Below are 140,997 nucleotides of genomic sequence, written 5' to 3'. Positions count from 1 at the left end.
TCAATGGCCAAGATAAAAATTTCACCACCAGCAGATTTCACTGAGGGAATGGTAGAAAAAGACTCTCTCTGCTTTATATATCTAGCCAAAAGCGTCCCTGCTTTGTCCCCCGACTCAAAGTATATCTGTCTTGCCCTTAAGAGCCAAAACTCCACCTTTCGTGACAAAATAGTATTATATCTGTATTTCAATCAGGTCAATTCTCTGAGGCCATCAGACGACATTCGGCGCTTCAGCTCTGCCTCTGCACTTTTAATATTCCTTTCCAACTCCACGAGTTCTCGTGCTTTGGACTTTTTGATAAATGAGGCATACTGTATGATCTGACCCCTAAGAACCGCCTTAAGTGCCTCCCAAGCGACGCCCACAGAGGATACTGAGGACCAGTTATTCTACATTTAAACATTAATTTCAGCCTTTAACATTTCTTGGAATTCAAGATTTTGCTCACCAGGGCGTGATCTGAGACTAAAATGTTTCCAATTGAGCAATCCACAACAGATGAAATGAGGGACTTAGATATACACTATATTGCCAAAAGTATTCGCTCACCCATCCAAATAATTGAATTCAGGTGTTCCAATCACTTCCATGGCCACAGGTGTATAAAATGAAGCACCTAGGCATGCAGACTGCTTCTACAAACATTTGTGAAAGAATGGGCTGCTCTCAGGAGCTCAGTGAATTCCAGCGTGGTACTGTGATAGGATGCCACCTGTGCAACAAGTCCAGTCGTGAAATTTCCTCGCTACTAAATATTCCACAGTCAACTGTCAGTGGTATTATAACAAAGTGGAAGCGATTGGGAATGACATCAACTCAGCCACGAAGTGGTAGGCCACATAAAATGACAGAGCAGGGTCAGCGGATGCTGAGGCGCATAGTGTGCAGAGGTCGCCAACTTTCTGCAGAGTCAATCGCTACAGACCTCCAAAGTTCATGTGGCCTTCAGATTAGCTCAAGAACAGTGCGTAGAGAGCTTCATGGAATGGGTTTCCATGGCCGAGCAGCTGCATCCAAGCCATACATCACCAAGTGCAATGCAGAGTGTCGGATGCAGTGGTGTAAAGCACGCCGCCACTAGACTCTAGAGCAGTGGAGACGCATTCTCTGGAATGACAAATCACGCTTCTCCATCTGGCAATCTGATGGACGAGTCTGGGTTTGGCGGTTGCCAGGAGAACGGTACTTGTCTGACTGCATTGTGCCAACTGTGAAGTTTGGTGGAGGGGGGATTATGGTGTGGGGTTGTTTTTCAGGAGCTGGGCTTGGCCCCTTAGTTCCAGTGAAAGGAACTCTGAATGCTTCAGCATACCAAGAGATTTTGGACAATTCCATGCTCCCAACTTTGTGGGAACAGTTTGGGGATGGCCCCTTCCTGTTCCAACATGACTGCACACCAGTGCACAAAGCAAGGTCCATAAAGACATGGATGAGCGAGTTTGGTGTGGAAGAACTTGACTGGCCTGCACAGAGTCCTGACCTCAACCCGATAGAGCACCTTTGGGATGAATTAGAGCGAAGACTGCGAGCCAGGCCTTCTCGTCCAACATCAGTGTCTGACCTCACAAATGTGCTTCTGGAAGAATGGTCAAAAATTCCCATAACCACACCCCTAAACCTTGTGGAAAGCCTTCCCAGAAGAGTTGAAGCTGTTATAGCTGCAAAGGGTGGGCCGACGTCATATTAAACCCTATGGATTAAGAATGGGATGTCACTTAAATTCATATGCGTCTAAAGGCAGATGAGCGAATACTTTTGGCAATATAGTGTATATATATATATATATAAATCTATTCTAGAATAGATCTTATGGACTGATGAAACTAGCAGATGGTTTCAAAAGTCTCCAAATATCTGTAAGACCAAGATTTTTACACATCCTGTGAAGCATCAGTGTTGCTCTAGGGGGCATACACACTTTTGCTACACTATGATCAAGGACTGAGTCCATCAAAAGATTAAAGTCTCCTCCCAATATTATATCATGAGGGGTGCCAGCGGCTTGCAACATCCCTTCAAGATCTATAAAAAAGCCCTGATCAATGTTAGGTGCGTAAATATTAGCCAAAATCAACCTTTGCCCCTGAATGTCTGCTAAAACAATAATGACTCATCCTAATTTATCTTTAATCTGTTTGAGACATTTGAATTGTAGATGTTTACTTATCAATGTAATGACTCCCCTGCTCTTACTTGAGCCAGCACTAAAGAAAACATGTCCACCCCATATCTTTCACAATTGTTCAGCTTCCTGAGGGGAAAGATGCGTTTCTTGAAGAAACACTATATCATATTTTTTACATTTAAGAAAATAAATAACCTTCCTTCTTTTTATAGGGTGCCCCAACCCATTCACATTCCACGTGGAGAGAGATAATCCACTCATATTAACATCTGACATATTAGAAAAATTAGATTGTGTGTCATAAATAAAATTATAAAGACCACGTTCCACATTGGTGCAACAATCAACCCCCGAACTTCCCCCAGAACAAAACAAACAGAAAAAAGAAAAACGTGTGCATCGTGACATCCCTCTAAACTCAAAAAGTCCATGTACGCCTACGAGAGACCCCGCGACAAATTTGCCATCTGATTGCTCAAGTCCGGTGCTTCTCAACAAATTTTGTGAGACAGAATTACATAACAGAAAATAATCTATTAAACAGACTCCAGTCAATAGGCAGAATAAACACAGATAACATGTAGATTCATTCACAAAACTGTATCGAAGGTGTGTTCCTCCACAAAACAATCTCTAGCCTCTAGCAGAACCAGCACAAAAACAAAACAAAAAAACAAAACAAAAAATCCGTTCAGTTTCCTCAGACATTCAAACGAATGTTCAGTGAGCCGGCTGTTCATGAATGAAGCAGATTACCTAATCCTTCCAATGTCCTGCAAAAAATACTCCACAAAACAAACTCCAGCCGCTAGGTGGAACCAGCACAAAACAAACAAAAAAGGCACCAAGCTTCTTCAGACAGTCAAGTGTATGTTCAGTGAGACCAGCTCACTTGGGGGCACCATGAAAATCACCAAATGGCTTACTCACCCCATTGTCTCTATGAAAGACATCACTTGATGTGGGCATGTAAATACTTTGCGGCCATCCTTAGTATCTATTCTCAGTTTGGCCGGAATCATCAGTGCAAAACCTTCCATTGATGTAAGAGTTTCTTGCATTCCTTGAATCGATCACGTTTCTCTCTTGTTGAATTTGCAAAGTCTGGGAACAAAAAAATTCTGTGATTCTTCCAAGAAAGCTTTCCTTTGATCCTCGCCTCGCACAACACGAGATCTTTATCGGATGATCTCAGACATTTGGCCAGAATTGATCGGGGCCTGTCTCCCTCAGCAGATCTGCGAGCCAGGACTCTGTGAGCTCACTCGATTTCCAGCTTATGGCCTGTTATGTCCAGCAGACTCGTGCAGAGCTCGTCTAGGACTTTCACCATATCTCTGCCTTCTTCATGCTCAGGAATTCCAACAATTCGGATGTTGTTTCGCCAATTACGATTCTCCAAATCCTCCAGTTTTTCCAAAATGCGTTCCAAGTCTATCTTGGTTGCTAGCGGATTAGCAGCTAATTCCCTCTTCGATGACTCCAGATAATCGATCTGTCTCTCAACGTCCTCGATTCTTGTAACCAACTCTGGAAGAGAACTGTAACCAAGATGGAAGAGAATTTCGCCTCCATGGCAGTAATTGATCGATGTATTACAGCAAGATCTTCTAAGTCAGCAAAAACTTTCATCAGCATCACAGACAGTTGACGTTGAATTTCTCTCACTGCACAGTCCAAACCGAGTCTTTGATCTGCGCCCCTGTCAGAGGTATCAGCTTGAGCACGTAAGTGTCTTTTAATATCTCCAGAGCCCGAGGAATTTGAATTCTTTGCCATGTTGTCTTCAAAGAATAGATATGTAGCAGGGTGTATTGAATCTCACCAGTTTATAACATAAAAATAATTAAAAAACTAGCAAAGTGCGCAGAGCTCACCGTTAACACGTCCGCTCCTCGCATGGTGTCACGTGACTCGGATTTACATATTTTTAATGTTTAATATGGAAGTATTTTCCGTGCAATTTTCAAAACAAATTGCAAATTATATTTGCATTTTCTATTTGTGGACACATAAATTGTGACATAATCTAAATGCAACTGCAAATCGTATATTACCATTTGAGTTTTCGTTTACAGGAACGCACAATGTCTGCAAAATTTTAAATGGAAAAGCAGTCCATTCGCCATTGCATTTCCCATGTCTTACGAGTTACGGACCATGTCATATCGATGAATAGCAAAAGCAATTACCCCATTTGCTATTTCTCTTCCTCTGTGTCCTGTATGGAGCCTGCCAAAATTAAAATGGAATCACAGTTTAAGATGACAACTGCATGTTAGATCGCCTTGCTATCTTCCATCTCTTACAAGTCAACATATATTTTGTTCTTTTAATATAAAATGTACTTATTTTTTTTTTATTTGTTTTGCACAATGCTCTACTACTATATAATTATATGAAATTTGTTACATTACATGGAATAGTAGAACATATGGCAAGATGTGAAATATCTGATAAGTTGATTAATCAGTGATTAATAGTTTATTAAGATAAAATGTCTAGATCATTGATTATCAAAATAGTTACCCTAGATATTTCACCATTTATTTTCCACATAGTAATGAATTTATTACTATAATTAAGCACAATTTGTTTCCCTAATCTTAAGTGCTATTTAAATGGAAACAGGAATATCCACTTATCTCTGTTAACAAGATTTGGACTAGTATCAAAGTAGATATTCATTTATAAATGAAATCTTAACATTTCAAGTTAGTCTCTCGACACTGTAATAGTAGCTGACGCTATGGGAATTGTATGCCATAACACTGTGCTACTGATTCAAATGCACTAGACAATGCACACTAGCCAGTCAAGGTACTGAAAAAACCCTCATTCAAATAAAAAACTTGGGAAAAGAGGGAAGAAACATCCAGGTTATAAAACCTGGCAAAGGTGTTTGGGGAAGCCTGGCCTGCCACCAGACAGATGTCCTCCAAGGACACCCCCTTAACCCAAGCCCAGGAGGAAGTCATGCGCTGGGTAGAATGAGCTCTAACACCAACTGGGTACTGCTTGCCTTGCGAACACAATGACCTCAACCACCCAGTAAGAGAGTCTGTATTTGGAAACTTGCCAAACTGATTCATACGGTCAATTTATGTATATAAAAAAAAATCTTACCTTACACTTCACAGCAGATGCACTGTAGGACAGATAATATCACAGAAGGTACACTGAAGATTAGATAATATATTATCAAACATATTATGTGGTTTTCAGATGTTTATAATGTGTTTTTTAGATGTTTATAATGATTGATTATGATAGATAAGAGGAGATGTGCTTGCTGGCTATGCGCCAAATTGTTTACATGCAATGCAGCATGGGATTGTGAGTTCATCATATAAGCAAAGAAGGTTCTAAAAACCTTGCCCTTCCACTTTTCCAGCAAGGGAAGTGGTTAGAATAAGTGATGGACAGAATGTAAGAAGGCTTGTGTGGACTATTCTTTGTTTGACGTCAGAAAACATGGCCGTATCGTTGCATCAAAACAGTGCGCTCCAACGGTAACAGCTTTAAACTTTTATTTAGTGATTGTTTGAATGTTTGTAACATATAAAAATAAAGATATTGGGATGTTGAAAAGACAATTTGAGCAGCTGGTTCATTGCGACAACCACTTCAGTCCCTCTTTTACTGGTAAACAGTAGCCCAAATGCAGATCACACCGATTTGATAGTATGCCTCTGAGCCAAGCCAAGTGTAATCACGTATGGATAGCCCTAATATGAAGCAGTGAAGGCAAGAGTTGTCTCAATGTTTGTCTATGGGAAAGCTTACCTGCTTTAAGGGTTAAGGACTAACCTGCAAAGTTTAACAAAATAGGGAACCCTTTTATAACATTCTTGAAGGAATCTGATCTAGATTTATTTTCTGTATAACTTGTTCAACATTCTCCTCATAGTTGATGCATTAAAAGAATAATAGTAATACTAACAAAAAAAGAGAGCAGGCTTTATTTATTTTTTTGCTTACCAGTGCAAAGTGGTAATTTTTTACAAAATCATGCAGGAAAAAGGTGGGGTGTTCTGCTGGGCCCCCTGTCTGTCCAGGGGCCGGTTGCATAAACATAGCAATTAACATAGAATCAGAATCTTAATCAACTTTATTGCCAGGTATGCTTACACATACAAGGAATTTGTCTTGGTGACAGGAGCTTCCAGTGCACAACAATACAATACAGCAACAAGACAGAGATAATAATACAAAATAATAATAAAAAAAAAAAAAATAGATATAAAATTAAATAAAATAAAACATTTAAATAGAAAATAAAGTATATAAAGAATACACAATAAGACTAATATATATATATATATATATATATATATATATATACACACACACACACACACACACACAGGGTTGGGGATTAACGGAATACAAGTAACAGGATTACGTATTTAAAAAACAAAATATAAGTAACTGTATTCCACTACAGTTACAATTTAAATAATTGGTAATTAGAATACAGTTACATTCAAATAGTATTTTGATTACTGAAGAATTTTTTTCATTTAATATTTAGTCCTTTCAGATGGAAAACATTTATACATATAAATGATGCGATCCAAAGTGCATTTGAACAGCGGTGAAACACTTTCTTATGATGTGTTACATTCATATAAGCAGACAGAGAAGTAAGTTTGAAGTAAGTTTGGAGTAAGAGAAAGAGAAATAAACCTTGTGTAAATTGTCAGCTTTACGCTAAGCTAAAATGCTATTTCTAGCCATTGTACATGCACATGTTACCAGGCACGATCATATTTTTTTATCAAGAAAATTCACATTGGATCATAATTAATTTTTTTCTAGTAAGACCTTTGATATTAGGGCAAAAATCATATTCTTGATAATAACTTTTGTATTGTTTTCCTGTAAAACTATCTAAAAATCCTTAAAACCAGATCCATTTGATTGATCTTGTTTTAGAAACAACACTGCATAAGATATTTAGGTTTTTCAGAGAATGTATTTTTAACATGTGTATTTTGTCTTACTGTACTGGCAGAGTTTTTATAGTCAAAACAAGTGAAAAAATCTACCAGTGCTGAAGAAGTAATCCAAAGTATTTAGAATACGTTACTGACCTTGAGTAATCTAACGGAATATGTTACAAATTACATTTTACAGCATGTATTCATGACTGACCAAGATGGATCAAGCGGCTGTCAGAATTATCCTGCTCAAGCAAGGGAACCGTCCAGTTGAGGATCACATCCGTGAGTTTTTAGAACTGGTTAACGTGGTGCACTATGATGACCGTACTCTGGTGAGTTTCTTCAGGGCCGGTCTAAATAGTGCACTACAGGCACGGATGCCTCCGGTGGATCCTCAATGGACATTGTACAACTACGTGGAGCTGGCTCTGTAACTTTGTGACTCCCATTTCACTGTGGGTAAGGCAGATGAGGACATTGGATCACCTTCCACAGTAAATGCCCCTCAACCTTCCACGGCTCCTTCGTCCGAGCCTTCCACGGCTTCTTCGTCCAAGCCCGCCATGGTCCACGAGCCAGTGGCCACGCCCGCCACGGCCCACAAGCCAGCGCCCACGCCCGCCACGGGCAATTAACCAACGTCCGCACCTGCCACGGCCCACAAGCCAGCACCCACGCCCGCCACGGGCAATTAACCAACGTCCGCACCTGCCACGGCCCACGAGCCAGCGCCCACGCCCGCCATGGCCCACGAGCCAGCACCCGCCACGGCCCGCAAGCCAGCACCTGCCACGGCCAACAAGCCAATGTCCGTGCCCGCCACGGTCAATAAGCCTGTTCTTGAAGCCTCGGCCGTCCCAGAGCCAAAGCCTGTAGCCTCGACCGTCCCAGTGCCAGCATCCTTGGCCATGGAGGCCATTCCCGCAACAGCACTCCCAGCTGTCCAGAAGAGGAGGAGGAGGAGGAGGAGGAGGAGAAGGAAAAGGACTCCTGCTCCCCAGTCGATGCTAGCACTCATGACCATGGAGGCCATTCCCCAGTCACTGCCTGTGCTCTCGGCCACGGAGGTCAGTTCCCAATCACTGCCAGCTCTCGTTGAGCCTCCCACGTCTCCGCCTCCCATGGCTCCGCCCCTCGATCCTCCCACGACTCCGCCTCCCATGGCTCCGCCCCTCAAGCCTCCCACGGCTCCACCTTCCACGGCTCTGCCCTTCGAGCCTCTCCTGGCTCCGCCCTCAGAGTCTTCCACGTCTCCGCCCTCAGAGTCTTCTAAGGCTCCGCCCGCTCCCCCAGAGGCTCCTCCTCCAGCGGCTCCACCCGCTCCCCCAGAGACGACTCCTCCAGCGGCTCCGCCCGCTCCTCCAGAGACTCCTCCTCCAGCGGTTCCGCCCGCTCCTCCAGAGAATCCTCCTCCAGCAGTTCAGTCCGCCCTCCCCACCCCTCCTCCAGCAGCTCCGCCGCCTGACCCAGTCCCTGCCCTGTGGCCGCCTCCCAGGCCTCCTGGCCCAGTCCCTGACCTGTGGCTGCCTCTCAGACCATCTGACCCAGTCCCTACCCTGAGATCATCTCCTTGGTCTCCTGGCCATCCACCTGATCTGCCTTGGTCTCCTGGCCTTCCACCTGATCTGCTCTGGTCTCCTTAGTCTCCTGGCCATCCGCCTGATCTGCTCTGTTCTCCTTGGTCTCCTGGCCATCCGCCTGATCTGCTCTGGTCTCCTTGGTCTCCTGGCCATCCGCCTGATCTGCTCTTGTCTCCTTGGTCTCCTGGCTGTCCGCCTGATCTGCTCTGGTCTCCTTGGTCTCCTGGCCATCCACCTGATCTGCTCTGGTCTCCTTGGTCTCATGGCCATCTGCCTGATCTGCTCTGGTCTCCTTGGTCTCCTGGCCGTCCGTCTGCTCTACCTCAGCCATCTGAACCTCTAGCTCCAGCTTGGTCCTCCTAGCCTGCAGCATCGCCCTGGTTCTTCATCCCTCTGGCTTTGCCTTGGTCTCCAGCTTCCCTGACTTCAACTTGGACTCCTTGCTACTTTGCCTACTAAACAGTGGCACCAGTGTGGTGACTGGTTTTGCTGTGTTCTCAGTCCTGGGCTTCATGGCCCATATGCAGGGTTGGGAAGTAACAGAATACATGTAACTGGATTAGATATTTAGGTTTTTCAGAGAATGTATTTTTAGCATGTGTATTTTGTCTTACTGTACTGGCAGAGTTTTTATAGTCAAAACATGTGAAAAAAATCTACCAGTGCTAAAGAAGTAATCTAAAGTATTTAGAATACGTTACTGACCTTGAGTAATCTAATGGAATATGTTACAAATTACATTTTACAGCATGTATTCAGTAATCTGTAGTGGAATACATTTCAAAAGTAACCCTCCCAGTCCTGCCCATAAGCAGGGCATCTCCATTGCAGAGGTAGCAGAATCAGGTACCACTTTTCAATGTTCAGTGAATTAAGACATTCTTAAATTACCAAAGTATTGCAAACAAGCAATGTCATAAAGTGATGATTACAAATACTGCATAATCAACATCAGATATCTCATTTTTAGGCCCAGGCCTAGCGTTCGTCATTTATCCACAGGCAGTAGCTACGATGCCTCTCTCTCAGCTGTGGGCTGCATGTTTCTTCATCATGATCATTTTGCTGGGCCTAGATACACAGGTGAGCTTGAACTCACACATAGCAGTGGTCACTTATACCCTTACGGACCGCACTGCCGGTAGTTATGCAACTGGTGCCCCATAATGTAAAATATACTGCAAGTAAATTATACTCAAGTGTATTAGGTCAAAATGATGTGGCAAAGAAAAAAGTTTGAAAGTAACTTAGAATAGTTCTTTAACTCACAAATACAAGCTTTATATCTGTCTGAGGGATGCATGTTAAGTCTTCCTACAGGCCTTTAATACCTTTACTTAGGCTGAATACTAAATTAATTTTACTGATATTGGAGAATAATTTATTTATCTAAAGAAATGTTTTTCCGTTTTAACGCATACTGTTTTGTGCTGCATTCCTCATAGTTTATCACGATGGAGGTTATCATGACGTCAGTGACAGGCCTGTTCCCCATGGTCCTGCGCAAAGCTGGATGTTGAGAAATTTTCCTCCTGCTCTTCTGTCCCATCTGCTTCTCTGTCCAAATTGTAATGGTCACAGAGGTCAGAGTAGAAAGATTGTAAGTGATTGTGTTGTGTGAGAGTGAAAAAAATAACAAAAGGGGTTCAAAAGTTTACACTGAAAATCTTGGATTCAAAATCAAAATTTAATCTTGGAAATAAAGATCAAGTTTAGGACAGTTATTTTTCATGGAGAAGGAAAAATTTCTGCTAACCATTCCATAAAAAAATAACTTACTTCACCTTTAAATGTTAAAAGGGCTTTTAAGTTTATGTGACATTTTGTCTTCACTATGTAATGTTATACTGTAACCTGCAGGGGGGATGTATGTATTCCAGTTGTTTGACTACTATGCCTGCAATGGTGCCTGTCTTCTTACTCTATGTTTGAGTCTCTGGCCATGGGTTGGATTTTTGGTGAGTACCAAACAAGCTACAGAAAGTGACCTTAACAGAGACTCATCATATACAAATTTCTCCAAATATTATAAAAAAGACCTGGGAAAGCTAAATAAGTTCTGACATACACGCAGGGGCTGAGAGAATGTTTGAAATCATTGAAGACATGACAAGATCAAAACCAAACTACATATTCATGTTTTGCTGGAAATATCTGTCTCATGTCCCTGGTAAGTAAATCTGTTTGAGCTTTACAGATGCTATGTTTTTGTAATATGTCAATCATAGCCTTACCATTTTTGTATTAAATTGAGGGCCAGCTGACAATGGCTGTGGCACCATCTAGTGTCCATGCTGCAGTACAAGCTGTCCTTATTGGGATTTTAATCAGGCAATCAGTTACTTAAAATTAGGACTCAGAAAGGGCTAAGGACCCGTAGTGATAACAGGCTTGTTCCTTAACTTCTCACCTTGAAAATAGATGAGAGTAGGTGGCTGCAGTCAGGGGAGGAGTAAAATAAGAGCTGTCAAGTCAGACAGTTTTCACTTCTCCTAGTGGATCAGATACTTTCGAGATCAAAGGCAGATATTGCAGGATTCACGTTTATGCGCTGTTGCTTCTTCTTCTGTTTTATTGGTGGATCACAACTTAACAGTGCATCACCGCCATTTGCTGTTATGCACTGTTTTTGATAAAGTGGATATCATTTAAATTCTGTTTCTTTAAAATGACAATAAATATGATGAAAAAGACACTGTACATGTTATTTAATTTCTCCCATAAGACGTGTCTTTCCATCCATATTTAGTTGAATAAAGACACGTATTTTAGATATTTCAGAAATATGATAACAATCACATATCCCATCCAGAGTGTTGCGAATATTCATACATAATTTATACACATTAAAACATGATATTAGAAATAAAAAATCTAACATTTTAGAAGAGAACAAAAGCATCACAGTTGTTTAAGCCAATGAGCATTAGTCAGTAAGTAATTTCCCATCATGCCATCAGTCAGCGCTGTCGGGGGAGAGCAACCAGAGATCTTCAATACTTCTGGAGAAAGTGCTCCTGACTATGCCACCTGGCACATCCGCCTCGCCGTCCCAAGAGTTTTTTGGCATATGCTGCATGACATCAGAGCAAGTTGGACTACACTTGGACACATTTCTAACTGGCATGCACCTCGCGGTGATCGGTGCTGCACAGATTTTGCTCATCTCGAATGAGCCTGATGTACTATAGCTGCTCATGTGCCTTGAGTATAGAAGTACCTTTCTGATTCAGTTCATAATCTAAAGCCATCTGAAGATATTCTTCACAACTATTGTTCTTTAAATATCATGTGTGCGTGCAGCAAATAAATCACACACATATGCATCTATACATATGGCAAGTTTGTAAAGAATAAAGGGACTGTTCAATTTCTACAAAGAGTGGTCTGAGAGACTTGATGTCAAAATTTGGACATAATTTGTTCTAATCGGACATTCCCCGGTGGTTGCTACCAGAATTTAATCAGCACCAAAGTGCTTTTACATAGTAGTTTAAAAGATACAGTTTTCTTAATGGTCCTTCGAGCCGGATCCTGCAACTTCTAAAGCACTAAAAATGTCCACACAGAGAGAGGAGTCTTGTGATGCAACTGTTTTTCCCCATCATAGAACACATCCACTGCTATCTCAAAAATTACGAGGTTGATTATGTGTCAGAGCAAAGACCTGCACAAGTATAACATGACCACTCCGACATGGGAGAAGCATTAATTGGAGCAACAGGAGGTACATCACCACCTCATAACACTATTGATGGCATTGACTACTTTCCTGCTTTAAAAGGAACCCATACCCCTCTCCTAAAGTTCTTCAGACATATTTGAAAGAGAATAAGCAGCTTAGAAGTGACATCAGAGAACTCTCTGAAATGCAATCCCCATCACCCCTGTCCCCGACTCATTGGGTTCATTCGCCAAGAAGGCCAACAAGTAACACTGAGGATGAAACCTCAGCCTCATCAGGTCGAAGTCCACTGTCATCAGGTAACAGAGTAATGTCTACAAGAGATCAAAGAGATCCACATTATCTTGCCAGAAATAAGCCTGTGAAACACTGTGTGGACACGTTACATGCAGAAAGCCAGAGTGACAGGAATGATGAGATCATCAAAGAGATTCAAAGGATGAACGTACACTCTAAGCCTGCTAGGTCACCATTCCCATCATCAGACCTATCAACTTCCAGTAATGAGTCATCAATTTGCCATAAGGGTGAGCATGCTAATACTTATCATCTTTCCCCAAGGCAGGACTCTAGACATTATCAAAGCCCTGAATTCAGACATCGCAACCCATTTGTGCCTTATCGCTCTTTGTCTCCACCCAGTCAAGAGATGTTTTACTGTAGTCCAACTCCCGCCATCCCTGATTTTGTGAAAAGAGGATCCACGTGAATTTGCAAGGTTGAAAGTTGCTCTTGACAATCTTCTGCCCATAGATGCCACAGAAAGTTTTACGTTTCAAATACTGATGGACCACTTTCAGCTGGAGGAGTCATTACTCATTGCTCACTCCTACAGTAATAGCAAGTACCCATATAGTTCACAATGCAAGCTCTCACTGCAAGCCCCATCAACTCGCATTTCAGCACACTGCTGGACTGATGGATAGACCAAACATAAGAAGTGGTTACACAAGTGCATTTAGGCTTTTCGCACTGAGAGTACTAGCCTTGGTTGGACTGCTAGACCAGTTAGGAACTCATGGACATACAGAATTGACTTGTGGGTCTCACGTCTCCCTACTCCTAGCCAAATTACCCCACAACCTCAGGGCAAACTTTAAAGAGGTATGTGAATCCTCTCAAAACACCAATACCTACCCTACTTGAACTAGCAGAGTGGCTGGAGTACAAAGTGAGGGTACAAGAGGATGGTACTCAGTTCAGCACTGATCCAAGTAGAGAAAGGCAAGGTCCCCGCAATGAACAAAAAAAGAGGACCTTAAGTCTTTCATAAGTCTACTGCCATCTTTCACAGGAGTGAACAAATGCAAGCCTTCAGACCTGAACTGCCTCCCCACAATGCTGTTTCTGAAGTGAAACCACAGGAAAATCCAAAGAAATTCTGCCCATTCTGTAACACAATCAGTGTTCAAACTTCCAGTTACTGTCTAGATAGCCAATTGAAACCTGGATTAAATCTAATCAGAGATGCTGGAAATGTGGGCGTGTTTACCAGGCAGGCCAGTGTACTCTCAGGGCTAAATGCAAAAAGTGTTAAAAGAGACACTTGGAGGTCCTGCATGAAGTTAATGCAGGAAAGAATGCCTATCTAACCAGTGCATCTAGCGAGATCAGCCATTCTACAAGCACCCCAGTTGAAACCCATACTTTGATCAACCAGCAGGCAGTAGGAAAGTGTTGTTAAAAATTAGCAGAGTCATCTTACATAATGGTGACCTTTCACTGGACACTTAAGCACTGTTAGATGACGGGTCAGAACGCACCATACTTCTCCATGAGGCAGCTCAGCATCTCATCCTTTATGGTAGTGCTGAATACTTGCCTTGTACAAATAGGAAATATTTCACCTTATGTCATACTTAATTTATGCAGTCTGGCAACCATGTATGCGAGTGTTCAGAAAAAAACCTTAAAGTGCTCAATAGTGCAATTTTATGCTCAAAGAAAAGTGTGATGCAGCCACTCCATTCATTATTCATTCATTCATGATGTTGCATGTGCAGTTTAGTGGCAAGTCTGCGAGCAAACCTTTTCAGTGATGAACTTTTGTAAAATCCCAATAGATATTTGCATCATTCGCACATGAAGGGGACACGCAAGCAAATCCAAATGAGAGAGGAAAATGTTTGTTCTTTGTGTTATTTGTAAAATGCTGAAGTCACTCACACCTGTATGTGAATGTTACTCTGGCAGTAATCATTTATCAGTGTCATGCAGCCTGTTTTATTCAGTTGTGTGCTGAATGGGATGCCAAATAAACCATTGACAAGACTCGCATCATGACCCATGAGCGTGTAAACAGGTTGATAATGTTCTGAGAATAAAACAAATGTGTCCACTTTGTGGCCAACATTAAAATAAGCCTTTAGAACCTATAATTTCCTAATATTTTATTTTACTATTAATCCAGACTCCTGATGTAGAGTGTTAAATTGAATACTAAATTACCACTGCAATTAAGTATGTTAAAATAAACAATTAATAATTATACTCAGTCTTAATTCAGTTTTACTTACATGTGATTGAAATGTAGCAGCAAAACTTCAAGCAATTACAGAATGGTCCCAGCAGTCTGTATACACTTCAGAAAATTGTGCATCAATCATTAAGTGCATGAGTGCACTACTACTTCTGGGATTAAAAGATACAACTATGCAGAAATTTGTATCTTCTCTCTTTCATGTTCTACTTAACAGCTGATGTGGCCCCTGTACCAAAACAATTGCACACCTCTGCTCAATTGAATATGGATGACTAATACTGTAAATTGGCAAGCAGATTTCCTTGAATCCCAGCAAACACACAAAAATCCCTGCAGTCTGTGAACACACAATTGCTGCATCAAAACGTATAAATGTGTATGATTGTGCAAATCAGTATGTCCTAATCTGCACACACAGCATTTTGCTCTCATTTTCAGCGACAGATCATGTGAAAAAAACAAAGCAATAAATGTTTTGTACATAAAACAACGTAAATAACAGTTTTTTTAGTAGCATTTAAACGTGATTTAATATATTTAAAAAATTTGTAATTATGATACATCTCCACTTTATACAGAGCACCCCCACTATTTTCAGAAGCACCCTCAGTGATTTTGATCTGGAACCCGGCCTGTCTATTGGGATTCATAATACCCTTCAACACCCGAGCTATGATCTTGGTTCAAAAGCTTTGGGACAAAAAAAGAGAGAGGGATGATCCTGATCTACCTTCTGACCTCCGGCAAGCATGGCTAACATGGGAAGATGAGCTCACACAGCTACCGAGTATCACACTGCCTAGGTGCTACACTACAAATCTAGATCCATTAGTTAGCTCAAGGAGTGTTAATGTCTTTAGTGATGACTCAGAGCGTGCCTATGGCTCTGTCTCCTTTCTTCACACTGAAGATGTTAAAGGCCAGATTGAAGTGTCATTCTTGGCAGCTAGATCGAGAGTAGCTCCTAAAAGGCAACAGACAATGCCAAGACTCAAACTTTATGCAGTTCTAACTGGAGTTCAACTGGCCGTCATTTTCAAAAGAGAGCTTAAACTGGAAATTAGCAACTTCACATATTGGACTGATTCCACAACAGTTCTGAACTGGCTTCAATCAGACTCATGCCACTTTAAAGTATTTGTAGGGACAAAAGTTACAGAGATCCAGGAACTCAGTGAACTCAAAATACAACCCATCTGATGATAACACCCATGGTATGTCATTGTCCCAGCTTGCAGAATGTAACCACTGGAGTAAAGGCCCAGCATTTCTCTGGAAAACTCAATCATCTTGGCCTAAATTACCCAAAGCAGAGCCAGTTGATAATACAGAGGAACAGCATAAGCCAACATCTTGCCACCTCCTAACAACTCCTAATGAACTGCTTCTAGTTGATGCCACTCAGTTCAACACTTTCCAAGAACTTGTGGAAGCAACCACCCAATCTTTCCACAGGGCGGCTGGCACTACTGACATTCCCTCTGCTGACATGTTCAGGAAAGCTGAACTAAAAGTTCTAAAACAATCTCAAATTGAAAGCTTCCCTGATGTGTATGTTCAGATTCAAGCAGGACGTCCAGTCCCCACAAGCAGTCGACTTGTGACATTAGCCCCTGAGTTTGATTCTGACACTCAACTTATTAGGGTAGGAGGATGACTTCAAAAATGCAGTCAACTGAGCCCTGAAATTCTCCATCCGAGTGTCCTAGACCCAGCTCATCCAGTTTGCTAAGCTGCTGATTAAACAGTACAATACACACCTACACAACCGTGGTACAGACTGTAGAAATCAGAAGATGCTACTGGATTCTAAGAGGGTGTCAAGCCATTTGTGCAATTCAAGATCACTGCACTGAGTGTAGTAAATGGCGTGGTAAACCAGATGTCCCAAAAATGGAAGACTTACCTCCTTCCACTTTAAGACTTTTCTAACCTGCCTTCTAATCCACATGCATGGATTGTTTCAGCCCATTTACAATCAAAATAGGCAGGAGGAATGAGAAAAGCTGGGGCATTATTTACAATTGTTTGACCACAAAAGCAGTTTACATCGACCTTCTGTCTTGAGCCGAGTCAGACTCTTTCCTCATGTCTCTCCAATTCATTGCTCAAAGAGAAAAAACACATTAGTTGCTGTCTAACCAAGGAACCAACTTCAAGGGTGGAGACACTGAGCTTCAAGAAGATTTCAAAAACTTCATCCCCACTTGCGAGAAGAACTGGCCAAGCAGCAGATTGAATTCCATTACAGTCCACCCAGTGTTCCTCACTTTGGTGGATCTTGGGAAAGAGAGATCCGTTCTGTTAAGATGGCTCCATATGCCACCACTGGTGCCAAAACAGTCACAGAAGAAATGCTCAGGACAGTCTTAATTGAAATGGAAGGAATTCTAAACTCAAAGCCATTGAGATATGTATCGTCAGACATAGATGATCCAGACCCAATAACCCCTAACTCTCTTCTCATGGGGCGACTGGATTCCACCTTGCCACAAGTAGTTTATCCTGAATCTGAACTACTTAGCCGTAAAAGATGGTGGCACAGCCAAGTACTGGCAAATCAGTTTTGGAATCATTTCCTACGTAACTACTTGCCTGGACTTCAGTCTCGACAAAAATGGCAACAAGACAAGGAAAACCTAGCAGTTGGGACAGTGGTAATGATTGTTGATCCACAGTCTCGAAAAGCACTCTGGCCTGTTGGAACAGTTAAAGCTGTTTAAGGTGGAGTTGACAATAAAGTCAGAACAGCAGAAATTCAAGTTAAGGACAGAACCTACATCAGGCCTGTCGTTTGACTTATCCAGCTCCCAGCACTTCCAGCATAATAACTGCACTGTGCTGGCCCAGAAAATAAAAATCTGCAATGCACATTTGTGGAAAGCTGTATTAAATTGAGGGCCAGCTGAAAATGACTGGGGCCCCATCTAGTGTTCATGTTGCAGCACAAGCTCTCCTTATTGGGATTTTAATCAGGCAATCAGTTACTCACCTACATATAGGACCCAGACAGTGCTGATGATGTAATTCAGTTGCACATATGCCTTGTATATAGAAGTACCTTTCTAATTCAGTTCATAATCTAAAGCCATTTGAAGATATTCTTCACAACTATTGTAATTTAAATATCATGTGTGCATGCAGCAAATAAATCACACATATGCATCTATACATGTGGCAAGTTTGTAAAGAATAAAGGGACTGTTCAGTTTCTACAGAGAATGGTCTGTGATTGGTGTGTGCCTGTATTCCTTCTCATAATTTGTTCTAACTGGACATTCTCTGGTGGTTGCTACCTGACAGTAATCAGCACCAAAGTGCTCTTAAATAGTAGTTTAAAAGTTAACATTTTCAACTATCTGATTTAGTAAAACTAAAGTACTGCATTATTTTCAGTTTACACATTTTTTTAAATAGCAGATACTGATCAAACACTATATCAACTATTGGTCTGTGTAATGCTTTACAATTTATTTTTCAGACCATACCAATCCAAATGCAAAAATAGATAAACATGCTGCGCCCGAAACAACGTAATGTCACAGTATGAACTGTATTTGATTAAGGATGCACTTATCTGCTGGCAAAACAGTACATTCTTTTAGGTGTGCACTCGAGTAGTACGAATAGATTTCAGACATGCTTCATCCAGGGACGTTGGCATCGTCTCGTGACCCGAATATATGACGTAATAACAACAACCGCAAAAAATATCTGCTTTGGTTTTATTAAACAAGCACCATTCAAGCACAAGGAAAAATTATCTTGGTAAATATAGCCCTTACAGTTCAGAAGAGTCGTCTGCCTCTCGGTTCACCGTCGTTCCTTTAAATCCAGCATTTTGAACATGACGTCACCTCAGCTCGCGAGGGATTATGAGATCATTAAGTGTCCAGTCGATTCGCACTTCAATATCACACCAGATAGTTGAAATAGTAGGTCATCCAGGTATTTCTCGCTTACTGCTTCATAAATAATGTGGACTCGGACATACTACTCCATTAGCATACTGTTTTGGCATACTATATAGTAGAGAAGTATGGATATTTGGACGCAGCGATGGTTTGAAACTTAAATTTTTCCGGTTACTTCAAGAATGCATAATTGATCTTTTCTCTTATTTTCTTCAGTTGAACTTTTTCTAAATTGTGACTAGAATTTTTTTATTTTTTATTATTGACTCATCACCAATTTTCTATTTTTCCATTTTTTGTGTCTTGCAATTTGCTCTGTGGGCAGTATCATTAGCACAGGTGTGTGGGTTAGGGACCTGGGCCATTTTAAGATTTTTATCTTGCCACTAGGAGTTCTCCAAAGAGTTCCTAGCTAGGAGTTTTTGTTTAAACCCTATTCACAAAACTGCTAAAAGCAAGTTTTAGTAAGGAAATCTTAAGATAAGAGTAAGGTGGAGTTGACCTTGTTGCTATGGATGATGTCACGTTTTATTAGCACACTCTTTTAAATCGGCCACAGTGATTGGCATAGAGGGAACCGCTATTTTTAAGAAAGACAACAATATACATATATATATATATATATATATATATATATATATATATATATATATATATATATACACACATATATATATATATATACATATATATATATATATATATATATATATATATATATATATACACACATATACATATATATATACACACATATACATATATATATATATATATATATATATATGTATATGTGTGTATATATATATATATATATATATATATATATATATATGTATATGTATGTATATATATGTATATGTGTGTATATATATATATATATATATATATATATATATATATATATATATATATATATATATATATATATATATATATATATATATATATATATATATATATATATACACACATATATATATATACACACACATATATATATATATATATATATACACACTATATATATATATACTGATCAGCCACAACATTAATTCCACCTGCATATATTGTGTAGGTCCCCCTTGTGCCACCAAAACAGCGCCAACCTGCATCTCTATTCTTCTCACCACAGTTGTACAGAGCGGTTATGAGTTACCATAGACTTTGTCAGTTCGAACCAGTCTGGCCATTCTTTGTTGACAAAGTCTATGGTAACTCAAATAACCGCTCTGTACAATTTATATATATATATATACACACACTACCGGTAAAAACTTTTGAAACACTTGACTAAAATGTTCTCATTATCTTAAAAATCGTTTGATCTGAAGGCGTATGCTTAAATGTTTTAAATTAGTTTTGTAGACAAAAATATAATTGTGCCACCATATTAATTCATTACAAAACTCAAATTTAATAAAAAAAAAATAAAAAAATAAAAAAAAAAAGTTTTTGAAATTGATGACATGGACCAAATAATAAAGAAAAGCAGCCAATAAGTGCCCAGCATATAGATGGGAACTCCTTCGATACTGTTTAAAAAGCATCCCAGGGTGATACCTCAAGAAGTTGGTTGAGAAAATGTCAAGCGTACATGTCTGCAAATTCTAGGCAAAGGGTGACTACTTTGGATGCCATGCAAGGAGCAGACGTGTGAGCGACGAGCTCTGCGCACTTTGCTGAATTTTCGATTATTTTCATATTATAATCTGGTGAAATTTGATACACCCAGTTACACATTTGCCCTTTGTTGCAAAACATGGCAAAGAAGTCAAAATCCTCGGGCTCTGGAGACATTAAAAGACACTTACGTGTTCAGGATGAAAGCCCCGACAGGCCTACAGACCGGGGACTCGATTTGGATGGCGCGGCGGGAGAAGAAATCCAGCGTCAGTTGTCCAACATTTCGGTGACGTTGACGAAGATTCTTGCTGACTTGGAGGATCTCGCTGTAATACGTTGATTGATTACGGCGATGGAAACAAAATTCTCCGAGTTAGGTACAAGAGTGTCAGATGTTGAGAAACGAATCGATTTTTTGGAATCTTCAGAAAGGGAATTAACCGCTAATCCACCCGCGACCAAAGTTGATCTGGAACGTATTCTTGAAAAGCTTGAAGATCTTTAGAACAGAAACCGCAGGAATAACATTCAAATTGTTGGAATTCCTGAGCATGAGGAGGGCAGAGGTATGGTGAAATTCCTAGACAAGTTTTTCCCGAGTCTGCTCGACATAACAGGCCACAAGCTGGAAATCGAGCGAGCTCACAGAGTGCCGGCTCGGAGATCTGCTGAGGGAGAAAGGCCCCGATCGATTCTGGCCAGATTCCTGAGATCATCCGATAAAGATCTTGTGTTGCGCCAGGCGAGGAGCAAAGGGAAGCTTTCTTGGAAGAACCATAATATTTTCTCGTTCCCGGACTTTGCGAGTTCGACAAGAGAGAAACGCGATCGGTTCAAGGAATGCAAGAAACTCTTACATCAGAAAAAGATCTCGTTTGCTCTGATGTTTCCTGCCAAACTGAGAATAGAAACAAAAGTCGGTCGCAAAGTATTTACATGTCCAAATCTGGCAATATATTTTATAGAATCAATGACTGAATAAACCATTGGATGTTTCTCATGTGAGTGGGCCTGACTTGCTGTACTTACTCTTGAGGAAGCTGGGTGACATTTTAGGTTTTTTGCATTGGCTCCGCCATGCGGCTGGAGTTTGTTTTGTGAATAACACTTTTCCTTAAAGAAACTTTTGCATTGATGAAAGATTATTTTGCATTGAAGTTCCCGGACAGATTGAGAGTGGACACTACGGATGACCGCAAAATATCTACATACTCACACAAAGGATGTCTTTTATAAAGCTGATGGATTATGTAAGTCATGGTATATACTTTTATGCAGCCTCCGATTGAATTGACTCGATCATCCGGTTTTGTTTCTTTTTGTATTGGTTCTGCCTAGCGGCTGGAGCTTGTTCTATTGAATAACACTCCTTTGGAACAGCTGTGGATTAATCTGTTCGTTCTTCGTACTTATTCCTCCTGCTGGCTGTAGTTTGTTTTGTTGAGTTTTTTTTTTTACGAGACATTAGAATGAATATGTCATCCGCTGAACTCATAACAGCCAGCTCACTGAATATTCATTTGTCTGTCTGAGGAATCTGAGTGGTTTTATATGAGCTGAAATTTGTTTTGTGGAAGATCACACCTTTGAGACAGTTCTGTGAATGAATCTACACATTCTTTGTGTTCATTCTTCCTATTGACTGGGTTTATTTTACAAAGTATTTTCTGTTATGTAATTTAAAATTGAGCAATCCAATGGCAAAGTTGTCATGGGGGCTCGTGGGCGTTCATGGACCTTTTGAGTTTAGAGGGATTGTCGCTGGTTGGCGCTGTCGTGCGCAGGGTCAATGCGCACGTTTTTCTTTTTTCTGTTTGTTTTGTTCGGGGGGGGGAATGTTCGGGGGTTGATTGTTTCACTAATGGGGAATGTGGTCTGTATAATTTTGTTTTTGACACACAATTTATTTTTTCTACTATATCAAAATGTCAAATGTTAATATGAGTGTACTATCTTTCTCCACATGGAATGTGAATGGGTTGGGGCACCCCATAAAAAGAAGGAAGGTTATTTCTTTTCTTAAACGTAAGAAATATGATATAGTGTTTCTTCAAGAAACACATCTCTCCCCACAGGAAGCTGAAAAATTTGGGAAGATATGGGGTGGACATGTTTTCTTTAGTGCTGGCTCAAGTAAGAGCAAGGGATTATATTGATTAATAAACATCTACAATTCAAATGCCTCAAACAGACTAAAGATAAATTAGGGAGAGTCATTATTGTGTTAGTTGAAATTCAAGGGCAAAGGTTGATTTTGGCTAATATTTACGCACCTAACGCTGATGATCAGGGCTTTTTTATAGATCTTGAAGGGATGTTGCAAGCCGCTGGCACCCCTCATGATATAATATTGGGAGGAGACTTTAATCTTTTGATGGACTCAGTCCTTGATCATAGTGAAGCAAAAGTGTGCAAGCCCCCTAGAGCAACACTGACGCTTCACAGGATGTGTAAAAATCTTGGTCTTACAGATATTTGGAGACTTTTGAACCCATCTGGTAGGGACTATACATTTTTTTCATCAGTCCATAAGATTTATTCTAGAATAGATTTTTTTTATATATCCAAATCCCTCACTTCATCTGTTGTTGATTGTTCAATTGGAAATATCTTAGTCTCAGATCACGCCCTGGTGAGTTTAGAGGTGATGCCACATATAGAGAAAAATAAATCATATAGTTGGTGCCTTAATGTGTCCCTTTTGCAAAATCCTGATTTACAACAAATGTTAAAGACTGAAATCAGTGTTATAAGGAGACCAACTGGTCCTCAGTATCCTCTGTGGGCGTGGCTTGGGAGGCACTTAAGGCGGTTCTTAGGGGGCGGATCATACAGTATGCCTCATTCATTTAAAAAATCCAAAGCACAAGAACTTGTGGAGTTGGAAGGAAATATTAAAAGTGCTGAGGCAGAGCTGAAGCGCCGTATGTCATTTGATGGCCTCAGAGAATTGACCCAATTGAAATATAGATATAATACTATTTTGTCACGGAAAGTGGAATTTTGGTTATTCAGGGCAAGACAGTCATACTTTGAGTCGGGTGACAAAGCAGGAAAACTTTTGGCTAGATATATGAAGCAGAGAGAGTCTTTTTCTATCATTCCCTCAGTGAAATCTGCTTGTGGTGAAATATTTACCTCGGCTATTGATATTAATAATGCCTTTAAAGAGTTCTGTCTTGATCTCTATGATTCCACATCTTCATCCACTGATGAAGATATTAGGAACTTTGTGGAACCATTACAACTCTCTAAACTGGCGAAAAAATTATCTTGATTCTGAGATAACAGGCTACAGGCCTACAGGCAAGGCTCCGGGGCCTGACGGCTTTTCCTCTGAGTTTTTCAAATCTTATGCTACAGAACTGGCTCCACTTTTGTTAGAAGTTTATACTGATTCATTAAAGAATGGAAAGCTTCCGCCAACCATGACACAAGCCCGGATCAGTCTGATTCTAAAAAAGGACAAAGATCCAAGTGAGTGTAAAAGTTACCGCCCAATTTCCCTGATCCAGTTAGATGTAAAAATTTTGTCCAAAATTCTGGCTAATCGATTAAGTAAAGTTATGACATCACTTATACATATAGATCAGGTGGGGTTATTCGAGGCTGTAGCTCTTCTGATAATATTAGACGTCTCATCAATATCATGTGGTCAGTAGCGAATGATCAATCTCCGGTTGCTGCCATCTCTCTTGACGCCGAAAAGGCGTTTGATATGGTAGAATGGGATTATCTTTTTAAGATTTTGGAAAGGTATGGGTTCGGGAATACATTTATTGGTTGGATTAAGTTACTTTATAGACACCCTGTAGCAGCAGTGCAAACAAATGGGTTAATTTCAGATTATTTTACTCTGGATAGGGGCACCCGGCAGGGTTGCCCTCTTTCCCCATTATTGTTCTGTCTTGCCCTGGAACCATTAGCAGCCACGATAAGAAAGGAGGATGATTTTCCAGGGGTGACGGCGGGAGGTGTGGTGCATAAGCTTCTGCTTTACGCAGATGATATTTTATTATTTGTCTCCGACCCTACTAGATCTATACCTTGCCTCCACAAAATTATTAACCTCTTTTCCAAATTCTCAGGATACAAAGTCAATTGGACTAAATCCGAAGCTTTGGCTTTGACAGCGTACTGTCCAGTAATGGCCTTCCAGCCGGGTGCCTTCCAGTGGCCCAAACAGGGAATTAAGTATTTGGGAATTTTATTCCCAGCAAATTTGTCTGATTTAGTCAGAGTTAATTTTGATCCCTTAATAAAAAGATTTTTGAATGATGTGGACAGATGGGCTTCATTAAATTTATCGATGATTGGGAAGGTTAATGTTATTAAAATGAATTGCATTCCAAAATTTAACTACCTGCTACAGTCTCTCCCTGTAGATGTCCCCCTCTCTTATTTCAAGCAATTTGATAGCATAGCGAAGTCCTTCATTTGGAATGGTAAATGTCCCAGGTTAAATTTCAGTAAGTTACATAGGCCGATTGACAAAGGTGGGCTAGGTCTACCTAAGATTTTGTTTTATTATTATGCATTCAGTCTTAGACATTTGGTTCATTGGTCGCTTCCACCTGAGAGAGCTCCTCCCTGGTTTTGTATTGAAAAGGAAGTTCTTGCCCCATCTCGCCACTGCAAAGCCTTTCAATTAAACTAGCCGGAGAGGTTAAGTCGCACCCCGTTATTTTGCATTTGCACTCGATATGGACAAAAGTGTCCAGAGTGTTTAATACTGATATATATTTAAACGTAGCCTCGAGCATATGGCTGAACCCTAAACTATGTATTAATAAGTCCCCTTTCTGTTGGTCAGATTGGATTGTGAGGGGGGGTTAATACACTTGGTGACCTGTATGAGGGTGGAGTATTGAGATCTTTTGAAAATTTGATTCAACATTTTGGGATTCCCAGATCTCAATTTTATAAGTATTTACAGCTGCGCCACCTGCTCTGCTCTGGGAGTAGCAGAGCAGGTGCAGGACTTTTTGGGTGTAGCATACACCCCCCTAGAGTGGCAGATACTTTGGAAGTGGTGATTGCTGCTTTTGGGAAGGGTCATGAGGCATCAGTGAATTACTCCCTGTTAATTCAGAGTCTGGGGGACGGAGCTTTAAATTCTTTCAAAAGATTATGGGAGAAAGATTTAAACTTGGTATTGGAGGAGGGAGTGTGGGCAAGGATTCTAAAAAACATGAAGTCTGCATGTAGAGATGCAAGGGTTCGCCTTATGCAATTTAAGATTTTACATAGATTTTATTGGACCCCCTCTAGATTGTATAGGCTTGGTCTTAAGGACACACCCATCTGCTGGCGATGCCATACTGAAGATGGAGACACCATCCATGTTTTTTGGGGGTGCCTTAAGATCCAAGAATTTTGGCTGAAGGTGCAAAGTTTTGTGTGTGATGTGTTGGGCACTCAGGTCTCGTTCTGCCCCAGACTCTGTATTTTGGGAGATAGGGAGGTCATGGATTTGGTAGATAAGTACATGAAGGACTGGGTTTTGACCAGTGTGATGATTGGTAGGCAGGTTATTTTGAGGAGTTGGAAGTCGGATGGAGCACCCTCGTTCCCGGAGTGGTGCGCAGAGATGGGGAGGGTGGCTGCCTTCGAGGAGGGGTCGAGCATTAGGATGGGGGTTAGGGAAACTTACAATAAGAAATGGGGCAATTATTTAGCATTTTTGAGGGAATCTCGAGGTGGGGCAGTGGAGGTAGTAATTTAGAGTTTTTATTTTATTTATTTATTTTTTTTTTTTTTTTTAATTATTATACTTGATTATTGTTTGCTATTTTATGTTGTTGTTTTAGTTTTCTGTGTGTGTGTCTATATTCTATTGACCACAGGGGTGTTCGTGGGGGGGTCAGGGTGGCTTGAGAGTTTGGTAGGGGGAGGGAATATAGTGGGGGTTTAATGTTTAAAGTTTTTGATTCATTATATAGATGTTGTTGTATTTTTTGTGTTAATTTATGAATCAATAAAAATGTTAATAACAAAAGGGTGACTACTTTGAAGATGCTAAAATATAACACAGTTTTGATTTATTTTGGATTTTGTTTAGTCAAAACATTATTCTCATTGTTCCATTTACGTTATTCCATAGTTTTGATGACTTTACTATTATTCTAAAATGTGAAGAAAAAAATTATAATAAAGAATAAATGTTCAAAACTTTTGACCGGTAGTGTGTGTATATATACACAGACAGATAGATAGATTTATAGATAGACATATTTCTATGGTACATAATCTGATGGTTATGAACATAATGACATTTTATCACTGTGCTAGGTGATTTCTGACAACAAGCACATATGTAATTGATTTACTGATTAATAATTAAATTGCTTTAAAGGCTTGAACCCCGTTAATTGCTGCTTGCAGCTCAGTGGCGGATTTAGGCATGGGCGACATGGGCAGTTGCCCATTTTCTACTGGTCAGGAGATAGAAAAATGGCTATTTTGGCTTATAACTCTTGAATGCATTCCTGCATGATAACCATCATGCCCATATACTACCTGAGCAGTTTCAGAACAGCGCCACATACTGAAAAAAATTCTAAGAAGTATCTCTTTTTAGTTATTTTTAAAATAAATGGGTTTTTAATGATTGAAAGTTTACTTTTTCTAACTCCTCATACACTGTTCATCGGACTCTAACCAAAAACATGTAACAAAGCTTCTTTTGCTGCTCATGGTGCCGATAATTGGCTTGACCCCGGTATCGCTTCTTGCAGCTATATTTATTCTTCTTCTTCTTACACTCTTGAGTCTATGGCAGCCCATAGAACCGCTAGCGAGAAAGTTATGAAATTTGGCACACAGATAGAGGACAGTCTGATGTGAAATTTGGCGTCTCTACCTTAAATCCTGTAGCGCTACCAGCTGCCCAAATTTGCACTCACGTTTCTATTAATAACTTTTGAACCGTGAGACCTAGAAACAAAATTATTTTTTTCCTCTGATTTCTTGGCTCAAGATTGCACCCTATGATGTCATTTTCTGTTATTAACATTTTTCCGCCATTTTGAATTTTCTGAAGAACCTACTTTTTCGAACTCGTCCTAGGCCGTTTGTCCGATTTGCACAAAATTGGCCTGCATCATCTAGAGGCACTCATGACAAAAAGTTATTCACAGAATTTTGATAAACCATACCGTTTTCGAATGGCGCTTCAATGAATTTGACGAAGAATGCGCAAAATTCAAATTGAGGCTGTGTCTCCACAACGCTTTGAGGGATTGGGACGAAACTTGGTATGTGTCATCACCATTAGGCCCTGAGGTTACCAGCAGCGTTTTGACACACTGCTCCCTACTGGTCAAGAGATAAGAAAAAAGCACATTTTCGCTTATAACTTCTGAACAGTTTGTCATAAAATCATCAAATTGGTCTCATTAGATTCAGTGGGTATATCGAGTCCAATGATATGAAAAACTCCTATGTCAGCCATTTTGGACGTCGGTCATTTTGAATTTTCTGAAAAACCTACTTTTTGGAACTCGTCCTAGGCCGTTTGTCCGATTTGCACGAATATTGGCCTGCATCATTTAGATGCAATCTCAAAAAAAATTTATATTCACAGAATTTTGATAAACCATACCGTTTTCGAATGGCGCTTCAACGAATTCGACGAAGGACACACATAATTGAACTTGAGGCCGTATCTCCACAACACTTTGAGGGATTGGGACGAAACTTAGTACATGTCATCACCATTAGGCCCTGAGGTTACCTGCAGTGTTTTTGCACACTGCCCCCTACTGGTCAGGAGATAGAAAAATGGCTATTTTGGCTTATAACTCTTGAATGCTTTCCTGCATGATAAGCATCATGCCCAGATACTACCCGAGCAGTTTCTGAACAGTGCCACATACTGTAAAAAATGTATAAGAACTAGCTATTTTTTTTATTTTTAAAATAAATGGGGTTTTTCATGATTGAAAGTTTACGTTTTCTAACTCCTCATACACTGTTGATCGGACTCTAACCAAAAACATGTCACAAAGCTTCTTTTACTGCTCATGGTGCCGATAATTGGCTTGACCCCGGTATCGCTTCTTGCAGTTATATTTATTATTATTATTATTCTGTATACGTTTCCTATGGCAGCCCATAGAACCGTTTGCAGGAAAGTTATGACATTTTGCACACAGGTAGAGGACAGTCTGAAGTGCTAGCAAATATTGAGATTTTATCTTAAAACCTTTAGCAACAGTTCAAAGTTTCATGTTTATGCTAATAACTTTTGAACCATAAGTCATAGAGACAAAATTTTCTTCTCCTGAACTCATGCTGAGTCAATTTCCACCCTACTAGATTTTCAGCCATTTTGAATTTTCTGAAAAACCTACTTTTTCGAATTCGTCCTAGGCCATACGTCCGATTTGCACGAACATTGATGTGCATCATCTGGAGACAGTACAAAAAGTTCTTAAAATTATTTTGATAAACCAACCCGTTTTTGAATGGCGCTTCAACAAATTCAACGAAGAATGCGCAAAATTGAATTTGAGGCTGTATGTCCACAACGCTTTGATGGAATGTGACGTAACTTGGTATGTATCATAGTCATCTGAGCCCTGAGGTGACCTGCAGAGTTCCGGCGCATTGCCCACTACAGGTCAGGAGATATAAAAAATGGCTATTTTTGCTTATAAATTTTGAAAGGTTGTCCTAAAATCATGAAACTGAACTCTTTAGATACTGTGGGGCATACCGTGTGGAATGATACCAACTTTGCCTATGTCGGCCATTTTGAATTTTGTTGTCAAATGCTGTATTTTACAAACACATTAGTGTATCGTTACGAAACTCGGAATGTGTCATCGGCACAATGCCCTGAAGGTACTCAACAAGTTTCAGGACAGCGCCACCTTGTGGTAAAAAAAAATAAACAAAATATATAAAAATTCTAATAACTTTTGATAATTTTCAGATCATCTTTAGACCATGCCGACAAAAAGTTATTCAAAGATTTTTGAAGGACCAAACCGTTCTATAATAACTCGAAGTAATCTAACGACAAGCACTACAAATCAATTGTTTGCCTATATCTCCACAACGCTTTAACGTATTCAGACCAAACTTGGTGTGTGCTATGACAACCATGACCTGAGGGTACTTGAGCAGGTTTGGCACAGCGCCACCTACTGGTTACGAGATACAAAAAAATAAATATCTATTTTTACTTATTTACTTATTTTTACTTCTGAATAGTTTGTCCTGAAATCACGAAACTGGACTCTTTAGATTCTGTAAGCATACCATGTCGAATGATACCAGTTTTGCTGATGTCGGTCATTTTGGGTGTTAGCCATTTAGAATTTTGTTGTAAAATGCTGTATTTTACAAACGCATTGGCATATCGTTACGAAACTCTTTATGTGTCATCGGCACAATGCCATGAAGGTGCTCAACAAGTTTCAGGACAGCGCTTACTTGTGGTAAAAAAATATAATGAATTTTCCAAATTTTGCTTCAGACCATGCTAATCAAAATGTTTTGTGAGCTTGCAGTCTAAACTGAATGTAACAACTAAAAAAAACATGTACCATCAAATAATCCCCAAAAACACTTCTTTCTTGTTGTCATTTTCACTCATTCCACTAAATTTACTCAAATGATAAAAATGACTCTATAGCATCACCATAATTCACTCTTACTCACAAACTTGCATGTTGATTCAGTCTGATAAATCATTCAACTAAATAAATGGAATCACTCAGGGCTGTGTTAACCAAAAGCATTGTTAGCCCAAGTTGCTTTTAAAGACCATTGGTGCCTATGGTACCTACGATCAACTTACACTAATGATGCTTTTGGGAAACACAGCCCAGAATATTTAATAAATGAACATCTGACTCACTGCACTGTATTTCTTTACTCTCAGTCATCTCTGACTTCAAAATAACAAATATTAGTTATACTATCCCATTAACTGGCACTCCCCTTTTTTAGCATTTACCAGAAAATTACATTTTCAACTTTACTATTGAATGCTTGGGACTAGAGACCTAATTTTGGTAAAATACTGTAAGTTATAAAACGCCAAATTTCTTAGAATTATTGTAGATGCAGTACCAAATGTGGCCACAAGATGACATCAAATCTCCATTGTTCCAAGAGTGACATATTCAGATTTAAATGCCAGGGTCTACAGACCTATTTATGGACTCTTTCTAAAGAAGACACTTGGGAGATTATTGTTTAAGTGAAATCATTTAAGTTAATTAAATTTTTTTTTAGAGATGTTTAAGTTTATTGAAATGAAAATGCAATGCACTTGAACTTTTATTTTATTAAAGTTGCCACAGGAGGAAATTTTTTGAAAAACTAATTTCAGAAACACCACTCAAACCACGTATGAGGACACACTATTTTATTGCAAAACATTATATAAAATTCATTACAGATTATAATTATTATAATTGTATTAGTAATGCATGGTTACAGTGTAAGTATTGTTAGCAGTGGAAGCCAGTAATTATTCACATTTCTAACAAACATACGTATATTTTTCTGCCATAAATTATATAATAGTTTGTTTACACCACTAAATAAAGTAATAAATGATCCAAAGAGCCCATTCATTCACACCAGGGCCAGACTGGCCATTGGGAGAACCGGGACTTTTCCCGAAGGGCCAGGCGCAAAACTGGGCCGAATGGGCCGTGATAAGCTGAAATGGGCCGCTGCATTATGCACAACGTGCCACAAACCAGTGTTGCGATATGCTGAAGGGGGTGGCAATATGCAGAAAAGGACAGCATTCCCTCCTCCCCACCCCACTCAACAAATTTTGGGCCAGATTTCCCTCGTTTGGCTGCTGAATTGTGTCTTGTTTTTCCAGTTTATGGTCTATTAATTTTTATAGGCTGTTATAAAATAATCTGTTACAAAATGTACAAAAGATTGCATAATCAAAATATAACGCATCATATTTTGTCATTATGTGAAGGTTCGCTGCCCAACTCAATGAAAGTATTACCGTAGTAATCTTAGTAAGCGCACACCAGTGTTTTTCGTGAATTTATGAACCGTCTATTTTCAAATCGCTTTCATTTTTGAAGACACTGCATTCTGTTCCATTTAGCTGTGCTCTGTCTATCTGTTAGAAACACTCGCCTGCTGTATATGCGTTGAGTCCACTGCCACACGTGCCTGGTGTGTGTGTGTGTGTCCAAGTGTTCGCTCCTGTGGGAAAGCTGCGATGCTCCGTATTGTTGTTGCTGAGATGATTCATGAAGCGTTCCACTCAACTCGGAGAGTCTGAATTTCCACTTTTCAACTGGGGAAAGTGCAACGGAATGACACTTTGTCAGACTTCTAACTTAGAAACTGGTGTGGAAATCTTCAACTCCCATTTCGTTGAGATGCAGGTGTGTGTTACGTCACTTAGGGCAAGGAGGTTTACAGTCAGTGACAAACATTCACTTTTATTGAATAATATCCATTAACAAGTCAAAGTTCTTACATTAAATGATAATAAAACATGTGTAGCAAACGTTTTTCAGAGACAGGTGTTCAAAACATGGTTAATTACACTCTCTTTTCATTATCATTGTGATGTTTTTGGGTTAATTCATCCTTACCTGTTGCCACTGGAGGGCACTCCAGGCTGCATGTTGTTGGGCTGACGCTAACAAGCAATAAAGGAAGAACAAGTTGTTTTCCCCATTCTCGTGGTGTTGCATCTGTTCCTAGAAGAAAATGCATATAATCAGTGTTATACTAGCATATTGATGCAAACATAACAATCGTAATGATAGCATTGCAGCATCGTTTATCAGTTTGGTTGCTATGAGACGTCTCTGACAATCAATGTACCCCTCAAAATCACAACGTAATCAATCTCACAAATAAAAATAAGCTCCCTCTTTGACACGTTTATGTGTTTAGCTGTCAGGTTGTTGTCACTAAATTCGAAATAAGTGAAAAGTCACATCACGCATGACCACCATCGATCATCTTTTCATGCTGATCATTGCTGCCACGTCTGAGTACCCGAGAACTCATGCCCATCCCTAATAGCTGCTATGAGTCCAAACACAGAATATACACTCCTGCCGGTTTGGCATATATTACTCCTCAAAACTGCGTGGAATTTATTCCAAAGTACTCAAATCTAGCTAGACTGTACTGTTTTTGCATAGATCATTGAAAGAAGCAGCTAAAATGTTAGATTTCGGCTCCGATTGGTCATCAGAAACAGAAGAAAGCTCAGAGGTGGGTAGAAACGCGCTACATTTACTCCGTTACATTCACTTGAGTAAAGTTTTGGGAAAAATTTTACTTTTACAGTAGGTTTAAAAGTGGGTACTTTTTACTCTCACTCAAGTAAATTTCTAATTAAATTTTTGTGCTTTTACTTCATTACAATGGGTGGCATTCCTGCCGTTACATTACTGGGTTTAATTTTAATTAATATGTAATTTATTGAGAGATTATTAAATGGGACTCTTACGAGTGGAAGTTCACACAGCTGAGTGCATTTTCACAGACTGTCACTCAAGCCGAGTCCATCACTGCTGCAGCATCATGCTCTTCTATAATCTTTTCCCGGTTCTTGAATATTCAGACATTTTGCTTGGACATTTTAGTTGGAGGTGCAGCTCTGCTGTTCAAGAGACGCAGGTGAGGGAGACGAGCTGGCGTGCTGGTCAAACTCTGTCGGCGCGGATTTCGAACAGCGCTGCCGAGTATTCACTTAGCGAATCTCCGCTCTCTTCCTAACAAAATGGACGAACTGCATCTCCTCACCTGCACAAACAAGGACTTTTCAACCTCTGCTGCCTTGTGCTTCACAGAAACCTGGCTGAGTGAAGCCATTCCGGACAGCGCGTTACATCTGCCGGGCTTCCAGCTGTTCAGAGCGGATCGCATTGCGGAGTTAACGGGGAAAACGAGAGGTGGTGGAACATGCTTTTACATCAATGAAAGTTGGTGTACAGATGTAACAACGTTAAAGAGGATGTGCTGTCCTAATTTGGAAGCGCTCTTTATTAAATGTAAGCCTTTCTTCTCGGGAGTTTTCCTCGTTTATTCTGGTGAGTGTGTATATCACGCCAAACGCGTGTTTGAACACAGCGCTGAAACAGCTGGCTGAACAAATCACAGACACAGAACAACAATGTCCAGACTCACTTATTATCATTCTTGTGGATTTTAACAAAGCAAATCTCACACGTGAACTGCCCAAATACAAACAGCACATTACATGCCCCACCAGATACAGGAACATACTGGATCATTGCTACACAACAATAAAGGATGCATATCGCTCTGTCCCTAGAGCAGCTTTGAGACTCTCTGATCACTGTCTGGTTCATCTTCTTCCAACCTACAGGCAGAAATTAAAATCAACCAAGCCAGTAGTAAGGACTGTAAAGAGATGGACCAATGAAGCAGAGCGGGAACTACAAGCCTGCTTTGACTGCACTGATTGGAGTGTTTTTGAGGCTGCAGCCATAGACCTGGATGAGCTCACAGATACTGTTACATCATATATCAGTTTCTGTGAGGATATGTGCATTCCTACTGGGACTAAATAAGTTTAAATAACTTTAAATAAAAGTTAAACAATGACAAACCATGGTTTACAGCAGAGCTCAGGCAGCTTCATCAAGCCAAAGAGGATGCTTACAGGGGTGGGGATAAAGTCTTGTACAATCAGGCCAGGAACACACTGAACAAGGAAATCAGAGTGGCTAAAAGAAGATACTCTGAGAAGCTGGAAAACAAGTTTTCAGCTAATGACCCTGCATCAGTGTGGAGTGGCATGAAACAACTCACAAATTACAGGACTCCTACCCCCAACCCTGTGGTGGATCAACAACTGGCTGACGACCTGAATGTGTTCTACTGTAGATTTGAAAGGCCCAATCTCACACCCCACACCCACTCTGACACAAACACCAACACCTCCTGCAGCCCCCCTCCTCCCCCTTCCTGCTACTCAACCTGCACTTAAGATCTGTGAAGATGATGTGAGCCGGGTCTTTCAGAAACAAAAGACGAGGAAAGCTTCAGGCCCAGATGACGTCTCACTAGCGTGTCTTCGATCCTGTGCTAACCAGCTGGCCCCCATCTTCACACAGATCTTCAATAGATTACTGGAGCAGTGTGAAGTCCCATGCTGCTTCAAATGCTCAATCATTATTCCTGTCCCAAAAAAAACAAAAACAAAATCACGGGACTTAATGATTACAGACCTGTCACCCTGACGTCTGTGGTCATGAAATCATTTGAGAGACTGGTGTTGGCACACCTGAAGAACATCACTGGACCCTTTCTAGATCCCCTTTAATTTGCTTATTAAGCAAACAGGTCTGTGGAGCTACAGTCAACATGGGATTGCATCATATCCTGCAACATCTGGACAGACCAGGGACATATGCAAGGATCCTTTTTGTGGACTTCATTTCAGCTTTCAATACCATCATCCCAGCTATACTCCAGAATAATTACACCAACCCTCTGTTCCCATGTCTATCTGTCAGTGGATTACCAACTTTCTGACGGACAGGCAGCAGCTTGTGAGACAGGGGAAACTCACTTCTAGCACCTGTACAATCAGCACTGGTGCCCCCCAGGGATGTGTGCTTTCCCCACTACTCTTCTCCCTCTACACCAATGACTGCATCGCCAAGGACCCCTCTGTCAAGCTCCTGAAGTTTGCAGACGACACCACTGTCATCGGCCTCATCTGAGATGATGATGAGTCTGCATACAGAAGGGAGGTTGAACAGCTGGCTGTCTGGTGCAGTCAAAACAACCTTGAGCTGAACACGCTCAAAATGGTGGAGATTATTGTGGACTTTAGGAGGAACACCCCAACACTGACCCCCCTCACCATTCTAAACAGCACTGTGGCAGCAGTGGAGTCATTCAGGTTCCTGGGCACTACCATCTCACAGGACCTGAAGTGAGAGACACACATTGACTCCACTGTGAAAAAGGCCCAGCAGAGATTGTACTTCCTTCACCAGCTGAGGAAGTTCAACCTGCCACAGACGCTGCTGATACAGTTTTACTCAGCAGTCATTGAGTCTGTCCTCTGCACTTCAATAACTGTCTGGTTTGGTTCAGCTATGAAATCAGAGATCAGAAGACTACAAAGGACAGTTCGGACTGCTGAGAGGATTATTGGTTGCCCCCCGCCCCCCGCCCCCCCCTTCAAGAACTATACACTTCCAGAGTGAGGAAAAAGGCTGGAAAAATCACGCTGGACCCCACTCACCCAGCCCACTACCTTTTTGAACTGTTGCCTTCTGGCCGACGCTTCAGAGCTCTGAGCACCAGAACCGTCAGGCACAGGAACAGTTTTTTCCCTCAGGCTATCCATCTCATGAACAGTTAAATTGCCCCATTGAGCAATAACTATGTGCAATACACAGTTTAGTCTTTTTTATATTTATCTAACACATCCAACCTCTTCTGCCATTTCATTCCTCTGAGAGAAAAAAAAAAAAAAAACATTTGCACTGTACATAACATATTTGTATTTGAACTGTACATAACCGATAACAGATTGTATTAGATTTGCACTAGCTATATGTATGTATGTATGTATGTGTGTGTCTGTACGTATGTGTAAAATTATTTTTTATTTTTTAATATTATCTATGTCTTGCTGCTGTTTTTGTATTGTTTTTGTATTGCTGTACACTGGAAGCTCCTGTCACCAAGACAAATTCCTTGTATGTTTAAGCATACTTGGCAATAAAGCTGATTCTGATTCTGATTCTACCTAAGAGAAACACTTTCTTCGCTCTGCACAGTAAAAAAAAGAATAGATTCGTCATGCAATGCCTTCATTTAACACCAAGTCAAGCAGATATTTCAAGATTAAAATTGCAGCTCCAATTTAAGGCAGTACGTTGAGGTAAGTTTTGGCTCTAATAATAACGCAGGCTTTTCTGTGACATGGTGATGGTCATTTTCAGGGTGATTCTGTAAATATGGGCTCTTGTGACATCAGTTTTTAAGTGTACATTTTTAAATCTGTAGCAGTATATCAGTGCGCTTTGTCCTGCATCCCGAATGTCATAAGCAGTATTTACGCATTACCCTGCACCCTCACAAGGATACTGGAAACTATCACAGCTACTTCAGATGAATTAACTGTATAAATCCACGTAAAAATCCACATTAAGTGTAAATGCCCTTTGCTCTGCCGATCGCGTTATTGACAACTGGAGCGCGAACAGACAGCATTTCACAGGCTGCGTACTCTGCATTTAGGGAGCAGCGGTACTTCTGTACAGAACTAATGATCTCAATTCTTTCGACACTGAAAAATGTAACTAAACTGAACTAACAACTATAAGCTATGAAATAGCAAAAGAAGGCATTAATAAAACATGATCTTGCTTTGGTTTATATTTCCCTGTGGGACTTTGTTCATATTTTCACTGTAATAATTACTAGAAAGGTTTCCAAACCTCTTCTTATTGACAAATTCATCCAGATCTGACAAGAGCCCTTAAGGGGATAGTTCACACAAAAATGAAAACTCTCTTATCATTTACTCACCCTTATGCCATCCCAGATTTCTTCCTTTCATCTGCAGAACACAAATGAAGATTTTTAGAAGAATTTCTCAGCTCTTTTAATCCATAAAGTGCAAGTGAATGGGTGCCAACATTTTAAAGCTCAAAAAAATCACATAAGTCAGCATAAAATGAATCCATAAAACTCCAGTGTTTAAATCCATATCTTCAGAAGCGATGTGATATGAGAATGTGTGGATGAGACACAGATCACTTTCATATTCTTCTTCTTGTGTTTTTGGTGATTCACATTCTTCTCTGCATATTGCCCCCTGCTGGGCTGGGAGAAGAACTTCTAGCAAAAAATCACTTAAATACTATCTGTTTCTCACCCACACCTATCATATCACTTCTGAAGATATGGATTTAACCACTGGAGTCGTATGCATTACTTTTATGGTGCCTGAATTTGCTTTTGGAGCATACAAATTTTGGACTAGCGATCCATTGGCTGCATCTATTCACTGAAACAGCCAATGTGCATTTTGGAGAGGCCATGGAGTCTTTGATCTGGTTTGATTGACAGCACCGCCTGTGAATTACAGAGAGAGACTCGTGGGTGGGCTCAAACAACGCAGATGTTTCACCGGAATAGCAGAGACCTCAAGTCCTCGATGCTGATTGATGAAATACATTTTATAATCAATATTTTATTGATAATAGACATTTTAATTTACGTGATGACGCAAGCAAAAGATGATCAGTCGGTTTTTTCCTCAATTTTCACTGTTTTGGATAAAATGGTCAAGTCTACTTTCAATCGTGGACATTTACCATGAATTGTATGCTTGAATTTCCTGCCATCATCTGATTGGATCAAATCCAGAAGATATAAAAGACAAGTAATACCGCTCACATGTTGCATGTTTTAAAATCCACTCTTTCAGTATTTTAATGCATTTCTGTAATGATGTCATTCAGATCGCAAAATAGTGGGCATATTTTGAAGTTAGAGACTTGTAGCTTTTGAACAATATAAGGTTTGCCAAGATTAATGTCGGATATGAAGGTAATATAGTTCCAATAAACATACAATTGAAGTCAGAAGTTTACATACACCTTAGCCAAATACATTTAAACACAGTTTTTCACAATTCCTGAGATTTATTCATAGAAAACATTCCCTGTCTTAGGTCAGTTAGGATTGCTACTTTATTTTAAGAATGTGAGATGTCAGAATAATAGTAGAGAGAATGATTTATTTCAGCTTTTATTTCATCACATTCCCAGAGAGTCAGAAGTTTACATACACTTCATTAGTATTTGGTAGCATTGCCTTTTTCAGTCAAATGTTTTTGGTAGCCTTCCACATGCTTCTCACAATAAGTTGCTGGAATTTTGGCCCATTCCTCCAGACAGAACTGGTTTAACAGAGTCAGGTTTGCAGGCCTCCTTGCTCGCACATGCTTTTTCAGTTCTGCCCACAAATTCTCTATCAGATTGAGATCAGGGGTTTGTGATGGCCACTCCAATACCTTGACTTTGTTGTCCTTAAGCCATTTTGCCACAAGTTTGGAGGTATGCTTGGAGTCATTGTCCATTTGGAAGACTGATTTGTGACCAAGCTTTAACTTCCTGGCTGATGTCTTGAGATATTGCTTCAATATATTCACATAATTTTCCTTCCTCATGATGCTATCTATTTTGTGAAGTGCACCACTCCCTCCTGCAGCAAAGCACCCCACAACATGATGCTGCCACCCCATGTTTCACGGTTGGGATTTTGTACTTTGGCTTGCAAGCCTCACCCTTTTTCCTCCAAACATAACGATGGTCATTATGACCAAACAATTCAATTGACCAAGCAGTGGCTTCTTCCTTGCTGAGTAGCCTTTCAGGTTATGTTGATATAGGACTCATTTTACTGTGGATATAGATACTTGTCTACTTGTTTCCTCCAGCATTTTCACAAGGGCCTTTGCTGTTGTTCTGGGATTGATTTGTACTTGTCGCACCAAACTCCGTTCATCTCTAGGAGACAGAATGCGTCTCTTTCCTGAGTGGTATGATGGCTGCGTGGTCTCATGGTGTTTATACTTGCATACTATTGTTTGTACAGATGAACGTGGTGCCTTAAAATACATCCACAGGTTAGGGATGTATTAGGGATGTGTTGGATTAGGGTTTATTATCTTTATTGGCACCCATCAATCTCCCAACATTGGTGTTACCACTCAACCAACAAGGATGTACTTAGGGGCTGAACAAGTTTTGGTGGGCTCAACAATTAAGGTGCTCCCAGGGGAAACATAAGCATCAGCTGGCAATTTACCCAACACAAGGTATTTAAACTTGGGAAGGAGAGTGACTGCCTGACAGAGCTTCACTTTACCAAGCTTATCAGGCTGTGCAGGCTCTGACCACCGGGAGATACAGCTCAGAAGCTCAATAAATTGCATACACTCAGGGTTACTGTTGTCACAGGAAACAAGCTCCCAATAATGGCATTAGGTTTCCTCTTCTGCAGAACACATTTGATCACATTACTTCCAGTGATGAACTCATCTATTTGTCCAGGCACCATTAGAGTTGGAATGACAAACTTGAATCCATAGAACTCAGTTTCCAAACTGTATGTTATTTGGGGCTGAACTGTAAAGCCACCACTGCAAAACAGCACCACGTTACTGTTAACCGCTTGAGGATATGAAAGAACACAATCAGCTTGCAGCTTAGACTCACCCTTTTCACTAAGTTTGAAGGACATACTATTAGAATCCAGTAACCACTTTAACGTAGACCAGTCACAGACTGTCACAGGAGCATGTTACAACACAGCTTATGATGGCTATACACTGCATGCCCAGTTATTAGGCAAATTGTATTCCTCAGGATTAATTTTATTGTTGAACAAACACATTGCTCTCAGTCAATCCAAAATGTTATTGAACCTCAAACCTGAATGTTTAACAAAGAAAAAGTGAGTTTTGTCTTTCTCAGGGGAATATGTAAGTGTGCATAATTATTAGGCAACTATTAGTGTGCACAATTATTAGGCAACTAAATTACAAAAATAATTTCTCCCAACTCAATTGTTTATTCTCAATTTTTAGAGTAGGTGCAACAAATAAGTAACACAAAATGACAATTAAATAAAATTTTTGACCTTTCAGAAATATTCAGCGACCAATATAGCCACCATTCTTTTCAATAACTGCCATGAGCCTTCCATCCATGGAGTCTGTCAGTTTCTTGATATGTTTACGATCAACTTTCGCTGAAGTAGAAACCACAGCCTCCCAAATGCTGTTCAAAGGGGTGTATTGTCTTCCCTCACTGTAAATCTCACGTTTGAGAAGGGCCCACAAGTTCTCAGTAGGATATAAGTCAGGTGAGGTAGGGGGCCCAAGTCATTATTTGGGCAACTTTTAGGCCCTTGCTGGCTAGCCAAGCAGTGGAGTACTTGGATGCATGTGATGGAGCATTGTCCTGAATAAAGATCATGGCCTTCTTGAATGCTGAGGACTTCTTCCTGTACCACTGCTTGAAGAAAGTACTTTCCAGAAAGTGGCAGTAGGTTTGAGAGTTGAGTTTCAGTCCATCTTCAACTCGAAAAGGTCCAACTACCTCATCCTTAATGATAGCAGCCTATAACAGTACCCCTCCTCCACCTTGCTGGCACCTGACTCGAATTGGTGCCCTGTGTCCATTAGTGATCCAGCCACGGGTCCATCCATCTGGTCCATCAAGAGTCACTCTCATTCATCTGTCCATAAAACCTTTGAAAAATCTGTCTTCATGTATTTCTTTGCCCAATCTTGACTCTTCAACTTGTGAATATATTCCGTGGTGGTCGTGTTTCAGCCTTCTTGACCTTGGCCATGTCTTTGAGCACTTGGCACCTTGTACTTCTGGACACTCCAGGTAGGTTGCAGTTCTGGAATAAAGTAGCATTGGAGGATAATGGGTTCCTGGTAGCTTCACCTTTAATTCTTCTCAATTCTTTTGCAGTTAATTTGCGCCTTTTCTTCTCCATGCGTTTTTTGCGCCCCAGTTGACTATTCGCAACAAAACGTTTGATTGTCTGGTGGTCACGCCTCAACAGTTTATCTATTTCAAGAGTGTTGCATCGGTCTGAAAGGCATTTTATAATATTTGACTTTTCATTGTCAGTTAAGTCTCTTTTTTGGCCCATTTTACCTGAGGAAATGAAGCTGCCTAATAATAATGCACACCTTGATATAAGGTGTTAGTCAATTTCACACACCCTCCCTCATTACACAAATACATACCACCTGAAAATGATTGAATCCAATAAGCATTCAAGTTTATATGGTTTGGAGTTGGAAAATGTACATGGAAATAATGATAAGCTCAGAATACTCACTTGCCTAATAACTGGGCAAGCAGTGTAGTAAGTGTGCATAGTATGCATGCTCCATAGACCCACAGACCCTACATGCTGGTTTGAAAGTCTGAGACTTTCCTTGTATGAATGTGAGAAAACATGTGATGCAGAAGAGAACACAGATGGAAGAGAAAACCTGCAGAGCAGATGAGCCATCACACTCCCCAGCGATGGGCAGGGTGCTGATCTGATGAGCCGCAGTGGTCATGGGCATGGCGGCAAGTGTAACTTCTGTAGTCAGCATTGTGTGTTAGACATTGGACATCCATGGCTGGGTCGTGCTTTGTTCAGATGGAATAAAATTAAACCAGTTTTTAACACTGTGTGAGTATTCACCCTTTGTATCATTTCTCTTCCATCCAAACATATTGCCAAAAGGGAAAAGAAGGAGGTAAGACAGGAAATGATTGTGATGCTCAGAACTGCAGTCAGAAAATTAAAGGAGCAGAAACACACATACACTGACAGGTACAGTAGGTACACATTGAATGTTTTGTGTAATTCTACAAATTAGAAATACATGTTTATGTAAAATATACTTTCATACCTGTACATGTTTTAACTGAGGTAAACTTTTTTCGAAGTCATGCAGCAACCACTGATCTTTTCTGTAGTAGACTATTTGAGCTTTTGAGATTTGATTCATAAACATCACTTACTGTACATCAGAAAGAGTTAGACTATCATTCTTATATTGTGATTTGAAGTGAACACTGTACTATGCAATTCCTAAAATATTACTGCCTAACTGGCTAGTAACTCTCAATTATTGACTTGCCCAAGTCAGTTTTTACTTGCATTTGGCATTTAACGCTGTTAATTTTGGACTCTGTCTTCACTCAACTTTGCTCCAAAGTAAGCAGTTGCATCATTTGTGCACCTCGGAAGAAAAGTAACAGAATCTGAAGTTATTACTTGAGACCGTATCAACCTGATCAGATCTGCAGCCTCCTTATAAATGTTCATAGACTGGAGCAATAACCATAACACTAAATATACAGCAGTGAACAGAATGGCTGAATAATGATTTTAAACTCAAAATATTAATCTTTTTCAGTTTGCAAATTGAAAATCAAAGTTGCTTTTTTTTTAATTCTACCTGAAATGAATACAGCCTATGACTAACATGAGGCTAGATTTTATCGGTTGAATATTAGAACATAAACTTTAAATAGTTGCAGCAGTTGGCTGCAGGGTTACAAATGTTAAGTCAAACCATGTTATTGCAGTTTGAAAAATAGATTTTACCTGAGGCCCACATTCCCGTTAAAAGACATGATGGATTTTATCAGCTTTTGTTTGGCTCAGTGACTTATTTGTTTCTCAAACTATGTTTTAAGTTGCCATTTCAGAGGATCAGTCAAAGAATAGATTTACCTGATCAGAATTCAGTATATCCTCCATTACTGTGGAATTACAGCAGTCTGAACAGCAGAATCAGAAAGAACTGGTGAAAACAGTGTGAAGGTATGAACAGAAAAGAAGGACATCTAGAGGAGAGAGAGTACTGGGGGAGTAAAGCAGAGTTTCTTCTGGCTGTGGCAGGGATTGTGATTGGATTAGGGAACGTGTGGAGGTTTCCTTCCCTCTGCTATAAGAATGGAGGAAGTAAGAGCACCTCCTTTAAATTTCATTGTGCATATTGTTTATTATAACAGCTATCAAAAACATTCCTGACAGTTACAAAATATATATATATTTTTTTTAATTCAACAATATGCTCTGTATTAGCCTTCTGTATTGTTGCACTGGTGTGAACTCAGGTGCGTTCTTGATACCCTACCTGGTGTTTGTGGTTACCTGTGGTGTGCCTTTGATTGTTAGACCAGCCTAATTTTTTATTTTATCTCATTCCTCAAAACAGTCATTAGTGCTGGTAAGTCTGCAGAACTGTCTTCATTTTTCAGAACAATATGAATTTAAGCCCATAATTCTTCAAACAAATCCATAGAAAAGTAATTTATTCCAGTATAAATAAATGTTTCAGTATATGTAAACATCTCAACTGTACTAATTTCACATGCAAATATCTTATATGTTAATATTGCAGCAATCAAATTCACTGTGATCCATCTGTAAAGAACTAAGACAAAAGGAAGTATTACACTTAGATGGTAAAACAAAGTACAATTTATCAATGACTGAGGATCAATCGCACTTTTTATTTTGATTATCTTCTTGCTGGTCAGTATGTCACTTGTCTGTTTCCTTTTGTCAGGTATTGGTTATGTAGGACAGCTGATTCTTCTGTACAGCTGCATGTATTACATCATCATTCTGGCATGGGCACTTTTCTATCTCGTTTTCTCTTTCAGTCCCCAACAACCATGGGCCAGCTGTGACAACACTTCAAACCCAAACTCCAAAAAAGTGACATCTGCTGAATTATATCTAAATGTGCTGTAACAAAAGCGTAAAACTCCTTATTTTCTCTGACTTAGATGTCTGTGTAAATCTCATTGCAAAGAATCTGACCCTCAACTGGAAAACACATATTAACTCAACCTCTTCAGTTACTGAGTTCTGGGAGTAAATAAACAAACAGTCTTGCAAGAGTATTGCAAGAACATTTAGAATGTTATAGCGATAAGATGTTATAGCAAGACTGATTCAACACATTTCTCCAAACTAAGGACATGTTTTAAGGTTCATGTTTTCAAAACCGTTCACACAGACCACTAATTTACAGTTATTTCAATTAAAATATATTATTTATAGAAACAAAACATTAAAGCTTACTGTTTCTCTCTTTGCCTCTCTCCTGACATTGTACAGACACAGAGTGCTGTCAAGCTCTGGTGGTATTGAGGAGATGGGTAAGATCAGATGGGAGATTCTTCTGTGTCTCATTGTAATGTGGATCATATGTTATTTCTGTATCTGGAAAGGAGTCAAATCTACAGGCAAGGTGTGCAAAAATGTCATTTTAAGTTTAATTGGTAATTGATTGTTCAATCTCTGTGTCTTTTTCAACATTGACTGCCTTTTACATACAGTAACATAAGACTGATATATCTAATAGACTGTGTCAATTTAAAATGTTTTTTAGTCGATTTGTAATATTTGTTTAATTATTCATTTTGTTCTGACCCTATCCGGTCTAGCCATAAACAGGAGAAAACAGGGTTAACAACAAAAATGGTGCCCACCTCTCTACTGCTTCCATAAATGTTCATGGGTGGAAATAAGCACACACCCAACAAAGGATTTTATACATACAAGGTTTAAAGAAAGGTAACTGTTTATCACAGAATGCAACTTCAAGTTCTTATTAACAAGAGCACTAAACACCAAAGCTGTACATGCTGGGGCAGGAGGAAAGAGTCCTTGGGTTATACGGAGTAGGATGACACCAAATTTGCCATTGTTGGCCATACATCCTGTCCGGCATTTAGAATTTTAGTGAAAACCTGCCTTTTCGAACTCCTCCTAGGCCAAACGTCCATTTGATTTTGAAATTTGTCGTGTATCATCTAGGGATACTCAAGACAAAAGTTTATCAAAAAAGCTTTTTGATAGACCAAACGGTTCTTGAATAACACATCAACAAAATAGATGGCAAGACTCCCAAAAGGCTCCTGAGGCTGTGTCTTGGCAACACTTTGGCGAATTGACATTAATCTTTGTATAAGTCATTGTCACTACACCCTGACTGCACCTTTTAAATTTGGTCAAAAGTTAAATTGAATTCTACTGTAATATAAGCAATTCTACTTATGTTTTTTATACCACTTTTCTTGAAATCATATCCAATCATACTTCCTTACATGTCGTGGGTGTGCTTGGCACCATAATTACTGCTTGCAGCTATATTTAAACTTGTTTTAGTAATGAACAACTCTTAATCAATGGTTTAATGACTCACTTAAAACAGAATCAGAATAAGAATCAGAATCAGCTTTATTGCCAGGTATGCTTACACATACAAGGAATTTGTCTTGGTGACAGGAGCTTCCAGTGCATAACAATACAATACAGCAGCAGGACAGAGATAATAGTAAAAAAATAAATAAATAAATAAATAAATAAAAATAGAATAAAACATAAAGTATATATAGAATACACAATAAGACTAATATATATATATATATATATATATATATATATATATATATATATATATATATATATATATATATATGCAATGCAAATACAAATCTGTTATATACAGTGCAAGGGAATGTAATGGCAGAAGAGGTAGGATGTGTTGGATAAATATAAAAAGACTAAACATAACTATTGCTCAATGGGGCAGTTTTAACTGTTCATTAGATGGATAGCCTGAGGGAAAAAACTGTTCGTTGGCCAGAAGGCAACAGTTCAAAAAGGTAATGGGCAGGGTCAGTGAGGTCCAGAGTGATTTTTCCAGCCTTTTTCCTCACTCTGGAATTGGACAGTTCTTGAAAGGAGGGCAGGGGGCAACCAATAATCCTCTCAGCAGTCTGAACTGTCCTTTCTGTCCTTTGTAGTCTTCTAAAAAATACATAAAAGAAATTCATTTGTTGTCACCTACTGGCGAATATGAGTGAATTACAGACATGGTTGGTCACTAAACAAATTGGTGAATCAATCCGAACAAATGTTTTTGATGAGTGGATTTAAAAGTCTCGAGTCACAAGTTAATGACAAAGACAGAGAGACATTATTGGGAATCAGTTCACTCCATTAAATGTGACATTTATTATAGTAATAGTTTTTGTGGTGTTTGATATAACTTAAAACCATAGTTGTTGCAAAAGAGTATTTTTAATGCCCTATAATTTTGTTAAAAAAAATGGAGAACAAAAAAAGGAATGATTAGGACAGTGTTACCAATCAAACGACAGTAATGATAAAATGGTTTGTCTATATTCTTCAAGCGGTTTCAGTTATATTTATAATAATAACTTATCAAGTATATATACTGTATATAGTTATACATTTTTATTATAGAAAATGTCAATATTCTGAGTGAACTAGCTATAGTTTGAATGAAAACACAGGTTAAAAACAAAACACTGAGACTGCAACAGAGTGGAATACATTAAAGGAATATTCCATACAAGTTAAGCTCAATTGACAGCATTTGTGGCATAATGGTGATCAACATGAAAAATAATTTTTAATAATTAATATTAAAATTATGGGGGGTGGTATTCCAGTTGTTTGACTACTATGTGTGCAGTGGAGCCTGTCTACTTTTCATCACAGTGTTTGAGTCTCTGGCCATGGGTTGGATCTTTGGTGAGTCACAAACAAGCTACAGACTGCCAATGCAGTCGCGGGCCCGTCCACAAGCCGGCGGCTGCGTGCCCGTTGCAAACAGCGCCCCAGCCCGTTTTGGAGGCGTCTGTTGTGACCATGACGCACCTGGAGAACAGTTCTAGGGGAACACCTGCCCGTAGAAATGAGAGGTCGGTCCAAGGGCTGAAAAGACGGTGACAGACCGGCGTTATGACCACGCGATGTGTCCCGCAGCGCCATGCCCATCTCGGGACTCGAGTCTGAAGCTGGTGCTGAAGCGGTCTCATATGCAGCAACCCGAGCAGGGTGGCCACCGCTGAGGATGCCATATGCCCCAGCAGCCTCTGAAAAAGTTTCAGTGGAAACGCTGTTTTCTGTTTGAACGCCTTCAAACAGACCAACACTGACTGGGCACGCTCGTTCGTGAGGCGTGCTGTCAAAGAGACTGAGTCCAACTCCAAACCGAGAAAAGAGATGCTCTGAACCGGGAGGAGCTTGCTCTTTTCCCAGTTGACCCGAAGCCCTAGTCGGCTGAGGTGTGAGAGCACCAAGCCCCTGTGTGCGCACAACATGTCCCAAGAGTGAGCTAAGATTAGCCAGTCGTCGAGATAGTTGAGAATGCGAATGCCCACCTCCCTTAGCGGGGCAAGGGCTGCCTCTGCGACCTTCGTAAAGATGCGAGGAGACAGGGACAGGCCGAAAGGGAGGACCTTGTACTGATATGCCTGACCCTCGAATGCAAACCGCAGGAAGGGTCTGTGTCGAGGAAGGATCGAGACGTGGAAGTACTTGTCCTTCAGGTCTACCGCCACAAACCAATCTGGAGCTCGAGGTGCCACACCATGTGGTGGCCGTGCTGAGTCTAGGGACATCGAAGTACTTACCTGGCTCCTTGTGACCACCCCCGGAACAGCCTGGGACGGGGGAGGAAGAGGCCTGTCCTCGTGACCCATGGAGACTGTCACATCGGGGCGGATTTGTTCCACAGCTGGGCGCTCAGGGGCGGGAGACCGCCGCTGGAGCGCCAAACCTGCCAAATAGAGTGATGGACAGTGGTCATGATGACGGCTGTGCACAATGGATACATGACCCAGGGAACAAGGAAACTGCTCTTGCTGAACTCTTGAGTACTGCAGCCACTTGGGCATGCAGCACAATTAAATGCAAAGGTAACAAAAAGAGGAGAGGTCTGCTTTCCAGCTCCAGAGCAGCGGGTTTCGTCGTCCCTGGGTCACCCATCTCGAGAGCGCTTTGAAGCCTTTCACGGGTTCTGGGCGGAAGCGAGACGGGTGGCGTCTGCTTCCTGTGGTGGGCTCCACGCCAGGGCCGGGCCGAAGGGGCGGGCTGTGGCATAGCCGGTGCAGTCACTGCAGGGGGACGCCCTTGGCGATGAGCAGACGGGGTGCAGGATCTTGAGCTGTGCCGGGGCAGGATATGCTGGATAGCCTTTGTCTACTGCTCCACCGTCGAGAACTGCTGGGCAAAGTTCTTGATGGTTTTGCCGAATAGGCCAGCCTGGGAGATGGGGGCAGCAAGGAATCGTGTCCTGTCAGCCTCACCAATCTCGACCAGTTTGAGCTAAAGGTGGCTCTCCTGGACCACTAATGTGGACATCATCCGCCCAAGAGACTGCACCGTGACCTCCGTCGCTCAGAGAGATCAATCCTGGTGTGGAACTACCCTCATGCATTTCCTTTAGCGCCTTGGCGGACTTGCAGGAGAGCCATGGCGTGCAGGGTGGAGGCGGCTTGGCCGTAGGCCTTGGCCGTCAGAGACGATGTAAACCTACAGGACTTGGACGGGGGCTTTGGGCACCCGCGCCAGGTGGTGGCGCTCTGCAGGCATAGGTGCTCCGCGAGCACCTTTATCCACCGGGGGATTGCCGAATAGCCCTTGGCTGCACCACCATCGAGGGTAGTGAGGGGGGAGAAGCTGAAAAGATCGGGACCGGGCAGTAAAAAAGTGCCTCCCATGACCTTGTCAGCTCTTCATGCACTTCCAGGAAGAAAGGAACGGGGGTGGGGCGGGGCATGGCATGGCTTTAAGCGGCGCCGCGAGCCCAGGAACCAATCATCGAGCCGCGAGGGTTCAGGGAAGAGCGGAGGGTTCCGCTCTAGCTTATGCTCACGGCTGCCCGGGAAAGCATGTCCTCATCTCCGCGTCAGCCTGTGACTGGGCAATCATCCCCAAAGGGAGGAGCCCAGCTGAGGCTTCTGCGTCCGACTGGATGAGCCCGCTCTCTGATGCTGCGCTCAAGAGCTCATCACTTTCACGGGCTCCAAATAAGAGGTCGAACTCGCTGTGAGACGAGCCGGCGGACTCATTCGGAAGTCCGATCCGGGCAGACGAGTGTGCTGGGGAATGGGAGGTCCGCGGGGGGATACCCGGAGGAGGTGGTCCCATTGGGGTCCCCAAATCGCCCCCAGTGCTAGCCGCGCTGTCCTCATACCCGTGGGTAAAAGGACCAAGGCGGGGAGCCTCTGGGGTGGCTTGCTTTCTTACGAAGGCGAGCCACGACCGCATCGTTGCCATGGACATGTCCTCACAATGAGTACATGACCATCCATGAACGCTGTCTCCACGTGAGCAGTGCCCAGACACGAAAGACAGTGATCGTGACCGTCAGAAGGTGAGAGATAACGAGCGCAACCAGGAATAACACACAATCGGAAAGGCATCTTTAAAAAGACGCATCTTTAAAAAGACATTCTGTGTGTGCCGCTCTTTTAGAGAAATATGCTCTTATTTCTGCCGAAGTGCCCAGGGGCATTCTCTGCAGTGCACCAGTGTAGAGGAGGGAGAAGCCGCTGAAATGCGCCGTCAGATCCAGCAGAGGTGAATGAACAGTCGTGGGAATTCAGCTCAGTGAGCATGACCGTTCAGCTTCGAAGAGAAAATCTGAATGAGTGGTTGCATACCAGCTCCTTTTATACCCGTATGTCCGGGGGAGTGGCATGCAAATACCACTCACCAATTTTTATTGGCCTTTTATCAAAGACCAGAGGTGTCTCGGGCTCCCAAGAGTGACCCCTAGTGTCACTATATCGACACAACGTCGAGTGAGTGACAGATAGGGAACTTAGTCATTTCATGAGGAAAAAAATTATCTTGATTTTTAACATCTTTATCTGAGGTCAGACAGATGAATACATTTGAACACATGCGTGCAGGACTAAACACATTTACATGTCAAGAACGCCTATTGAGAAACTTAGCATGCCATGTCACAGAGGTCGGAAAGAGGCTATTATTCCTAATTTTCTAAACACCCGTAGGACTAACAATGAAAGTAAAATATAAGAAAGTCAGTCAAACCTTGTGCTGTTCCTGTCTTTCCCTGCTAAAAAGACCAGCATAACCAGCATGCAATTCCAATGATGGTCTAGGCTGGTTTATGCTGGTTTGTGCTGGTGTGGTGCTGGTCTAACTGGTGGACCATCATAGTCATGCTTTTCACCAGCAAAACCTAGATGGTGAAACTTGTTGACCAGTATGGTCTTTCTGATGAAGCTGGTTAAGACAGTTTTAAAGCCTGGTGCAGACACCAGTACACCAGCATCCCATGATGGGGGACCAGCACCCAGAACACAACATAAGCTGGTGTTGCTGCAAAAAGCAGTGCTGGTCTTTCAGCTGGGTTGTGTAGCACATGCTACTTTTAACATCCTTCTGAAGAATCCCACAGAAACTACAGGCGTGTAAAAACTACTGACTCAACAGCTACACCCGCAGACTGATGCAATGTGTAAAACTTCCAGTTTTCATAATTAACTAGTCAAGAATTTGTCCGATGCTTTGATGACTGAAGCAGTGGTGCATAAAAGGACTAAAACTACAATATTAAAGACACAATATGTCTCTGAGAGTGTCTTACTATGCTAACTGTTGGTATGCTAAAGCACAGCAAGCTATGAACATGCAAAATCTCACTAGTCAACTAGTCAACCTCACTATACAACTCGACCTTCCTGGCCTTTCCCTAGAAGACGAGGCAGCAAAAACTCACCATTTTAATTGTAAGAGTTAGAGAGAGGTCAGAAAATGGACATAAGAAACTAAATTATGTACTGGGAGCAAAAAACATGAAATAAGTCCACCTCAGGAAAAAAAATTATAATAATAAAGTTCCAAACTTAAGTTCTTAACTTAAACTTCCGGCATCCCTCCACCCCCCCATTTCCACCTTTATATTTCATAACACCTATAACAATGATTTCAAAAATTTATTTCTATTTCTTGCTTTAGTCAGATAGTCCGGGGGTGTAGGGGACTATATGAACTAGTGAACTCATGAAATAAAATAATGTATGATATGACCCCTCTATCAGAGACAGAGAGTAAATATTTATCTCTTATAAAACGACCTGGAATTAGTCAAATCAACCACAACAGCGTTAGAAAAAAGGTGAAGCTCAATTCTCCTTTACATATTACAGGGGCTGAGAGAATGTTTGACACCACTGAAGACATGCCAAGATCACGACCCAACTACATGTTCAAGTTGTGCTGGAAATACCTGAAACCTCTTGTGTCCTTGGTAAATGCCTCTATATTTCATTTATACAGTATGTTTGAGCTTCACATATGGTTTATTTTGGTCAAAAAGTCAATCAGGGATTTGGTTGTATATTCCTAACTGATGGATTACTTTACCACATCTGCTTAAACTCACACTTGTCTGGCCTCATTCTCCTTTTCTCTTTCCAATCAGTTTTTCGCAATTTCTCTGAACCCTCTGTCCATTCTTAGGTATCTTTTGTCTGTTCTCTGGTTTAATACAAGCCCCTGAATTTTAACTGCTCATATGTGTACCCGAGTTGGGCATATTTACTCGGCTGGCTGTTGGCCCTGTCCTCCATTCTGCTGGTGCCTGGATGGGCACTGGGCCCAATTATTGCTGGCAAAGGGAGCCTGAAACAGGTAAAGATGAAAACATGCTCATTCCTGAGATGTCATCAAGGCAGGGATGTAAATGTTTTACTGTTTCAGCAAAGCTAATCTACATAAGTAACTAGTCAGGAGTAAATGAACCTAAAATTATCTCAGAATTCAGTTCTATCGAACTGTTACAAGGTTAATGTTGTTTCATTGTGTCTGTGTTTCTTGACAGCATTGGCTTCACTTGTGTAGTCCTGACACAAACCTCCCGCTCACCTGTAAGCAACAAGCTGAAATACAGGAAATGACTTTGACTGCAGAAATGGTCTGGACTTGGAAAGGGAGCAACACAGAAGAAAACTAAAGGAAGGAAAAGAAAATTCAAACCCTCTTATATCATGTAGTCCATCTCTTAATTATTCAGTAACATGTCCAATCAGGACTCATAATTAACTTTTTTCCTCACCTGATAATGGTGGCTATAAATATTTCTTACCAGCCATGAAACTGTAGGCTACAGTATTTTGCATAATTTGCATAACACTTTTGTCACAAAGAAAAATTAATTAAGTATTTTTCTTTCATTTAATACCTGGTATAATTTTTATAATTTTTTTAATATATATTTTGAATAATATTTTTTTTGCTCCCCGTTTATGTATTCTAAATGAAGAGGATTTTGAACTGTATTGAAGCCAATATATGAAACTTTTGACTTGTGTGTGTGTGTGTGTGTGTGCGTGTGTGTGTGTGTGTGTACACATTGTACACAGAAATACACATTGTCCTGTCAGAGTATCTCCTGTAAAAAATCAATACACTTATTTTAATAATTTTTCAAAAGACTTCATTGTAAATTTAAATGTGCTTCACAGTTGTGCTAGACGCCACTGCCAAAAAAATATTGTCCTGTCTGACAGACGATATCCTGTCAGACTTTGTCACTACTCACTGCGATCAGACGATCACAGCTGTAGAGGAAAACGTTCCTCTAAAAATGCATTGTCTTGTCAGAATATCTCATGTCAAAGTATTTTCAATCAGACTGTCAATTCAATTATTTTCATAACTTTTGTGCTCACGCTGATGCAGTGTTCTGCTTTATCCCTGTCTGAATTAATATTAGATCAAATATTAAACTCAATTCAAAACGTTTAAATCCTATTAGTATTATTTTTATTTTTGCTATTGGAACCAGGCTTTGTGACACTGTCACAAACCATAAAAGCATACACATCCAAAGTGATGCCTGCTGAGTTACATGCTCATCATCAGATTAGGCCTATAAGCAGTAGCTACAGTATACACACCAGGGTCAGAATTTATGAAAGGCTTGGGGCAAAATACCACCAAAAATACCCCTGAAAATGTGGGAAACATAAAAAAAATAAAAATAAAATGAAATAAATAAATATTTGTAACGTCTTTGTAAAATCTTAATATTCTATTTTTAGTCCTGGTTATACATACAGAGGCATGAAAAAGTATGTGAACCCTTTGGAATTAGCTGTTTTTCTGCATTAATTGGTCATAGAATGACATCTTCATCAAAGTCACAAGTATAGACAAACAACAATGTGCTTAAACTAACAACACACTATAATCATTTCTTTATTGAACACATCCCATTAAACATTCACAGTGCTATGGAAAAAGTAAGTGAACCCTTTGATTTGATAACTGGTCGATCCTCCTTTGGCAGCATTAACCTCAACCAAGTTTTTCCAGTAGCTGTGGATTAGACCTGCACAATGTTCAAAAGGATTTTTGGACCATTCGTCCTTACAGAACTGATTCAGCTCAGCTATATTCTTAGGATGTCTGGTGTAAACAGGTCTCTTGAGGTCATTCCACAGCACCTCTATTGGGTTAAGGTCTGGGCTCTGACTGGGCCACTCCAAAAGGTGAATTTACTTTTTTTGAAGCCAATCTGTAGTGGATTTACTTTGATGTTTTGGGTCATTGTCCTGCTGCATCACCCAACTTCTACTGAGCTTCAGCTGACACACATCCACCCTGACATTATCCTGTAGGTTATCTTTATAAACTTGGGGATTTATTTTCCCCTCGATGATGGCAAGCGGTCCAGGCCCCAAAGCAGCAAAGCAGCTCCAAATCATGATGCTCCCTCCACCGTACTTCACCGTTGGGATGATGTTTTCATGTTGGTATGCAGTGCCCTTTTTACGCCATACATAGTGCTGCATGTTCTTCCCAAACAATTCAACCTTAGTTTCATCAGTACACAAAACATTTTCTCAGTAGTGTTGTGGAGTGTCAAGGTGGTCATTGGCAAACTTCAGGCACGCAGCAATGTTTTTGTTGGAAAGCAGCGGCTTCCTTCGTGCTGTCTTGCCATGGACACCATGCCTGTTTAATGTTTTCCGTATAGTAGACTCATGAACAGAGATGTTAACCAGTTCCAATGATTCCTTCAAGTCTTTAGCTGTCACTCTAGGGTTCTTTTTTTACCTCACTGAGCATTCTGTGGTGTGCCCTTTGAGTCATCTTGGCTGGACTGACACTTCTATGGAGGTTTCATCAGTAACAGATCAAAAGACAACCAACATTTGTAGTTGTGGCTTACGCTGCTCCTGCAACTACCAAAAAGTTCCCCTATGCATTTGACAAGATCTTTAGTATATGTAGCACCCCCCTAGTCTTTTAGGATGTGTGCATTTGAAAATCTCAAGCTCCTTCTGTGTTTCACTGCAGAGAAAAAGAAAGCCATATGGCTTTAAAACAACATAGACACTTTAATCCCTCTTAATGTGTATGTTCATTGAAACTAGACTCCCACAATTTCTGTGCATCCAATATCAATCTAAATTTCACACAGCAAAATCAGCAGTATTAAATGGACACTTATTGATGTAAATATATGGATCCATCACTACAGGTATAAAAACAAACACTGAAGCAGTGTTTAATCATTTTTTAGTTTGTTTGCATGTGTGCATGTTTCAGGATACCACGTATCAGGGTTAAGAAAAACGAGAGGGTGTTGATGTGTCAGAATTGATACATACAGTATGCAAGCATATTAATATTTGGAAACAATCACAGAGTATAAAATGCGTAAATGTATTTCACTTAAGTTTTTGAAATGCTGGTCTGTTACAACAATACCCAGCATTAACTGGATAGTTCACACAAAAATCTTGAATCTTGACCAAGTTCAAGTTCAAGTTTGCTTTTATTGTCATTCAACCATGTGTGCACACAGGGGGAAGGAAATTGCATTTCTCTTATAGGTCCTGGGGCTTGTTTAACATTTAAAACTGGCATATACAACAGGGAATCACTATACATACTTCAAATAACAATATACGCAATATACATAATATACACATAACAATAACTCCAAACATTGTGGGACTCAGTACAGACATTATACACAATATACACGGGATGTTTGTATGACATCAGAACATCAGCACAACAGTTTAGGCATGCTGATTGTTGGTATCAGTATGAAAGTGCAAACCAGGCCCGGATTGGCCATCGGGAGCCAAATATCTACACCTACAGCTCGAACTGCGCTCTACATCAGTGTGTCAATCTCACACCCAGTGAGAGTCCAAAACGACCCACATATTGTGGCAAATTCATCCCTTTCATCTAGATCTGTGAGTAACACTGTCACAGGGCAGCCCAGTTCATTTTCAAAAATATTATTTAACATCACTTAATCAACCTGAATACACTAGCAAAATTAAGTTTCAGAACTCAAAACTTCCTCTCCAGTCTAAAAATTGCATTTATTGTTACCATCCTGCTAAAATATCTAGTTTTGAAATCTGTGTTTGTGACATCACGAGACATTGCTCATTTGTATTTACACATCCCACAACATGCATCATCACACCCTTGGCCCCACCCATTGGCGCGCAGTTGAAGTCAAGAGATTAGAGGCCTTGTGTGGCTAACTATTCCTGAACACCAAAGGGGACCCGTCTGGACTATTTTTTATTATTATTATTATTATTTTTCGGCTTATATCAGCGTGGATTGTTTGTCAGCCAGTCATAATGCGATTCAAGCTTTGCAAAGGAACTGTTATTGAAGCATGGGGCAGTTAAAAATACTTTTGAACCTGATCACAAAACCATGAGTAAACAGTTTAATTCATGCATATTTCAAATGTCATGACTCTTTGATAGTTTATGGGGCTGCTGTGCTTGAGTGTACAGTTTAATATATTCAGATGCAATGTGTTGGATGTGTGTTATGTGTAAACCCTGAAATTAAGTTTTATATTGTTATTTGGAGCTTGTTCATTCTCTTCCGACTGAGTTTCAAATATGGCTGTATTTGAGGGGCCAATCATAACAGTGGGTGTTTACGTTGACGTTTAAAGGAGGTGCTGAGGCCAAAACAAAGCATTTCAGTGAAAGGGCTAGAGACAGTGTGCAAAATTAACATATATTACTAAATTATGACTGTTTTGGTGCAAAAAACAAAAAAACAAACAAAAAAAAAACTTTACTAACATTATCAGTGGACTTCAGGGAAGATAATAAAATTATATATATATATAAAAAAGCATTTCATGACCCCTTAAAGGGTTAGCTTAAGCTCCTTAAGATCGCAGTCGCAGGTTACCACTTTATACAGAGTAGATTGTTCAGCCCGGAAGGTGACGTTTATTAGTCCAAATGGGCAGGTGACTTAAAAAGAGAGAGATTTTTGTTTTTTACCAGAAATCTCCACTTTTACTTTCAAAATTTTAAAGAATGTAAAAGTAAAAGTGAAACTGGAGATTTATAGTAATAGTAAGAGTAATAGTACTCTTTAATATTGACCTGTATCTCACCTGCACCTATCTGCTTTTATGTGGCCTTTATGTGCTTTTTGGAGCTTCAAAGGTATTATCACCATTCACTTGCATTGTACACTTACACATCTGGGATGGCATGAGGGTGAGTAAATGATGAGAGAATTTTAATTTGGGTCTCTTCAAGACAGTTATAACAAATGCACTCCTTGTATTCACAGGATAATAGTGTAAAACAGGAACTATGAATGAAGTTTTTGACATTTATTTTGTTGGTAGACAGGTAATCTCAGCATGCAAATCTCAACAATGGTGACATTCCACTCTCAGAAAATATTAAAATGCAACTGCTGGATTTATTTATGGCGCAATGCATGCTGGGAGCCATTGTTGAGTTTTGTTTTTTGCTGACATCCTTGCATTGCTGTGTTAATCTGTTTATCTGAAAATGTGTTTGTTCATTGTCACCATTGTTATGTTTTGTATGTTGAGGTTTTATGTCTGTGTGTCAAATTGCTTATTAAAACATTATTGATTGCAAGAAACTTTCACACTTCAGAGGCAGTAGCATCTCAAGTTAACATAACTTCATGTCACAGAGTAACCCCTCTATCACAAGGGCTGTATTCATTGCCACAAAAAAATACTGATGTATGGTCTAACTTAGTTTGAACTTACAATTACTGAAATCAGTGAATTATGACACTTTTTGGCAGTCCTCTCATTGATAATTAAATGAACTGCATGGGCAATTCAAAATTCAACACTTTAAAGTGTAGTTTCAACACTGCTTCAGTGTTAGTTTTTACATCTGTAGTTGGATCCATATGTACAGCAAAGTGTTCATGTAACACTGCTGATTTTACTGTGCATGTTATGATTTTACACTACTTAATGATGCCGTTTATGTTTATAAAAAATATATATATATATATATATATATTGCAGTTACTGTAAGGCACTCAATGTATGTCAATGTATCTAAACTTGTATTGAACCCGGTATTCCTTTAATCCAGATTTTTTGTAGTTCAGGACCTCACTGGGTTGTATGGAAATGTTTTAAGAGCACGAATCAATCAATGAGAGCACTCAGGTAGAATAAATCATGTTGTTCCAACACCATATTATATTTTTTGCTTCAGAAGATTTATATTGTTGTTGGGCCTCATGTATTCAGATAGAAGACAAAGGCAGGTCTAACACAGTCGTAAAAACCTAACTCAAGCCCCCACATTCCAAGTAGTAAATTATACTGATAAAAATCGCACCAAAATCAAACAAAGGGAGTCCAAAACAGACTACAAATCCCATGAAGCCTTGCTCACTAAAGGATCGAACTCTCAACTCCTATTGGATGAGGCACACAACAGAACGTCCCTCAAACATGACATCATCAGGAGTTGAAATACCTCTGAAATGCTTCTGGGATTTGCTTCCAACAACTTTGTTTGTCCTGTATAGACGCAGCTCATCGCTGCTCTCAGGTGCAACCTCGTGGCACAAGGAAGTAACGTCCGACTTGAAACTGTGGCCATACAATCTCCATCTCGCTGGACGAGTTGAGATTACTCTGTGTTCAACTGAACACTCTAACGGATCCGAAGGAGACCGCCGAGCAATTCGCATCTTCATCCGTTTGCCTACAGAAGTGAAGAGATTAAAGATTTCTCTTCATCTTCAATCAAGATGACATTTCTGAGTTCTCCGCCAGCCCGCCGAGAATCAACAGCCGTACCGGCCGCTGACAAAGCAAGGAAACGGCCTCCCGTCATCACCCGAGCCTCAAGGAACCGGGTCAGAGTTAAAGGACGGAGGAAAACACATTCTACCTGTGTCCTCATACGATTCAAGTAAGAGGTTTACGTCTGGGCAGAGATAGAATATTATAGTGTGTTATTCTTGTGTTTCAAGGTTTTTTGCTTGACAGTTTACGGACCGCCATGTCCGCTCATTATTAATACTCAGGGTATTAATTATCACGAATTTGTTTTGCTGTATTGTGGTCCAACCAAATTGGTCTGTTGTGCAATTTCGCCATCGTGGGACTGTTTACGAGCCGTCCACCGCATCTCTGAGTGATGAACTAACAGCTGCTTTCTCTCCCACGATCACGAAATCGGCTTTAGGGCCATCACTTCTCTCTCTCTCGTACTAACCACACACACACACACGCACGCGACCCCTCACAAACATTCTGGCACACATTTTTGGCTCCTAGATAGCTTAATGCTAAAGCCCAGCTTTGTCCCTAAGCTATCGTACAAGCGGATACACGCGGTAACTAGTAGACATTGACTGGTTTCTCGCCGCCCCCATTCGCGATCATATTCCCTGGCCGGAAGTCTCGCGTGACATACTCTCCACAAGAGTCACATCCGCCATTTTGTGCACATCCCTCCTTACACACACACACACACTGTCACACACACACCTTATGTGTTATAGGATTATTTTATTTCCATATCTAATCATATCACTGTTTAGTTTGTAGTTGTAAGTTGGAAGTTTATTGACTGCATTGTATTAATTATTAATTGATATTACTGCATAAATAAACTTTGTTTATATTACAAAGAGAAGTGTTTTGGTTTGTTTTGCATACACCTGTGTCATGCTGACGGGATGTCAGTGCTCGGATTCAAACCTTCATTCATTGTTTTTTTCCAGAAAATCGATATTCTTCGGATGTCGATTTTCCTAAGAAAACAATCTAATATTGAGACTGTTTTACTATCTGGTTATCATCCTACAATCCTTATTAATATTCTATTGATTTTTGATAATTGATAATTATCTTTGATGATTGAATTTGAATGATCAATAAGCTAGTGTTAATTTTAATTAATGTTTCATTTATGTTAATGATTAGTGATTATCTTTGATAATTGTTGATTTAAAGGATTAGAAAAGCTAACATTGATTCTCATCAATGTTCTATTGATTTTAATAATTAATAATTATCTTTGATAATTATTAATTATTGCTAATAACCAAACTTGCTCCTAAACGTAGCACACTACATTTACTGGAGCCCCATATGAGGTTTTAATGAGTTAGATTCAATTAATTAATTTAAATATTAATTAATAACTAAAGAAATAATTATTAATTATTTCTGATAGTAACACTGATCTAAACAACCAGTAAAGCCCTACATAATAATTGGTGCCCCGTGTGAGGAATCCTACGTGCCAGTTCTGTCACAGTGTGTATGCAAAAGAATCCAAAGTAATAACTTGAATCATTACTTCAAAGTTTGGTTCTGTTTGACAATTTACTTCTCACAACTTGCCAAACATAAGCCAGTGTGGTGTGAAAGTGCTCTTAAGAGTGAATTAGGGGTTGGTAAATTTACTATAGTCTGCTTAAAATCTGCTGTTGTTGTTATTTAACTCCTAACGCTTTCATCTAAATGTTACAGAGAGGTGCCAAGTCACTTCATTGATGTCCACCAAAGAGAGAATGCAGTGAAATTTGCACATTACATAACAGTAGACCGTAAGCCACAGGTCAAAGCCTCTCACCTGTGCTTTCGTGTTAGCATTATAGAAACTGTAAAACAACAAGCTTTCAGAGCCACTGTCACAAGAATTTTTACTGCCCCAGTAAAATGAGTCACCAATTGCCCTGCGTGACTGGAGCTGAAGCTCCACAGAGGTTAGTCGACCCAGCACTGCAAGATGTGGTCGCTGCTGTCCTCCGTCTCTCCATAGAGGAGAGAGATAACCTTAACGGCTACAATATTAGTCGTTGTGATGAAGCATTGCAGGAACTAGTTGATTATGTCAACAACCCGGTCGGGAAGCCAAAGCGCACAATCCTGGACCTTGTGGGCCAAATGTTCCTTCTTCATCACCGCAAAACCCAACTGCAAACCGCCGAGCACCAGGCCCAGCTCGCCCAGCTGCAGAGCAGCTACCAAGCGGTGCAGAAGGAAAATCTCAGCTTGCACCTAGACGTTAGGTGCACCCAAGCTGAGAAAGTCCAGGCACAGGAAGATAATGCCCGGATGCAGGAGGAAAACGAAGCCCTGCGCAGGCAGCTTCAAGCTGCCCAGCTAAAAGTAGAGTCAGATCAGGTAAGTGCAGCTGAAACGCACAGCACAACATAGAAGAGGGCCCCCTTTTTAGCGATACGTGTAGAAATGTGCCCCTGAGAAACCCAGGGACACACACTAGGAGCCGAGCTGCCCCTAGTGGTACAGTCTCTGACTTCGTCCTCCAAGACACCTTTCAAACTCTTCCAGCAGCCCGCTGGTTGGATGCAGGTGCCCCCTCCTTACATTTGCCCTCCACAGTCAGTTTTCAGTCACGCCACCGTGCGTTTCAAACCGACTGATTCCACACCATGGAGGGGGGATAATTATTTTCAAGCCCAGGGTGGTGTACACGGCTCGAAGATCCCATTAGCCAGGGTGCTGTACGCAACCCAGGGTCCACCCCCACACGTCAACTGGACTCCTTCCCCACCACGAAGGGGAGGAAGTCGTCCTCATCGCTATAGCGATCCGAGTGACTATGATGTTTCGGATGACTCGGACGACCCGTGGTCATACCGACACCAACGCTTGCGTATCCGACAACTCGAGTCCCTCGCAGGGGACATAGAACGCTTTGACCCAAGTAATCAAGATTCAAACATCGACAATTATCTCAGAGAAATTGAGCACTGCCTGATTGACTTGCCTTACGCTTCATCGCGTGAAAAACTGAAGCTCATATGGAAGACCACGGTAAGGAGTGTCCATGCGTTCATGGAAACGCCACCAACTGGTACACGAAACCGCTACTCAGCTCTGTGTAAAGCCCTATGCGAGGAGTATTCGCTGTATATCGACGAAGCCTCCGCTACCATAGCTGCTTTCGCCATCACCCAATAGAGGCACGAGCCTCCGCATGAGTATTATAGATGCCTGAGAACCACGTACTTCCAAGGAAATAACGCACCAGGTCTGGAGGAGGAACAAGCTTTCAAGTCTCTTTTCCTTCACAACCTCCACGAGTGCATGCGATATGACGTCATGATGCACTGCAGAATGGGCAACCCCACCATGCAGGAAATCAGAAGATACGCGCAACTGGCATGGGAGACACGCGTGTGCCCTGCCCGAGGGCACGAAGGTGATGCCAGAGCCCTGGGGATCCAAGCCTCATATGCAGACCTAGCGCTCGAAGGCAACAAAATGCCTCGCGTTAAGGTGAATGCTAGAACAAGACCCCAGAGGCGCCGATCACCCCACCAGCAGGGTAGGCAACAGAACCAGGGGGGGTGGTGACCAGAAACACCCCCAGGGTCACGGCAGGCCTAAACAACAAAACGTTAGCCGGCCGAAAAGAAATGCACGTTTCGAACGAAAACCCAAACAAGAAGGTGAGTGGGTAGGCAAGGTTTCAAATCCCTTCAGAGAACAAGATTTGAGAGAGGAAATGGAGGATATAAGGAGATGCTTGACTGAGTTAGTAACTAAGCTTGACGTGCTCCATTGTTCACCAGGTCCGCCGACCTCCTCAAAGGAACACTGCGCTGAAACCCCGTCACTATGACTAGATGATGTACCCCCTCCCGTTAATGCCAAAGTTTACTTTGTAGGTCGGGAAAAGGGGAACAGGGTCCAATTTGCTCCCCAAAACAGTCACTCCTAACATGCCACACCCTCCTTTCTGACCTTCTTGGGCGATCTGGGCAACGCCTGACACATGGGTCATTCAACTCCCACACACTACTCAACACCGTTTCCGAAATAGTCTAATGGGTTCCAACACCTTCGCAGAGGTGGCTAGAGCAAAGCTCTCCCTTGGCAAACCGTTATAGACAGAGACCTACAATGTAAGCATCACAAGCTACACGCAAGAGAGGTCGTCTATCACAAAACGGGCCTGGATTGTCACCTTTCAAGGGATGATGCTAACAGACCGTGTTTATATATGTCATATTAATACGGAACCACTGTTAGTTGGCCAGGACCTACTGAACCGATTGGCTCCGCTCATTGACTGCCGTCGTGGTCACATGTGGGCTCAGGTTGACATACCGAGACCACTTGGTCCAAAAAACAGTTCGCCAGCTTCAGATACACATGTCGCCATCGTCCAAAAATCCAGCAGAGACGACGACTCCAATAAGAACAATTACAGGGCCTGAATAAAACCCTTCAGGGTACTATAGTCACTGTAAATTTGCACTCTGTTCTTATCAATAACACTTTGCACGCTTTAGGGACTTTGTCAGAGAAAACAACTTATGCGTGTATCGTTAGAGATCTAATGCAGAACCTCCTCAGGGAAATTAGCTCCTCAGTCAACAGTCTGAGTGATGGAAGGATTCTAGCTTACCTGGTCTCCCTAGACCTTGTTGAACAAATCCTTAGATCTGCTACTATCTCCATTGTGCAACCTTCACAGATACACCTGGCATATAGTTTGACATTGAAATTCCAATCCATGTAAATCCTCAGAACCTCAAAACAGGATTTATCCTCAATCTACCATCATAGGCAGAATATATATAGACTAAAGTCTGTATTTAATGTTGGTTTTCAGAGAGGTAATGCACACATTCACCTCAAAACACCACCAACACTCGCCTACCATGATGAGGATCCCTCGCTCTACCTTATCTCTAACCTAAACATGTGTACCAAGACAAAGTACATTCATTGGGTTTGTCAAAACGCAACCCCTTTGTTAGAGAGGTGACTAACTACCTCTGCGGCCTAAGAGTCGAATTCCCTGAACAAGTGTCATGGTAGCATGTCCATCAAAGATGAAGGAACAGAGACAAGGGTAGAGCGAGCAGGCAATCGCTGGCTCGTTAACACACCAGCCACCGAAGTCCCAATGTCATACGACTGCCATGATACAGCCACTAAACTAAGGCTACCAAACCAAACGGTGTTCTTAATGGTTCCCCAAAGAGCCACCATGCACATTGACGATATTGTCCTCCATCATCTCAACGTCGACAAAAATGACGCAGAAATTGAGATCATGGACGCATTTAGAGGTCACAGCCTCACCGTTGATGACACCCTTCGACAGCAGCTTCAGGCTGAATGGATGAAATTAGTGAAGTTCAGTCTCAAACTGACTGGCTTGACCACTATATTTCCTAGTCACATAAGCAGATCGTCATCTTACCAAGAACACCCTATCAGTTTGGTTGCCCTCTGGCTCCTCCTTAGTGGTTGGATCATCGCAATTATTGCACACGCCATGTACAGGTACATTCAACACCTACGGGCCAGACTGGACTCACTTCTCATACAGCTGCATTTTACACACCAGTCTGAGCCCATCCCACAGGTTAACCCCAATCATTTCCAAGGATAAGCCTTTTAACCTTTAACCCTCCTTTCCTCTAACATTTTGTTCCTAGTAACCAATGTCAGGTTCTACTTTGATTTTGTGTTATGACCAAAGAACAACAAAGGACTGTGTTATGGTTAATGCTGTGCCTTCCAATAACTTACTACAAATCCCATGAAGCCTTGCTCACTAAAGGATCGAACTCTCAACTCCTATTGGATGAGGCACACAACAGAACGTCCCTCAAACATGACATCATCAGGAGTTGAAATACCTCTGAAATTCTTCTGGGATTTGCTTCCAGCAACTTTGTTCGTCCTGTATAGACGCAGCTCATCGCTGCTCTCAGGTGCAACCTTGTGGCACAAGGAAGTAATGTCTGACTTGAAACTGTGACCATACAATCTCCATCTCGCTGGACGAGTTGAGATTACTCTGTGTTCAACCGAACACTCTAACGGATCCGAAGGAGACCGCCGAGCAATTTGCATCTTCGTCTACAGAAGTGAAGAGATTAAAGATTTCTCTTCCATCTTCAATCAAGTCGACATTTCTGAGTTCTCCGCCAGCCCGCCGAGAATCAACAGCCGTACCGCCCACCGACAGAGCGAGGAAACGGCCTCCCGTCATCACCCAAGCCTGAAAGGAACCAGGTCAGAATTAAAGGACAGAGGAAAACACATTCCACCTGTGTCCTCATGCGATTCAAGTAAGAGGTTTACGTCTGGGCAGAGATAGAATATTATAGTGTGTTATTCTTGTGTTTCAAGGTTTTTTGCTTGTACAGTTTACGGACCGCCATGTCCGCTTATTATTAATACTCAGGGTATTAATTATCACGAATTTGTTTTGCTGTATTGTGGTCCAACCAAATTGGACTGTTGTGCAATTTCACCATCACGGGTGAGACAGGTAAACTGAGTTCATCCATTAAAGAGTCAAAGTACGTGGGACTGTTTACGAGCCGTCCACCGCGTCTCTGAGCGATGAACTAACAGCTGCTTTCTCTCCCACAATCGTGAAATCGGCTTTAGGGCCGTCACTTCTCTCTCTCTCGTACTAACCACACACACGCACGCGACCCCTCACAAACATTCTGGCACACATTTTTGGCTCCTAGATAGCTTTGTCCCTAAGCTATCATACAAGTGGATACACGCGGTAACTGGTAGACGCCATTGACTGGTTTCTCGCCGCCCCCATTCGCGGTCATATTCCCTGGCCGGAAGTCTCGCGTGACATACTCTCCATGAGAGTCACATCCGCCATTTTGTGCGTGCCCCTCCTTACACACACACACACACTGTCACACACACACCTTATGTGTTATAGGATTATTTTTATTTCCATATCTAATCATATCACTGTTTAGTTTGTAGTTGTAAGTTGGAAGTTTATTGACTGCATTGTATTAATTATTAATTGATATTACTGCATAAATAAACTTTGTTTATATTACAAAGAGAAGTGTTTTGGTTTGTTTTGCATACGCCTGTGTCATGCTGACGGGATGTCAGTGCTCGGATTCAAACCTTCATTCATTGTTTTTTTTCCGAAAATCGATATTCTTCAGATGTCGATTTTCCTAAGAAAACAATCTAATATTGAGACTGTTTTACTATTCGGTTATTAGTCCCTGATTCCAGGGTGGTGCCCCGTCAATGTTAATCCTTATTAATATTCTATTGATTTTTGATAATTGATAATTATCTTTGATGATTGAATTTGAATGATCAATAAGCTAGTGTTAATTTTAATTAATGTTTCATCGATGTTAACAATTAACGATTATCTTTGATAATTGTTGATTTAAAGGATTAAAAAAAGCTAACATTGATTCTCATCAATGTTCTATTGATTTTAATAATTAATAATTATCTTTGATAATTATCAATTATTGCTAATAACCAAACTTGCTCCTAAACGTAGCACACTACATTTACTGGAGCCTCATATGAGGTTTAATGAGTTAGATCCAATTAATTAATTTAAATATTAATTAATAACTAAAGAAATAATTATTATTTCTGATAGTAACACTGATCTAAACAACCAATAAAGCCCTACATTGTGTACTTGTATACAGAAGTCATATAGAGTACTTTTTGATTCTTTCATGCTTTTGTGGCAGTACTATGGAATTATAGTCGTCGTATGGAAAGTATTATAGAGTTGTGTGGGAAAAAAGCAACTTGGACATTACATTCACATTTAGGGGACGCTGACGCTTTTATCTTCTATAGAAGCTAGCACAGAAGAAAGAGACAGAGAAGGAAACCTTTTTTTCCTTTAATTATTAGTACAGTTATAGTGGATTGGTTAAGTGCTCACAGAACAGATGCGTTTTAAGCTGGTTCTTGAATGCTGAGATGGTTATAGCAGACCGTGTGGAGACTGGAAGCTCATTCCACCACAGAGGAGCAGAGAAAGTGAATGATCAGACATTCTGCTCAACATATTATTTCCATTGCACAAAAGAAAGAACAACATTATTTTCATTAGGTGAACTGTTCCTTTAATATCATGTGATCCAGACATCTCTAGGTACCTCATCTCAATCAAACTTGAATTTTGATCATTTTTGGGTAACACTACAATAAGTTTCCATTTGTTAACATTGGTTAACATCAACAATACTTTAACAGAATTTATTAACTTTGGTTAATGTCAATTACAACATATATTAATACATTTTAGAATCAAAAGTTGCATATGTTACATAAGTTAATGCACTATGAACTAACAATGAACAACTGTATTTTTATTATCCAACATTAACGCAGATTAATAAATGCTGTAAAAAAAAAAAAATAATACATTGTTCATTGTTAGTTCATGATACAAAATGCAGACTAATTTAACGAATGGAACCTTATTGTAAAGTGTTACCATTTTTTGCTAATAGAGCCCATATATAACAGCAGGACCAATGTATTCATTTAGCAATAAACAAAGAAATGGCCATTTAATGAAGCAATAAATGTGGCATTAAATGAACAAACAAACAAAGAAGTGGCCATTTAATGAAGCATTTTATTTGCATCTGCATGTACTGTTATATGCCTGTTGGTAGCGACCCGGACTTCACATACCATGGAAACAGTGAACACACACACATAGTGAGAAATATCACACACACACACACATGTTATGAGGACTCTCCATAGACATAATGATTTTTATACTGTACAAACTATAGATTCTGTCCCCTACCCCTAAACCTAACCCTCACAAAAAAACTTTCTGCATTTTTACATTTTTAATAAAACATCGTTTAGTATGTTTTTTAAGCAAGAAATGTCCTCATAAACCACATTTATAGCATAATACCCTTGTAATTACCAGTTTGTAACCTAAAAAAAATTTCCTCGTAAACCACCCAAACCCACCCACACACTTCACACTTGCAGACATTCTGAAGATGCATTAGAATTGCATCACATTCCCCTTGTGCTGCTACATGGAGATGCACAAATACTGATCATTAAATTATAACATGTCTTTCATTTCAAACACTGACACATCGTCTGCTTTACTTGTCCATCACACACACACACACACATTGGTATTTGTGGTTTACAAGGACTCTCCATTGCCATAATGTATTTTATGCTGTACAAACTATAGATTCTATCCCCTCACCCTAACCCTACCCCTAAACCTAACCCTCACAAAAAACTTTCTGCATTTTTACATTTTCCAAAAAACATTGTTTAGTGTGTTTTTAAGCCTTTTGGTTTATGAGGACACTTGAAATGTCCTCATAAACCACGTTTATAGCATAATTACATGTGTATAATCTAGAATAGTGCCAGTGAATAGTCCTCGTAAAACATGTTTACCTGAACACACAATCTCTACACACACACAGTCACCATCTCTGCTGTCATTTATTTGGAGCAGAACAAGCAATCAATATCTAGAAAAGGGAAATTAAACAGCTAGGGTATAAATCATAATTAAGAACTCAAAGGTTACAAAACAATCCAGCCAAGAAGGAATCTGCTGACTTTTATCATCCCTGGCACTGCACTGGGGTGGGGGGGGGGGGGTGCAGGGATTCTGTGTGTCAGAGTCCTGTGGTATGGAATTAAACATGGTAAAATGTATTAAATAGAGCTGAGAGTACTATACTCTTATCGGTAGATGAAAGCATAATCAAAACAAAACAAATATAACATCTCACAAAAACAATGTTGTGATCTGTGGTCAGAGAAAAAGGGAAATACAGCTCACATAAAGACTCAAATTTGACCCTACACCTCAAAGGTAACCCAATTCAAAAGGCTTGAGTAATATCTGTCCTTATCCATGGCCAAAGATTAAGAATTTATTAAGTGATTTATAAACTTCATTATGCATAGAACAACACAAGCTTCATGGACCTTAACAATCCCAGCCAAGATACTCACTTTAAATCCAGACGGAGTTCTTATTTCTGTTGTAGTTTCTTGGCATGCGTGTACAGGTCCAATTTGGCCTTTCGAATGTCCATATTTTACTATGGGAACTCCATCCAGCAACCTGTTGCTCTTAAAGTAATATGGTGTCACAAATGCCATTTCATCACTAATACAGCATAGCAAGGAACATTGCAAAAGGTGACAAAGTTCCCAATCAAACGTGAGCAATTTCTTTAAAAGAGATTAAACTGTGACAGCAATATCAAATTTCTCATTTGTCTGTGATATAAAGCAACATAAAGCAGGAAGCAGATTGTCATGTGTGATTCCTCACTGATCAACTATGCATAAAGAGTGCCATTCAAAAGTACATTTGCAAAATGGCCATCTACGAGCTAAAGATATTTCTTGGTTTGATTATGGGGCAAGGTAACGTCGTCATTCTGCCCTGTTTAAAAAAAAACAAAAAAAAAACAGCATTGTTGGTCTCCAGCATATGTTGTGTTTTCAATACTGGTCCACATCACTGGTGTGCTGGTGTTCCAACAAGACTTTTTGACTAGCTTAACCAGCAAGGCTTCCTTGGTTAACCCAGCATTACCAGAAAAACATTCAACATGGCTATGCTGGCCCACCAGCAAGACCAACACCAAACCAGCACTGAACAGCATAAACCAACCTAGGGCCTGTTTAAAGCTGGTATTGCATTTTGGGCGATCGGATCACAAGTCATCAAGCGCGAATCTATACTGTTTACGCTAGGTAATATGCATCTCTATTGACCATGATTCCATGACGACATACATCAATCATTATGTCAGTGTATTACTGCATCATAATTGAGGCCCCGATATACGAAATCGAAGAACGAACGGGTGGTACACCTTTTTGGCCAGATTTGGTTCTAAATTATGTTTTGGAGTTTGTTTCTGTGGTTCGTTAGTTCGCCTGGGTGAATTTTTAGGAAAACTTCTTACCGGCTGCTAAACACCTTCTTACTGCCATTGGTCCACATTACCGGTAGGTGTGACCTGGAGCTCCGCCTACATTGAGGCCGGCAGCTAATTCCCGTTCACGGCATTCAGTCAGTTAAGACCAGTCAACATGAACACACCGGTGTGCAGTTATTAGCGAGCTGATGCAAATTTACCTACATCAGTCCGATTGTTTGCATTATACATTTTTTGTTTTTGTTTGTTTAATTAGTCTACAAAAGGAATCAAATCTACTACTACTCTTAAGTGCCCATTCACTCTTTTTGTTTTATATGCTGCTTCACCCATCTGCAGCGAAAGCCATTTACACATCTGCCCATATTAAGGTATGCCTATCTTCATTCTTTTGTCTGTATTCTTCCCAATAACACTCTTTTATACACCAATCTTTGCAGTTGTATCAGTGTCATCATAAATTACAATAACAGAGAGTAATCGGTGCATATGATGGTATAGTGTGTTAGCGCATTAGCATCATGAATTCCGAATGTAACCAAGACAAATTGCACATTTTCTACTGCATTTATATTACTTTAAATCATCATCGAGTGGTTAAAAAAGCATCTTTTACTGATCTGACATGTGAATTCTACTCATAGAATGAAGCATTAAGTCATTTATAACACATTTTAATGTATCATTAGTTAAGGTTTTACTGAGCATCCTCATATTTAAATGTATTGTACTTCTAAACGCCTCCCACAGTGGTGTGGCGGGAGTCTGAATGTTTGCAAACAGTATACCGTTGCTCTGCTGTTTTGAACTTCTTTTTACCCCTTAAAGAAGAAGAGCTTCCCCGAAAGTACATCGGGGCCTTTAAATGCGAAAGTGTAAAAGAACAACAAACAAAAAAAGTGCAAAAAAATTTCAGCACCATTTCTTTCACGTACACTTGCAATTAATATAAAGCACAAACATGACTTTTAGATAAAAATTATGTTATTTTCACAGAGCACCTGTCTTAACTGAGCTTCAGATGTGTGTGCTTCTCATCTGTGTCACTGCATGCTGATATCAAGCATACGGAAAGAGTTCCATGAAGTTCTTGTGCAGGTATATGTATGCAATTTTTCATTTTTTCTTTCAAAGCCCATGTAACCGGCACATTCGTTTTCAACCACATTCAACCACGAAGTGGACAAATCTCAAAATGTTTTGGATCAGGTTTACACCTGTCTTTAGCGTTGTCCCATTTCAAAAGGATTGCCCAAAACACATCTTCATACCAGGTGTAAACGGGGCCCTAGACCAGCTTTCCATTGGGAAATGCATGCTGGTTAAGCAAGTCTTTTCAGAAGGGTTACAAAACAAGTGGCAGTCTCTAGCATGTGCGTTCAATTCTGCATATATCTTATCAGCCACTTTGAGTGATTGCTGATGCACAGGAGAAGTAACATGATCGACAGGAAGATGGCACACAGCATAGTTGAGCCGCCATCCTTGAGCATAGCCCTGAGTTACCATGGAGATAGCATATGGCCCAATGACATAAAACCTCTGAAGCTTTAAAGCTAGTATTGTGAGTCTCTATTGCTGTTTCCCCTGTGAAAGCCAAGTGCTCAGCGACTTTCTGCAGCCTAAAGCAGGTTTCCATGTGTTGAGCTGTCTGGAGGCATTATAAGCTCTTCCACTGAACTGGCTTTTCCTCTGTGCACTCTACATTGCTCGGGAGTACCGGTACTATCATCATGCTGACCTGTCGACAGCCATTCTGCATCAGGCATGGGAGCTAGTATAGGAGATGGGGGTGCCACCACTTCAGTCCCATTAAGTCCATAACCATATATGACAGGAGTATCAGGCTTGGTGCTGGTGGCTACCTCTACCTCAACCTTTGATTGAGACTGATCCCCTCCATCATTGCTGTCTTTAGGTAGGCACTTGAGGCTGGGATAGTGCCCAGACTCAGCCATGACCTGATGGAGCTTCTCCCAGGCCACAGGCGAATCAGCACCCGCTTGGGCGGCCTGGCAAAGTAGCTGGACATGTTGGCGGAGCTGGGCTATGTCTCGCTCTGTGGAGGCGTTTAGCTGCAGCAGATCCTGTGTCCTCAAGGTGATGTCGAGCAGTCCTGACTGGCTCAGGATCTCCACTGTGTTAAGGAAGCGTCGATGCCGTGCTGTTCCTTTGAGGGTGCTTGATCCTTTTCCAGAGTTGGCATCCGTTCCTTGGCAATGCTTATGGGACTCTTTTCTGGCCTGGGTAAGAGGGGGATTCAGGTCATTGGAAGAGGGCGGCGAAAGAGTCTGAGTGCTTGAGACTGATGGTGAGCTCACACTGAGGGAGGGGGAGGGACTAGATGGACGGCACGGGCTCCGGTGTTGGTGAGAAGCCAGAAGAGTCTCACGGGCCGTGGACAGCGATCGCGAGAGGGAATGCGAGTGTAACAGCGTGTTGTTCTCTGGATGCTTGTGCGGATGCTGCTTGGGTGCTTGCGTGGTGGTGGACACCTCATCTCGCTTCTCCTCTGTACATACTCTCTTACTCAGGCTGTGATCCTCGGTGTTACCTCCCCTGCTGACTGAAGGCTTCTCTGGGTTTTTCTTACTTGGGTGCGGCGCGATTCGAGGATATGAGTTAAGAATTGGGAGGTAAGTGTTTTTGCTCTTCTTTCCACCCTTGCTCTCGGTTCTCTGCAGCTGTGGTTTGGCAATGTGCAATGGGGCACTCTGATTGATCCCAGGCTGTTGCAGCAAAAGAACATGGGTGGGACCCTGATTGCTTGTAGCACCTCCACCCCAAGACAGAGACGATGGAAGGATGTGCTTCTGACTAGACTGCCCGGGCTTGAGAAAAAGAATAAGAGGAGAGACAGAATTTAAAGTAGATGGACTTACCTCAACAAATGATCAGAAGTCAATTAAGTATGCCCTTGTGAAATGCTAAATGGTAAATATTTTTTTTTTTTAAACAGGATATTGCTTCTTACATGACGTATTCCCACTCTTGTTATCACAAGCACATAGCAGGTTAGACACCTTATAATATCTGTTCCATTCCTACACATCTTTTGAGTTTTCTTTGCCATGTCTTGTCCAACCTTCCTAATACATTATTTATCTCTCTCTTTGGCTCTGTTCCAAAACATAGTGCAATAGAGGTGCACAGGAAACTGAACCTACAGTTCATTTTATTAGAGTTTGGCATTAGCATGTTGCTAAGCTTAAAACGAGATACTCTAATGAGCCAGAATATACATATCAACACAAACATTGGGTAAAATAGTTTTTTATTTTTAATTAGATTATAACTATTTTAATAAATGTTTTTCGGTAGGGTACAACTGGGCTAAAGGTACCTTTTAATTTATCTTTACATATCACTATAAAACATTCCAGTATTATTTCTTTCCACACAAATTTTGTTGCTCCATCAAAAACACATTTTCCTTAAGGGTTGCCTTTAGCCCCGTTGTACCCTATATTTTTACTGGCCATGTATCTCGCTTCTTCCACTATCTTGTATTGATGCTGCCAACGTAGGTAGCTCACTAGGTTTTGGAACGGCACCTCTCAATCCTTCCCATTGACTTTCTCACCTGCTTCAACACCACGTTCTTAATAATGAATATGGGAGCGAATTCAGGGGTCCCAGACACCAGGAGGTGGCTTCCCTGTAGGGGGACCTTCTCTGCCCCACCCAAACACTTGCGGCCCTGAGGCTCATTCACACTTCTCTGCTGGTCATCTGCATCTGTCTGCAAGGAGTCTGAGCCAGTGTCTGAGAGAGAAAGAGAGAATGGTGTGAAAAGAAGAGGGGGGTCGAAGTAGCGAGGGCATTGGGTGGAATAGAAAAAAAAGAGAGGAAGAAAGGAAACAGGAATTGAGGAAATAAAGAAGAGACACAACAACAGAGAGAAGGCTGGCGGTTTTAGTCTACTAATGACAAATGCAGTTAACTTTGGCATTGGAACTTTCCAAAATTTGCAATGATTTTAGATTAGCCTAATACAAACTAATTTCAAGCCTGTCCATTTAATGAATAGTTTTTTCAAATATATAAATTCTTACCCTCTGTCTGAAACGCTCTGTTTTAGCTCCTGTCTCATTAAAGCCTCCCTTTCCGAAAAGCCCAGTCTGCTCTGATTGTCAGCTGGCCCAGCTGGAAATGTAACACCCCTTACCATAACCGAAGTGGCCCTTCATTTGCATTATGCAAATGTGTTACATAGTGACATAGCTAAGTCCCGGAAGTAATGTCTGGACTGCAAACCAGGTGTTTCAGGCAGTTCAGGAGCAGTGTTTTCTATGGGAGAGAGTAACTCCCTTTGGCGTGGACTTTGTGCTTTGTAACTTTGCAGACATTTTACATGCACAAACAGCTATATTACACACTAAAGGAAAGGTAAAATCCCAAAAAGCATAATAGGGCCTCTTTAACTACTTAAAATTAGGGATGCACGGTTATGATAAAAATCATTATTGCCGATTATTTCCATTGATTCTGTAATTGCGATTATTCATTTTGATTCATTGAATATACAATAAAATACTTATTTTGTGTGGGGCAGTTTCATGCCTTTTTTATGTTGGCTATGCATCAAAACAACTTCAGAACTATTGTTACGAAAGGGTACTATGTTCCTAAATTGCTTTAATATTTTAACTGCATGTAAAACAAAAAGCATAATCCAGATTTTGAATAAATTGTACACAGTATCATTTAGACAGTTAGCCTTAATGATATGCCTTTAGACTAATTTAAACTCGTCAGATTTGCCTTTGCATTCATGCACAAAACGGCCCGAAAAATTTATTGTAAATAGAAAATGTTGGTGCAATCGGAGTACATCTAAATTCTGGAATGCTGTAATTGACACTTTTCACCATTATATAATTGTGACAGCTGCAATTGTATTCTCGATTATTTTTTCAATTAATTGTGCAGCCCTGCTTTAAATTATGAACATCTTGTAGCTAGGGAAGCTACATTTTCAAAGTAGTTTTCCCAACACTGAGTGTGTTTACGTGCACACCAATACGATGATAACTACAAAAAATCAGCTCATTCAAAAAATCAGATACATAATATCATTCAAAAAATAAATACATAATATTTGAAATTATCAGTTTATTCACTTTTATTTATTCTCCTTAAAGATATTAATGAAATAAGTGTCCTGAGATATCTCACCAGTCTCTGTGACAGCTGTAGACTTTGTAAACAGCAAACAAAAATGTGTCCGCAGACCACAGACATTGACGTTTTTCATCTGTCAGTCATTTTGCTCGTTCTCATAGTGTTGTATTTGAAGCAGATCATTGAGGCTATGATTCATAATGTTCGTCAGTTGAGGGCGTTATTGTGCCACTATTGAATTTGACAGCCACAGGAACAAAAAATGCTGCTTTTTTGCTCGGTTTTGGTCTCAAAATTATCTTTAGAGGTCTACTTCAACGGCCCAGTCACATAAAAGTTTCAGAAAACTAAAATTGCTTACAGCACTTTTAAGGTGTTTACATGCAACACAAAATCAGTGTAATGGAAAAAAATGTACGTGTGCCAATCAGTTTATTCTTAAGATGTTTACCCCAATAAAGAAAAACATGTTTGCATAAAAGGCATTTAAATAACCTTTTATGTAGATTTACACTCTACAGTATCAAGAAGATAAGACCCTTCCTCTCTGAACATGCAACACAACTTCTTGTTCAGTCACTTTTTATAACTAGACTGGACTACTGTAACGCTCTCATTGCAGGCCTCCCTGCATGTGCAATTAGACCCCTGCAAATGATCCAGAATGCAGCAGCACGTCTGGTCTTTAATGAACCAAAGAGAGCGCATGCTACACCACTTCTTGTCTCTCTTCACTTGCTGCCGGTTGATGCACGTATCAAATTCAAGGCTCTGATGCTGGCATACAGAACAGTCACTGGGTCTGCTCCAGTATAACTAAAATCATTTATGCAGAGCTACGTTCCCACCATTAGCCTGCGGTCGACTAATGAGCAGTGCCTTGTTGTACCAACACAAAGAGGCACCAAAGCACTTTCCTGGACTTTCGGCTTCATCGTACCACGTTGGTGGAATGACCTTCCCAACTCCATCTGTGAAGTTGACTCACTTTCTGTCTTCAAAAATGGCTAAAAACATCTTTTCCATTAGCACTTAAACATTCACTCATAAAACAAATAAATAAAAAAGAATTATATATATTCTTGTTGCACTCTAATCTGTCTTGGATGCTACTATTCTGATGCTAGTGAAACTTTGTAATGCAGCACTTTTCGTACCACTGTCTCCTTAAGATGAATCACTTATGATGTATTATTCCTCTTAAGTAAGTCGCTTTGGATAAAAGTGTCTGCCAAATGAATAAATGTAAATGTAAATGTAAATGTTGTAGGCTTAGGTGGCATGGGGGGGGCGTGGTCATTTATCGGTCTGCAGGAGAGGGAGGGCGGTAAGGCTTGTCACCTGGGCCGTAATAAACTCAAACACAAAAACACTCAAACATAAATGCATACAGGGCAGCTGCCTGTAGCTCTCTCTCCCCCGAACTGTCGCATCTCGCTGCACTTATCCCTCTCCTTGGCTGATTAGCCTGCCCACCTCCTTGTCACAGCTTATTAAGCATAAGATTGTGCATGTAAATGCCCTTATTGATGTATTTTAGTAAGGATGTAAAGCTGTATACATTTCTGTATGACTTATCAGCAGGACTGGAACAATCCCTTTTTAACATGCACTTTTTATATTTTACAGTACTGTAAAATGTTTAATTTCAGTCTAATCACAACAAAAACATTTTGGTGTAGGTCTGTCAACAAAGACTCACCTGAGTAGCCTGAGTCTTTCTCAGAGCAGCGGGAGTCACGGCCATTAGTTTCCTGTTCAGTGTGTGCTCTTGCTTTCGAGGCCAAAAGTGTGGCGCTGTTGCTTTTGTCCTTAGCATTTTTACTGGCTGGACGGGAGGTGCGTTCTCTCTCCCCTACGCACCCTTGAGCATCCCCCCTCGTTTCCTTGGGCATCCCGGGCCCTGAGAATAGAGAGACACAGCTGGGCAGACAGTGGCCTCATCCACAACCTGGAGCCTTTTCTCAAGGTCCTTACATGCAAACATGTTTGAGCAGTTCCATTGATAACATGAAGAGTTTAATTCCATAATGCTTATGTACAAAAAAAAATGTTGGAAATTTTCTTTTAAACACTATACAGAGAGATTGATTATGAAGTTTTTTTAATAAGTCAAAAATGAGTAATATTTTCAATAGAAAGAAATTATTTTTAATTTTGCTGGAAAACTAATTAAGCACTTTCAGTTTGCGTTTTTGACGACAGCTTCACACCTCTGGATAGGAAGTTCGCTATGTGGCCAAATGTGCTTTTTAAACCGCAAAAGGTAATTATATAAATATAACAGCTGTCAAAATTAGCTCGTTAAAGCATGCGATTAATAAAAAAAAAAATTTATATTCATCCTAAGTAAGGCACATTTTAATTACCATGTAAATTACACATTTTTTTACAAATGAGAAGATTTTTCGGAATTAGCTAGGAGTTCCAGGTTAAAGGATTAAAAATTACAAAAAAAATTTTTAATATCGGTTATTACCATCGGTATCGGCCACAATGAGCTGTGAATTATCGTATCAGCCCATAAATTCCATATCGGTGCATACCTAGTTTATTATTAGCACTTTCAGAATTGGTGAATAATCGCTATTAACTACGAAAAAATTATGCAATTAATCGCGATTAAACATTTTAATAGACTGACAGCACTAATAAATATATAGTCTTCGTGTGCTGTGCGCTTCACAGTGAATAATGGTCTGCGCTTTGTCATCTACACATACAGAGAGAGCGCCCATGATGCTCAGGATGGGGTGTCAGTGTATGAGTAGTCTCACGTAGCCAGACCTTTGACTAAAACAGCAAAGGTCTGGACCTTATAGCGGCTTAGGTTGGCCAAGAACCACCCACTTACACACAAAAAGTAATCTAACCGACATTGAATGCGATCAATTAGTCGGTTTTGTCATTACGTGCTGTTTAGGAGTAAGGTTATTGAAGATATATCAGAGTAAAAGACCATCAAAAGGAAATAAACCATTTAGATAATGACGTGGCAGTCTCTGCGAGTGATTGCACAGAAAACACATGGGAAAAATAATGTAAAATGCGTAGAGAGTGCAAGTACAGCACAGAAAACCTCATCACAGAGAATTTCACAGACATAATCAAGTAAACAAAGCATATTATGCAGTTCTGCTTGTGGATTTCTGCTTTACTTTCTGTCAGTGCCTCAAACGAAACTCTGAATATTTGTAAAGATTTGATGCCATAAACCTGGCAAACTTGGGCAAATCCGGTATTAATTTCATCCTCAAAAGCGCTCATTGTATCAAAGTGTAACCTTGTTAATACGACTCTGTTTTCAGGCGGACTGGCTAAAAGTCCTGTGTGCTTCTACTCATGGAAGTTCCATAAAACCAGCCAATAAGATTTGCGAAAAAACATTTTCCAATCTGCTATGTGCATCAGACGTTAGAGCACAGACTGTGTGACTAGTGGCTTCACACATTCATTTCGAAGCACACAGCACAAGCAGTCTGTATAATTATTAAATTAAATCTCAGCCTTTTGTGTTTTAATCATCCCACTAGGACATATAATGATTTTAATTTGATTAATTTTGCATTCATACATTCATTGTATCTACCGTGTTGTCACGGTACCAAAATTTCAGTAGTCGGTACCGATACCAGTGAAATTTCACTGTTCTTGATACCAATTTTGATACCACAGCAAAAATATGCTAATATGATAATGTGCTACTGAACACATAAGTTTAGTTATTTTTAATAATTATTTTAATAATTGTAGTTTAATAATTATTATTATTTTCCAGAACATGCTTAGTTAACATGCAAGTTTAATTTAATTTAATCATCAAAATGGTGTCTAATCAATTAATTCTTCAAACCTTAAATAAGTGAAAACAGAACTTTTTAACATGTCACTGCATTTTTTTTTTTTTTTTTTTTTGTCAAACCTTTATTGAACAGCTGTCTTGCTTGTGATAAACTGATTAATTATTGTTATTATTATTATTATTATTACAGAGACTATTACATTTTACTATACAGTTGTAATATATGTTTATTAAATTTTTTATTTAATTTCTTCAATTTCAATCATCTAGCTTTTATTTTAAATCGTGCTTTTATTATGATGTGTGTTTTTTGCCGGATGCTTCACTTTTCTGGATAAACAGTTTGCAACACAGCCCAGTGTGATAACTGCAGACTTTTAAGTCACATCTGAAATCTCATCTCTTTACACTGGCCTTTGAGTCTGAAAAAAAAAAAAAAAAAAAACAGTATAACGTGAATGGTTCTCAATGTCTGTGGAGTTTTTAGTGGATGAGGGGTCAGATTTATTTAAAGTGTGCAGCTTATCCACAGTAAGATTGCAGTCTTCAGCGGTACATCTTTTTTATTTTAGTATCGACTTGGTACTGAAGTACCGGTACTTCTGACAACACTAATTGCATCTCAAATGTCAAATTCTGTGACATTCCACATTTTTTTAGTTAAATCCATTTTTTTTTTATTTTTATTTTTTTTTTGTGGATTCCACAATTCCATCTATGTTTTCCGTGTTCTAAAATTCAAAATAATTTTCTACAAAGATACACAAGCCGCCAACGCTCAGCATCAAAATTCTAAAGTGCCACGGAGTGTAACTCAATATTTTCAATTACAAGCATATTGTTTTGTGGTTTGACAGTTTGAATGAAACCTATTCAATGCTACACACAGAGACACTGCATAATAAACGTCGACATTTCTAATCGTTCATTTTGCGCAGTTACACCAGTTTCATACACTAACCTGCAAACTCATCAACGTCACTTTATTAATTCTTGAAGTACAAAAACCTTCGTGACTTTGGACTGCCATCTGCTGTTCCGCATCAGCTTGTCCTGTGTATGTGTATGCGTGCGTGTGACACCTCAACCGGCTTTAGAAAATTGTATCACCCTCTTGTGGTCTCCCAACGCTATTACGCCAGATCAGAGGCCAACTGAGTGAATCGTAAAGCATGCAAATTAGGCCTCTAATATAAATGTTGGCTAATTTTTATATATCGATGCTTCAAAAATAACGTGCCGATCAATAATCGATATGTCGATATTTTATGACATCCCTAGTGAATAGGATTTAAGGGTTCAGGCACTCCACCACCAAACGCGAATGTCTGCTGCCTTTCTCACTGCAATGAAGACTTTGAATTTAAAAAGTGGATTCTTATGGAGCTTTTGGTACGCAGTAAGCATTTGTGCAGCAACAAAGCAAGTTTTTTTTAAGGTGTGTTGATTTTTTTGCCTCGCCCAGAAAAAACAGTCCCCATAGGTGTCAGGAGCAACTGCAGTTACCAAAACCAGCACAACAGACCTTATTTACAGAAGCGACATATTTGATTTTTGACGTGAATGAAAACGAGGCTACAAAGATGGTGCTATTGTGAATAAGGTCCATTGGTAGTGCTTAAGTACAGAAAGCTGTTTTGCCCACCGACATTCAACACTGAAGTAACTCAAGGAAGTAATCCTAAACCGGTAGTGAGGAGTTGTATTTTATCAGCATCAAATGTCTCAAAAACATATTTTCTTAAATGGGTTTATTTATTATCTAAATGATATTGCCTTGCACAAGAACTCACCTTAACGGTAGTAAAATCACTAATACATGGCCACTCATTGCTTATTCCTCTGTTATAAAACAGATACAGTAGTTCCAACTCTGAATTCTGATTTGATGATTCATGTTCAAAGTTGTTGTGAAATACAGATAAATAAACATATGTGACCAGACATACTCTATTAATGCACCAAGTAGCTGTTGTTTGACAACCGTAAACAGCCTGCAGTTAGGCTTATTAACTATATTACTTGGTGGAAGCATATTCTGATTATTATTAACAATAAATTGAACTATTTTACATTGGTATCTTTTAGCATATTGCTGTTAACGTAATTTTACCCACTTGACCGTGCTAAAATCACTGTAACACATAGCTTTAATGGTTTATTTGTAACCTTTTTTGGCTACATTTACTGTGACGGCTGATTCGGACAGGATTAAAAACACAAAGAGGTTCTGATAATTATTACCCCACCTCCCCATGAAAAACCAATCCAATCCAAATAGGACTATACTTGCCATTCTATATAGAATAGGTGAAACAACACAATTCATGAAAGAGACTTTATCTAAATGTTAGCAACAATTATCACAAGCCCAATTTAAAATGTAATCATGTGCAGGATATACATTATCAATAGCTACAGTTGAATTTTCACTAGTTAAAATGTTAATTATTGATTTCATTAATGGAAAAACTACTAGTGAAAATAACTGTAACTGCATTTTCACTAGTAAAATTTCATAATGATCTGTCATTTACACCGGTTTAAAATGCAATTACAGATTTAAATAAATAATTTCTTACTAGTTGAAATAATTTCATTCTTATTATTAAAAAATACATTTTTGAGATTATGAATTAATGTTTTTACTAGCTGCAAAGTTAATTACAAATATTTAAAAAGAAAGGAATTTCCTTCCTGATATCAAGAATTAGCATGTTATAGTGAAAACTGAATTATAGATGTCCATTAATTAATATCCTGCACGTTTAAATGATAATTTGGCTTACCATACAACACTTTACATTAGTGTCACACATGTAAATATAATTAAACTGTAATAATAGGCTACTTATCAGCTGTTTCACAAAAACGTGAAGCAGACTATATGTGGTTAATTATATATACGGTAACAAAGTGTGAGCAAATGTTTTATAGCTCTTGCTTCTGTCTGTGGTATTGAGACACATAAACTAACACACGAGCGCGTGGAGAGCTCGAGCTCAGACCCCTCCTCTCCCTCTGGCTGTTATGTAATACTACAACAACAGTAGAGCACAGTCTACTCTTCCTACTATTTAAACCATATACACCCTATCAAAATAACACAATATAACTGCCGGGACAACCTGGATCCTATAAAATACCCTGACAGATTGATTATCAGTGCCATTGGCTAAAAAAAAAAAAAAAAGAAAGAAGAAGAAGAAAAAAAAAGGCAATTCTTTTCCAGGGTAACACACATACAGGCACAGCATTGCCTACCTTATTAATTTACAACACTGGTCCTGGTCCCGAGGATTTGGCTGCTCTCCGTCCTGAGAAGCACGCGCTCCTAACTACCTGTCCAGGTGCACTCTGTGCGTCCAATGCGTCGCGTCATCTCGCTGACAAGGACGACCACCCAGCGTGACCGATACACATTACTTTTGCCTGGACCTATTCTGATAGTCTTCAGCTCAGCTGGTCAAACCTCCTCCAGTCGTCACTTCAAAATCGCCGACTGACAGCTCCACCTGCAAAAAACCCCGCCCCCTTAACAAATCCGCCCACTCGCGTGATTGACACATCTCCAGACCAATAGCGGTAAGGTTTGTCAGATAATCCCGCCCCATAAACGAGTGACGCAAGAGAGTGAGTGGCATGGCCAATCCTGTGAGCAGGCACGTGGAGAGGAGGGACGAGACGGCTCAATGGACATGAAACGCAACCATACGGAGGAGTGGCCACAAATACAATGCGGTTAAAAAAACATCCAACGCATTAGTGTAAGTAGATTTGACACTGTCCATGTGTTCAATATTTTGTAATCCTGACCATTGACTATCCTTTGAGTCGAAATACAGGGAGCATGAGTCCATTGAACACGTAACATTGCAAGTCGATGTGTAAATATTGTTGCTTTTTTACATTCCTTATCAGGTGTATCAAACTTATTTTAGTCTGAGGGCAAGACTGGACGATTTTTTAAATTATAATAATTATTTAAATAAAAAATAATAATATATATTTAACTATATAAATATTTAAAACATATTAAAATTGTATATAAATATTTGTTTTGAATATTTTTTACAAATATATAAAGGGAGCCCTGCCGCAGCCTACACTGGTTTGCTGGTGTTATCTGGTCGCCCAGACTGGTCAGGCTAGTCTTGTGGCTGATTTATTGGAGGTTTGAAGCAGGATCAGAAATTAATGGGGGCTCGGGGTAAAAATGCAACTGAAATGGACAAAAATGCCCCCAGGATTAAAAATCTGCGGGCAAAAAAAAAAAAAAAAAAAAAAAACCCTCCTGATGAATTCTTCTGTTTTTCATATTTATATTAAGGTGTTTATCTATTGAGCATCGCTGTTCTTGATAATAAAATTTTTGAATTTTTTTGATAAGATCACGACTTGTGAAACATAATAGTCAGTGTCGATAGAGCAGATATGCTCTATGGGGCAGTACATATCCTCCCGGAAAATGAAATGCTGCGCCTCACACGCGCCTCTCAAATGTGCCAGCGCTCGCGCTCAGCTGTTTCACTACAGCGCCACGTGGTTTTTCACAGGGCGAAATGACGTGGCGCGCTCGATTCAGCCAATCCGCTGCGCGCGTGTGCGCAGACATGTGAGGACGGGCGAGTAGAGGCGTGGCGCGCACATGTTCGTTGCTGTAAACAAGAGCCCGTAGAAAACTGTGCGCTCGGTTCAGGAGACGTCAAAGACGAGAAGACACAGTGAGGCAGGGTACGCGCGCTCAAGTCCTCGTTTTCACGCGAACAAAATAAAATAAAAACCGTGCTAGGATGTAGGGTTTGACATATCTCACAAACTAGATTAATTCTCTATTTAGCTATTTATAGAATATTTATAACCCATACACATTAAAAACTTTGACTGAAAAAACTAATGTGGATCAAACTGATCCCTGATGCCAGATAGAAGGGGTCAAGCACAGCTTGTATTTACAGGGAACTATTTTAATGTCTTTAATTTGTCCCCATATCCTGTTTTTTCCTTCTACATACTGCAACAAATATAGTTTTTTTTTTAAACAGGTGAAAGTGTCAGCAAAAATAAGAGGGAATACTAATAAAGTGAAAGCACCATATGCATGCATTAAAGGGATAGTACACCCCAAAATAAATTCTTATCTACTCATTTTCATGCCATGCCACATGTGTATGAATTTCTTCAGAACACAAATTATGATTTTTAGAAGAATATTTCAGCTCTGTAGTTCCACACAATGTGTGAATGGTGACCAGAACTTTGACGCTCCAAAAACCATATAGTCAATGTAAAAGTAATCCTACGACAGTGGTTTAATATGTCTTCTGAAGCGATGCAGTCATTTTGGGAGAGAAACAGATCAATTTTTCAATCATTTTTTACTATAAATCTCCACTTTCACTTTTAGAATGGGAGTGTGGATACAGGATGTTTCATGTCTGTCAGGGGCAATGGGTCACCTTAGAGCATCTCGCCTCTAAAATACTGGACAACCTGTATGGGACGTAATATTGGCCAAAATATGGGACAGTTGCAAACCCCTATAGAGTACCCCATATCAGTTGAAATGCATTGCATTTGGTTTTGTAAATATTACAAATCTCTGTTAAAGGTGACGCAAGCTTTGTCAGGGTCAATTTTATTTTCATGGTTATGTAAACAATGTTTTTTAAACTTAAATGTTTGTCACCTTATACAGCAGGTCAAAATGACAGGAAATTAGGCCATGCAAAAAAAATATATATATATATATTTTTTGCAATTGGTTTATTTGGAGTTTTGGTATTGGGCTGCATTTATCACGCAGACCTGGCAACCCTGCACATGGGGCCCCTGCTGAGATTGTCACATGAGAAGTGGTGTGCATTGCTCCTCCTACACACATTAAACATGTCACACAAATGGTAATTCATAGAAATGAACAAACATGACGCATGCCAGGAAAGGAATAGGATTCTCATTGCAGTTTTCCAAAGCAGACAGGATTTTTATTTTTCACAATATATAAAAACGTGGAAAAAGCACAGACTTTCAAAAACACTTAAATATTTCAAAGTGCTTTAATTCTTTAACCCTAACACCAATTACAATATATAAACGTGTCACCAAAAGCATCAATAAACAATTAAAAGCTACAAAAGACATATACACAATTCTTTTAATCCTTTTACATCATGTGACATTACATAAAACAACTGTCAAAAAAAGGTCATCGACGGGAGCTACTTTGCACTCTCAGATCTCCAGTGACTGGCCATATTTGTATTTCTTTCCCTCTTCAGAATAGCAGTGCTGTGCACCCAGTCCAGAATGCATCAGTCCAATTTGGCCTCCTCATGGTGTTGATCGAGCTTCATGTCTGGGGCCGGTCAATAAACACCGGCAAGCCCAGTAGGCTGGGGGCTGTCTTAAGGCCAGGATGCATGCTGACATGAAGTGTTTGTATTGTGGAGAACTTTATGAAGGTGGCACGGGTCTCACAGCTGTGTGCTCTCACAGCTGCCACAGCCATGATCTGCATTATACTGAAGAGAGTGGCTTCACTGGAGAGAGAGAGAGAGAGATACATCAGCCTACATTTTGTACCAAATGGCTTAACATGGAACAATTTAGAAGGGAGGAGGGGGAATTAAATTTAACTTCTGGCTGTCAAATCTCTCAAAGAGTTGGCACCTTCAATTTGCAAACATAGAATAGTACAGGTTGTAAACTTGGTCTATTTTTTTTTTTTTTTACTGTGTTTTCATACAATGCTTTTTTGCTGGGGTCATATTGACCACAAACAGAGAAAAGACTATATGGGGCTAAAGTGGTATCAGAAATGCACTTTTCCGTGTAAGGGCATTATTTGCCACTGGGAGTGAGTGGAGTTAAGGGTATTAAACAGTAGAAGGGGATATTTCTAATGTTAAAAGCATGTTTTCCAACTTCAATCATTGTTTCATAATTTTGCAGTAAAAAATATCTGAACATCTTTAAACAATACTCATTTACTTCACATAAGACTACAGAATTGTCTGAAACCAAGACTTAAATTATGCTTAAGAAATTGCAAATGGTTCAAGAAACAATTCAAAAAGGGAAAATTAGTTCTTTTTCAGAATAAACCTCACTACATCTTGCTAGATATCTGAAACATAGACTTAATTTCTTACATCATATTACATCAAGTAAATGTGTCTGTTTTAAGGGTATTTGTACTTTTGTATAAAAAAATAAATAAATAAAAAAAAAAAAGCTAATTTGGGCTAGTTTGAGAATATATTTAAGTATTTTCTTACCCCATTGGAAAATTAAGTATGACCAAAATACTCACTGAAAAGGACGGCCACATTCGTTACAGGGACATATTTGGCTCCAATATTCAGAATTTGGGGCATTTCTCTCTCTTTTAGTGGCATTTGTCACATGCCCCTGTTCATTTCTGACCTCGGTTAAGTCACGCACTGAATAAAATTGACCCTATGGTGAAGTAAATATGGCAGAAAATATTAAGTACTTTCTACATTCAATAAATTAGTGTGAACTTAATATTTAGTAAATTCTAAATTCAGACATTACCTATGATTTTTACAATGTGTCGTATTAATTCTTATGTAGAAAACCTTGTTATATTTACTCACCAATGAGTAAATTTTACTGAACTTTCAAAGCTATTGTTCAACATGCAATGCGATGACGTCTAATAGACTACATAGCATGTGTGGTGCCTTCATAGATCATGTGGTGAATTAAAGTGATGAACGTTTAACTAGAACATTCCACATTTAACGGTCATTTACATTTTACTAAGCTTATTTAAATACAGTGCATAGTAGATTTTAAGTAAAAGTTACTGGAACAGTTAAGTTAAATTTACCCTCATGTCAATCAATGTGTCATGAAATTAAGATTTAATTTTATATCATTAAAATTGACAAACTGTGTGCAAAAAACGTGCAAAATAAATTAAGGATTTTGCCATTTAAATTTTTTAATATGATAGAGAATTAAGGGTTCAATGCATGTCAACAGGGCTTTGTTTAGTTCACAGAAAAACTATTTTCCCTAAAAATCTTTTAGGTATGTATATTATAGAAATAATTTTTTATTTTTATTTAAACATCATTGGGTTCCAGGGGCGGACTGGCCATTGGGAGAACCGGGACTTTTCCCGATGGGCCGGCTGCGAATCGGGGCCGAATGGGCCGCGATAAGTTGAACCGGCTGCCGCATTATGCAGAACGGGCCATAAAATGGCGCTGCAATATGCTGAAAGGCACCCCCCCCTCTCAACTTTTGGGCCAGATTTCCACCCCCAGCTCAACAACTTTTGGGCCAGTTTCTATGTAAAATTCCAGGCTGATTTCTCTTCCCAGTCTACCCCTGTTGGGGTCTAACAAAAGATTGTAAAGTGAACCTCAACAGAACACACTGATTAAAGCTCAAACCATCACAAAATGCTTAAGACATCAATAAACCACCCCTTTAAAATTCTTGAGGGCAATACTAGTGTTGTTTTTTCTCACCTGCCTATATGAATACTGGAGGCAATGCACCAGGCCGTCTCTCCCTCAGGAGAGGGGGTTTCCTGGATGACCCTGCGGGCTAGACAGAGGGCAGCACCTGCCAGCTGAGCAGGCAGATACACCACACACTGGCCCTCCAGGAGCAAGAGCTCCAATAGGTATCGTGCCAGCCACACCACCTGAACGGAAGAGACTGGTTGTTGACTGATTGGGTTTTGAAATGGCCGATACGGATGCTGATTTCTAAAGAGCAGGGAGCCTGAAGACCGACATGATTGCCATATATACAAAGGCAATTGAGACAGAGACAAAATGGCAAATTTAAATTCAAGACATTTTACAACATTTAAAATTTGTGAACTACAAGTGAAAACAGAGCAACTAAAAAGATAACACTGACACAGATACAAATAGCACATGCATACAAAGCTCTGCCAAGCTTAGTCTAATCTCTAAACCATAAACACATGGCACAACTTATTCAACGTGGGTTAATGGGTGTTAACGGACCTTGTCACTGCAGCGTGCTACGGAAGCGGAGATGAGAAGAAAGTGAAGAGGGGGACAGTGATAAAGATCAAACTTGAGACCAGTTAAAACTCTCCTCTCCATCCGCAGCAGCTGTTTCTTACTGTAGGTGTTTTCCATCAAATAGCACAGCTCTGACACCTGACAAACACAAACACGGAATCTGTCATGAAACACAGATCCTTCAATGGTGTCGAGTTACACTGAACGGGTTTGTTAATTCGCTTGTGTACCTCCGGTAATAGACATTCCTCTTTCTTGGCAGCCAGAAAGAGGCAAACCACACCCAGCAACTGCAGGCCAGAGATGGACACTTTGATGAGTCTCAGTGCTCGATTCAACAAGTGTACCGCCAGATACAGCGTTTCCTCTGAGAATTGAAACACTTCCTGAAGAGACGGAATAAGGGCAGTCATAATTAGTGGCCGACCAATATTGTTTCTTTTAATGGCCAATGATCTGATATCTAGAAAAGCAAGGTGTCTGATATAAAGGCAGATCTATACACAAAAGATATTTGATAAGCTGTACACAAAATTAATGAATGTAAATGAACTTTATATTGCACCATTTATTAAATTCACTCAATATTCACCATCCACTGACAAGGCTGTTGAAAGATCTTTTTAAACAGACACCAGGCAGAACCACCACTTGTTAATAGGCCAGTGCCTATATTCTAAAAATGGTCAAATAATGAGCTTTTCAGTTAAATATTGGCTATATATCGGTTTCACTAGTTCTTTAAAGAGCGCCCTTTACATGCAGGCTCTTACAATGATTATACTCAAGGCAACAATGTGCAAGGTCATTTTAACACCTCAAACATTTAATTCCTTTTCTTATCAGGGTAAGGTTATAAACGGAGCTAACACTTGTAGATTTTTGCCCATTAAAAAAAAAAAAAAAAAAAAAAAAAAAGATTTTGGATGGTAATCAACATATTGCTGTGCGTTAACACGCTCAATTTCTAAAGGAACAGTCTGGAGCAAAAACAGAAATTGAAGACAGACTGCGTCTCTAGTGGCACTGCAGTGACATTGGGTGTAGCAATGGTGTGAATGTGCTTTTATTTTTTGTGCAGAAGACCCGGGTTCGATTCCGCCTGTTGTCTCACTCTTCCCCTATCCTGTTTCCGGTCTCCACTATTAAAATTCTTTAATGCTACTTATAACAATAAATAAAATGTCCTCAAAATGATGGTCACGGTGAAGGTCAGGGAGTTGAGAGAAAGGTTAAAATTAACCATGGTTTTACTATAGTAATACAGTAGTAACCATGTTTTTTGGCTGAAGCCATAGTTTATGCAGTTAACAATGGTGTTTCTACAGTAATATGGTGGTATTGTAACCATGTTTAACTTTGTGGTCTTGATTTTAACTACAAAATACCATAGTGATACTAGTTACTGTAGTAAAACCATTGTTAATTTTAAGGGGGCAGGGGTTGGTGTAGGGTGTCTGTTGGACTCTAGATAAACAAAAACATGCTGCAGTGATGCACTAGACTGTATGCTAGTGGTGTAAATATCAATGCTTTACACTTAGTGTAAATAGCATACATTGCTATTGACCTGTTTCAGTGACATCACTCCGCTATACGTGACCAGAGGGAGGGAACAACGGTGGTGAAAAGCCCTATAAAACGATATCAAGTAAAACATCAAAATGCTTTTGATCCATGCCAAGTCCCAGGAAAGGTGTATACAGGTCTGAGGTTAGCACAAATACTGCCAAATTGGACTTTCGCAGACGAGTCTGTTGTGTGACCGGCGAGTGCACACACCTACCAGTACATCACAGTAAACATCTCTCATCAGAAGTTACAAATGTTTGTTGTTTTCTGCTCTGATTTGGTCACAATATTACAAAACATCTGAGATGACCTCATCTGTATGAATGTAAGAGCTGCTTTTCTTGAAGAATACACAAAAGCAACTGAGGCGTATTAATGTTTGACAAATACTGTACGTTTACCCTGGTCTGGTGTTGTGAAAATCTGTACTTCATAATCTTGTGTTTATTGACTAACACACACACACACACACACACACACACACACACACACACACACACACACACACCCCCCCCCCCCCCCAAATGAAGGCGTGCTAGTGTGACAGGGCCAGTTGCATTTCCACGATCACTTCCAGGGCTTCATCGTGCCTCCTCGGGGCTAATGGCCTGCCGATTACCCTTGGGCTAAACAAGGCCAACCGGGGATTGAGGCCGGTTCAATGTCAAAGGTGGAGTTTCACCTAACTTCCCAGGTTGTGTTTCCAGCACACAACGGTACAGGTTCAGGAATAAAAAAAATAAAGTGTGCACAGTACAAATCTGTTAAAACACACAATGGACAAAGCGGTGCCCAAACAAATTACTGTCCATTGTTCAGTGAACTTTCATAGACGGTGTGCTGGAACATCGTCCCACTGTTAGTGGAGAGACCACTTGGGACATCATGGCAGTTACAGGCGGAGAGTTGTCAACGCTAACTTGTCTTGCGGTTTACATTCGATATAAACTCAATATTCTAGATAACTATTTAACATGACACCTCAGCTTGAGCTTTCCTCTTGCTTGTGAAATGGGTGGGGTGTGTGACGTTGGCACCGCAGCAGTGTATCAAGGGCAGGTTTTTGGGCAACGCTGTACAGTTATTGGCCCGATGGTGGGAACGCAGATTGATTTTGGTCTTGCGGCTCAAGGTCCAAGGATATTGGCCCCGGCTGGCCAGTGGATAGCCCTGGCTTGCTTTGGCCCGATAGTTGAAAAGTTGATTAAGTGCTTTTTATATTTATTACAATGTGTTGCAATTATGACATACCTTTATACAGTCTGGGTGTTATGATTAACATCGTCCTATGGGTATTTCTAGATTCATTGTATCCGAATCGATGAGAAGTATAATTGGCACGTATACAGATGACTGACATGTCTGAATAAATGAGCAAAGACCTACAAGTGTTTTTATCCCCTGCTCTCTCCCTTCAGCACCGTTTTACTTTGGCGAAATAATGTCACTTAATATAAAGTTTTATTGAAAGAAAAATTACATTTTGGCTATGGCAAGTAAATGACAGTATCACCCATTCAAGGTTTATAACGTATAAACAAATATAGAAACAAATGTAGCCAGCATTTGCCGCATTCCACAGTGCAGCACAAGAAATATGGAATTTTGGTCACATATGGCAGCCCAGTCGTACAGAGATGTCACATGAAACAAGTCCATATGCACTTAGAGCAAATAACCTCTGCCAAAATAAAAATGGTAAATTTACTCACCCTCATATGACTTATGATATTTTAATATAGCGGTGTTGCATTGTTTGGTGCTAATAACTTTGGCTCATTTACAGTGGCATGCATTTTCATGAGAACAGCTTTCATTTATAATAAACGTGAAACCATTTTTCAGTGAGAATCTTGACATTGATTTAAATCTCTGTATGACTTCAGGAAGGCTTGCACTATGATGCACGCAAGTCGCATGGACTACTTGTTACTTTTGGGTCTTTAAGCTTCGAGTGAGGCACCATCTACTGCCATTAAACTGCAAATACAGACCATGATATTCATTAGAAGCAAAGTCAAGCTAGTTTGGAACAACATGACCTGAACAAATTGAACAATTCCATTAACTCTTTAAGCTCTGAATGTGTTCAAGTTTTACTGTTTCAGTGGCATATCCAAAATTAAAGAGCTTATATCTCGCCAAAAAAAAAAAAAAAAAAAAAACGAGGGTCAAGTGTTTGGTATCATTGTAAAGAAACTTTTCAGATTTATGATATAGATGTTACTGTACATTCTCAGACTCTAAGAAACTGCTGGGGAAAAAAATTGAGCCAAAAATGTATTTTTTTCTCTTAATATTCTGATTTGACATATCTGGGTATAAACAAGGTGGCTCCTGCTTTTTATTTCATTTCAAACATGTCAACTGTATCAGAGAAATTGTTGATGACAAAGCAATCAAAAGTTATAGCATTACAAAAATAATTTATCATGGTGTCCAAAAACATCTCCAAACAAATAAAATAATTGTACATAAGAACTAATTACACGTGCAAACATAACAATGACTAAAGATATGCATAGCATGCAGACAATTTTAGTAATGAGATTTCACATCTGACTCAATGAGTCTGCGTCATTTACTTGGCACCATCTCCTGGTGGCCATCTGTAACATTGTCCTTCATGTGGATTATCTCTTGATCTGCATTCAATTACATTGTGTGTGGGCTCGTTTGAAAGATAATCGCCTCCTCTACTTAATGGTATGTGATATTTTATGTTCAGATTATTTTTCGTGAAGTTAAGTGAAAATGTGGCATACAAGCAACACCAACATAATTGTCAAAGACATACTTGGCCATTACTCCCTATATTTCTGTCTGCAAGTAAAACACTGGTTGTATTCTACTCTTTGAGAGCTTACTAACAACATATGACACATGGCTATTTGATGTCTTTACTGATGATAATATGCTCAGTGCAAAATTATTAAATTATCAAAGTGGAACACTTCTCATTTGTCTAAATTTCCAAGCACTTGTTCAGTTTTGGTAATAATGGGTGCATTAATTGTAAAGTAGAGGTTCCAAGCTTTCAAATGATACCTATTGTGTTGGTCAAGACTGTAGTTAATAATATTTTGATAATTCTTTATTCTCCCTCATGGGCCCGCCTCTTTCCAGAAGTAATTCCAATCGAGACAAGCTTGGGCGGGACTTTTTATAATATACACACACACACACACACACACACACACACACAGAACAGCCAATAGCAAAAAAAAAATAATTATAAAATAATCTACAGCACTTACATGGACCTGAATTAGCCAGTCCACCAAGATAGCTCTTGTTGTGTCGGTAAAATGTCTCGGCAGGTCAGCATTTGGGAGAGTGCAAAGCAACTGACTTCTCTGTAGCAAGGAGATAATACATTTGAAATCAATAAACATTCATCTGAAGTTTAAAAAAAAAAAAAAACAAACAGCACTTTGCATCTCGTTCTCACCATCATGTCTGAAAAGATGTCCCAAGCATAGGTCTCATCATAAAGCAGCCCCAGCTTGCTGATGGCCACTTCCACCTCTCTGCGCAGAAGACCAGGCATCAGTTCTCGCAGACTAGGTGGACCAGGCAACCTGTGCAAATACTTCAGCAAAGCCTCCTCTTCATAGACATCTAAAGACACAACAGGGAATCAATATTGATTGCTCATCAAATGTAAACTAGTCAGCTTACAAGATAAATACAAACAATTTCACACCACTTAAGATGGGAGAAATATGTAAGTCAAGCTCAATAGAACATATTCAAAAGGAACATATCTTCTGTGTGGCATAAATCCTACAAATTGACTACAAATGCAACTTTCACAAAACAATTAGTCGAATATTAGTACCTCTTCTATGATGAAGATATTTTTAAATACTGATTTCAAAGTCATTGATTTTTTTTTATCTCAAAGATCTTAGTCAATTGTCATGTGGTGTAACTGTCCGGAGACAGTATATTTATATATAATAATTAAAAAAACATGTACTTTTGTATTATTTCTTAAATAAGCAGTTTTAAGAAAATAAAGTGGTGTAACCAAAATGTAGGTAGCCATTTTGTCATCACGTGGCCAAAAAATAAGTGTGTGTGTGTGTGTATATATATATATATATATATATGATACCTTCAGACCCCTTTAAAAATGTACATTTCAGGTCATTTGGTGTAACCCTGAGAAATCGTTTTAGACCTTTTATTTAAGGAGCAAGTAAAGTACTTTATGGTTACACCGCATGACATTTAGTCATTAAATGTTTTATTTTTATTTTTTAAATTGTGAAACCAACATGGACAAAGATTGCATTTCTACAAACTTGACATACGTTTCAAACTAATTTTTTTTTAAAGATTTCTCATCACCTTTCGCAACAATGATTTGTCAGATGACCCATAAATGAGCCTTAATGCATGAAAAAATATAGCTGCCTTTATAATTAGAAAGGAGGTCCCTCGCAATAAATTCATAATATTTGGGTTTGAAAAAAAGTTTGAAAATCCCTTCACTAATTTGGGATTGACAATGCAAAACAGCATCATAAATCAAGTCATCTAGTCACCTGAAGGTGTTGACTCATTCTGCTGAGCATAGTCCATTATGATCCCATCCTCTGCAGATATGGGAAGCCGCCGAACCTTGAAAGACAGGGATGGCAGGACAGTGAGAACACATCATTTGAAAAACACTTTAAAGTTCACTTGGGTGATTTTCCTATCCATTAGACTCACAGTAACAAATGTTTCCTAAAAATCATGTCTTCACACACATACCGTAATAACATACAAGGTCAAATTACCCATCGATTCTCCTGCTCAGGTTTGCGGTGCTGCTCGGGCTTCACCTCTTCTCCTTCAGCAAACACCCTGCGCCCCCTCAGAACACAGGAGTTTGCCCACGTCCGCAGGGGCAGTTGTCTTTCTTCAGTCTTTTTAAATGTAACATTTTTCAACTCAGTTAGCCAAGCAGTTACACCTGTAGCTTAAATGCACTTAAGATTTGGATAAAAGCTTCTGCCAAACGTTTATATATAGTCTTTATTATTGAGGAGTATTTCTGCAAACACCAACCGAGCAATTTAAGATTATCTGGCTGCATGAACACTTGTCTACTTGGGTGGTGAGGGAATGTGATGATTTTACTGGTCAGATCATAAACATTCTGGGGCTTCTACTGAAAGTCTGAGATTTAAAGTGAAGATTTGTCCATGCATTCTCACCATATGGAGGTCCAACAGTTGCCTGGAATCACAAAACCCAGTTCGAGCCATGATTCACCTGGACACTGCAGCTACCTGCACGCACTGACTCTCCAGCTGCACACTGACATACCATCAGCTAATTAACACCAGTGCAACTAATAAAGCTTACTAATTGACCCTTCACTGAAGCCCCGCCTTACTAAAACATATGGAAAACATACTAACCAAACTTAACTTGGCACCTGTTGCCATGTGTAGTAAGACAAGCATTTGCTCTTGTCTATAAGTCTATGGGAGTGTGCTAGGGTAGTTTTAAGCAGTATTTTACAGAAATGATCCAGAGTGACAAGGTACCAAGAAAAGAAATTTTGAGAAGTGCAAGCTTTGTAGCCCTAATTCCCAAATGAATAAATAACCTATAACATCAGTATGGGCAGCTTTATTTCCTTTAAGGTAAATTAATGCAATCATTAATTAATAATACAATACTATGAAACATAATTTGTTTATTTATGCATTTAGGTCACGGTAATGGCAATAACCAATGAGTTTACATTATATGTTATGCCTATATGCTGCTTCAGATTTTGCAGTTTAAAAGAAGCGTATAGTGATTATGTTGTAGGAATGTTAGGAATATACAGTCTAAACTGGTTGGCTGGTCTGGTCTTAGCTAGTGCTGTTCGATTGCTGATATTTTGGAATCGACTCCGATTCCTGGTTTTAGGAGTCCAATCGATTCCAAGATTCGACTCGAAACTATTTTTCCTGATCCTTAAAGGAATAGTTCACCCAAAAGAGAAATTCTCTCATCATTTACTCACCCTCATGCCATACCAGATGTGAATGACTTTCTTTCTTCTGCAGAACACAAACAAAATTATTAGAAGAATATTTAAACTCTGTAGGTCTGTACAATGCAAGTGAATGGTGACCAGAACTCAGATGGTCCATAAAGCACATAAAGGCAGCATAAAAGTAATCCATATGACTCCAGTGGTTTAATCCGTATCTTCAGAAGCGATATCATAGGTGTGGGTGAGAAACAGAACAATATTTAAGTCCTTTTTTACTACAAAATCTCCACTTTCACATTCAGCCACTTACTGGTTGGGACTTAAATATGTATATTTTTCTCACCCACACCTATCGTAATGCTTCTGAATTATATAGATTTAACCACTGGAGTTATATAGATTACTTTTATGCTGACTTTATGTGCTTTATGGACCTTCAGAGTTCTGGCCACCATTCACTTGCATTGTACAGACCTAAAGAGTTTAATTATTCTTTTAAAAATCTTTGTGTCACACACATCTGGAGTGGCATGAGGGTGAGTAAATGATGAGAGAAGTTTCATTTTGGGGTAAACTACGTTTATTTTAAAGACTATCTATGCAAAAAAAATTAACACTGTAGAACTTTAACTGTTTATAAATATTTCAAGATGTACAGGCTCACACAATTGTCAGTGCTTTGTATTTTATATAATTAAAATAGCAACAGATCCAGTGAAACAATGAAGGCTGAGTGATTGCTATAATACGGAACGCAATTCTGATCCCTTAAATACTGGATGACGTGGACTGTTGGCAACTGTTATGCGACACATGATGAAAGATTGTCAAGCAACATGCTGACCTAACCAGCCCACTTTTTGACCGGCCCTGTGGGAATTCTCCCGATCTTCCCGACTGGCCACTCCGGCCCTCTACGATCAACATAAGCTTGTGATGCTTTTGGGAAATGCAGCCCTGGTCAGTTGGATGATTTTAGAGGGGTTTGAGCACTTTTTAGCAGGTCAGACTGAAAGACCAGCTAACACCAGCAAACAATCTTGGGCTGCATGGTTTGCTGGAGTTTTTTCTCTTTAGAAGAGTATTGTTATCAGTTGTAATTACCAGGACAGGTTTCATCATGAAATGGGTCCACCTGTGAAATCGAGTCCTAGGGGATAACAGTTTGTAATGCCATCATTTGTTATCACGACAACCTTGAAACTGTGAAAAGCACTATACATATGAAAATAACTTGACTAGATTCACATAAACAATTAACATATCTATCTATCTATCATCAATAAACCATTAATTCATTTAAGACATGTTTTAGGAAAGTTGGTTTTATATGTACAAAAATCTGCTCAGCACATATTTATTTTTGGGGAAAATAGATAAATTTTCAGACAGATTTTGCTTTTATGGAAAGAAATTGGTACTTTTATTCACCAAAGTGGCATTCAACTGATCACAAAGTATAGTCAGGACATTAATAACATGAATAATTACTATTACAATTTGAAAAAAATGTTCAGAACTTCTTAAACTACTTCAAAGAGTTCTCATCAAAAAATCCTCCACGTGCAGCAATGACAGCTTTGCAGATCTTTGACATTCTAGCTGTCAGTTTGTCCAGATACTCTGGTGACATTTCACCCCACACTTCCTGTAGCACTTGCCATAGATGTGGCGGTCTTGTCAGGCACTTCTCCTTACAGTCTAGCTGATCCCACAAAAGCTCAATGGGGTTGAGATCCATAACACTTTTTTCCAATTATCTGTTGTCCAATGTCTGTGTTTCTTTGCCCACTCTAACATTTTCTTTTTGTTTTTCTGTTTCAAAAGTGGCTTTTTCTTTGCAATTCTTCCCATAAGGCCTGCACCCCTGAGTCTTCTCTTTACTGTTGTACATGAAACTGGTGTTGAGCGGGTAGAATTCAATGAAGCTGTCAGCTGAGGACATGTGAGGCATCTATTTCTCAAACTAGGGACTCTGATGTACTTATCCTCTTGTTTAGTTGTACATCTGGTCTTCCACATCTTTTTCTGTTCTTGTTAGAGACAGTTGTTCTTTGTCTTTGAAGACTGTGGTGTACACCTTTGTATGAAATCTTCAGTTTTTTGGCAATTTCAAGCACTGTATAGCCTTCATTCCTCAAAACAATGATTGACTGATGAGTTTCTAGAGAAAGCTGTTTCTTTTTTGCCATTTTTGACCTAATATTGACCTTAAGACATGCCGGTCTATTGCATACTGTGGCAACTCAAAAACAAACACAATGACAATGTTAAGCTTCATTTAATGAACCAAATAGTTTTCAACAATGGCAAGTGATTTTCTAGTATCAAATTATTTTTAGCATGTTTACTCAAGGATAAGGTGTTGGAGTGATGGCTGCTGGAAATGGGACCTGTCTAGATTTGATCAAAAATTACTTTTTTCAACTAGTGATGGTGCTGTTTTTTACATCAGTAATGTCCTGACTATCCTTTTTGATCAGTTGAATGCCACTTTGGTGAATTAAAGTTCCAATTTCCTTCTGAAACAGCAAACTCTGTACATTATTCCAAACTTTTGGCTGCCAGCATGTGTGTGTGTATATATATATATATAAACTGCACAGAAATGTAATAGACAACTGTTCCCTCATAATTGCTGGTGTGCGTAGAAGCTAATTCCTCAGTCTATAGCTTTGGTTTTGTGTAATATATTATTTAAAAGTCATTAAATGTCGTATTTACAAAGTGATATGGACATACATCACAGAAGGACTTTGCAGGATTTCTACTCAGTACACATTAAAACTTCTGAGCCAATGGAATCGCTATGACGTCACATGGGTGCTCGATTTCACGGAGACTCATTAGAAGCTTCTCCTTTCAGCTGACTCAAAATGTTCTCGAAGTTTTGGCACCAAACAGTCGTTTGTGATGACCAAATACGACATTTTGTGTAATCGTGTTGTAGAGATTACTTCAATATTTCAATTTAAATGTCAGATTCCAATCTTCAGAATTGACAGACTTCACCTGTTTTACCATATAGTGTACACACGTGTTCAACAAGACAAAAAACCGTCCAGAAATCTCGCGGCCTAGTGGAGGATTCGGCTATGCGAGTAATTTGGGAAGACCGATTCAATATAATACCATTATACATCGTTTCAAAGAAACGTCCCCGAGACTGATGAAAAGCAGCATAAAGCTAAAGATTTCGATACAATAAAAGGAGACGGGGGTCGGAGACTTCTGTACAGGCACTCGAATGAATCGGCGAGTCATTTTTGGCATGAACAGTTCGAACAGACTCACTAAAATTGTTCGAAACCTCACAAAGCTCCAATGCGCCCACTGGAGGTAGAAAACTTTGTGTCCCATTTCAGCTAGTTACATAACATTTCGCACAGTGATGGTACAGTAAAAGAATCAGACAGACAGGTTTTTGATAAAAGTATTTACTTGCATGAATGTCCTAAAAGCAAAGCATAACTCATAGCACTCCGTAGCAAAACAAATCCCTCAGAAGTTTGCTGAAATATTTCAATATCAGCAAATGACGACATTCATGTTGTTCATCACATTCAGGACAGAGCAGTCGATGGTTAAAGCTGCAAAATAATAATTTCAACTTAAAGCTGATTTGTCCTACAGGTATATATACACAAGAGAAATGAGTGAAATCGCCACAGCATACCATTTTAGATGTGTCCCCCCTCAAAAATGTTCCTTTTAAAAACTATATTGGAATATCAAGGCGGGAACTAGAGTGCGCATGTCAAATATTGTTATGAATGTTTGCGGTGTAATATGTAATCACACCGGTATGTGTCGCCATCTGGCGGCCTTTCTCAGTCAAGGCAATAAGGGCTGTGTCTCAACCTAGTTTAGCTGCCTAACCCTGACAGCATTTGTGACCATGATGGCCACAAATGCCCTGTAGGTAGGCAGCTCACTAGATTTAGAGACTAAGCATAAGTGTATAAGACCCACAGAAGCGCATCGGTTCTGTGAAGACCTTTTGTATGAGTAATAAAATGTGCGTTTATGGAGGAGGGATGCTTGTATCATGTAACAACACAAATGATAGTCGTATATATATATATCTCAAATGAATTCCTGTTGCAATTACATACTATGACTACCATATTTCTCTCTCTCTCTCTCTCTCTCTCACACACACACACACACACACACACACACACACACACACACACACAAATGGAGGATAAAAGAACAAAAGGACAAAAAGGTTGACTATTGTAATATATATTTTATATATTTTAATCAAGACAAATTTCAGGGAGTGGGTGGACAAAGAACAAAGGGGAAAAAAAATGATACAAATAAAATGAATAAACAAAACAATTCTTACATGAATCATCTTTAAAAAGGCAAAAGAAGAAAATAACACCTCACACTTCTAAGCGGCATGTTCCGACAGTTTCTGTCCAGAGAACGACACAAAAGTTACACATCTGGAGATGAAGTTGAACATTTCCTCTCAAACATCCTAACCAAGTTTTCTTTTTGTCTTACTACACTAATAAAAAAAGGAGAAATGAAAAAAAGTGTCAAGGCTGCAACAACATTGGTGTAGCACGTCGGTGTTTGCTACTTTAACCAGTCGGTCTTGTTACTTACAGACCAACATGCTGACCCAGTAACTCCAGCTGTTAAATAACAGGACATTCAAATCTATGGCAAGCCGAAAGGACTTTTAATTGTGCATGATATGAAATGTTAGATACCTAGAATTCAGTTTTCTGTAGTTTAAATGCTAATTCTTGATATCAGCAATGGAATTACTACTAGTGGAAATGCAAATGATCGATATCAGTAACCAAGTTTGCACAAGTAAAAACATGATATAAAGAAATGACACCGTTACTAGCAGAAATGCCAATTCTTGATATCAAAAAAGGAATTTCAACTAGTAAAAATAAAAATTACTGATATTTAACACACAAGTAGAGTTTCACAATGATCGGTCACCCCTGTTCAAAACACAATTACAGATATCTACAATTATTGTCTTACTAATTGAAATTCCAATTTCACATTTCAGCAATGTATTACTAGTAAAACTATCATTTTTGATATCGGTAATTACATTGTACTACTACAAATATCCATTCCTGATATAAACAATTCATTGCATGTTCAAGTATTTGTAATGTAATGCAACTATCTTAAATCCTCTTCCATTTCTTGATATCTGAAATACTGGATCTAACATGTTCAACTTAATTTACCAATATCAAAAATGAGCATTTTTATTAGCTGTAATTCAATGGTTGATATCAGGAACGGACATTTGCACTAGTAACAATGAAATTGTTGATATAAAAAAAAAAAAAAAATTATAAAATCTTTTTTTTTTTACAGTCAATAATTACAGTTATCAATAACTTATGATCATAAATATATTTTTTACTAATTGAAATTCCATTTTTGATATCAAGGATGGGCATTTCCGTAAGTCATGACATCATTTGATAAAGAATTAACGTTTTTACAAGTGCAAACGTAATTACTGATATCAAGAGTTTGCATTTTAACTAGCGAAAACTGAAATGTAGATATCTACAGTTTATATCATTCATAATTCATAATTAAATGTCAAGAGAGCTTGCGATACAAATCCTTGCTTTTTTTGTCGTTTTTTTTGCTTCTAAATCTCAACGTCAATGCCTGCAAAACTGTAGAGAGGATCAAACCAACATAAGACAGTTTCGATAATACACTTACCTTAAAACAAACAGCCTCTGATGCTGGTTTCAAGTTTCCCAGTTGGGGAGGAAACCATGGCCTCCCCATGAACACACTAGATCACTCTCTCTCTCTCTCTCTCTCTCTCTCTTCCCTTTAAAGCATAAACGTTTTCACATCTATAGTTTGTGAGCCCCACGAGCCCCTAGTTAGCCCACCCCCCGTTCTGTTCCCTAACGTTATGCCCATGTACAAAATCAAAACGCAAAAAGACACAGTTTAAGATGTAGACTGAGAACACGCATCCATCCACACACTCACAAATTCATCCACACACACACACACACACACACACACACACATTCGCACAGCATTCGATACGCCGCCCAGGCGAAAAACAGCACTATTTCTCTCTGTTACCCCATTACCAGTCTTTCAGTGTCTTTCTCTGTCTCTCTGGCTGTAAAAACAGTTAAACACTATTGGTAACAGCTAGTTGCAGAAAGAGCACTTGTACAATTGCAGAAATATGGCTTTAAAACTGTAACAATCAGTGGGATGAGTCCAAATTACTCCATCTTTCTTGTTCCCACATGATGATTTAGAGTGTGTTCAATAGTTGTGTTTACAAGAGGCTTTTGTCCTGTAGTCCAGTGTTTTGAGTGTGTGTTTGCGGGTGTGTCCTGAAACCTGCTGGTGTTAAGCTGCATTCTTCTTGGTACCTGATTGGTTGGATGGTCTATATTCAATGATTGGTGGATTACGTTGCAGTGTGTAGTGTCAGGCTATGATTGGCTGATTGAAAAGCCAATCTGAAACCAGGACTGGCCAGAGGGTACCGCCTGTTCGGGACCGTTCACAGGTGCTGTGCTCCCGCCTGCGTGTTCGTCTAGAACCCGCTCCTCTGAGGTCTGGGGTTGCTGGTGCATGTCCTTGAATGCGCTTGTGTTTGTTTGTGAGGGGCATCCGGTTTGCTGGTAAAAGCGAGACAGTGGGGGAGGACGGTCATTCCCGCACACTGGCGGAGTAGGAGAACTGCGAGAAGTGTGTGCGTGTGTCTGGGTCCTCCGCATCAAGACTGTCATCTGTGGGCAACAAAGACAGTCAGGAAATGTGTCATTATATGCAACCAGGACATTTTGCTAGACAACTCCTTGTGTTCCATGGAAGAAAAGAAAATAATACAGGTTTAAAATGCCTTGATGGGGAGTAATTTGGGGTGAATCATCCATTTAAAACTTCTTATTGTGTGGTCTATACCTTCTATATCTTGACAATTAGAAATCACACTTTTTCAAACTTTTTAACCAAAAAAATAAAATAAAAAATAAGTTCTGATTGCAGAATTCAATAATATCACCCGAGTGACTTGGTTAACCATGGTTTTAGTACAGTACTCTTAAAACCATAGTAACCACAAAATTAGCCATGGTTACTACAATATTACCATAGTAAACAGAGACTAAATACAAAATGTTACACCAACCTATCGGTTTACTTCAGAAGACATTATTTGATCGACTAGAGTTGTGTGGATTACTTTTATGCTGCCTAAATGTGACTTTTGGACCATCAAATAGCAAGCAGACTGATGGCACCCATTCACTTTCATTGTCTGGACAAATAGAGCTGAAATGTGCTTATAAAAATCTTTACTTCGTTTCTGCTGAAGAAGGAAAGTCATTCACATCAGGGATGGATTAAAGGTAAGTAAATCAAGAGAGAATTTTTGGGTGAACTAGCCCTTTAAGTTACTGCTTGTCTGTGGATCTTTCTGCTTTCAGTTTGGTCTTCAGCAAGTGAAATGCAAGTTCAATTGGGCTGAAGTCAGGTGACTGACTCAGCCATTGAAGAATATTCAATTTCTTTGCCTTGAAAAGCTCTTTGGTTGCCTTCACAGTGTTTTGGGTCACTCTCCATCAGTACTGTAAAGCAGTCCTCTCAGTTTTGCAGCATTTGGCAGAATCTGAGCAGATAGTAAAGTCCTAGCACTTCAGAATGCATCCTGCTGCTTCTGTCAGCAGTCATATCATCAAACACACACTAGTGACCCAGTCCTGTTGGCAGCCATACATGCCCATGCCATAACACAGAGTTTGATTTCTCCCTCTGCTCCATTGCTGAGTTCGCAATACAATGTGACAAACGTAGCGTTTGTGACGCTAAAGCGCTACTCACTGGAAAATGTAGCTCATTACTGAAAAAGCTACACTATTGTGAAAATAGCTGAGCTACAGTCACGCTACTGAAAAATGTAGTTAAGTAAGTATTGTTGCTAGTTTTAGTTAAGTACTCCACAACACTGATGAAGGACTGAGGTACTCACATTGGTCAGGTGGCGTGACAGTAATGGTCTGTGCAGTGAACTCATCGTCAAAGTAGCGTGTGTCTGTTTCTGAGGTCACTTGTGGCTTGAACGGTGGGATGAGCTGCGGACACAAAGAGAGGGTGAGAGACGAGTCAGAGAAAAAGCTGCAGACAACAGTCAGTTTTTACACTTTAGTTCCTCATTGCCACAAGAAAAGATAAATGATCATGTTTTCAATTCAATTTTATTTGTATAGCATTTTTCACAATACAGACTGTTTCAAAGCAGCTTTAAAGAAGATCATGCCTTATTACCGTTAAGCTCCCAGTGAACAAGCCAAAACGACAGTGGCAACACCCCAACTTTCTTTAAAATGCTAAATAGTTTTTTGCCGTTCACTCATTTAAGGAGAGAGCTTGAAATCTTTCTAATGTCTAACACTCTACAAACAGATGTGAATACCAATGCTGTTTGGCATCACGTCGTCAAACCTTGTGCGATGCATCTCGATGCGCCATATTTGAATCTGAACGTGATTGCGAATAGCTTTACAGTGAATAACTACTTAAATTATTTATTCTTCACACAAAGCTGTTGTATGTCTTCATAACAACTGCACTGAATGAACTACATTTATGGTGCTTTTTGTGTTCTTTTTGGAGCTTGAAAGCCTCTGAACATCCTGCCATTTTTTCCCCTTTTATGTCCCGTAGAAAAGAAAGTCATACAGCTTTGGAACAACAAGAGAGTGAGTAAATGATGCCAGAATGCTGGATGAACTGTGTGCATTCTTTTTATGATTTTTGTGATGACCACATCTGATGAAGTTGTTCAGTTGAACTGAGCTCACAGCCTTGAGTGCTTTTACCTTCTTTTCAAGGACATCTTGCCAGTTGATGGAATTGAAGAACTTGTGTGTCATCACTTCTTTGGCATCTTCTGGACTTCCTCCGAGCCTTTAAAAAACCAAATTCACATTATAAAAACATCTGAAACATCACCTTTACAACAAAAGTGGAAACAGAAGCTCCTCTTACCTCTGTTTGGGGTCCTTCTTGAGCAGGCCAGCCAGCAGGGCTTTGGCTTCGGGTGAGAGGTTTCTGGGAAAACGAATCTCCTCCATTAAAATGAGTTCAAACAAACGCTCATGGTCCTGGTTATAGAATGGCAGCCGGCCACACATCATTTCATACATGACCACTCCCAGACCCCACCAGTCCACTGCACGGCCATAATCATTGTCTTCTAATACCTACAGCAGTCAACCAGGAGGACAAAAGGAGAACAGGAAAGGTGAGTAAATAAAGAAGATAGGAATATACAAAGAAAGAGAAAACTAGAAGTTAAAGATCAGCAGGAAATGTTGCCTTAAATCTTAGAAAATCCACAATCTTTTGTCTTTTAGTTTGTCATTACAAAGGACACACTTCAACCGGCCAATGTTTAATTATCAATTTGATTCCCAAGTTTTATGATGTAACAACATGCAATGTAACAATATGATTTATTTCTATGATGTACTTTTAGACCGTATCATCAATAAATGGAGTAGACTGGCAGTACCTCTGGAGCAAGATACTCTGGGGTCCCACAGAATGTCTTCATGGTGGCCTCATTAGTAATGCCCTCTTTACACAGGCCAAAATCTGTGATTTTAATGTGACCGTCTTTATCCAACATTAGATTCTCCAGCTGCAGAAAGAAACACAATTCAAACCAAATTAGGAAATAGTTTGAGTCAGATTGTGTGTCTTTGTGGTCTATGGCACAATTACACTGCCATACTTTTGAAACACAATGTAGAAATGACTATTTTACAACAATTACGGAAACAATTCAAATGAAAAAACCTTTAGGTCCCTGTAGACGACATCTTTAGAGTGCAGATACTCCAATGCTGAAACGATTTCAGCCCCGTAGAAGCGAGCTCTGTCCTCCGTAAACACACGCTCTCGTGACAAGTGGAAGAATAGCTGGAGAGAAACAGAATTTGATAGATTTGCCAAAGTTTTTACAAGGTAGTGGCATCAAATTGATTAAAGATATTAAGAGTTTTGTTTGAGGCACTTAAGCAAGTTAAGGCTGTCAAATTAAAATTTGTCAATTTAAAATAAAAATGCACATTCGAATGCAAAAAAGAGCATTGACATTTTTGATGTGTGCCAAGCACTGATGATGACTAACATTTTTGGGCTAAAACAGTGGCAGAGCTTAGATTAAACAGAACGCAGGTGTCTCGAGATGCATTTTAAAGTTGAATTTCCTTTTAAATTGTCATAGCGTCTAAAACAATGCATAGTTACTGCACAAGATGCTGAAAAAATAGAGAGACACGACACAATGGTCAAAGGCATCCATCTAGCGCATGCATACATAGAAAAAGACAGATATGTTCGGAACGGCCCCCAGAGGTTGAGGTCTTTGGCGGTTGTCTTAACTATGCCTTGCTCTCTAATCAGTCTCCCTGCATAAGCATTATGTATGTACATACAACTGTAATAAATGAAAAACACCGGTATTATAAAGCCTTAGTCTGTGGTAGTACTACGGCACCGGTATAGGCTACTGTGCAACAATAAATTAACAAAGAACAGTCTACTGAAGCATTTCTTTTCTCGTTTTAATTCTTTACTTAATATTTAAGAAAATTAACTGGCTAAATCTTTTGACCTTATCATTTTACAAACATTTGTTAACAGCCAGATATGTTCTTTGCAATAAGCAATCGCTAGAACACGGTGGTGATTTGTTTATATTGATTTGTTGCGCCCTCGTGGACGTATGAGACCACATCGATTTAAAAATCAGAGGTCATGTAGAACAAAAACTGTGGTTGGTTGCTCAACACGTCAGTCACACAGACTTTTCCTGTCTAATTTGGCAGTTCTTGGCCACAATAAGCTGCAATGTGAATCAGACCTTTTGCAGTTTAGTCAAAGGTCTGGCTACATGAGACTAGTTCTTGTAAGGTAGTATATGTGGTCAGAGTGACTGGGTGTCACAAACCTCGCCGCCATTTGCGTACTCCATGACGAAACACAGCCGGTCACGTGTTTGGAAGGCATATTTTAGTGTCTGCAGTCAGAAAGAAAGAGAGAAATCCTGTCAAATTGGTCAAGAACCAAGATAAAAACAAACAAACAAAAAACTGAAACAGGAGAACTTGTACCCACCGTAAGGAAGGGGTGCCGCGTATTCTGCAAGACTCGGCTTTCTGTGATTGTGTGTGCGACCTCATCCTGAGATGAAAACAAAGACATGTCATTGTCACAAGTCTCAATCAAATCTTTCAGGAGTTTTTGAAATGTTCTTGATTTGTGTTGTGCCCACCTTAGCGATGATGACCTCCTTGCGCAAAATCTTCATGGCGTAGTACATGCCAGTGGCCTTTTCCCTAACCAGAATTACCTTTCCAAACGTGCCCTTACCCAGCAGTTTCAGGTAGTCAAAGTCACTCATTGTCTGAGGAAGAAATAAACATTAACAAATTCTGATTAATCATCCTCAAAAGCTCAATATAACCGATACAGTGAAGCGGGTCTGTATAATGGCATACAAAAATAATAGTTTTAATAGTTCCCACTTAAAATGAAAAAATATCGCTTATGAGTAAACCCATATTGATATAGTGACAAAACAAATTTAATGAAATGGACAGCTCCAACTCTGAAATATACAGTAATTGGATGAGGCATGTTCTAAACCGATAAATGCACATCTGTGACATCACAATTGTATTCTATATTAATGCATCAAGACTATACAATATCATCTACAGTTAAGCGAAGTAAGGTGTATAGCATAGTCAGGTAGTTAAAAATTAAACAGACAGGTTGATCATGAACCTGACACAAGAGGTGTTGTATTAGAAAGTGGTTTATTCCGTTTACACTGCTACTTACTGAATAAATAATAGACAAGAAATGTCACTGTGAGTTAAATTAATATTATCTGAGAACAGCTATGTAGTTAAATTGGTTGCCAGGAACAATGGTCAATTAAACAATTTAGTAGTCGTCATACAAAAATATTTGACTGCAGAATGCCATGACTGACCAGTTGCAATCAAGTATTCCAGAGAGCCATGTAAAGCCTTATTAATATAATGTACAGAGCCTAACTTTTTCTCCTTACTGAACAAAGGCATTAGGGATGCTCCGATCAGGATTTTTACAGCCGATACCGATCGCAATACAGATCATTTCACCTTTTATCAGGATCTGTCAAAACTGGCTATATGTATGCTTTACGCACTATTGAATTTTTTCTTCTCAGTATTATCACTTTGCCTCATTTTTGCTGACAAAATAGTTTAATAAGTTCAAAAAGCTTATTAAAAAAAAGACCAAAATGTTCTCTATATTAAGACAGATAGCTCAACAAAAAATGAAGCTTAGTTTCAAACTGAAGACAAACTGATAACCCATTGGTGCAATTAAACTTAATGTGATATTTTTGGTTATTTATTCATTGTCATTATTTCATTTAATTATTATTCATAATAATAATAATAATAATAATAATAATCGTATTTCTATTTTATTTTTGCATTATATTTAGTACATTACATTATGGTATCTTAATATTGTATAAAGAATTATTATATTTATAAATTCCTGCCTTTTCATTTAGTTGGACAATTGCATTAACGGTTCATTTTTCACTTGTCGCTGCTTGAACTTTAATGAGGGGAACACGTGCTCTCTCATGAGGGCAAGAGATGAAAGGAAAGTGGAGAAAGAGCACATGTTTATGGACTCTACAGGTGCTACTATTGTTAATGCTGTTTAATCGGGAGATATTTAATAAAGATGTTTGAATTACACCACATCTTGTAACTCACGTTATTTCCCGGCGGAGACTGTGAATCTGCTGCCATGAACGATAATAAGGACCGTTTCACATCTCGTGCTGTTTTCCCTTTGCCTTGTCGTGTGTGAAACACCACATTAACAGTACAGTACTTTTCATATTTGCCATTCCTCTCCAACTGCATCGTTTTTAACTGCTGAATCAAGTTCGATGTCTTACAACACTATGCAAGTATTCCTCAAACTCCGTGATGTCATGACAGTGCTGCTGGTGTCTTAAGAGCCGCGATCGATCGAAGTATCCCTATAAGGCATCCTAGGTGAACAAAGTCTATGCTCTGTGTAGATTTAAAATGATCTCGTTAAGGAAAATTAATAAAAACGTCACGTCCAAACCACACCTATGATAAGTTTTAACCAATCATCATCACTCTTCGGCTAGCAGAGTTCTCCCCAGTCAAGAATTTCAGGGAGAAATTTCACCAAATGAACACCTTAGCAGGACAAAAACGTCAGTGCATTTTGTCCTGTTTTTAGATGAACTAAAAGCAGCCTATTCACCCAGTGAGTATACAGTTCCTTGAAAAAGTACTCAGTACAGTTTTCACAATTTTGTATGTCAGATTCCAAATTTAGAATATATTAAAGTATGACTATATTCCCCAGCTGGTACTAGAGTTGCAGCGGTATATCGGTTTCACGGTATACCACAGTATGAAAACTGACGGTTATCATAACCTGTACATTTGCTTAACTACGGTATTGAGAAAAAAATGCAACCAGACGGAGAATCTCACCTGCACGTGCGCATCTCCTTTCCTACTCGACTGCCTGTCAGACTCGTCAACTTGCGCCACACACACACATAGCGGAGAAAATGTCAGAGAGAAGCGAGGCGAGGGGGTCTGACATAAGTGAGTGTGTGTGTGAGTTAAAGCAGTGTTTCTCAACTGGTGGGTTGCAGGTCTATTCGGACTGGACGCGGACAGCAGGGAAAGAATAATGCCATGGTTCGCCCATTGAAGATATTTCGGCAGCCGCACAAGTGATAGCCTATTTAGGACTGCCGAGGCAGATTTAACGATAATCTCGCAATCAGCTAAAGGCTTCTCATCTGCACTTTTGCACGAGTGTAACGGAACCAGCTAGCGATCATGATCTGCTCTTCTCTCTGGCGTGCGTGCAACAGCCGGGCTTCCCTCGAATTTGCGGTGCACAGACCTCAAAACTGATGTGACCAATTTCAATTCTAGTGAGACTTTTCTAGTTTAAAGCATTACAGAGGAAGTCAAGCCCTCTCAAACAGTAGGCAGCCCTGACATGCCAAACAGCAGTGAGGAGGAAAAGAGCAACACTGTGCTATGCACTATTTGTTTTTCATTATACATCATCACCTTTACAAAATTGTTTCACGATTTTACATGAGTAAAAGTAACTGTTATATTTTGACAAAAAGTTATAGTTTCATATGAAACAAACTAAAGGCAGAATCTATTAGACCTCATTTTATATCAACAGTGGCAGTTGTGGGGGCCTGGGTAGCTCAGTGGTAAAGATGCTGGCTACCACCCCTGGAGTTCGCTAGTTTGAATATCAGGGCGTGCTGAGTGACTCCAGCCAGGTCTCCTAAGCAACTAAATTGGCCCAGTTGCTAGGGACGGTAGAGTCACATGAGGTAACCTCCTCGTGATCGTTATAATGTGGTTCGTTCTCGGTGAGGCGTGTGGTGAGTTGACCATGGTTGCCGCGGTGGATGGCATGAAGCCTCCACACGCACTGTTTCCGTGGCAACGCGCTCAACAAGCCACGTGATAAGATGCGTGGGTTGACGGTCTCAGATGCGGAGGCAACTGGGAATTGTCCTCTAAATCGTCACCCGGACTGAGGCAAATCACTACACGACCACGAGGACTTAAAAGCACATTGGGAATTGAGCATTCCAAATTGGGAGAAAATCCAAAAAAAAAAAAAAAAAAAAACTGTGGTAGCTGTAGTTAAAGTTTCAAGATGTGTTTCAGCTAGTACATATTTTTTCATAAGTACTATAATTTGTTATTATTATTACTATTATTTAAGACTAGCTACATTGACCTAACCATGGTAATGACCTGTGTAATATGTATGTTCTGTTTGAATGATCAGGGTTTTTCCTGCATATAGAGAATTATGAGGCGGCCGCCTCCGTCAAATTTCGTGCCGCCTCCAACTGTCGATGAAACTCACGCAGGCAGTCACGTGCACAGATAGACCCCAAGTGGTGCTCAAGCTCCTGCCCTCTTTCACTAGATAAGTGCCCTTTTTGCAAGTAATTTCTTATTTTTTTATTTATATTTTAGTTATTTAAATTTGGCCCTTGGCATCAGTTCTCAATTAAACGTGTGCCAGACATCTGCATTTAAGTTGTAATTCTGCGAGACCACACGAGCCCCTGCCCCTCCCCCTCTTTGACATTCTTTGTCACAGCTTCCACACAACATGGAAGTCTACCTGACCAGCCTTCATTTGTGACAGCCAGGTAAGGATGTTTGCCCTAAACTTCGACATTGTTTGCCACTGCTGTGAAATTAAACCACTATAAAAAAATCTCCATAGAGTCAGCAGAATTTAGGCAATAGCCCTCCATTATAAGCTAATTAATCATTGGCTCAAAATAGCGTTGTGTAGGGTCGGAAATGCCCCCAAAATTAAATATTTGAAATGCTCCTGTTTGAGTTGTTTTTTTATATTGATAACATAACACAGTCAATCCTCTGTGGTCACCGGAGGCGCTGGTGCGATCACCTGACTTTTTCCCTGATAACAGCAGAAAGAAATACTCCGTCATTTTTGGTCATACAGATAAGAGTAAGACATCATTCGAAACTATAAAGGGTTTACTTTTATTTGTGTACACTCACAATAATAGCAAAATGTTGTGGTTTTGTAAAATAAAGAAATCATACAGGATGCGCTTTCTGCCGTCTCGGTCTCCGTGAACCTCTGTCTGGAGCACGTCACGAAAATTAACCGAAACTCAGCGTATATTTGCCTTGCAGACATGAGAAGTATGTCTATAGAAAGCTTGAATTGTCTACTTTTAAATGAACCAATTTAAATCGAAAATAAATATTCTCTGATTGTGTAATCCGTATGAAACCAACGAGAGATACAGTCTTTCCCGTTTGAGCTCATTATCATTTTTGGAAGAAGACACGCTGTGAACTTATCCAATACGGCCTTTCTAACACAAAAAGTCTCTCACAAAAGTTAATTTTGTGAGCAAAAACTGGAGTCTACAAAATCTAACTTAAAAGTTACTAACCACAAATAATCTTGATTTTCTCAAAAATGCAAACATGTACATCTCATGTTTGGAGGCTCTTATGTTACAATGCTGAGAAAGTGATGCAGTTTATTTATTCATTTTGTTAATTATTCATGCTTGACATGATGACTACAATCATGTCAACTGTATCCGGGCAAAATGTTGTATTGTTATCTCAAAGCAAATTATGGCATTTGGAACCAAGGTAGCCTTTATCAAAAGTCCAAAAATCTCTCCAAACAAGTGATCTGAGGGTTTTACTGAATCTAAGAACTACTTACATTTGTAAATACCACAATAAACCAGAAACATAATTACATAGAATAAGTAACAAGTAATAAGATCCAGCACTGTTTTAGCTGTGCGCATGGTAAATCAAGACCTGTCAATCTAAGCGATCAGTCCAATCCAAGCTGTAAAACAGTGGCCGACTGGTCTCTACACATCATCCCTTCCCACCATACCCACCCACATACCTGAGATCAGAGATGATCTTATTATCGGTTTAAGAGATGAATCAAGTTTGCTGTTTGTTAACTATAAATGAACACATTAGCTGTTATGTTGTATTTAATGTTGAATTAATTATGCTATAAATAGATAATTGTCATTTTCTTCAATCATCTAATTATTAGAACATCTAAAATATGTTGCTTGTAAGTGTTTGCTTCAGCCAGTGGAAGGCATGGTACAAGTGTATGTGTGCACATGATCAGGATGGTACCACCTCTGTCTCATTTTGAGCCAGGTGAAACGTGGCGTGAGGGCTGCTTCATTGATTGATGGATTGATGGCGCCATCGAGCCATTTTGAACACTTAATTCCAAAACCTGTATCGGATGTAAATTTGTGCCACTTCTGAGGTGTGTGTGCAAAGTTTCATGATCTTTCGAGCATGTTTAGGTCTCAAAAATATGATTCGTTTCACATCGAACTTTGTCAGGCCACCATGGACACGCCCTTCAACGAAAACTCAAATCAGTGTGTGTGACCAGGTATGGCTTCAACATACAAGTTTTGGACTAATTTTCAAAGCATGTATGCCATGGCAATGCAGTTTAACAGATCAAGTATGCCTTTACAAAATAGTAGGCTACTGGGCATTTGTGTAGGCAACTTTGAAGCAAATCGAACAAAACTTCTACTAGCGGATTAAAGTGCAGAATACCTTTCCCAATATAGATCATCTTGCACTGAGTGATTTAGATCAAAATCGAGATATATATTTGGTATTAGTGCTGATCACAACAGTTAGCTAAGTGATGCTAGTGTGCTACCGTCACATGATGTTGATCTGATGTAATCTCTAGGAGTTTGTTAAAGTATGAGGCCTGGAAATGGCAAAAACTGAGCAAAAATGTAAGAGAAAAATCAAAATGGCTGACTTCCTTTTGAGTGTAGGGCATGGGTCCAAGAGATGTTTTTGTAGGTATTGGCATGTTACACATGTGTACCGAATTTCGTACGTGTAGGTGAAACGTAGCGTAAAGCGCACATTGTTGAAAGTTTGTAGGTGGCGCTATCGAGCCATTTTGCCACACCTAATTCTGAAACCCTTATCAGATGTACATTTTCACCACTTGTGATGCATGTGCAAAGTTTCACGAGTTTGAGTATGTTTAGGCCCTCAAAAATGCGATTAATTTGGGAAAAAAATAAAATAATAAAGCTGCAAGCAGCGATGAACGGGCCCTCGCAGGAGTTTGTTAAAGTACAAGGCCTGGAAATGGCACAAACTGAGCAACAATTGAAGAGAAAAATCAAAATGGCTGACTTCCTGTTGAGTTTAGGGCATGGGCCCAAGAGACATTTTTATAGGTATTTGCATATTACACATTTGTACTGATTTTCTTACACGTAGGTGAAACGTAGCGTAAAGCGCACATCGTTAAATGTTTGTAGGTGCCGCTATCAAGCCATTTTGCCACACCTAATTCTAAAAAGTAAAAAACACCTAGAACAACAATAGGGTCCTCGCACCCTAATAAAGCGTGTTCAACCAAAAAAGAAAACTCCTTTAAGGGTCATTGTAACTGATAATAATAACAGTGTAATACCGTATACCGTGAAACTGTGATATTTTCTGAGATGGTTATCGTACTGTGAAAATCTCATACCGTTGCAACCCTAGCTGGTACACAGTATTGTATATCAGGACAAATAAGAAAAATGTCCAAATGTCTAAAAATAAAAAAAACCTAAAACTAAAATTGAGAATAAAAAAAGACCTGCGTGAAGTTGGCCCCCCACCCAACGCAAAACATCGGCAAAATAGTCTCAATCGTTTGTGCTCCGTTTGTGCTGTAAAAATTTTCGTTTGTGCTGCTTCGGTTTTTTAGATATTAAAATAACATTTATAGGTCATTCTGAGGTCACTCAGCCCCCCCACATGTTCCAAATTCACCTAAAATAAGCTCAATCGTTTGTGCATCGTTTGTGCCGGTAAAAGTTTCGTTTGTGGTGCTTTGGTTTTTAAAATATTAGACACTGAATTATAGGCGATGACGTCACCAGCCCCCCACATGCTCCAAATTCACCCAAAATAGTCTCAATCGTTTGTGCTCCGTTTGTGCTGTAAAAATTTTCGTTTGTGCTGCTTCGGTTTTTTAGATATTAAAATAACATTTATAGGTCATTCTGAGGTCACTCAGCACCCCCCCCCCCCACATGCTCCAAATTCACCCCAAATAGTCTTGTTTGTTTGTGCTTCGTTTGTGCCGATAAAAGTTTCGTTTGTGGTGCTTTGAATTTTTAAATATTAGACACTGAATTATAGGCGATGACGTCACCAGCCCCCCCACATGCTCTAAATTCACCCAAAATAAGCTCAATCATTTGTGCTCCATTTGTGCTGCTTCGGTTTTTTAGATATTAAAATAATATTTATAGGTCATTCTGAGGTCACTCAGCCCCCCAACATGCTCAAAATTCACCCCAAACAGTCTCGTTTGTTTGTGCTTCGTTTGTTCTGATTTGTGCCGGTAAAAGTTTTGTTTGTGCTGCTTCGGTTTTTTAAATATTAGACATTGAATTGTCTATGTATTATAATAAAATAAAATAATACATAATATACTATGTGTGTGTGTATATATATATATATATAAAAATCACTTACTCAAACCTTTGAATGGTTGTGTATCATGGTTTCCACGAAGAAAAAAAAAAAAACAGCAGCACAACTGTTTTCAACTGATAATAAAAATGAATGTTTCTTGAGCAGCAAATCAGCATATTAGAATGATTTCTGAAGGATCGTGTGACACCGAAGACTGAAGTAATGATGCTGAAAATTCAGCTTTGATCACAGGAATAAATGACAGTTTACTATATATTCAGACAGAAAACAACTGTTTTACATTGGAATAATATTTCACAATATTACTGTTTTACTGTATTTTTGATCCAATAAATGCAGCCTTGGTGAGCAGAAGAGACTTCTTTCAGAAACATTAAAAAATCTTAATGTTTTCAAACTTTTGACTAGTACTATATATATATATATATATATATATATATATATATATATATATATATATATATATATATATATATATATGTGTGTGTGTGTGTGTGTAAACTCGTGACTCAATGAATTAAGAATGAAGCCAAAATGAATTTACTTTTGAAATGTAATTACTGTGTACTATCAAACATCCATTAACACAAATAATGGACCTTTAAAACTTAAACTTAAAAACATGTGATGATTTATCACATGTGTCCAGATGCCAGGCTTAAAATTGTGTATTCCCTTTTTTGTGATTTAGAGAACTTGTTGTATTTAACCGTTTCAGGCATGAATTCAATCCATTTCTGAAATGGAACTTAGAGATCAAAAGTCCAGCAATCTTTTGGTCTGGGTGAAATGGACCCTGGCTCAAAATCAGTGTCATCACTACTGCCATTTGTTTCATGATCACATTCATGAGTAAACCCTAAAGCATTCCAGATGTTGTGTCTATTTAATTTAACAAAAGTGTATAGAGCCTTTGCAGTGATCTTGTTTTCTAGCTGCTTACTAAGCTCTGTCCAGATGCTCTGATTAGGAGTAGCTATGTTGCCATTTTGGACTATGGCCTCTTTTGATGAACACAGGACAGTGAAAATGGAATCTCTGTCGACTGCAGGTTTCTTGGGCATCTGGCATAAGCAAAACATAATTACCCACTTAAATAATCCTGACTCAAATTTCATGTTCAGTATAAACTTATTTGTATGTATTACTGTATTGGTCCGAATATAAGGATAATATAATATAATAATAATATATAAGGATAATATATCTTATATTAGGACCAATATGGTAATGTTAACCCCTAGATGCACAATGTATTCCAAAAACTAACATGGGTCACATGTGCAACTGTAATTAGCATATATTAGTATTAGCAATGAGATTTCTGTTCAATAAACATTGACAATCTTAGCTCTCTTGAATGTTGTACCATTATTCTTGAAGTTAACAAATAATATTGTAACTGACAGTGTTAAAACATTGTACTTTGGCCAGAAATTTGATTTAGTAACGACTTTTGTAGTTTGGTTTATATCGACTTTTTCTCTACTAACTCTACACTAATTTCCACAAAAGCATCTTGAACAGAAGTGTCACTTGCGCCTAGTGATGGCAGTGAAGTGTAGCAGATGATACTCCATGTAAATAAATCAAAAGTTCAATCAGGAAAGACCAGTGAATGAAGTAAAGATAATTGTTTATTGAACAAATGATGTGTTGATTAGTCTTGACAGAAAGTCTTCAGCAATTCGACTCTAAAAGTGTGTTCATGTCGAGGAGATTTGCGCTTTATTTTTTTAATTTAATTTAATTTTTTTATTTAATAAAATGTTGTTCTCGTGCCCAGAGCTGAGCGAAAGTGAGTGACAGAAAAAGAGTCCGACAGACACCAGATGAATATTGAGCTGCTGCTGTCTGAGCACCAATAAAGCTTTTAATAAAAACCATAGCGACTACAAAAACATTGATAAGGAGGAGTTGTTGTTGTTGTATTAAAACATAATCATCCAACATTTTGGTAAGAGATTGAAATGACAAACCCAAAATAAAAAGCTCACTGCTCATAAATCGTACTGACTACACACAAAACAAGAGAGACCTATTTTAGAAATATATTATATAGTAGCCGAATATACAGTAATCGGAATGACCGAGACTGCTACTAACCTATATTTGATTTTTGTGACCATTAAGTGATCTATTTTATTCTGTCAGTATTGTATTCAATAAATATCAGCATTTATAATTCGGCTGTAATTCAATGTATAATGTTTAAAAAACCGAAGCAGCACAAACGAAGGACAAATGATTGATCGTATTTTGGGTGAATTTGGAGCATGTGGGTGGGCTGGTGACGTCATCGCCTAGAATTCAATGTCTAATATTTAAAAATCCGAAGCAGCACAAACGAAACTTTTACCGGCACAAACCAGTACAAACGAAGCACAAACAAATGAGACTATCTGGGGTGAATTTGGAGCATGTGGGGGGGCTGAGTGACCTCAGAGTGACCTATAAATGTTATTTTAATATCTAAAAATCCGAAGCAGCACAAACGAAACTTTTACCGGCACAAACCAGTACAAACGAAGCACAAACAAATGAGACTATCTGGGGTGAATTTGGAGCATGTGGGGGGGCTGAGTGACCTCAGAATGACCTATAAATGTTATTTTAATATCTAAAAAACCGAAGCAGCACAAACGGAAATTTTTACAGCACAAAAGGAGCACAAACGATTGAGACTATTTTGCTGACGTTTTGCGTTGGGTGGGGGGCCAACTTCACCCAACCTAAAAAAAGTATTCATACACTTCGTAATTACTAGGTTAACCTTGCATAGGTGCAAGATATTGTCTTATAATCACATCCAATTTGTTGCTTTAGTCTCCACTAGTTTTGGAAATTAGTGGATCAGCTGCTTCCAATTACTTTGTGAGCATAAATACCTTCCCCCTCTATAAGATCAAACTGTATGGTTGGATTTTCCTGTGAGTAAACATGAAAGCAAGAGCATTCAAAACAAGTGAGGGATATAATTGTGGAGAAGCACAAATCTGGGGAAGGATACAAGGCCATTTCACAGGCAATGAACATACCTCGGAGCTCAGTGCAGTCCATCATACAGAAGTGGAAAAAAATATGGAACTATAGCACCCCCCACCCCATGGCACAATGGCACTTGTCAGAGAGGTTACTGCAAAACCAACCATCACTCTGACTGGAAATAATGTCCATGGCTCAACAATCTCAAAACTATTGCACAAAAAGGGGCTGTATGGGAGAGTGGCTAGGAAGAAGCCTTGGCTGAAAAAAAGCACATGCTTGCCTGTAAAGACTTCGCAGTATCTTCCAAATGATGTATTTCAAAGATGTGGCAGAAGATCTTGTGGCCTGATGTGTCTAAAGTGGAACTTTGTAGCTTAAACTCTAAACGGTATGTGTGGCGCAAAGCCAACGCTACACATCAGCCTCATAACACCATCCCCACAGTGAAACACGCTGGTGGTAGCATCATGATATGGGGGTGCATTTCAGCAGCAGGGACTGGCAATCTTGTGAAGATTGATGGGATAATAAATGTTGCAAAATACAGAGATTTTGAATAAGAACCTTATCCCCTCTGCCAGAGAGTGTAAAATTGGGAGGAAGTTTGTCTTTCAGCAGGACAATGACCCAGAGCAACACTAGAGTGGCTTAAAATGAAGAAAATGTATGTCCTTGAGTGGCCCAGTCAGAGTTCTGACCTCAACTCTATTGAACATATGTGGAAAGACCTCAAAATTGCTGTCCATCACCGATCCCCAACTAACTTGGACAGCTTGAACACTACTGCAAGGAGGAATGGGCTAATATTGCTCTGTCAAAACCAAGTATAAAATTAAGGGGATGAATACTTATTAATTCTCGACTTTTCGGTTATTGTTATTATTATTATTTAATGCTTATTGTTATACTTTTTTTTTTTTTTTTTTGGCTGCACTGCTGCAGAGTTCAGTAATTCACAAATACATAAAAAAAAAATCTGCTGAATTACTCAATCATATGTTGCGAAAATCATTTGTGTGAAATAATGGTTGGGGGCCGAGTACTTTTTCAAGGCACTGTAACAGGGTTGCTGCAGAGTTTTTAAAATCAAATTTAAGACTTTTTAAGACCTTTTTCAAGACCTGAACAAATAAATGTAATACTGTATCCCCATACCAAAACAAACTCACTAAAATCACAATCTAAAAAAAGTTTAAAATACTCACATTTTCCACAAATAGATCACATTAAAATTGGTTTATGTACCATTATATAAATAAATACAAATTAAATGTCGACCAATATTGGATTTTGATATGACAATGTGTTGAGGCAATTCATCTGCCAATAGTTTTTAAAATTGGTTGCTTATCTTAAATGTTCTTAGTCTTTATTTCCTGTGATGGGAAGGGCTAGACAGAGGCTACAAGAGTCCATATTGAGTAAAATTCAGATGCAGTTTATATCATCAACAGTTGATCTTTAGTGATCACTTGTCATAAATTTCTGATATTACTGCTTAATGATTGTGAACTGCTCTGCAACAGCTGGAAACACTCACAAGCCCCCGTGTGCTTAGAGAAAATACAACAGTGCCACGTTTTCACTTCGACGAACACAGCGCATGCATTTATTTAATTAAATCATATATATTGTTTTTAAGTTTGATAATCATATTAGCATGATTCCTGTCTTCCACCCCCAAATTAAGACCTCTTTAAATGATAATTAAGAATTTTGTTGAAACATTTAAGATATTTAAGACTGATGTAGGTTGATTTTCCCAAATTGTAAACACCGTGGCATTGTAGTGATTTAAAAAAAAAAAAAACAACAATTTTTTGTTTGTATGAGTGGCCCGATAGCATGAGTTTGGGGTGGTACTCTTTTTTTTTTTTTTTTTTACCAATGGCAGAGAGAAGGTATATTCTGAATTCAGACTGAATTTTTCTTTTTGCAAGCCTGTTCGATGACACTAATTTTGTAGAAACTACACACTTCAGCTTTAATTGACAATAATTTGTATTATGATTATTATTAATGCTGCTTCATGTCATCCGACACCTTTAACTTGTGGTAAAATCACTTACGCCCAGCTTTTCTGTGGCTTGTTGCTTTATGCTATCCAATTTCTGGAAAAGGAACGTTGGCATTTATCAATCCAATCTCCAAGAGAGTAGGGTTCTTAAGGAGAGTTCAAGCATATCTCCCAGATTGCAATAATACTTTAAGTCAAGGCACTCACCACTTTGGTGCGGGACTTTGCAATGGCAGCCTCCATCCCCTCCAGGCTGTTGTCTCCAGGGGAACCAAATTCCATTGGCTCCTCATCTTCCTGGGACTTGAGCCCATTGGCTACAGCCTGGATTGCGTGTATCCACTCCTCTCTGAATCAAGATTAAACCATATACAGTTGCACAACTTTAAAACAAAGATTTTCAAATACAAAGCAAGTTAAGGTTCCTCTTCTTACTCTGTGAGATCCAACATCTCCATGATCTCATTTCCATGGTTACCATCCTTTGGAGGGATCGGGATTTTTAATTATGGAATGACCTAAACACAATTCCGGTGTTATCTGAAATGGTTTTTACCTACTTTACTGTTGACCTTATGCAACAGGCAGTGAGTAATATACTGTTTTGGTTGGCAGAGAGCTGGTTAATATAACAAAATCAGCTTTCTCAGTTAATACCATTCAGCATCTCCATAACCACCTCCATTGTAAGCTTTCTCCATCCATGCATTTATACTTTCCATCACACTGAGAGTTCCTCACCTTTCAGCATTGCTGTCCACATGGAAGGTGCGCTCGATAACAGTGGTCCACTGTAAGCAGCGGATGACAAATGTGTTCGGTCGAGGTCTTTCAGTCTTCATTAGCTGACATTCTGTTAGAAAGCACAAGACCAAACCCTTAAAGGACAGTTCACCCAAATTGTTTTAATTATTTTACTCATTTACTCTCATGTTGTCCTAACACCCATATGAATCTCTTTTGTGGGACACTTAATCTGCTTTTTCGTTCTACAGAAGAATGTCATAAGAGTTTGCAAAAACATAAGGGTAAGATGACACATTTTTATTTGTCATATCCATTTATGTGTAGCAAAATGAGGCAGACCTGCAACTGAGAAGTTGTTGAGAGGTGGCTGATTGTGGTCTGACGTCTCAGGCTTCTCCTTGTAGCCGATGAAAGAGCCATCACTCTTTAGAATGAAATACCGGGGCCTCCAAGTCTTAATGTATTCACCTGCAGACAAGAAGAGATACAAGAAAGTAGATGGCAGGAGGAAAATATCAGAGGAATAGAGAGGGAACAGAGGATAGAGCAGAAATACAATGAGAAGGAGACAAGAAATATGAAAAGATGGAGAAAGAAAATTAGTGGTAATACTGTAAAAGAATGAAATGGATATACATTCAACTACCAAGTGAATGAGCAGTCCTCACCTCTCTTGTGGAGCCAGCCCTCTCTGACGATGCTGACCTCGTTCATGCTGGGTTAGGGGCTGTGTGGGGTGTAGGACAGGGAGGCAGGGAGGTTGGGGGAGGGGGCGCCGAGTTTCGGGTCAAGCAGGTGTTTAGAAGTACAAAGCCGGAATTACCTGGACAAAGTGAGATCAAAAGCAAATAAATAACATATAATAAAGGAAGCAGATGTTACTGGTCATATTGTGAACTATTTATCCATGTTAATTATTTGTTTTTTTTACTACGAAGACAATCAAAATATCATTACTTGCTTTTCCGCTGATATGAACGACACTTCTCTGCTGATGTATGTGTGACCAGAGTTAAAGCTAAAGTATGTCATTTCTGCGACACTAGTGGCACAGAACGGAATTGCAAAAATAAACAATGTTTTCAAAACAGCTTTCTGAATATATCCCTAGTCTGAAGTTGTTCAAACAGTCAGATAGTTCCGCCACCAACTCACACCATTGATTGAGTAACGTTGTTGGGGCGGGTCTAAGCAGGTCACTCAAAACAAGCACAGGAATTTTTATAGCCCCAGAGATCGTGTATACAGTTTGATCAAATGGCTTACTTATAGTTGTCTCTGCATATTAAGTTGGGACACTGAAAGAGCTACATACTTAAGCCTTAAACCAAGAGCCAAAAGTTTTTAGTGAGTTTTAACACCACCCCTTCAACAGACTGTCATGTACATAAATCTGGTATTGGTCGAAGTCTCTTTATGATCACTTTAGTCGCAATGTGGTATAACATGACTCAGTCAATTTAATAATATAATATTTGTTATGATTGTTTATAATAATTATAATAATATACTTATATTATACAATAATAACATTTGTCATAATTTCTTGACTTTAAAGTCCTCTGGCTTTAAATTTGGTGGAACACTCCAGGAAGAACTTCCGAGTACCTGTCTGTAGGTTTGTTCACAGTAGTTTTAACATGCTTCTCATGAGGTGAAATGCTCCAGTGGTGCAGTTCTCAAGGCATGTTTTAAGCGAACCGAACTATCAAGCATCTACATCTGAGATGGAGTTCATGTGGAGCGCTCACATATTGCAAGTCGCAGCACTGAAAACTGCAGCGCATCATGAGCCACACCCGCGCTGTGTTTGTGTCAACAACAGAGCAGTGCTCATTCAGTGAAACGCGCTGCACATGCAGACCGTATATTTACTCATTAAACGCATCCTTTGTGATTCATAAAACTGTTGTTTGGCTTCAAGGGACTTTGAATATGGGGCCTGGGTATATTCAAAGCAAAGACGCTGACACCGACCCCTGAAATCGCAAGTTTGAATCCAGAGTGTGCTGAGTGAATCCAGCCAGGCTTCCAAAGCAACCAATAGGCCCGGTTGCTAGGGTGAGTAGAGTCACGTGGGTTACCTTCCTTGGTGGTTCTCACTCTCAGTGGGAAACGTGGCGAGTTGCGCGTGGATGCCGCGGTGAACAGCGTGAACCTCCAAAGGCGCTAGGTCTCTGCGGTAATGCGCTCCGCAAGCCACGAGATAAGATGCGCAGGCTGACTGTCTCAGACGTGGAGGCAACTGAGATTCGTCCTCGGATTGAGTCATTATGCCACTACGAGGAATTAGAGCGCATTGGAATTTGGGCATGCCAAATTGGGAAGGGGGATAAAAAAAAGAAAAGAAAAAAGAGAGACATTCAAAAATAATGAACGAGTCATATGGACTACTTTAATGGTGCTTTTATGCTCCTTTTACGTCATATTGGAGCTTAACAAAAATGACCATGACACAAAATAACACACAACAGCTGAGCACCGGAAACAGCTCTTTACTAATGACCAAAAGAGCCATCACTTCAAATCTGGGGATGTGGACTTTAATGTTCAACATAAACAATGCTTTTCATCATGTGAGTGTTTCTGTTATTGGATTTTAAAGTAATGGTTTCTGCCAAATTTCAGCCTTTATTTTCCTCTCTGGACGAAAATCGGAAATATAATTTTATGCCATTTTTGACCAAAAATCTTCAGCGGCTTAAATTTCGGTGCATCCCTAATAATTACAAGTTTAAACCAGCACCGTGAACTTTTAAATGCGACCAGTGCACACTGGTCACCAAATGCAACACATGGTCACCTGATTAACCCTACAGGAATGCCACCTGCATAGCAATTTTTCTAATGTAAACTTGACATAAATGCTATGTTCAGCACTCTGAGCTGCTGTAACACACAGATAAGACACAATCTCTAAGGATCTCACCTTTAATGCAAGAGGAACAGCTGAATATGGACCTTTGAGCTCTTTATAGACATCTGGGGTTGAAACCTAAAATATCAAATAACTTGGGAGGAACATTTTACATCAGTTGTGTTTCTGCACTGCTCTTCTGCGAGGATACATCTCATGGTTTGAGGTTACCTGAACTTTATCTATAAACAACACTCTGAGATATACATCTGCAGACCCAGAGTCATGATGTGCTATTTATTATCACATTGATATTCTTATTTGACTAAACATTTATAACCAATATATTACTTGAAGGAAGAACAACACACTCTAAACATCACTCTTATTTTCATATTTGAATTATTTATTATACAATTCTATTGAATTATATTACTTATTATAACACTTATTATTCAAGTGTTTTATCCACCACACATCAATGTTTGTATTGTACTACATCATTAATGTTTGTATTGTACTACATATAGTAATAATTTAAGAGATGAAACCTGTGATATGGCTGATAAAATTTCCATAGAAGACATTTTATTATTTTTATAAATAGGACTTTGCACTATACACAATTAAACTAAAAACAAAGATGAAAAATACTCTGCACGAAAATAATATGCAATATAACATTAGGCTACAATAATAAACAATTCACTTATGCGTTTCTTTGGCAGTAATGTTACAATAGAGTTTATTCCCTAAAAAAAAAATTAATCCATACAATACTATGCTATGAAATCAATACATTATAAACAACTTGAGATGAGTAGCCTATTAAGTTTTACCTAGGGCTGAGTATCCCCAGCCACCTCACGATACAATATGTATTGTGATACACGTTACGATTCTGAGTCAGGTTTGAAGGCCTCCTTGCTGGCACATGCTTTTTCAGTTCTGCCCACAAATTTTCTATTGGATTGAGGCTTTGTGATGGCCACTGCAATACCTTGACTTTGTTGTCCCATTTTGCCACAACTTGAGGTATGGTTGGGGTCATTGTCCATATGGAAGACCCGTTTGCGACCGAGCTTTAACTTCATGGCTGATGTCTTTAGATGTTGTTTCAATATATCCACATCATTTTCCTTCCTCATGATGCCATGTATTTTGTGAAGTGCACCAGCACCTCCTGCAGCAAAGCACCCCCACAACATGATGCTGCCACCCCCATGCTTCACGGTTGGGATGTGTTCTACGACTTGCAAGCCTAGCCTTTTTCCTCCAAGCATAACGATGGTCATTATGGCCAAACAATTACATTTGTTTCATCAGACCAGAGGACATTTCTCCAAAAAGTAAGATCTTTGTCCCCATGTGCACTTGAAAACTGTAGTCTGGCTTTTTTATGGCAGTTTTGGAGCAGTGGCTTCTTCCTTGTTGAGCACCCTTTCAGGTTATGTCAATATAGGACTCATTTTACTGTGGATATAGATACTTGTATACCTGTTTCCTCCAGCATCTTCACAAGGTCCTTTGCTGTTGTTCTGGGATTGATTTGCACTTTTTGCACCAAACTACTTTCATCTCTAGGAGACAGAATGTGTCTCCTTCCTGAGCGGTATGATGGCTGCGTGCTCCCACGGTGTTTATACTTGCGTACTATTGTTTGTACAGATGAACGTGGTACCTTCAGGTGTTTGGAAATTGCTCCCAAATATGAACCAGACTTGTGGAGGTCCACAATTTGTTTTCTGAGGTCTTGGCTGATTTCTTTTGATTTTCCCATAATGTCAAGCAAAGAATTTGAAGGTAGGCCTTAAAATACATCCACAGGTACAGCTCCAATTCAGTACACCTCCAATCAGAAGCTAATTGGCTAATTGTCTAAAGACTTGACATAATTTTCTGGAATTTTCCAAGCTGCTTAAAGGAGACAGTTAACTTAGTGTATGTAAACTTCTGGTCCACTGGAACTGTGAATTGTGTCTAAACAATTGTTGGAAAAATTACTCATGTCATGCACAAAGTAGATGCCCTAAACGGCTTGCCAAAATGATAGTTTGCTAATATGATATCTGTGGAGTGGTTAAAAATGAGTTTGAATGTCTTCAACCTAAGTTTATGTAAACTTCTGACTTCAACTGTACATTTTGTTACATGTTTATTGTTTACCAGCATATTTTGTACTACTTAAGTATTTACATTGACATGTTTTGCACACAGTAATTTTCATTCACAAATGCAAGTAAAATGCTTGAGAGCCCTGTAGAGCCTTGTTCTCCTGTCGAGCTTTTATTTTTAATATAACTTTAACATAAAGTCTTTTCTGTTCAACGTTTTTGATGGTAGTTTCACACCTCGGGTTAAGACATTGGTACAGTATGATTTTTAAAATTTACAACTTTACAGTTAATGTGTATTCTCTTCTGTCATCTGCAATAACAGGCACAACGCTTGATGCTCATAAAATGTGATTGTGAAATATTTTGATCAGTCTGTGTTTTCAGATTCTGTGCTTCTCACATTCACATGTGTGCTGAAGCCTGCGTGCTTAATTAAATGTATTTAATTAAATCAGCATTTCAATAATCACACGTTTAAATAATCACACTAGGACATAAATATTTTAATTTGTCCATTTCAGTAAACAGTAACAGCAAGCACTCATTAAGCGTGTGTGCATTTGAAAGTAGCCGTGTGTCAGTCATACAGTGCACAAAGACCAAACTGAGTAGGTGCTCAGTACTACTGGTACTGCAAAAACACAGGTACCATTAAATATTTTCACTACATTGTGATTTTTTTTTATGTATTTGCTCAATAATGGAATGTTATTTTTTTCCCCAAAAAATCTTACATAGTGCAGCTTTGATTTCTTATATTATGGCATAATATAGATTAGCCACAGTGTATCATTTAGCCTACCATCTTAACTAAAGCTGAGGGCAGGAAGAGAGCAATGGATAATATGGAGATCATTTCAGAGTGGTGAGTTTAAGACTATGGAAAATGTCCATTGTATTACAAACTGCATGAATTAATCTAAAGCCCGGAGTCAGTATTCATATACAAGTACCTTCATAAGTTTAAACAAACTGCTGATCTACGATCAGGGTCTATAGTCCTAGTGGGGTAGTGCTGATCAATAATCAGCTTTATTATTACATCTTTAGGGAAATTATTATATGTATGAGTTGACCCCTGATCTACGTGTATTACAAAAAGGCTTATATACACAACGGCAAAATCACCTCATGTCTGTTTTGACCTCTGTTAGTGCATCCTGAAAAAAATAAAAAATAAAAAAATAACTCAAAATCAACCAATAAATAGTTCAAAAAACTTTTGTACAGGGCCTGAAATTAATTTCTGAAAATGAGGGGGAATTCCCCTCTTACACAGCTCATATGGGGGGTATTTACACACTTTGAGGGTGGGGGGGATAAAACTTACAACAAACTCACCTAAATCTCACGGCGGGCTACTTTTTTCAATTCCTATATAGGTCAGATGGAACCAGGGTCAGAAATTAACTTTTAAGGCAATATCTGATTTCCAGGGGAATTTTTTTACCTTTACAAGGGCAATTTTGTTTTCTATTCTAACCTTATAAAATGACCCTGTCATCCTGTTATGTTAGAATTTAAACAATTAATTCAATTTGAAAATTGCCATGTTTCAATAATTACAAAATTGCATGATCTGAACATTGCATAATGTGCATTGTTACTGAAACAAAACTCTCATATTCACATATTTCCAAATATTTTGGCTATTAAATTAACAGCCTACAAAACTAATGCATCGATTGAGATGACAGCATTTCTCCAGATTTGGAATGAGGATCTTAAGAAAACTTGGCAACTCCATCATGCCAGTTGAATAAATCAATGCAAAAATAAACATTTTACAATGAAAATTAGTCAGAGATTTGATTCATACACTAAAAGTGGTTAATGTAAAATTATTATTGTATCATTAATAATGTTTTATTTTACATAAAGCTATTTATCTAGATATTATTTTTGTATGATGTGCTGTTTGTACTCTTTGTTTTTGTCTTCTGAATTTTTTTATGCAAGAACAGTATTGTCTATGAGTGCTGCAAATGACCTCAGACATCTCAGCGCAGGAGGTGCTTTGAGTTCAGTTGACTTTATTTCCACAGAGCAGTTCATTGTGAATGCAACTCTGCAGCCTATACACCTGTGATTAAAACATAAAATAATACAAAAACACCTCGAACCATGATTTATATTTCAGTGATTATTATCATAATAAAAATTATTTTTACATTTATAAATGTTTTTATGTCTTCATTTGTGTAAGTAATTTTCTACCTGCATGTTTAGATGGATACTTGTCTGAGGGTAAATGGAAAGGTGTATATATATATATATATTATTCTTTTATCACTTCATTTTAATTGCTTTTTTGTTTCATTTGGAGTGCAATTTGAATTTAGAAATGTACTTGATTTAAATTAATTTCATTTTCAATGCAAAATCACTAAAGCAAGAATATTCACCGATCCCTCAGCCCGGGGGGGATATATATCGTGAAAGAGGGAACAAAACGTAAACCCAACCGGTAGAGAATGCACGGATGAAGTAGGAGATGTTGCCCTTCACAACTGTTGTAAAGCCATCTTTCAAAAAGTTGAACAACACACATTTTAATTGCACTTAATTTTTTTCCAGTTTCATTTGAATTTTTTGTTAAAATACATAAAAATTGCTTTATTGGGGTCCTGAGTAGCTCAGCGAGTGAAGACGCTGACTACCACCCCTGGAGTCACGAGTTCGGATCCAGGGCGTGCTGAGTGACTCCAGCCAGGTCTCCTAGAAACCAAATTGGCCCGGTTGCTAGGGAGGGTAAGTCACATGGGGTAACCTCCTCGTGGTCGCTATAATGTGGTTCTCGCTCTCTGTGGGGCGTGTGGCGAGTTGTGTGTGGATGCCGCAGAGAATAGCGTGAAGCCTCCACATGCGCTATGTCTCCGCGGTAACGTGCTCAACAAGCTACGTGATAAGATGCGTGGACTGACGGTCTCAGACACGGAGGCAACTGAGATTCGTCCTCCGCCACCCGGATTGAGGTGAGTCACTACGCCACCACGAAGACTTAGAGCACATTGGGAATTCCAAATTAGGGAGAAAAGGAAAAAAAAAAAAATTGCTTTATTGTGTAGGCTTAACCCTAACCCTGCTTAACGAAAATTACCCCATAGTACCACATAGCATCCAACCTGCGGTAATACCGGCGTTCGTCGGTTTCCTGGAGGAGTTTTTTTTCTGCGACCAACCGACCAATCAAATCTTGGTCGACCAAGACTCTTATCAACTAACATTTGGTAGACTATTAGGGGGCAGTGAGAAGTGAGTGCCCGTTTGTGCGCGCTTATGGCGCGAGCATCTGCCACTGACTCTGCAACATCTGCACAACAGATGGCACAAAACAAGTTATGTTCAGCAAAACATTCCAATGAAGATCGCAATGTATGTATTTGGAAGTAGGCCTATAGGCTAGCAGATGTTATTAATAAAACATCAAGAACTCTTTGCAAGGGCATTTTTGCCCAGAGCCCCTGTTAATTTCCGACCCTGGATAGAGATGGAGAATGAGAGATGAAACAGGTGTTTAAGTGTCTCTTCACCATGCAGCTGGTACACATTTAGGTATTTCTGCCTTTAACAAATGTGCTGCATTATGATTGATGATTGAGCTATGGCTGCAACTAACGCTTATTTTAATAATCGATTCATAAAAATTAAATTTCCTGTATTTTATTAAAATATGATTTTTCAAAAAACTGAAATGTAAAGGGTGTAAGGATTTGGTTTGCTTTACATTACTGAATTAACAATTCTATACTCTCCCAAAACTTTGAGCAAAGCCTGATTCATCAGAAGTTTAAATTTATTATTATTATTATTACTTTCAGGACATATGCGAAACAGTTCCTTTACTTGTAAAACATAACAAAAAATGCTCATCATTAATGAGTAAAATGACCCATCGGGGATGGAGTGTGACAAAAAAAAAAAAAATCAGCCCAGCAGAGGGCAATAGTGACACGAGAACAGAAATATTAATAATTCTGCCCAGCTGAAAAATACATAATTATGTTAGATACAGTATGCTTTACATTTACATTAAATACATTAAAGTATTTTAATAATATAGTTTTTAAAATAGTATTTTCACTGATTACATGCTTCTAAACTATTCTTTTCAAAAAATTGTGTATGTTTGTCCAGTAAAATAATGTTTGCTGTTGTATACTAGTGAAATCAGACATTACATGATGTGGCATTATCAGGACACTTAGCATTATTATACATTATATTCTGCATTATATACAGTTTAATATAGTATAATCATCTGTAAACCCTGTACAAATTCACTCTCGCGCTTGAAAAGACTCATTCTGGTGCTCACTGTATTACATGCGTTACATGAGCAGGAGAAAACACTTTAAAATCTGGCACACATTGACTGCTGAGACTTCAGTCTGATATCCATGAAAGCTGCACAACTGATTACATTGAAACTGAAATAGTGGTATGATGTTGGACAGTTTAATCAAAATGACTGCGCTCCCTTTCTCCATTGCGATCGGTTTGATTGACGCAGATGCGTGTGCTCGCTTGCTCGTTAGAGTTTAACAGAAACTCGCTTGTGGTAAACAGTTTTGCGAAGCGGCTGATTTTAAATTCATAACATGTTTACATTATAAAACATAGAAAATAGCAGTAAAATGAAAGTGATGCGCTGGAGAGAAACAACTCTTGTGCTTCAAACTGCACAAGCACTTTGTCAAAGCACTTGACGCAGCAACTGCTCCACATTAAATTGTTCGCTTATTATCATCTTCTTTGAAGGGTTTATAAAGTGCTCTCGTGCACTGGACAACTTGGGTCGTGTTTTGTCTCCGTTGTTTTTCAAACGAGTTTCATAATGCAACACATTATCATCTGTCTGTGCAGTGATGTCACTGACGGGGCTTCTCCATGCTTACTGCAAATATCCAACTAATCGATAATGAAATTCGTTGTTGATGATTTCCATTATCGATAGTTGTTGCAGCCCTAGATGGAGCAGCAAGATATGAAAGGCGTCAAAGCTATAGATCGCCCAATGCGCTTGCAATTTTAACACCTTTGTTAATTATTAACAGGAGTGATAGTTTTATCGCATCGCTCGCTAACGGAGATGCAGAATAACACCATTTTATGTCAAATTAACAGGTTTAGAAAAGTTTATACTTAAGTTCAGTAACTATCCGACAAAGCGCTCAGTCACTGCTTGTGCTCACACTAAACCGAACAACCGCTCAATGTGCTGCTGATACATGCATGAGAGAGGGAGAGATAGAGCGGATTTACCTGCGCATCTTCTGGAGTTACAGTTTGATACATATACAAGTTTTCAATTTCTTAATTGAACTTAATTTCAATTTCTTTGTTTTTATAAGAAAGTCATTTGGGGGAAGTGAGTGCAAATTAGTACTACTTTAAAAAGCCAACACATTGCTTTTACCCTGATGATCATTGTACATATAACATTTTAATCTGATTGAACTGACTGGCCTCCCAGGTAGGATTAGATTACAATACAAACTTAATGAACATGGGACAAGGATCGGCCACTCTTACAGCAATGTGTTTTTAAACCATTTCCAAAAGGATACATGAAAGCACTAGTCCATCACCATGGAGATGCCAATTAGATTAGAATGAAGTCGGTTTGATCAACAGGTAAAAACACCACTATGTACGCCGAACAAGTTAAGATACACGCTGTTTTCGGGCACATTAGAAAACTTAGCCTCTTAGAGCTGCATTTTCAAACAATCTTTATGCTTAGGTTGTAAATGGAGGTGTATCAATAAACTCAGAGCTTATTTACTGTCACGTGTGTGAGAAGAATAGAAAGTATGCAACTAGATGCTTACATTTTCTGAAGTCAAATATTTCTGAAAGTAAATATTCAAATAAATCATATTAAAATGGTTTCAGTTATAATGACACTTTTGCTTACATATGAAATAAATTCTCTCCCACCTAATGCTGATAATTATACAGAAGACCTTCTAACTAGGTACATTACAAAAATATAAATTATACTTATATTTTAATAGTTTTTCATCATTTTGGTCACATTTTAGCTTTTTAAAAATGAACAAATCCATGTATTTCATAATAAATATATCACATTGCATATATTTTGTTACATTTTTGTTTAATTTCATATATATATATTTTTTTACTATTTACAAGTATTTACAATGATATGTTGAACACAAGCTAAAAACCGGCACTGTCTCTTTAAGAAAACTGGCATTTCTGTAAAGAATGTCTGTAAATGAGCACGTTATCTCATCCGTGCTATGATTAGAATTAAATGTTTATTTTTGTTTTGTAAGTTTTTGATCAACAACTGACTGTAGAGAACAGAAAGGGTATGACAAATGGGTCACGTGAATCTTGTCTTTTGACACACATTGAACAAATTTTACTCTCAACATGCAGTGAAAGGATCTTGCTGCAGAATAATCCACCACTATAATTCACAATCACTGGTAAGCGAAATTTGAACATTTACCAGCCAGTTGTCATATAAATGTACTTTAAATTGCATAACGAGATAACTGGTTGCAAATGCGAGTGATTTCCTATCATTGTAGTGGAGGGTTGCCCATAGAGTAAAAGATAGATCTTGGGATTTAAAAATTTAGATTGCTAAAATGAAGATCACAAGGCATCGGAAAATCGATACCCACCCCTACAACGTATTCCTGCGTTAAAAAAAGCTGGATGCAGCACAGAGAATGGCACAGCATGGAGTTGTCGCAAAATGTGATTTAAAAATCTTCTTTAACTTAACATAACGTCTTAAAATCGCTGGGCTCATCACACAAGATGCTGAAAAAGCAGGGAGACATGTCATAACAGACATAAAAGATGTTCACATAGCCCAAGTTTACGAAGAAAAAAACAGTTCCAAAACAGCACAGACTCGCTGTACAGTTAGACATGGACAGGACTAGGGATGTGCCAAGGTGGCTGACTAATAGACTAGTCGTCCAACAACTAACTAGTCGATTAGTGGGGTTGACTAATAACATTAATATTTTTAGTGGTGGTGGTTTTAATGGGAGAACCAATTCTTAAATTAATTAAAAGACAACTTCTTGGAGAGTGTTTTTGCGTGATTATGGCTTGTTGTGCTTAAAAGTGGAAAACTCTCTGAAAGAAGTTTGTCTTCTTTAATGGTTTAAGTTTAGCCCATTTATGCACCGCTGCTGTTATAGCCATCAAAAGCACCGCATCAACAACACACTAAAAGATGATCACTGTTGGACACTGAATCCTCCTAAAAAGTAATTTTACAGTGTGGGGCATTATTATATCAAATTGATAGTATTTTTTAAATACTTCCCCTAATGTGTCTTAAAAGGTGCACTCAGTAACTTTTGTCTGTATCATCTTGGACTTACACTGACACCTAGTGACTTGGATGCAGCATAAAGTCAGTAGTTTTCAGTTTCAGATGTCATTGTAGAAATGTAGTATTCACAGTCAGCCATGATTACTTTAATCAGTGAGTGAAAGTGTCAAATAACAGGACGGTTACTGAGAATAAGCGAGTAGTATTCGGCTGGTCATGTGATTCTAACATGGCAGCCCCCATGTGCGGACCCTCTCCATGTAGAATAAAACAGCTTTTATAATCAAATCAATCAAATCAAATCACTTTGTCACACAGCCACATACACAAGTGCAATGGTGTGTGAAATTCTTGGGTGCAGTTCCGATCAACATAGCAGTCGTGACAGTGATGAGACATATACCAATTTACAATAACATCAAATTAACACAGCACAATTTAAACATCTGATATACACATAATTACACTCAACAATATACAAATAATAACATACACTGTACAGTATACAATACGCACTATACAATAAAAATAAAAAATACAAATATATAAAAGTATATAAAGAATGTACAGTATTGTACTGTATTGACATTCAGGCTGTCGGTTGATAGTCAGTTGTTAAGAGAGAATATAATATAATAATATAATTTATGACAGTCCGGTGTGAGATATAAGAGTAAGGGTAATAAAGTGCAGTGCTGATGTATTTGATCGTGGGAGATCAAGAGTTCAAAAGACTGATTGCTTGGGGGAAGAAGCTGTCATGAAGTTGGCTGGTGCGGGTCCTGATGCTGTGATACCGCCTACCTGATAGTAGCAGTGAGAACAGCCCATGGCTCGGGTGGCTGGAGTCTCTGATGATCCTCCGAGCTTTTTTCACATACCGCCTTGTATATATTTCCTGGAGGGAGGGAAGCTCACCTCCGATGATGTGTCTGGCAGTTCGCACCACCCTTTGCAGTGCTTTGCGGTTGTGGGCGGTGCTGTTGCCGTACCATCGGAGATGCAGCCAGTCAGGATGCTCTCCACAGTGCAGGTGTAGAACCGTGAGAGGATGTGGCGGTTCATTCCAAACTTCCTCAGCCGTCTCAGGAAGAAGAGGCACTGATGAGCCTTCTGCACAACGACTTCAGTGTGGATGGACCATGTGAGTTCCTCAGTGATGTGGACACCCAGGAACTTGAAGCTGCTGACTCTCTGAACCGGTGCTCCATTGATGGTGATGGGACAGTGTTCTCTGTCTTTTCTTCTGAAGTCCACCACAAGCTGCTTTGTCTTACTGACGTTGAGGGAGAGGTTGTGCTCCTGACACCAGCATGTCAGATTGTGCACCTCCTCTCTGTAAGCTGTTTCATCATCGTCAGTGATCAGACCTACCACCGTCGTGTCATCAGCAAACTTAATAATGGCATTGGAGCTATGTGTTGCCACAGTCATGTGTGTACAGGGAATACAGGAGTGGGCTGAGAACACAGCCCTGCGGGGCTCCAGTGTTGAGGGTCAGTGATGAGGAGATGTTGCTGCCTATTCTAACCACCTGGCGTCTGCTTGACAGGAAGTCCAGGATCCAGCTGCACAGCGAGCTGTTTAAGCCCAGAGCTTCTCATCTAGCTTGGAGGGCACTATGGTGTTGAATGCTGAGCTGTAGTCTACAAACAGCATTCTCACATAAGTGTTCCTTTTTCCAGGTGGGAGAGAGCAGTGTGTAGTGTAGATGCAATGGCATCATCAGTGGAGCGGTTGTTGCGGTAAGCAAACTGCAGCGGGTCAAGAGAGAGTGGCAATAAAGAGCAGATGTAATCTCTGATTAGTCTCTCAAAACATTTGCTGATGATGGGGGTCAGAGCAACAGGACGCCAGTCATTTAAGCATGATATTTTTGATTGTTTTGGAACAGGCACAATGGTGGATGTTTTAAAGCATGTGGGGACTACAGACAAAGAGAGGGAAAGGTTGAAAATGTCCGTAAAAACACCAGCCAGCTGGTTCGCGCACGCTCTGATGACGTGGCCCGGAATGCCGTCTGGGCTAGCGGCTTTGCGGATATTCACCCGTCGGAAGGATCGGGTTACATCCGCTACAGAGACGGAGAGTGAACTAACTTCTGTAGCTTCAGCCGCGAGAGCTCTCTCAGCGAGGGTGGTGTTATTTCCCTCGAAACGAGCATAAAAAGTATTTAGCTCATCCGGTAGAGAGGCAGCAGTGTTCACGGCGGAGTTTTTATTCCCTTTAAAGTCCGTGATGATGTTAATTCCCTGCCACATGCTTCTAGAGTTGGTGGTGTTGAACTGTCCTTCAATCGTACTCCTGTACTGGCGTTTTGCGGTTCTGATTTCCGATTTCGGAGGGCATAACTGGCTTGTTTATGCTCCTCCACGTTCCCGAAATTAAAAGCGGAGGTCCACACATTAAGTGCCGCGCGAACATCGCTATTGAGCCAATGTTTCTGATTCGGATAGATTCGTACAGTTCTGGTCGGAACGACATCCTCTACGCACGTTCTGATGAAACACATTACGCTATCAGCGTAAAGCTCGATGTCGTCATCAGAGGCGGACCAGAACATCTCCCAGTCCGTGTGATCAAAACAGTCTTGTAGCGTAGAATCTGATTGGTCCGACCAGCACTAGATCGTTCTGAGGGTGGGTGCTTCCTGTTTCAATTTCTGCCTGTAAGCGGGCAGAAGCAGAATGGAAGAGTGGTCCGATTTGCCAAATGGTGGGCGGGGGAGGGATTTGTAGCCATCCCGGAATGGAGAGTAGCAATGGTCCAAAATCCGGTCCCCTCGTGTGTTGAAACTAATGTGCTGGTGATATTTTGGTGCGACTGATTTTAAACTGGCTTTATTAAAGTCCCCGGTCACAATGAACGCGGCCTCAGGGTGCGCGGTTTCCTGCTCACTTATAATCCCATACAGTTCCTTGAGTGCCCGGTCTGTGTCGGCTTGTGGGGGGATGTACACAGCAGTGATAATGACTGCTGTGAATTCCCTCGGTAGCCAGAATGGTCGACACAGAAGCATAAGAAATTCCAGATCAGGAGAGCAGAAAGACTTGATAGAATGCACGTTCCTCAGATCACACCAGGATTTGTTGATCATAAAACATACACCACCTCCTCTGCTTTTACCTGAGAGGTCTTTCGCTCTGTCCGCTCAGTGCACGGAGAACCCCACGGGTTCAATGGCTGAGTCTGGAATCTCCGCAGACATCCAAGTTTCCGTAAGGCAGATAATGCACCAGTCCCTTGTATCTCATTGGAAAGAGATCCTCGCTTTCAGCTCGCAGAGCTTGTTATCCAGAGAGATAATTTGCCAGTAGAATAGTGGGTAGCGGGGGTCGATTTGCGCGGCGTCTTACTCTGATGAGAACGCCAGCTCTGTTTCCTCTTTTCCTCCTGTGTTTCCGCGGCCGTGCTGCCCAGACAAAGGGCTCCGCTTGCGTGTTTGTAAACAGCGGGTCGGCATTGAGGAATGTGAAGTCCGGATTATGGTGTGAGATTGCTGAACCAATGTCCAAAAGTGTTTGTCTGTCGTAGACAATAAGGCAGACAACATCCAAGACAAAAAACATAAGAATTGTGAACAAAACAAACAAAACATTACTATGTTGTGTCGGAGCTCGCAACGCAGCAGCCATACTCGGCGCCATCTTGAGTCCAGTCATATCAGTAACATAAGGTTACTGATATGACTGGAGTCTTCATTTTAATGTGAGAGGTCATGATTTCATGCATATATTGCAAAATTACAATTCATGTCTTTGAGTTCAACTTTTTTAATGAGGAAAAAAATACTGAGTGCACCTTTAAATAAGAAAGATAAACTACTTAAGATTGTTTATTGCACTAAAAATAACTTGTAAGAATTACACATTAAAATCTTGTACCTACAAGCTGATCGGAATGCAACAAAGAGTACAATTAAATATTTTAGAGCTGAGAATAACTAGAAAAGTACTCCATATTTCACTAGAAAAAAATCTAAGATTTGATTATGCCTAGGCTAATTTGCATGACTTTTCCAGGCCTGGAAATCACAATTTAAAATTCCCTGATATTTCCAGGTTTTCCATGACCGTTGGGACCCTGAATCAGTGAACTAATCCAAATATTAAAACATTAAAGTAACATCATCTGAATACATTCAGTAGCAAAGAAAAGAGAAGCAATCAACTTGATGATTTCGTTTTCTGCACGCCAAATCCCCAATTAAACAATGATACAGTAAAATGGCACATTTTATCTTATAGAAAATAACGGCTACGTTTCCCCGACTTTCCCTGGCTTGAGAATGACGCACTTACATTTTATATCACACTTCTGGGATGTGAACCCTAATCCTAAACATGAGCAATAACAGTCATTCTTGCCTTAGCAAACACTATTAAAGGAATATTCCGGGTTCAAAATAAGTTAAGGCCTTTGCACACCAAACGAATGTTCGGCGCGATTCCACGCCACGATCAACATGAATCGTGAACTAGTCGAAACAATAGATTCCTAACAAACCATTTTCAGCTGGAGCGAACATTCATGTGGCGACAAAGCAAACCTTTTTTTTTTTTTTACGGTGAGTGTGTAGATACCGATTTCAGTCGTAAAAACCTTAAAGGAATAGTTCACCCAAAAATGAAAATCTGCTGATAATTTACTCACTCTCAGGCCATCCAAGATGTATCTGAGTTTCTTTCTTCATCAAAACAGAATTTAAGATTTTTAGGATTTCATTTCAGGCCTCCTCCTTTAAACAATGCAAGTGAATGTACTCCATTTTTTGACGGTCCAAAATGCAAATTTAGGGTGCATCAAAATAATCCACACGACTCCAGTCAACAAATAAAGTTCTTCTGAACCCAAATGATTGACCCAACTGTTTTCAACCCTACTGAGATGCCGGTGACTGAAATAGAGCCGTCATGTCTCACTCTCAAGTAAGTGTGTGCATAATGCATATACGTATGTGTGTCCACATGTGTGAGAGACGGAGCACGAAGGTGCTTCTCAAAGATATCACATAATTTTGAATTTGTATTGATCTAGTGTATCTAGCTTTAATACAGTTCAAGCCTTCGTTGCTAGTTCGAAAATGTCACTTTTTCTACTAGCAACAGAGGATGTGCTGCTTTTCGGCATTGGAGTACCAAGGTAGTGTGTGTGTGTGTGCGTGCGTGCGCGCAAGCAAGCGAAAGGGGGGGGGGGCGGGTAGCGTGGTGCTTTCCTTTATAGCAATGTGAGGCTAATTACATTGAAACAAAAAAGTTTTACATATTTAAAGTTATTTCGGATAATAGAAACTGTTGTGTTGATCATGTCCGGGGTCATGACGTTCTTAACTGATTTACTTTAACCAATGTCTTGTTTATATGGTTATTTTGCTGTGGTAGCATGTATGGTGTGGGGGTGTGTGTGTGGGGGGATGAGATGAGAGAGAGAGAGAAAGAGAGGGAGCCCAAGGAAGTTTTTCAATCGAAACTGAAATAAATTTAGGATATTATAGACATTGTTTGTCATTCTTATCCGATGTACTTAACCAGTGTCTTTGTTTTATTTTGTTATTTTGTTGTGGTAGCTTGTATAGCTCTTTGAAATAACAAATAATTTGGCGAAGTGATATGGAACCGTTATGTGATCAAGACCTGGAACTACTTCATAATCGTGCGTTTACTTGAAAAATACTTTCACACCATAGAACTTCCGTCAACCATTCAGAATCAAGCATTCAGCAGACCCGTGGTATAAATACAATTAATACTGTTCCAAATGATAACATGTTTTAACCATTAAACAATTTTTTTCACTCGATTCTTTCTAATCACCCCTCAGACTGTGTATGCATGATAATACCATCAGTCAACTTGTCCAGCAGGTGAACTGAAATAGTTTGTGAAGTGTCTCGAACATTTTCTTCCTCACTGAGCAAATCAAACACACTCATCATCACTGCTGCAGCTTGTAGAGAGATGCGTTTTATTTTTTCGATCTGCTTGCTAGTAGAGCTGCCCCCTGATATTCGACCAAATGTTAGTCGATGAGAAGAGTCTTGGTCGACCAAGTTTTTATTGGTCAGTTGGTCGCAGAAAAAAAAAAAAAACTCCTCCAGGAAACCGACGAACACCGGTATTACCGCTGGTTGGACGCTATGTGGAACTATGGGGTAATTTTCATTAAGCAGGGTTAGGGTTAAGCCTACACAATAAAGCAAGACACCTTGATTTCAAACTTTGAACTTTATTTATTTGAACTAAAAACCATACTGTTTGCATAAAAAAAATTCAGAAGACAAAAACAAAGAATAATTTGCGCGATAGTGGAAAAGCAGCTAGTGTAACCACAAATTTCTCTTTATTTTTATTTTTTTTAAGAAAAGGTGCAAGGCAAAATTTATTTTTGTGTTAATCAATATTATGCCACAAATGCTGTCAATTGAGCTTGATTTGTACTGAACTCAGAAAATTCCTTTAATAACAAAAATGGCTGCTCTTTACTCCCCTTTTTAATGCTTTGAGTGTCAGACTGGTCTGTGCCAATGGTGATTGCGGGCACTGCAATGCCTCTTCGCACAGATCTGGCATGCTATCAGATCACCATGGGCACAACACTGGATTATCCCTGCAAAATAAAATCCCCACCTTGTGACACCCCTGCTAGTCCCTTACACAATTGCTTAACACAACAAGTACTGGCATTAAAAGCACAAATACTGTCTTCCTCACTGACATATTGAGCCAAGTGTGTCTAATGTACGTGTATCAGTCGGTCAGTGGTCTAAATGGCTGTTCCTCTTTCACAGAAATGGTCTTATTCAACCTGCCACTCAAGTCTCTCTCTCTCTCTCTCTCTCTCTCTCTCTCTCTCTCTCTCTACACACACACACACACACACACACACACACAAGTCCAAAGGAGAAAGACAAACAAGAGCTGGAGCCATTTCAACAACCTAATGATTACACGCTTTCTGTGCTGAGTGCAGGAATTTTAGACTTTTTCCACTCAGAAGCCCTAAACCTGACCCCTCTGAATCTTACTAACCTTCAGGCCTCATTTACACTCACGCACTAACCTAATGATCGCATTATTTAATAGCTTTCAAACTTCTAACCCCTTTCATCTTAAATAAAGCTGTAATCCTTTATATCTGCAAGAAGAACTGCATTGAAGTCCAATGTAGAATCAGAAGGCAGATCAGAGCAGCATCAGTTTAATCGATCATACAGTATGTACAGTGAGTTTGTCCTATAGATCTGTACTGCACGCAGAGGGCCTGATCAATAATACACTCGTTTCCACTAATTCATGTATTCTTTTTTTATTTGTTTTAATTAATGTAGTGGTTTGAGGTCTCTCTCCAAAGTCACGATGCATGCATTTACAGTGAATCAACAAGCAATGACCCCACGAGAGATGCATAAGAGGGCTTATATTCATCAATGAGCCTGCTTTCGCTTATTGAACTGATTTATAATGGGGGGTAAACAGAGGGATGCGCACATGTGGTATGATGGGAGATGGGGTTTATCTGTCCAGTAAACCAAATATACACCGATTCAAACATATCCATGCAGAAATTCATCTGCGAATTTATTTTACAGGGAAATCCCAACATGTTTAAGTCTAGTTTAAATACAGAAACTCAGGCTAAGCTAAACATCACGCTAGCATTCAATCATCGGTGCACGAGTCCCTTACCTGCACTTTTCTTCTTCTGTGATGTGTTGGTCAAATGCAGCGTATAGATCCTCGAAAGCCCATGTAAGTGGAGCGAATCCAAGGTGTTTGAAGGTGTTAAGTGTTTGTTTATTCCCCTCGCGAGCGAGCTGCTGTGTATTGAACTCTGCCAATGATCACTCAGCTGCCCCCAAAAAACAACACCCGAGCGCCCGGTACTCCTTACAAACTCCCCTCAGTCACTCAAAACACGAGCCCGGTCGCCCAAACTCATCCCACAGCGATTATATGTCGCGTTTAATGCTTTTAAACTGCTCGCAGTGCCCGTGCTGGTCTCGCGGATAGGCCTCCGTCTAGCGACTCAACGGGAGCACAAACAGGAAATGACGTCAGCGCACGTTCGGCGTGGCGTCACGCGTAACGTCCGATATTTTGAAAATGACCGTTTAAAAAAAAATAAATAAATAAATAAATAAAAAAATAAAATAAAAAAAAGACCGTTTATTGTGCTGCCGTCTGTCAGCGCGGTGATGTGACGTGTAGATAACGAGGCTGTGCTTTTAAAACTCATTTTCAGTTCGCATTTCAATGTATAGCGCTGGTTTATATTGTTTCTCTGTATAGAAGTCTAATTGTTTACTCAAATGTGCGCTTGCCTTTAAATGATAAGAAAACATATACCTTTTATGTAAATAAAATGAATGAAAACTACAACCATTCCCATGTTATATATTAAAGTATCATAGTATTACTGCTTGGCACCATTATTGTACCATGGTACAACCACAGTACTTTTATTGAAATAATTCCTGACAAAAATGTGACTAAATGACTCATGCTTTAAAGAATAGAATGCAACACTTTACAATAAGATGATATTTAGTTAATACATTAGGTATCATAAACTACCGATTGTTTACAGAATTTAACAAAAATAAATTATTGTTAGTTCTTAATGCATCAAGTAATGTGAACTTTTACAACTTTACACTTAAAAATGTATTAGTATATGTTGAATATAACAATAACCAAGATTAATAAGTGCTGTAAATGTATTGTTCATTGTTAGTTTATGTTAAGTTAACTTATGCTAACAAATACAACCTCATTGTGAACTGTTACCATGTTAATTTATAAAAACACAAGTGTTCATTGGTTCATAATGCATTAAAGGGATAGTTCACCCCAAAATGAAAATTCCCTCATCATTTATTTACTTTCGAGTCATACCAGATGTGTATGACTTTCTTTCTTCTGCTTAACACAAAGATTTTTAGAAGAATATCTCAGCTCTGTAGGTCCATACAATGCAAGTGAATGTTTACCAGAATTCTGAAGGTCCATATAACACAAAGGCATCATAAAAGTTTACCAGAATTCTGAAGGTCCATATAACACAAAGGCATCATAAAAGTAATCCATATGACACTGTGATTAAATCTATATCTTCAGAGGCGATATGATAGATGTGGGTGAGAAACAGATAAATATTTAAGTCCTTTTTCTCCCTGCCCAGTAGGTGGTGATATTCACGAAGAATGCAAATTGCTAAAAACAAAAGTAGTAGTAAAAAAGGACTTAAATGTTGATCTGTTTCTCACCCACACCTATCACTTCAGAAGACATGGATTTAACCACTGGAGTCTTATGGATAACTTTTATGCTGCCTTTATGTACCTTCAAAGTTCTGGTCACCATTCACTTGCATTGAAAGGACCTACAGTGCTGAAATATTCTTCTAAAATTCTTTGTGTTCATCAGAA

General features: G+C 39.4%; 3 protein-coding genes and 1 pseudogene across 5 annotated transcripts; 1 reads left to right on the top strand and 3 right to left on the bottom strand.

Annotated features, from left to right (window-relative positions):
- The first annotated feature begins 7,289 nt into the window (after positions 1 to 7,289).
- On the top strand, positions 7,290 to 52,398 carry LOC127456147 (sodium- and chloride-dependent GABA transporter 2-like; annotated as a pseudogene).
- Positions 52,399 to 65,736: 13,338 nt separating this feature from the next.
- Positions 65,737 to 81,214, bottom strand: si:ch211-132b12.7 (uncharacterized protein LOC564531 homolog). Of its 2 annotated transcripts, XR_007899836.1 has the most exons (5): positions 80,990 to 81,214; positions 75,626 to 75,826; positions 72,383 to 72,564; positions 67,859 to 71,630; positions 65,737 to 67,523 (listed from the first exon to the last, which is right to left on the bottom strand). XR_007899836.1 is itself a non-coding variant. In XM_051724970.1 (4 exons), exons 2-4 carry the CDS (start codon positions 75,816 to 75,818, stop codon positions 70,422 to 70,424), a joined length of 1,584 nt encoding a protein of 527 aa, XP_051580930.1. In that variant the 5' UTR covers positions 75,819 to 75,826; positions 80,990 to 81,214; the 3' UTR covers positions 65,737 to 70,421. The 2 variants fall into 2 exon arrangements, 1 of the variants encoding a protein (XP_051580930.1); XM_051724970.1 differs by having other exon boundaries at positions 65,737 to 71,630.
- Positions 81,215 to 83,813: 2,599 nt separating this feature from the next.
- LOC127456460 (cyclin-P-like) lies at positions 83,814 to 93,596 on the bottom strand. The gene is made up of 9 exons (XM_051724977.1): positions 93,546 to 93,596; positions 93,126 to 93,254; positions 92,889 to 92,964; positions 91,787 to 91,956; positions 91,593 to 91,691; positions 86,994 to 87,149; positions 86,743 to 86,901; positions 86,233 to 86,411; positions 83,814 to 84,267 (listed from the first exon to the last, which is right to left on the bottom strand). The coding sequence occupies exons 1-9, from the start codon at positions 93,594 to 93,596 to the stop codon at positions 84,078 to 84,080; spliced, it is 1,209 nt and encodes a 402-aa protein (XP_051580937.1). The 3' UTR covers positions 83,814 to 84,077.
- A 4,149-nt stretch (positions 93,597 to 97,745) lies between these two features.
- On the bottom strand, positions 97,746 to 139,611 carry LOC127456456 (RAC-beta serine/threonine-protein kinase-like). Of its 2 annotated transcripts, XM_051724972.1 has the most exons (15): positions 139,256 to 139,611; positions 122,196 to 122,277; positions 119,935 to 120,089; positions 119,606 to 119,734; positions 119,261 to 119,372; positions 118,727 to 118,868; positions 105,654 to 105,785; positions 105,497 to 105,562; positions 105,330 to 105,398; positions 104,174 to 104,296; positions 103,887 to 104,015; positions 103,361 to 103,575; positions 103,192 to 103,279; positions 102,342 to 102,444; positions 97,746 to 101,100 (listed from the first exon to the last, which is right to left on the bottom strand). In XM_051724972.1, the coding sequence occupies exons 3-15, from the start codon at positions 119,978 to 119,980 to the stop codon at positions 101,021 to 101,023; spliced, it is 1,434 nt and encodes a 477-aa protein (XP_051580932.1). In that variant the 5' UTR covers positions 119,981 to 120,089; positions 122,196 to 122,277; positions 139,256 to 139,611; the 3' UTR covers positions 97,746 to 101,020. The 2 variants fall into 2 exon arrangements, with proteins under 2 accessions (XP_051580932.1, XP_051580931.1); XM_051724971.1 differs by lacking the exon at positions 122,196 to 122,277.
- Positions 139,612 to 140,997: the final 1,386 nt, after the last annotated feature.

The sequence above is a fragment of the Myxocyprinus asiaticus genome, chromosome 18 (genome assembly GCF_019703515.2).
Source record: "Myxocyprinus asiaticus isolate MX2 ecotype Aquarium Trade chromosome 18, UBuf_Myxa_2, whole genome shotgun sequence".
NCBI classification, from domain to species: Eukaryota; Metazoa; Chordata; class Actinopteri; order Cypriniformes; family Catostomidae; genus Myxocyprinus; species Myxocyprinus asiaticus.
The sequence above is the reverse complement of the archived record's forward strand: the minus strand, read 5'-3'. Positions and strand labels throughout refer to the sequence as shown.

Coding starts and splice junctions, on each gene's coding strand:
- si:ch211-132b12.7 (XM_051724970.1), bottom strand. CDS start 75,818: ATGCCCAAGGAAACGAGGGGGGATGCTCAAGGGTGCGTAGGGGAGAGA. Junction 72,565..75,625: donor GAAAGACTCAGGCTACTCAG/GTGAGTCTTTGT, acceptor TTTCTCTCTCAG/ACACTGGCTCAGACTCCTTG. Junction 71,631..72,382: donor AGAACGTGGTGTTGAAGCAG/GTGAGAAAGTCA, acceptor CTTTTTCTCAAG/CCCGGGCAGTCTAGTCAGAA.
- LOC127456460 (XM_051724977.1), bottom strand. CDS start 93,596: ATGGCTCGAACTGGGTTTTGTGATTCCAGGCAACTGTTGGACCTCCAT. Junction 91,692..91,786: donor ACATCTTTTCAGACATGATG/GTGAGAACGAGA, acceptor TCCTTGCTACAG/AGAAGTCAGTTGCTTTGCAC. Junction 86,412..86,742: donor TAGCACGCTGCAGTGACAAG/GTCCGTTAACAC, acceptor TCTTCCGTTCAG/GTGGTGTGGCTGGCACGATA.
- LOC127456456 (XM_051724972.1), bottom strand. CDS start 119,980: ATGAACGAGGTCAGCATCGTCAGAGAGGGCTGGCTCCACAAGAGAG. Junction 119,373..119,605: donor CAACAACTTCTCAGTTGCAG/GTCTGCCTCATT, acceptor GCTTTCTAACAG/AATGTCAGCTAATGAAGACT. Junction 118,869..119,260: donor GTGGACAGCAATGCTGAAAG/GTGAGGAACTCT, acceptor ATCTTGATTCAG/AGAGGAGTGGATACACGCAA.